General features: G+C 38.6%; 2 protein-coding genes across 7 annotated transcripts in view; one reads left to right on the top strand and one right to left on the bottom strand.

The window, feature by feature from the left end:
- CDV3 (CDV3 homolog) overlaps window positions 1-640 on the top strand; it is a 13,999-nt gene extending 13,359 nt beyond the window's left edge. For all 4 annotated transcript variants that reach the window (XM_043874499.1, XM_043874498.1, XM_043874501.1 and 1 more), the window contains exon 5: window positions 1-640. This exon is cut by the window's left edge. The gene's annotated coding sequence lies outside the window, so the exon portion shown is untranslated.
- A 40,176-nt stretch (window positions 641-40,816) lies between these two features.
- Window positions 40,817-113,593, bottom strand: TOPBP1 (DNA topoisomerase II binding protein 1). Of its 3 annotated transcripts, none has more exons than XM_043874458.1 (28): window positions 113,426-113,593; window positions 112,694-112,779; window positions 110,715-110,849; window positions 108,928-109,071; window positions 105,536-105,717; window positions 104,108-104,304; window positions 102,226-102,405; window positions 101,327-101,493; window positions 94,134-94,297; window positions 93,737-93,987; window positions 83,344-83,684; window positions 82,552-82,724; window positions 77,655-77,866; window positions 75,651-75,937; window positions 73,417-73,590; window positions 73,214-73,323; window positions 70,780-70,903; window positions 70,051-70,197; window positions 69,833-69,935; window positions 67,976-68,171; window positions 66,372-66,592; window positions 65,304-65,470; window positions 64,948-65,059; window positions 62,470-62,633; window positions 61,842-61,979; window positions 59,381-59,470; window positions 59,047-59,208; window positions 40,817-41,655 (listed from the first exon to the last, which is right to left on the bottom strand). In XM_043874458.1, exons 2-28 carry the CDS (start codon window positions 112,775-112,777, stop codon window positions 41,512-41,514), a joined length of 4,569 nt encoding a protein of 1,522 aa, XP_043730393.1. In that variant the 5' UTR covers window positions 112,778-112,779; window positions 113,426-113,593; the 3' UTR covers window positions 40,817-41,511. The 3 variants fall into 3 exon arrangements, with proteins under 3 accessions (XP_043730393.1, XP_043730391.1, XP_043730394.1); XM_043874456.1 differs by having other exon boundaries at window positions 112,694-112,784; XM_043874459.1 differs by lacking the exons at window positions 112,694-112,779; window positions 113,426-113,593 and adding an exon at window positions 109,858-110,021 and having other exon boundaries at window positions 110,715-110,846.
- Between the last annotated feature and the right edge of the window lie 29,233 nt (window positions 113,594-142,826).

Below are 142,826 nucleotides of genomic sequence, written 5' to 3' on the forward strand. Positions count from 1 at the left end.
GTGAGTAAAACTATCCTGTTGTGGGAGCATTTTCCTCTAGGAGTTGAGTCTTGATAAAAGTGTCAATGCAGGAATCCCACTCCTGGGAAGCTAACAGAATCACCTGATGGGACCTGCAAACTGTATCTGGGCAATAATGTTGGAGTTACTTGAGGTGGCAGGCAGGATGCCTATGTTCTGATGTGCTTGGGTGAGTAGCTGAGCCAGCCAAGGAGAGGTTGGATGATTGAGAAACAAAGGATTCTTGGTTAATCTGAAGACTTCATTTGGGAACCAAAAATCTTTTAACAAATAATCTCTTGAACCTTGAGCCACATATTTCCCCTGAAAAGTGCATTTTTTCCAGCAAAATTTTGTTGGGGGTTATGTTATTGAGGAACAGAGATGAATATATGGAAAAGTTATTTAATGGCATAGAAATCTAAAGACCTGCAAGGAGACTTAAAAATCCCAACCCTTGTTACAACTTTTTAAAAGATTGTGGAATTATCAAAGTGCACATGAATCAAGTTTTAATATGCTGTATGATGGGTGGATGAGGCTGTCCATTGTACCATTTCTTTCTTTGAATTCTCAGGCATGGTTTGGCAGTGCAAAAACTATGTGTCATTAACAAATTCAATAAAAGTAAATATATGGATTTTGGAGTCTGGTTTTTGCTCAACTGGTAACTTATCCTCTATCTTTGCAAATGGAGGATTGATGACATTTCTAGTTTGCTCTGGGAGGATGATAATCTCATCCTTAGTGACCTTCCCATTTGAGAAATGTTTGTTTTTAATGTTAAAAAACCAGACCTGGAATGAAATTGTGAAGCTGTGATGAATATTCTTTTCCAAGGTAAAAACTGAGATGCACACTTGTCTTCATTGCTGTATTAAGCTTTGTTGTCTTAGACCGTGGCAGGGGAATCTACACTATCTACTGTGTCTACTATGTAAACTAAAGATTTGAGGCCTTATCCTCAGAAGCTTACAAATTTCTCGAATGAGAAATTTCAGAGTTTAGTCTGGATTATAGTCCCTACTAGGCTTCCTTGGTAGCTCAGATAAAGGATCCACCTGCAATGCAGTAGATCCTGATTCAATTCCTAGGTTGGAAAGTTCCCCTGGAGAAGGGATAGGCTACCCACGCCAGTATTCTTGGGTTTCTTTGATGGCTCAGACAATAAATCTGCCTGCAATGTGGGAGACATGGGTTGGAGACCTGGGTTCAATCCCTGGGATAGGAAGATCCTCTGGAGAAGGCCATTGAAACCCATGTCAGTATTCTTGCCTGGGGAATCCCACATGGACAGAGGAGTGTGGTGAGCTGCAGACCATGGGGTCAGAGTCAGACATGACTGAGCAACTAAGCACAGCATAGCACATGTAGTCCCTAAATTTCTAAACAATAGAGAAAGTATATTTTAAGTAATTTCTGAAACACCAAAAGTCAAATACAAGTATTTGAACTATTCATTTTGAAATGTAAGTATATGTATTTTTTTCAAGCCTACAACTCATTTGTTTAGTAATTGAATTATGTACCTGTTAATGTTCCTCATCCATTTCACCCATCTCCATATGCCCATCTCTCCTCTGGCAAATACAAGCTCGAAATTCTGTTACTTTTTTTTCTTTTTTTAATTCCACCTATAAGTGGAATCATTACTTGTCTGACTTATTTCACTAAGCATAATGCCCTCCAAGTTCATCCACATTGCTGATGGCAAATTTTCTTTCTTTTTTATGGTTGAGTATGCGGGCTTCCCAGGTGGCTCAGTGGTAAAGACTCCACCTGCCGATGCAGGAGACAGGAAACAGAGGTTCAATCCCTGGATCTGGCAGGCAGACTGGGGAAGGAAATGGCAACCCACTCCAGTATTATTGCCTGGGAAGTCCCATGGACAGGAGCATGGCAGGCTGCAGTCCATGGGGTCACAAAGAGTCAGACACAACTTAATGACTAAACAATTATTCTATATATGTAATACATTTTTTCATGTGTATGTTGATGGACACAGGTTGCTTCCTGTTACAGTAGCTTGGCTATTGTAAATAATGCTGCATTGAACATAGAGATGCATGTGTCTTCAATTTAGAGATTTTTCTTGTCTTGGATAAACACCCAGGAGTGGTATTGCTGGGTTGTACAGCAGTTTTTTTTAATTTTTTGAGAAATATCCATACAGTTTTCCATAGTGGTTGCACAGATTTACATTCCCACAATTAGCATGAGGGTTCCCTTTTCTCCACATCCTTGAGAACACTTACTTTTGTCTTTACGATAATGGCCATTTTGGCAAGTGTGAGGTGATATTGTGGCTTTGGTTTACATACGTTTCCCTGATTAATACTGATGTTGAACATCCTTTCATGTGTCTGGCTACCTGTATGACTTCAATGGCAAAATGTCTTCTCAGGTCCTCTGTCCATTTGAAGTTTTTTTTTTTTTTTTTTTTGGTCCTGCCGCACAGCATGTGGGATCTTAGTTACCCAACTGGGAACCAAAACCTTGCTCCCTACAGTGGAAGCATGAAGCCTTAACCACTGGACCACCAGGAACGTCCTTGTGTGAGTTAAATTTGGACATTAACATGACTGATTCATGTCACTGTATGACAAAAACCACTACAATATTTTAATCAGCCTCCAATTAAATTAATTTTTTAGAAATTTGGACATTAAGCACTTACCAGATATATCCTTCGCAAATACCTTCTCCCATTCAGTAGGTGGCCTTTTCATTTTGTTGGTAGTTTCCTTCACTGTGCAAATGACTTAAAGCTTTTTAGGTAGATGTAGTCTCATTTTTTTGTTTCTTTTGCCTGAGGAGACATCAAACAAATGGAGAAAAAGGGGAGGCAACAGCAGATTTTATTTTCTTGGGCTCCAAAATCACAGCAGATGGTGACTGCAGCCCTAAAAAGACACTTGCTCCTTGAAAGAAAAGCTATGACAAACCTAGACAGTGTATTAAAAAGCAGGGACATCACTTTGCCAACAAAGATCCATATAGTCAAAATTATGGTTTCTCTAGTAGTCATGTATATCCATATATACATGAGAGTTGGTCATAAAGAAGGTTGAGTGCTGAAGAAATGACGCTTTTGAATTGTGGTGCAGAAGACTAAGTCCCTTGGACTGCAAGGAGATAAAACCAGTCAATCCTAAAGGAAATCAACCCTGAATATTCATTAGAAGAACTGAAGCTGAGGCTCCCAATACTTCAGCTACCTGATGTGAAGAGATTCTGGAAGAGACTTTTCTATTGGAAAAGACTGATGCTGGGCAAGATTGAGGGCAGGAGAAGAAAGGGGTGACAGAGGATGAGATGGTTGAATGGCATCACCGACTCAGTGGACAAACTCCAGGAGATAGTGGAAGACAGGGAAGCCTGGCATGCTGCAGCCCATGGGGTCACAAAGAGTTGGACACAGCTTTGCAACTGGAACAATAGAGAATAAAGAGTATGGTCCCTATGTTTTTTCTTTTAGAAGTTTTATGGTTTCAGGTCTTACATTTAAATCTTTAATCCATTTTGAGTTTATTTTTATGTATGGTGTGAGTAAGTAGCCCAGTTTCTTTTCCAGGTAGCTGTTCAGTTTCCCAAATCATTTATTAAAGAGGCTGTCTTTTTTCTGTTGTATGTCCCTTATCATAGATTAATTGATGATATAAGTGTGGGTTTGTTTCTGGTTCTTTTCCATTGATCTATGTATGTTTTTATGCCAGTACCATGCTGTTTTGATTACTATAACTTTGTAGTATACTTTGAAATCAGGGATCATGTTACCTCCAGCTTTGTTCTTTCTCAAGATTGTTTTGCCTATTTGGTGTTTATGGAAATTTTAGAATTATTCTAGTCCTATGAAGAATGTTGTTTAGTTGCCAAATCATGCCTCCTTGCAAACCCATGGACTGCAGCATACTAGGCTTCCCTTTCCCTCACCACCTCCCAGAGTTTGCCCAAGTTCATGTCCATTGAATTGGTGATGACATCCAACCATCTCACCCTCTGTCCCCTCTTTTTCTGCCTTCAATCTTTGCCCACGTCAAGGTCTTTTCCAATGAGTCAGCTGTTTGCATCAAGTGGCTAAAGAATTGGAGCTTCAGTATCAGCCCTTCCAATGAGTATTCAGGGTTGATTTCCTTTAAGATTGACTGGTTTTGATCTTGCTGTCCAAAGGACTCTCAAGAGTCTTTTCCAACACCACCGTTCAAAAGCATCAGTTCTTCAACGTTCTGCCTTCTTTATGGTCCAGCTCTCACATCCATACATCACTGCTGGAAAGACCATAGCCTTGACTATATGGCCCTTTGTCAGCAAAGTGATGTCTTTGCTTTTTAACACACTGTCTAGGTTTGTTAGAGCTTTCCTGCCAAGAAGCAATCATCTAATTTCATGACTGCTGCAGCCACCTTTAGCAGTGATTTTAGAGCATAAGAAGAGGAAATTGTCATTACTTCCACCTTTTTTCCTTCTATTTGTCATGAACTGATGGACTGGATGCCATGATCTTAGTTTAATATTGAATTTTTTTTTTTTTGGCTTATATTTTTTTTTAATTTTTTAATTTTTTTTTATGTGAAAAGGAGATCTTTTTTTTTTTTTTAATTTTTTTATTAGTTGGAGGCTAATTACTTCACATAATATTGAATTTTAAGCCAGCTTTTTCACTCTCCTCAACAAAATGCTCTTAAGTTCCTCTTCACTTTGTGCCATTAGAGTGGTATCATCCACATATATGTGAGGTTGTTATTTCTTCTGGCAATCTTGATTTCAGCTGTAACTCATCCAGCCCAGCATTTCATAAGATATACTCTGCATATAAGTTAAATAAACAGGGTAACAATAAACATCATTGTGGAAAATATCATCGGGATTGCATGAATCGGGATTGCATTGAATCTGTAGAGTATGGTCATTTTAACAAAATTCTTCAGTCCATGAGCACCATACATCTTTCCATTTGTTAGTGTCGTCAATTTCACTCATCATTGAGTACAGGTCTTTCACCTTAGTTAGATTTATTCTTTGTATTACTTTTGAGGAGACTGTAAACAGAATTTTTCTTTCTGATAGTATATAGAAATGTAATAGATTTCTATATATTAATTTTGTATCCTGCAACTTTACTGAATTCATTGGTAAGTTCTAGTAGTTTTTTTGGTGGCATCTTTAGGATTTTATTGGGCTTCCCTGTTAGCTCAGTTGGTAGAGAATCTGCCTCCAGTACAGGAGACTGGGGTTCAATTCCTGGGTCAGGAAGATCCCCTGGAGAAGGAAATGTCAAACCACTCCCATCTTCTTGGCTGGAAAATCCCATGAAAGAGAAACCTGGTGAGCTGCAGTCCATGGGGTCGCAAAGAGTTGGGCACAACTGAGCCACTAACATTTTCACTTAGGATCTTGTATATATTAGGATCATGTCATCTGCAAACAGTGACAGCATTACTTCATCCTTTGAATTTCTTTTATTTTTCTCATCTGATTGTTGTTACTAGGACTCACAATACTATATTGAATAGAAGCGGTGAGAGTGGCACTACTATTCAACATAGTTTTGGAAGTCCTGGCTACCACAGTCAGGGAAGAAAAAGAAATAAAAGGAATCCAGATTGGAAGAGAAGTAACTCTCACTGTTTGAAGATGACATGATCCTCTACATAGAAAACCCTAAATATGCCACCAGAAAATTACTAGAGCTAATCAATAAATAATCATGATGGTGTGATCACTCCCCTAGAGCCAGACATCCTGGAATATGTAGTCAAGTGGGCCTTAGAAAGCATCACTATGAACAAAGCTAGTGGAGGTGATGGAATTCCAGTTGAGCTATTTCAAATCCTGAAAGATGATGCTGTGCAAGTGCTGCATTCAACATGCCAGCAAATTTGGAAAACTCAGCAATGGCCACAGGACTGGAAAAGGTCAGTTTTCATTCCAATCCCAAAGAAAAGCAATCCCAAAGAATGCTCAAACTACCGCACAATTGCACTCATCTCACGTGCTAGCAAAGTAATGCTCAAAATTCTCCAAGCCAGATTTCAGCAACACATGAACCATAAACTTCCAGATGTTCAAGCTGGTTTTAGAAAAGGCAGAGGAACCAGAGATTAAATTGCCAACATCTGCTGGATCATCAAAAAAGCAAGAGAGTTCCAGAAAAACATCTATTTCTGCTTTATTGACTATGCCAAAGCCTTTGACTGTGTGAATCACAATAAACTGTGGAAAATTCTGAAAGAGATGGGAATACCAGACAATCTGACCTGGCTCTGGAGAAACCTGTATGCAGGTCAAGAAGCAACAGTTAGAACTGGACATGGAACAACAGACTGGTTCCAAATAGGAAAAGGAGTACGTCAAGGCTGTATATTGTCACCCTGCTTATTTAACTTATATGCAGAGTACATCATGAGAAACACTGTGCTGGATGAAGCACTAGCAGTAATCAAGATTGCCAGGAAGAATATCAATAACCTCAGATATGCAGATGACACCACCCTTATGGCAGAAAGTGAAGAGGAGCTAAAAAACCTCTTGACGAAAGTGAAGGAGGAGAGTGAAAAAGTTAGCTTAAGCTCAACATTTGAAAACTAAGATCATGGCATCTGGTCCCATCACTTCATGGGAAATAGATGGGGAAACAGTGGAAACAGTGTCAGACTTTATTTTGGGGGGCTCCAAAATCACTGTGGATGCTGATTGCAGCCATGAAATTAAAAGACGCCTACTCCTTGGAAGGAAAGTTTTGACCAACCTGGATAGCATATTTAAAGGCAGAGACATCACTTTGCCAACAAAGGTCCGTCTAGTCAAGGCTGTGGTTTTTCCAGTAGTCATGCATGGATGTGAGAGTTGGATGGTGAAGAAAGCTGAGCGCTGAAGAATTGATGCTTTTGAACTGTGGAGAAGATTCTTGAGAGTCCTTTGGACTGCAAGAAGATCCAAACAGTCCATCCTAAAGGAGATCAGTCCTAGGTGTTCATTGGAAGAACTGATGTTGAAGCTGAAACTCCAATACTTTGGCTACTTCATTTGAGGAGTTGACTCATTGGAAAAGACCCTAATGCTGGGAAGGATTGGGTGCAGGAGAAGAAGGGGGCGACAGAGGATGAGATGGCTGGATGGCATCACTGACTCAATGGACATGGGTTTGGGTAGACTCCGGGAGTTGGTGATGAACAGGGAGGCCTGGCTTGCTGTGATTCATGGAATCACAAAGAGTCAGACACAACTGAATGACTGAACTGAACTGAATCAATAAATATGGTAAAGTTGCAGGATACAAAATTAATACACAGAAATCCCTTGCATTCCTATACACCAATAATGAAAAATCTGAAAGAGAAATTAAGGAAGCAATCCCTTTCATCACTGCAATGAAAAGAATAAAATACTTAGGAATGAATTTACCTAAAGAAACAAAAGACTTGTATAGAGAAAAGTATAAACACTGATGAAAGAAATCAAAGATGATGCAAATAGATGGAGAAACATACCATGTTCTTGGATTGGAAGAATCAATATAGTGAAAATGAGTATACTTCCCAAAGCAATCTATAGATTCAACACAATCCCTATCAAACTACCATGTTATTTTTCATAGAAGTAGAATAAATAATTTCAAAATTTGTATGGAAACACAAAAGACCCTGAATAGCCAAAGCAATCTTGAAAAAGAAGAATGGAACTGGAAGAATCAACCTGTCTGACTTCAGACTATACTGCAAAGCTATAGTCATCAAGACAGTATGGTACTGGCACAAAGACAGAAATATAGATCAATGGAACAAAATAGAAAGTCCAGAGATAAATCCACTCACCTATGGACACCTTATCTTTGACAAAGGAGGCAAAAATATACAATGGAGAAAAGATAGTCTCCATTGTATATGTATGGGAAAACTGGTCAATTACATGTAAAGGAATGAAACTAAAACACTTTCTAACACCCTACACAAAAATAAACTCAAAATGGATTAAAGATCTAAATGTAAGACCAGAAACTATAAAATTCTTAGAGGAAAACATAAGCAGAACACTCTTCGAAATAAATCACAGCAAGATCCTGTATGACTAACCTCACTGAGTATTGGAAATAAAACTAAACAAATGGGACCTAATTAAGTTTAAAAGCTTTTGCACAACAAAGGAAACTATAAGCAAGGCAAAATGATAGCTCTCAGAATGGGAGAAATAATAGCAAAGGAAACAGTTGACAATTAATCTCCAAAATATACAAGCAGCTTATGCAGCTCAATACCAGAATAACGAACAACCCAATCAAAAAGTGGGCCAAGGACCTAAACAGACATTTCTCCAAAGAAGACATACAGATGGCTAACAAATGAAAATATGCTCAACATCACTCATTAGAGAAATGCAAATCAAAACCACAATAAGGTATCATCTCACACCAGTCAGAATGACCATCATCAAAAAGTCTACAAACAATGCTGGAGAGGGTGTGGAGGAAAGGGAACCCTCTTACACTGTTGGTGGGAGTGCAAACCACAACAGCCACTATGAGAACAGTGTGGAGATTCCCTAAAAAACTGGGAGTAGAATTGCCATATGACCCAGCAATCTCACTGCTGGGCATACACCCCTAGGAAACCAGAATTGAAAGAGACACATGTACCCCAATGTTCACTGCAGCACTATTTACAATAGCTAGGACATGGAAGCAACCTAGATGTCCATCGGCAGATTAAGAAAGTTATGGTACGTATACACAATGAAATATCATTCAGCTATAAAAAGGAACACATTTAAGTCAGTTCTAATGAGGTGGATGAACCTGGAGCCTATTATACAGAGGGAAGTAAGTCAGAAAGAGAAAGATATTAACACATGTATATGGAATTTAGAAAGATGGTACCAACGATCCTACATGCAGGGCAGCAAAGGAGGCAGATGTAAAGAATAGACTTTTGGACTCAGTGGGAGAAGGTGAGGGTGGGATGATTTGAGAGAATAACATTGAAATTATACATTATCATATGTGAAATAGTTAACCAGTGCAAGTTTGATGCATGAAGCAGGGCACCCAAAACCAGTGCTCTGGGACAACCCAAAGGGATAGGTTGGGGAGGGAGGTGGGAAGGGGTTTCGGGATGGGGGAGGGGCAGACACAGGTATACCTGTGGCCAATTCATCTTGTACGGCAAAAACCATCACAATATTGTAAAATAATTATCCTCCAATTAAAATAAATTTTAAGAAAAGTGAGAGTGAGCATCCTTGTTTTGTTCCTGATCTTAGAGGAAACGCTTTTAGCTTTTTACAGTATGTCAGCTGTGGACTTGTCATATATGACTTATTATATTGAGGTGTGTCCCTCTATACCAACTTTGTTGAGAATTTTTAAATTATAAATGGATTTTGAATCTTGTCAAAAGCTTTTCTGAATCTATTAAGATGATCATGATTTTTCTTTCTGATTTTTTTTTTTAAGTATTTTATTTGGCTGTGGCAGGTCTCAGTTGCAGCATGCAGGATCTTCAATCTTTTTTGCAGCATGCAGGATGTTTTAGTTGTGGCATGTGAGATCTAGTTCCCTGACCAAGGATTGAACCCAATCCCCATGCATTGGGAGCATGGAGTCTTAGCCACTGGACCACCAAGGATGTTCCCTCTTCAGTTTGTTAATATGGTGTGTCACACTGATTTGGGAATATTGAACCATCCTTGCATCTCTGGGACAAATCTCACTTAATCATGGTGTATGATCCTTTTAATGTATTGTTGGATTTAGTTTGCTAATATTTTGTTGGGTATTTTTACATCTGTATATATCAATGATATTGGCCTGTAATTTTCTTGTTTTCGTGATATCTTTGGTTTTGGTATCAGGGTTTTGTTGGCTTTGTAGAATGAGTTTGGAAGTGTTCCTTCCTCTGTACCTTCTGGAGTTTGAGAAGTGTGGGTGTTAACTCCTTAACTGTTTGGTAGAATTCAGCTGTAAGTTTGTGGACTTTTGTTGGAAGTTTTTTTTAAAATACTCAATTTCCATTCCTGTTAATTAGTCCGTTCATGTTTTCTATTCCTTTCTGATTCAGTTTTGGGAGACTGTACATTTCTAGGAATTTCTTCTAAGTTTTCCAGTTTATTGACATAAATGTTCACAGTATTCTCATGATCTTGTGTTTCTGTGGCATTGGTTGTAACTTCTCCATTTTCATTTTTGATTTTTACTCATTGGGGCCCTCTCTCTTCCTTGATTAATCTGGATAAAAATTTATGAATTTTATTTATCTTTTCAAAGAACCAACCCTTGGTTTTAGTGATTTTTTTTCAATTGTATTTTCAGTCTCTCTTTCATTTATTTCTGCTCTGATCTTTATTTCTTCCCTTCTACTTTGGGTTTTGTTTTTCTAGTTACTGTAGGTGTAAGGTTGTTTATTGGAGATTTTTCTTGTTTTCTGAGGCTTCTGTTACTATCAACTTTCCTCTTAGAACAGCTTTTGCTGTGTCCCATACATTTTTGTTTCATTATGTTTTCATTTGTCTCCATGTATTTATTTCCTCTTTGAGTTTTTTCAGTGATCTATTGGTTGTTTAGTAGCTTATTGTTTAGCCTCCATGTGTTTATTTTTTTGGCAGTTTTTTCTTGTAATTTCCAGCCTCATGACATTATGGTTGAAAAATATGTGTCTGTTAAGTCCATCTGACCTAATGTATCATTTAAGGCCAGGGTTTATTGATTTTCTACCTGGATGACCTGTCCATTTATGTGAGGAGAGGAAGGAGTTTAAGTTCCTTACTATGTGTTACCGTCAATTTCTCCCTTTATATCTATTAATATTTGTTTTATTTATTGTGGTACTCCTATGTTGGGTTTATATATATTTACAATTATTATATCTTCTTGGATTTGCAATTGTTATATCTTCTTGGATTGATCTCTTGATCCTTATGTAATGTCCTTCTTTTTGTCTCTTGTTTCAGTCTTTGTTTTAAAGTCTATTTTGTCTGATATAAGTATTTCTGCCCTGACTTTCTATTCATTTCCATTTATATGGAATACCTTTCCCCATCCCCTCACTTTCAATCTGTGTGTGTCTTTAGACCTAAAGTGAGTCTCTTATAGGCTGCACATAAATGGGTCTGGTCTTTGTATCCATTCAGCCACTGTCTTTCAGTCCATTTACATTTAAAGTAATTATTGATAAGTATGTACTTATTGCCATTTTGTTAATTATTTTTTGGTTGTTTTTATAGTTCTTTTTGGTTCCTTTTTTTGTTCTCTTCCCTTGTGATTTGATAACTCTCTTTAGTGTTATATTTGGTTTCCTCTCTTGTATGTGCATCTATTGTAGATTTTGGTTTGTGGTTAATATGAGGTTTATATTAATACATATATATATATATGCTGTGTATTAATATAAATATGTATATGTATTAATATATATGTATGTAATATGTATATATGATTATTATAAGTTGATAACTTAAGTTTGAACACATTTTGACAGCCCTGCATTTTTACTCTCCCATATTTAATGCTTTTGATAACATATTTGCATCTTTTTGTTTTATGTATCCCTTATCTATACTTATGGGCATAGGTGATTTTACTACTTTTGTCATAGAACCCTCCTAGTAGCTTCATAAGTGATTATTAAGTTATTTCTAGTTCCTTGACTGTATAATTACCTTCACCGATGAGATTTTTCTTTAGTAATTTTCACATTTCTAGTTGTGGTCTTTTCTTTTTCACTTAGAGAAGTCCCTTAATATTTCTTGTAGAACCAGTTTAGTGGTGCTAAACCCTTATCTTCAAATATGTTCTTTGCCTCTTTATTCTCCTGGTACACCTCTATCATGCAAATGTTAATATACTTGATGCTGTCCTGAAGATCTCTTAAAAGTCTGTCTTCACTTTTTTTTCTTTTTTCTGTTCAACTTGGGTGATTTGCATTACTCTGCCTTCCAATTTGCAGATCCATTCCTCTGTATCATCTAATCTGTTGATTCCAATCTAGTGTATTATTTTTTTCAGTTGTATTCTTCAACTCTGAGTCTTCTTTATGTATTTTCTAACACTTTGTTAAACTCACTGTGTTCATCCATTCTTCTGAGTTCATTGAGTGTCTTTATGATATTTACCTTGAACTCTTTACTGGGTAGGTTATTTATCTCCACTTCATTTAGCTCTTCCTCTTGGATTTTATCTTTTTCCTTGTTTGGAACATATTCCTCTGTTTCCTCTTTTTTGCCTAATTTGCTGTTTTAATTTCTATGTATTAGGCAGGTCAGCTATTCCCTGATTTTGGAGAAGTGGCCTTCTGTAGAATGTCCTATGTCACAGCACTGCTTTCTCCTCTGGTCACCAGATCTATATGCTCCTGGGGGTGCTCTTCACTATACGCTCTTCACTCTTTGTAAAGTTCTAGGCCCTTCTGTTGTGGGTGGGCATGCTGGTAGTCATGACTAGCCCCTGGTCCGATTGGTTACCAGGCCCTATCTAGTGCAGAGGCCACCAGCCACTGGGCTAATTCGTGGGTACCTGGCTTCAGGGGAGCTTCCAGGGCTAGTGCCAGCCTGTTGGTGAGAAATCTGGGTTCTGGGATGGTTGCTTGCAGGTACTGGTGTCCTAGAGCCGGTGTTAGACTCGAGTGTATGGGGCCAGGTTCCAGGGCTATGCTGGCCCACCATAGGCAGGGCCAGACTCCAGGCTGCTAGCTGAGGGACCCCAGGTGTTTCAGAACTGATATCCACCCTCTGGTGAGTGAGACAAGTCTGAGGCTAGTGCTGACCCACTAAAGGGCAGAGCTGGGTCCTGGGTCTCTAGCTATAAGGGCCTGAGGTTCTGAAGCTGGTATCAGCCTGCTAGTGGTTGAGGCCATGGTCTTGACATGGTGGGCTTAGGGACTTTGGGGGTCCTGAAGCTAGTGCTAGCCCACTAGTGTGTGGCCAATTCCTCAATTACCTGTTATGACGGGCCAGGTCCCAGGACCCTGGGGCCCTCATGGGATCCCACAGCTGCTATTGGCTTCCTGGTGGGTAAAGCTATGTCCCCATGCAGATAGCTACTCAGCTTAGGCGGAGGGCCAGGACTGGAACCAACAGGCTGGTGAGTGAGGTGAGGTCCCAGTTCTAATAAGCCAGAGGGAGGATTTCAAAATAGCACTTGCCATTACCAGTGTCCTCGTGATAGAAGGAGCTCTCCAGAATGGCTGCCACCCACCATTACTGTTAATGATTTATTATTTGGTCATTCTTTGTACTAGATTAAGATGATTCTCAATAGTCTGATTCAAAAATAGAGCACACACAAAACCATACTTCCTATCACTCTTCCCTCCTCTAAGTTTGTCTAAATAGTAAATTTTTAACATTAAAGTGGGTGGCAGCCATTCTGGAGAGCTCATTATATCATGAGGACACTGGCTTATTAGCACCAGGAGGGCAACTATCACTACTTCTTATTCTGGAATGTTTTCATCATCTCCAGAAGAAATCCCATGCCCACGAGCAGCCCTTTCCCACTTCCCTTCAAATCCCCAACCTTAGGTAGTGACTATTATTTTTCCTCTATAGATTTCTCCATTCTGGTCATTTCATATAAGCAGAGATATACAATATATGGTCTTTTTTTGACTGTCTTCTTTCATTTGGCATGTTCTTGAGATTCATCCATGTTGTAGCATGTATCAGTACTTCATTACTTTTGATTGCTAGACAGTATTCAACTATGTGGATATGCCATATTTCATTTACCCATTCATTATTTGATAAGCATTTGGTCATGTCCACTTTATCCTTGTTATGAATAATGCTTCTATGAACTCTCAAGTACAAGTTTTTGTATCAACATGTTTTTCAATTCTCTTGGTTTAGGGTTAGGATCTAGGAGTGAAATTGAGGGGTCATATGTTAACTTTCTGAGTAACTACCAAACTCTTTTCCAAAATAGCTGTGCAGTGTCTGAGGATTTTGATTTCTCTTTATAATTACTCATTACCTGACTTTTAGTTCTAGTCATCCTAGTTGGAATGAAGTGGTATCCCTTGGTATTGATTCACATTTCTATAATGATTAATGGTGTTGAACATCTGTTCATGTGCTTATTGGCCATTTTTTATGTCTCTGGAAAAATTCATCTATTCAAATCCTTCACTAATTTTTAAATTGAGCTTTTTCTCTTTTTATTGTTGAGTCATAAGTGTTCTCTCTATATTCTGGATACTAGTCCCTCATCAGATACATGATTTGCAAACATTTTTTTTTTCCCATTTTCACTTTCTTAATACCACCCTCTACTAGGATGTGAAACTGGAATAAAAACACATGGGAAAGGATGTCAGGAGTTTGGGAGTGTGGGACAGGAATTGGGGAGAGGTTAGGTGGAGGGTGGTAGACAGGAAAAGATTGAGGTCATAATCTGTATTACACAGTGGAGACAGAATTTAATAGGACAATCAGAGCTAGGAAGGAGAATCCAGGACATAGAGAATCATCTACACAGATACTTCAATAACTAGAGTCCTGAAACTGTATAATAGTTTTTATCACCCCAGCTACTATGACAAGTCATAAAATGCAGGCAAGTTTTGAATCTTTTTTTTTTTTTTTTTTTTTTTTTGAGCTAGATCTTCATTGCTTTGCACAGGCTTCCTCTAGTCATGGCGAGTGGGGGCTTCTGTTGTGGTGAATGGACTTCTCATTGTGGTGGCTTCTCCTATTACAGAGCACAGGCTCTAGGCTCGCGGGCTCGGAAGTTTCAGTTCATGGGCTCAGTAGTTGTGGTGCACAGGCTTGCCTGTCCTGCAGCATGAGAAATCTTCCCTGACCAGAGATTGAGCCCGTGTCCCCTGCACTGGCAGGCGGATTCTTATCCACTGCGCCACTAGGGAAGTCCTGAATTGCTTCTATCATTTGTTTGTTTTTTGGCTGTGCCGTGCAACTTGTGGCAGTGGAAGCACCAAATCATAACCACTGGACAACAAGGGAATTCCCATGAATTGCTTCTCAATCTTAATATAAAGGTAATGAATATTATGATTATATTAATCAAAGAACATAAATAATCACTCTAAACAGCATTTTTATTATCTAAAAATAAATGAGAAGGGATTATGTCCACATCAAGGAAATCATTAAGGTATTTTAAACCTTTTAAAAAATTATAGCCCAAGTGAGAACTAGCATGTTAGACGATCGCTGAGTATAGTAATAGAAGGTGGATAGAACTCAAGTTATCAATTCTTATTTCACCCGTGAGTATCCTCTCCACTGAACACCATCCCCCAACCGCACTCTGCAGGGATCCAGTCAGAGCAGACAGCAAGAAACAACTTAAATGTCCATTAACAGGAGCAATGGATAAAGAAGATGGGAATATTACTTAGCCATAAAAAGAAACAAAATTGGGTCATTTGCAAAGATGTGGATAGACCTAGAGACTGTCACACAGAATGAAGTAAGTCAGAAAAAGAAAAACAAATATCATATATTAGGTAGAATTTGAAAAAATTGGTATAGACCATCTTGACATCTTAGAAATCAGTGAACTAAAATGGATGGCAATAGGTGAATTTAATTCAGATGACTATTACTACTGGGGGCAAGAATACCTTAGAAGAAATGGAATAGAACTCATGGTCGACAAAATAGTCTGAAATGCTTGGGTACAGTCTCAAAAACAACAGAATAGTCTTGGTTCGTTTCTGAGACAAACCATTCAACATCACAGTAATCCAAGTCTATGCCCTAACCACTAAAGCTGAAGAAGCTGAAGTTGACTGGTTCTATGAAGACCTACAAGATCTTCCAGAACTAATACCAAAAAAGAAGTCCTTTTCATCATAGAGGATTGGAATGCAAAAATAGGAAATTAAAAGATACATGGTGTAACAAGCAAGTTTGGCCTTGGAGTACAAAATAAAGTAGGACAAAAGTTAACGGGGTTTTGTCAAGAGAACACACTGGTCACTGACCGTAGCAAACACCCTCATCCAGCAACAGCGCAGGAGACGACTTTACACGTGGATATCACTACATGGTCAGTACAAAAATGAGACTGATTATTGTCTATGCAGCTGAAGATGGAGAAACTCTATACAGTCAGCAAAAACAAGACTTGGAGCTCAGATCAGGAGCTCCTTATTGCAAAATTCAGGCTTAAATTGGAAAAAGTAGGGAAAACCTCTAGGCCATTCAGGTTTCACCCAAATCAAATCCCTATGATTATACTGTGAAGGTGATAGATAGTCAAGGAATTAGATCTGGTTGCAGAGTGCCTAAAGAATTATGAACAGAGGTTTGTAACAGTGTACAAGAGGTGGTGAACAAAACCATCCCAAAGAAAAAGAAATGCAAGAAGGCAAAGTGGTTGTCTGAGGAGGCTTTACAAATATCTGAGAAAAGAAGAGAGGCAAAGCCAAGGGAAAAAGGGAAAGATATACCTGACTGAATGCAGAGTTCCAGAGAATAGCAAGAAAAGATAAGAAAGCCTTCTTAACTGAACGATGCAAAGAAAGAGGAAAACAATAGAATGGGAAAGACTAGAGATCTCTTCAAGAAAATCTGAGGTATCAAGAGAATATTTTATGCAAAGATGGACACAGTAAAAAACAGAAAAGGTAAGGACCTAACAGAAGCAGAAGAGATTAAGAAGAGGTGGCAAGAATACACAGAACTACACAAAAAAGGCCTTAATGACCTGGAGAACCATGATGGTTTGATCACTCACCCAGTCGATCCCTGGGTTGGGAAGATCCCCAGGAGGAGGGAATGGCAACCTACTCCAGTATTCTTGCCTGGAGAATCCCCATGGTCAGAGAAGACTGGCAGGCTACAATCCATGGAGTCAAAAAGAGTTGGACATGATTGAGTGACTAAGCACAGCACAGCACAGAGCCAGACATCCTGGAGTGTGAAGTCAAGTGGGCTTTAGGGAGCATTACTACAAACAAAGCTAGTGGAGGTGATGGAATTCCAGCTGAGCTATTTAAAATCCTAAAAGATGATGCTGTGAAAGTGCTGCACTCAGAATGCAAGCAAATTTGGAAAACTTGGCAGTGACCACAGGACTGGAAAAGGTCAGTTTTCACCCCAATCCCAAAGAAGAGCAATGCCAAAGAATGCTCAAACTATCATACAATTGTGCTCATTTCACATGCTAGCAAGGTAATGCTCAAAATCCTTCAAGCTAGGTTCAGCAGTAAGTGAACCAAGAATTTTCAAATGTACAAGCTGGGTTTAGAAAAGGTAGAGGAACCAGAAATCAAATTGCCAACATCTGTTGGATCATAGAGAAAGCAAGGCAATTCCGGAAAAACATCTACTTTTTCTTCATTGACTACACTAAAGCCTTTGACTATGTAGATCACAACAAACTGGAAAATTCTTAAAGACATGGGAATACCAGGCCATCTTACTTGTCTCCTGAGAAACCCGTATATAGGTCAAGAAGCAACAGTCAGAACCTTGCATGGAACAACAGACTGGTTCGAAATTGGGAAAGGAGTACATCAAGACTCTGCTTATTCAACTTATATGCAGAGTACATTATATGAAATGCCAGGCTGGATGAATCACAATCTGGAATCCAGATTACCAGGAGAAATATCAACAACCTCAGATATGCAGATGATACCATTCTAATGGCAGAAAGCAAAGAGGAACTAAAAGCCTCTTTGATGAGAGTGAAAGAGGAGAGTGAAAAAACTGGCTTAAAACAACATTCAAAACACTAAGATCATGGCATCTGGTCCCATCATTTCATGGCAAATAGAAGGGGGAAAAGTGAAAACAGTGACAGATTTTACTTTCTTGGGGTCCAAATCACTGAGAATGTTGACTGTAGCCAGGAAAATGAAAGATGCTCTTTCCTTGGAAGGAAAGCTATGACAAATCTAAACAGCATATTTAAAAGCTGAGACTTTGCTGACATAGGTCCATATACTCAAAGCTATGGTTTTTCCAGTAGTCCTGTATGGATGTGAGAGTTGGATCATAAAGAAGGCTGAGCACCAAAGAAGTGATGCCTTCAAGTTGTGGGGGCTGGAGAAGACTCTTGAGAGTCCCTTGGACAGCATGGCGATCAAACCAGTCCATCCTAAAGGAAATCAACCCTGAATATTCATTGGAAGGACTGATGCTGAAGCTGAAGCTCCAATACTTTGACCACCTGATGCAAAGAGCTGACTCACTGAAAAGACCCTGATGCTGGGAAAGATCAAGGGCAGGAGGAAAAGGTGGTGATGGAGGGTGAGAAGGTTGGATGGCATCACCGACCTAATGGACATGAGACTGAGAAAATTCCAGGAGATAAGGAAGGACAGGGAAGCCTGGAATACTGCAGTCCATGGGATCACCAAGAGTCAGACACAACTTAGCAACTGAATGAAACAACAAATTTACAAAGCAGAAATAGAGACACAGACATAGAGAACAAATTGATGGATACCAAGGGGGAAAGCGGGGGGTGGCATGAATTGGAAGATTGGGACTGACGTATACACACTAGTGATAGTATGTATAAACTAGATAACGAATGAGAACCTACTGTATAGCCCAGGGAACTCTACTCAGTGCTCTGCGGTAACCTGAAAGGGAAGGAAATCCAAAAGAAGAGGGAATATATGTATACGTATTACTGATTCATTTTGCTATACAGTAGAAACTAACACAACATTGTAAAGCAACATATATTCTAGTAAAATTTTTTTAAAGTGTAAGGATAAGATCCTTTGTCTCCAAATATGGTGAAAGACAGTGTGTTAAGTATGAATGAAGCAGCATCCATAGTCTTTCTTAATTGGTAACAGGCTGACCGCTTTAGTATCAGGTGAGCACCACTAAGGAGGCAGCCACTTGCTCCCTGAAACAGGTAGCAGATTCAACTAAGGGAGTGATTTTTAAAATTTATTGCAAATATTTAATGTGATGTTCTACATTTTTGCAGTGCCATTTTAGGAAACATGGTCTTTTGTTTTTCTTTAAACCTGAGTAGCTTTTGACCCTGTCTACTGATCCTGCTGACTACACTGTCTCACTGTATCTCACTGTGCACACTGTTTGCTGAACCCATGGTAGGCAAGGTATGAGCAGGGAAGCTGGAAGAAGACTCAAGGAGACATAGGAACTGCAGACACATTTATTCTCTCCTGGCTGATGCAGCAGCCATCACATAACATAACCCTCAAGGGCTTTCCAGGAGGAGCTTATATATGCTTGCAGAACAAAAGTAGCTCATGGCCAAGCAAGTACCTCGTGACACACATACGCAGTGCTATAAGTGATCTCAGCTGTTGCATAATCATTATTTACAATTTACAAATCATGGGGCAAGAGTGAGAGGCCATGGGGTGAGAGAGCCTGACCATGCCATCTTGGCTTATTTGCTCTTTCCCTTCAGACCCCAAACTCTCAAGTTTCAAATCCTAAACCAGGATATTTTACCTTTTCTTACTTTGTTACAACAAACAATTTGACAATAATTTTCTATACCATCTCTTAACTTCTGTTGTATAACTTTACCTTTTTTTCCCCAGAAAACTCAAACTTTTTTTTTAATCTTTTTCTATGTAGGGAGACAAATATATGAAATAAACTATCAATTATTTTGAATGTGATTGTATGGAAACTCAAAACATTACCTCAGGACAGAGATTTTGTGTACTTGATTTTCAACTCCAAAGTTTAGACAGTATATCATCCCTAAAAAGACTGTAGCTGATTTTCTTCCTAAGAAGTGAGGCAACTCTATGGGTTACATCCACAGTTCTGAAACTGCTTCATTTTGGAAGAACCTGGAGGTCTTTTTAAAAATACTGATGCCCGACTCCCACCCCTACCCCAGGTATTCTGATTTAATTGGTATGGGGTATGAATGGCACATAGGGATTTTTTCTTTTCTCCAGTTAATTCTAATATGTGGCAAAATATGGGGACCACAAGTATGTCAAAGAGAGAATTGATCTCTCTGTGATGGAGTGGGAAAACACACAGCCAGTTATGTAGGAAATCCTTTCGATTGTAATTTTAGTCCAAAAAAGGATTATCGTATTTCTAAATGTGTTATTGTTTTTGCTCAGCCGCTAAGTTGTGTCTAACTCTTTGCAACCCCATGGACTGCAGCACCAGGCTTCCCTGTCCTTCACTATCTCCCAGTTTGCTCAGATTCATGTCCATTGAGTCGGTGATGCCAACCAACCATCTCATCCTCTACCAACCTCTTTCTCCTTTTGCCTTCAACCTTTTCTAGCATTAGGGTCTTTTCCGATGAGCCAGCTCTTTGCGTCAGGTGGCCAAAGTATTGGAGCGTCAGCATCAGTCCTTCTAATGAATATTCAGGGTTGATTTTCTTTAGGATTGACTTGCTTGATCTTCTTGCTGCCCAAGGGACTCTAAGGTTCACCACAATTCGAAAGCATCAATTCTTTGGCACTCAGCCTTCTTTATGGTCCAACTCTCACATCCATACATGACTACTGGAAAAACCGTAGCTTTGACTAGATGGACCTTTGTTGGGAAAGTGATGTCTCTACTTTTTAATATGCTATGTAGGTTCATGATAGCTATCCTTTCAAGGAGCAAGCATCTTTGCATTATCAGAGACTGTGAAATGAGGGGTGGGAGTGGGGAATGAATACTAAAACAGTGTGGGAAGCTGAAATACAATTTTTTTAAAAAAATTTTACATACACATTTTATCATTCAGTAATTATCAATATAAAAACTGTTAAATATATCCTCTCATTTCCAAGAAAACTACCTCAGCATCAATATAATTACTATAGTTCCTTTGTTTTCCTTCGTTTTCCTTCTCATACACTAACTTTGTCTCTCTTGTGTCTTGACAATAAATCTGACCATTCCAGAAGTTACTCACTGTAAATCTTAACTTGCCTTACATCACTCCTGGCTACTTTAAATTTGCCCTTCCATTATGTTGCTAGTAACAACACCTCTGGGTTTTAAGGGTTTCTTTGCAATTCTGTAGTTCTCCCAAGTGACTATGAAATGAACATGATTAACTTCACCAGAGACAGGCTTCAGCAACTGCACTATTGTGCAATTTGCCTACTCAGCACTGGAAATTCAGGCTCTTTACTGACCACACTCCAGGCTGATGGTTGACTTCAGTCACCTTCTAGGGGTCGTGAATAGCATGTGGGCACAGAGAGGAAGCCTCTTAGGCTTGTCTTTGGCTTTAAATTGATGGAACTATTGCAGGTGTCTTCCTGGGTTCCTCTGATTTTACAGTTCAAATGTACGCCTTTAATTAGAGCCTGAATTAAACTTGGATGTCAGGGACTCCCCACCTCAGTAGCACCATGTTAGTGTAATGGGGTTAAAGGCAGGTTGCAGCTTCTGCTTTGTTCCTATGTCCTTCTCTGATCCTCCCATCGTCCTTTCATATATTTTTCTAACCTTAGCGAGAGTATCAAAGAGCAAATCATTTTTTAGAATTTTAAAAACTTACTCATAAAGTGTTTAACCTTGGGCCAGGCACTGTCCAAAACATGTAACAAATGTTACTCATTTAATTCCTGGCAATCCCTTAAAGATGGGAAAATAGCTTCTGAAAGCTTAGATAAGCTTGCTTGAATCACAGAGCAGGTGATGAAGGAGCCAGGATTCCACCCCAGCTGTTTTGACTCTGGCGTGTTCTTAACCATGAGGCTTTGCTTCCACTCCTCTTGTTAGATTTAAAGCTAAAGAAATAAAGCAGAAAACTAATGTTTCTTCAGACTGGGTTTGGAAATGCCTTTTGCTGTATTCCCATCCCAAAGCCAGCATGGATGTCCTTGAGGCTGGCTTCCTTATTGTCTCCCTCTCAAAACAGCAGAATATAGAGTTCCTGACACTGAGGTGAGTTGTATTATCTTTAAATCTGAGTGTGGGGTTTTATTTTTTAGGATGTTTTATGATGAAAAATTTCAAATACATTAGTAAAGAGAATAGTATAAAAATGTCCTTGAGGTTATGACCTAGCTTCAACAATGATCAGTCTGTGGGCAACTCTTATTTCACCTGGGAACACATTCCCCATTTCCTGGATTAATTTAAAGCTAATCCCAGATCTATTTCATCTGTAAATATTTCACCTAGGGATAAAGATTCCTAACCATAACACCATTATCACACCTAAACAACTAACATTTTCTTAATATCAAGTATCCCGCTGGTGTTAAAATTACTCTGATTTCTCCTGATGCTTTTCAGTTGGTTTGTGTGAAACCAGACAAGAATGACCATTGCATTTAGTCTAAGTTCCTATGATTTTCCCATTGTATTCTTACAACAATTCTGGTTATTGGCTTGTAGAATTGTCCACATTCTGAATTTAGCAAATTACTTTCCTACAACTCCTATAAATAAGTGGTGTGCCCGTTATTAATTTATAGACTTTAGTTTCCAAAGCTGCCCTTCTTCGCCTTGCATTGTGATTCAAGGAACTCTGGACCCTGTACACAGCTCTGCTTCGCCAACAGAGGGAGCTGGAGGAAAATGGTAGAGTTAGCAATAGGACTACGCCTTTCTTCCAGTCCTCTGGGCAGACTGTCAGGTTCACCTTGGATGTTCACCTCGGTAGCCCTCAGGGTTCAGCCATGGCTAACACCCTCCAGGCGTAACTTCAGCCCATATCCACCAGCAGGTTTTTCTGCCACCAGCAGGCTGGCTGTTGCAGTGCAGCCATACTCTCCCCTCCCAGGGCTGAACCTGAGCCTTGAGAGGGACCCTGCCTTTAAGTTTTCTAAGTTCCTTTCTTTTTAGTTTATTTATTTTTAGATGAAGGATAATTGCTTTACAATATCGTGTTTCTGTCAAGCATCCACATGAATCAGCCACAGGTATACGTATGTCCCCTCCGTCTCAAACCTCCCTCCCACCTCCCTCCCCATCCCACCCCTCTAGGTCGTCACAGAGCCCCAGTTTGAGTTCCCTGAGGCATACAGCAAATTCTCTTTGGCTATCTGTTTTACATATGATGGTGTACATGTTTCCATGTTACTCTCTCAACTCATCCCGCCCTCCCCTTCTTGCCCCCTCGCCATGTCCACAAGTCTGTTCTCTATGGCTGCGTCTCCACTGCTGCTGTGCAACTACATTCATCAGTACTATTTTTCTAGATTTCATATATATGCATTAATATATGATATTTTTTTTTCTCGGCTTACTTCACTCTGTATAATAGGCTCTAGGTTCATCCACTTCATTAGCACTGACTCAAATGTGTTCCTTTCTATGGCTGAGTAATATTCCATTGTATATATGCACCACAACTTTTTTATGCATTCGTCTGTCAGTGGACATCTAAGTTACTTTCATATCCTATTGTAACTAGTGCTGCACTGAACATTGGGGTACATGTGTCTTTTTCAATTATGGTTTTCTCAGGGTATATACCCAGCAGTGGGAATGTTGGGTTACATGGTAGTTTTGGGCTTCCCTGGTGGCTCAGTGGTAAGGAATCCGCCTGCAATGAAAGAGACACAGGAGACACTGGTTCAATCCCTGGGTCAAGAAGATCCCCTGGAGGACGGCATGGAAACCCACTCCAGTATTCATGCCTGGAGAATCCCATGGACAGAGGACCCTGGCTAGCTACAGTTCACGGGGTCACAGAGTCAGACAAGACTGAAACGACTGAGCATACACACATATATGGTAGCTTTATTCCTAGTTTTTTAAGGAATCTCCATACTGTGTTCCATAGTGGCTGTATTAATTTACATTCCCACCAACAGTATAAGAAGATTCCCTTTTCTCCACACCCTCTTCAGCTTTTACTGTTTGTAGATTTTTTGATGATAGTCATTCTGACCAGGGCGAGGTGACATCTCATTATAGTTTTGGTTTGCATTTCTCTAATTATGGGAGATGTTGAGCATCTTTTCATGTGTTTATTAGCCATCTGTATGTCTTCTTTAGAGAAATGTCTGTTTAGGTCTTTTGCCCACTTTTTAATTGGATTGTTTTTCTGGTATTGAGCTGCATGAGCTGCTTGTACATTTTGGAAATTAATCCTTTGTCAGTTGTTTCATTTGCTGTTATTTTTTTCCTATTGTGAAGGTGTTCTTTTCACCTTGTTTATAGTTTCCTTTTCTATGCAAAAGCTTTTATGTTTAATTAGGTCCCCCTTGTTTGTTTTTATTTCCATTACTCCATGAGGTGGGTCATAGGGGATCTTGCAGTGATTTATGTCATAGACGCCCTGCCTCTGTTGTCCTCTAAGAGTTTTATAGTTTCTGGTCTTACATTTAGGTCTTTAATCCATTTTGAGTTTATCTTTGTGTATGGTGTTAGGAAGCGTTCTAATTTAATCTTTTACGTGTAGCTGTACAGTTTTCCCAGCACCACTTATTGGAGACTATTATCTCCCCATTGTATATTCTTGCCTCCTTTGTCAAAGATAAAGTTCCCACAGGTGCATGGGTTTATCTCTGGACTTTGTCTTGTACCATTGCTCTATAAGTTCCTTTCTTGTTCACTCTTCCTCAACTCTAGGGCTGGTGGCTGCTTTCTATAGTTGATACTGATGTATGCCTTAGCATAGTCTTTTATCCTTCTTAAATGTTAACCACTTTTACTAGGTAATAATTCTTTATATTTTTCCTGTCTAAATTACTGGTTTAATTTGTTTCCTGACTGAATGGTTGCAGATGAAATGGTACCAGGAATGGTCTCAGGAGAAAAACCTTCAAAGATTTGATTTGGGGATTGGTTTGGTGGTACCTTTGAACTCAAGCAAAATTATGAGCTCCTTGCCACTGGGAAGTGGGATTTTCATAATCCATGACATGCATAGCAGTTCAGCTACTACCTCTGCTTGGGATGAAATGTCTGCTGAAGTAAGTGTTTTGTGAGCCCATGGGACTTGGGCTGCACTTGACTTATGGCAGTAATGATGTCTGCAAGGGCTAGTGTGGGGTTGGTTCTCCATGCACTGGAGTGCTTACAAGAAGAAATGACAAGCTCAAGCCCTTAAACTCTCAGCCCACGTCACAGTCCAAGGACCAGAGAGCATCCATGGCAATCCTAAGAGAAGTATTTCATGGAGCCAGGGGGCTTGATGTTGCTGAAAATCAAACAAAACTTAATTGTGCAGGTTGCAGAATTATAACATCAGTTGACTTCACAAAATCATTAAATTGCTTATGTGATTAAGACATTGACTGGGAGAGATGGGGAAACTTGGAATGGCAACTTCTGGCCAGACTCAGACTAAACTGAACCTTCCTTGTCAGTGGACATAGTTTATCATCCTGTGTTAACCAAGGTAGCTAATGTTTTTTTGCAAATCTTGAGATCCTTAATTTGAGTCAAATTCCCATGCAAAGACATGCCCATTCTCAAGAACTTGTTTTGACACCACTACCCACACAGTAAAAGAATCTGCCTGCAATGCAGAAGACTCAGGTTTGATTCCTGGGTCGGGAAGATCCTCTGAAGAAGGAAACGGCAACCCACTCCAGTTTTCTTGCCTGGAGAATCCCATGGACAGAGGAACCTGACAGGCTACAGTCCGTGGGCTCAGAAGACTTGGACACGACTTAGCGACTAAACCACCACCACCACCCACATAGTAAGTGACCCAAAAAGGGAAAAAATATTAAGATTTTCCTAACATATATTAGCAGAATTCTGAAATAAACATGTGAGAATGTATTTGAAGAGCATTAGGCTTCCTTGATAGCTCAGTTGGTAGAGAATCTGCCTGCAATGTGGGAGACCTGGGTTTGATCCCTGGGTTGGGAAGATCCTGTGGAGAATGGAAAGGCTACCCACTCCAGTATTCTGGCCTGGAGAATTACTTGGACTGTATAGTCCATGGAGTTGCAAAGAGTCAGACACAACAGGGCAACTTTCACTTTCCGAGTAAGGAGAAGAGGATATACTACTAGATTGAGCTGAATCCATTGATATGGGTTCACTAACCAGAGATTCTAGACCCAAAGTGTTAGCACTGAGGGCTCTAACATATTACTGGGTTGGTTGACTGAAACTTGGACTCAGTGGTAGCCTATGTTTTTTGGTTTTTTGAGGTAAAATTGATATGTAACACATTAGTTTCAGGTATACAACATAATGATTTGATATTTGTATATATCACAGAATGGTCCCCACAATAAGTCTAGTTAACATCCATCACCATCAGTCAGTTCAGTTCAGTCACTCAGTTGTGTCCAACTCTTTGCAACCCCATGAATCTCAGCACACCAGTCCTCCCTGTCCATCACCAACTCCCGGAGTTTACTCAAACTAACGTCCATGGAGTCAGTGATGCCATCCAGCCATCTCATCCTCTGTCGTTCCCTTCTCCTCCTGCCCCCAATCCCTCCCAGCATCACGGTCTTTTCCAATGAGTCAACTCTTTGCATGAGGCGGCCAAAGTATTGGAGTTTCAGCTTCAGCATCAGTCCTTCCAATGAACACCCAGGACTGATCTCCTTTAGGATGGACTAGTTGCCTCTCTTTGCAGTCCAAGGGACTCTGAAGAGTCTTCTCCAACACCACAGTTCAAAAGCATCAATTCTTTAGCACTCAGACTTCACAGCCCAACTCTCACATCCATACACGACTACTGGAAAAACCATAGCCTTGACTAGACAGACCTTTGTTGGCAATGCAATGTCTCTGCTTTTTAATATGCTGTCTAGGTTGGTCATAACTTTTCTTCCAAGGAGCAAACTTCTTTTAATTTCGTGGCTGCAACCACCATCTGCAATGATTTTGGAGCCCAGAAAAATAAAGTCTGACACTGTTTCCACTGTTTCCCCAGCTATTTCCCATGAAGTGATGGGACCAGATGCCATGATCTTAGTTTTCTGAATGTTGAGCTTTAAGCCAACTTTTTCACTCTCCTCTTTCACTTTCATCAAGAGGCTCTTTAGTTCCTCTTCACTTTTTGCCATAAGGGTGGTGTCATCTGCATATCTGAGGTTATTGATATTTCTTCCGGACATCTTGATTCCAGCTTGTGCTTCATCCAGCCCAGTGTTTCTCATGATGTACTCCGCATATAAGTTAAATAAGCAGGGTGACAATATACAGCCTTGACGTACTCCTTTTCCTATTTGGAACCAGTCTGTTGTTCCATGTCCAGTTCTAACTTGCTTCCTGACCTGCATACAGGTTTCTCAAGAGGCAGGTCAGATTGTCTGGTATTCCCATCTCTTTCAGAATTTTCCAATTTGTTGTGATCCACACAGTCAAAGGCTTTGGCATAGTCAATAAAACAGAAATAGATGTTTTTCTGGAACTCTCTTGCTTTTTCTATGATCCAGCAGATGTTGGCAATTTGATGTCTGGTTCCTCTGCCTTTTCTAAAACCAGCTTGAACATCTGGATGCTCATAGTTCACATACTGCTGAAGCCTGGCTTGGAGAATTTTGAGCATTACTTTGCTAGGGTGTGAGATGAGTGCAATTGTGCGGTAGTTTGAGCATTCTTTAGGATTGCCTTTCTTTGGGATTGGAATGAAAACTGACCTTTTCCAGTCCTGTGGCCATTGCTGAGTTTTCCAAATTTGCTGGCATATTGAGTGCAGCACTTTCACAGCATCATCTTTCAGGATTTGAAATAGCTCAACTGGAATTCCATCACCTCCACTAGCTTTGTTCGTAGTGATGCTTCCTAAGGCCCACTTGACTTCATATTCCAGGATGTCTGGCTCTAGGTGAGTGATCACACCATTGTGATTATCTAGGTTGTAAAGATCATACATAGTTACAAAATTTTTTCTTGTGATGAGAAATTTTAAGATCTACCCTCAGCAATTTTCAATCATTCAGTACAGTGTTATTAACAATACTCACCGTGCTATACATTACATTCCCCGGGAGTTACTTATTTATACCTCTGAACACCTTCACTCACCCATTTCACACCCTTGACCCCAGCTTCTGGCAACCATCAATCTGTTCTCTTTATGAGTTTTGTTTTGTTTTAGAGCCCATGTATAAGTGAAATCATATGGCATTTGTCTTTATCCATCTGACTTATTTTACTTAGCAGTATACCCCTAAGGTCACAAATGACAAGATTTCCTTCTTTTTATGGCTGAATAGTATTCCACTGTATGTATTTACCAATTTTTTTATTCATTCATCCATCAAAGGACACCTAAGGTTGCTTCCATATCTTGGTTATTGTAAATAATGCTTCAATGAACATGGGGGTCAGTTTTTTTGGGTTAGTGTTTTCATTTTCTTTAGATAATACCCAGAATTAGAATTGTTGGATTACACAGTAGTTTTATTTTTAATTTTTTAAGGAAGCTACATACTGTTTTCTGTGGTCACTACACCAATTTATATTACCCTCAGTGGGACAAGTGTCCCCTTTTCTCCATATCTTCACGAATTCTTATTATTTCTGTCTTTTTGATGATAGCCATTCTAACAGGTGTGAGTGATAGCATATAGTTTTGATTTGCATTTCCCTGATAAGTGATATCAAGTACCTTTTCATGTACCTGTTGGCCATCTGTATGTCTTCTTTGGACAAATATCTATTCAGACCCTCTACCCATGTTTTTAATCAGTTTGGATGTTTGCTATTGAGTTGTATCAATTCTTCTATAATTTGGATATTAGCCTTTTATCAGTTACATAGTTTGCAAATATTTTCTCCTATTTGATAGGTTACCTTCTCATTTTGTTGATGGTTTTCTTTTCTGTAAAGAAGCATTTAGTCCCACTTACTTATTTTGGTTTTGGTGTCAAATCTTAAAAAGTCATCACAAATACCTGTGTCAAGGAGATCACTGCTGTGTTTTCTTCCAGGAGTTTTATGGTTTCGGGTTTTACGTTCAAGTCTTTAATCCATTTGAGTTTTATTTTCATGTATGGAATAAGATAGTGGTCCAGTTTCATTGTTTTGCATGTGGTTGCTCAGTTTTCCCATCACCATTTACTAAAGAGATTATCTTTACCCCATTGTATATCTTTAACACCTGTGTTGCAAGTTAACTGAGCATGCATGTGTAGGCTTACTCTGTTCCATTGATATATGTGCCTGGTTTTATGTCCATACCATACTATATTGATTATTATATCTTTGTAATATAGTTTGAAATTAAGAAAAACGATGCTTCCAACTGTTATTCTTTCTCAAGTTGCTTTGGCTATTCAGATTTTTTGTAATTCTGTGAACATTTTAGGACTGTTTTATATATATTCATTTGTATATATTTTTGAGATTCCACATATAAGCAATATCATGATATTTTGTCTTTGTCTGGCTTACTTCACTTAATATGACCATCTCTAGGTCCATCCAAATTGGTTGGTTGCTGCAAATGACATTACTTCATTCTTCTTTTATGACTGAGTAATATTTCAATATATATATGTATATGTATATCTTCTTTATCCATTCATCTGTTCATGGATATTTCTGTTGCTTCCATATCTTGGCTAATGTAAATAGTGCTGCTATGATAATTGGGACGTATGTTTGTTTTTTTTTTTTTGACTGCCCTGTGTGGCATGTAGGATCTTAGTTTCCCGTCCAGTGGTTGAACCCATGCCCCCTGCATTGGAAGCACAGAATCTTAACTCCCGGACCACCAGGGAAGTCCCACATGTATTTTTCAATTAGAGCTTTTATCTCTTCTAGAGTGAGACTGCTTGATCATACATTAACTTTGTTTTTTAGCTATTTAAGGAACCACCATACTGTTTCTCATGTGGTTGCACCAATTTACATTCCACCAACAGTGTAGAAGAGTTCCTATTTCTCCACACAGTCTCCAGCATTTATTATTTATAAACTTTTTTTAATGGTAGGCATTCTGACCAATGCAAGGTGATATCTCACTGTGGTTTTGATTTGCATTTCTCCAATAATTTGTGATGTTGAGTATCTTTTCATGTGCCTGTTGGCTATCTGTATGCCTTCTCTGGAGAAAAATCTAGGCCTCCTGCCCTTCTTTTGATTGAGTTATTTGGTTTTCTTTTTTATATTGAGTTATATGAGTTGTTTATATATTTTGGAAATTGATCTATTGTCTGTTACATGATTTGCAAATATTTTCTCCCACTCTATAGGTTGTCTTTTCATTTTGTTTCTGGTTTCCTTTGCCATGTAAAAGCAAATAAGTTTGATTATGTCCCATTTGTTTATTTCATCTTGGGAGACTAACCTAGGAACATATTTTATGATTTATGCCAGAAGATGTTTTGTCTATGTTCTCTTCTAGGAGTTTTATTGTGTCATGTCTTATATTTAGGTCTTTAAACCTTCTTGAATTTTTTTTTTTTTTGGTATGTGGTATGAGGGAGTGTTATAATTTCATAGATTTGCCATAAGGCAGTCTAAAAGCTTTCCTAGCACAACTTGCTGGAGAGATTTTCTCCATCATATATTCTTGTCTCCATTTTCATAGATTAATTGACCATAGGTGTGTGGGTTTATTTCTGGGCTCTCTATTCTCTCCCATTGATTTATAAGTCTGCTTTGTGCCAGTGCCATGCTATTTTAATTACTGTAGCTTTGTAATATTGTCCAAAGTCTGGAAGAGCTATACTTTGAGAATTGCCAAAGCAATGGTGAGGAACAAGAACAATCTTTTGTGGTTTCATATAAATTTTAGGATTACTTGTTCTAGTTCTCTGAAAAGTGTCATGGATAACTTCATAGGGATTTTATTAAATCTGTAGATTACTTTTGGGTAGTCATTTTAACAATATTAATTTCTCCAATCCAAAAGCATGGGACATCTTCCTATTTCTTTGGATCACATCATCTTCAGTTTCCTTTAGCAACCCTTTATAGTTCTCAGCATATAGGTCTTGGGTCGTTTTCTTAACTTCGCTTTCTGATAGTTCATTTTTAGCATATGGAAACACAACTTATTTTTGCATGTTGATTTTGTGTCCTGCATCTTTACTGAATTCATTATTTAGTGCTAATAGTCTTTCGGTGGAGTCCTTAGGATTTTCTTATTCTAATACCATGTCATCTGCAAACAGTTACAGTTTCACTACTTCCTTTTCAATTTTGATGCCTTTTATTTCTTTCTTTTGCTTAATTGTTCTGGTTAAGGCTTCCAATATCACAATAATATGATGAATAAAAGTGACATGAGTATCTTTGTCTTATTCCTAATCTTAGAGAAAAAACTTTCAGCTATTGACTGCTGAGTATGATGTTGACTGTTGGCTTCTCATGAATAGCTTTTATTATGTTGGAGCACATTCTCTCTCTACTTACTTTTCTGAGAATTTTTAAAATGCATGTTAAATTTAAGTCCACTGGATGCTAAATTTAAACTTTAATATTTAAATTTTGTGAAAAGCCTTTTCTGCATCTATTGAGGTGATCATGATTTTTATTCCTCATTTTGTTAATGTGGTATATCACATTGATTGATTTGTGGATATTGAACCACCCCATCCCTTGCATCTCTGGAATAAATCCTACTTAATCATGATTTCTGATCCTTTTAATGTATTGCTGAATTCAGTTTGCTAATATTCTGTTGAGGATTTTTGCATTTATGTTCATTGTTGTCTTTTCTGCTATCTTTGGTTTTCATATCAGGGTAAATGCTGGCTTTATAAAATTGGTTTGGACGTGTTCTTTCCTCTCCTATTTTTTTGAAAGAGTTTGAGAAGGGTTGCTATTCTTTAAATGTTCTCTAGAAGTTACCAGAATTTACCAGTACAACCATCTGATCCTGGAGTTTTGTTTGTTGAGAAGTTTTGGATTACTGATTCAATCTCCTACTGTAATCAAATTTTTTTCATGACTTATTCTTTATAGTCTGTATATTTCTATACTTTCAGTCATTTTTTTCTAGATTGTCCAACTTGTTGATATGTAAGTATTCATAGTAGAATCTTATGATTCTTTATCTCTGTGGTATCATTGTAATGTCTCTGCTTTCATTTCTAACTTTATTTGAGTCCTCTTATGGGCTTCCCTGGTGGCTCAGAGGTTAAAGTGTCTGCCCACAATGCAGGAGACCTGGGTTCGATCCCTGGGTTGGGGAGATCCCCTGGAGAAGGAAATGGCAACCCATTCCAGTATTCTTGCCTGGAGAATCCCATGGACAGAGGAGCCTGGTGGGCTACAGTACACGGGGTTGCAAAGAGTCAGACACGACTGAATGACTTCACTTCACTTCTTCACTTTATTTTCTTGGTGAGTCTAGCTAAGATTTGTTTCTTTAGTTTATAGTTGATAATTAATTTTTCAAAAATCAACTCTTAGTAGGTCAATCAATCAAAATCAACCAATAAATCTTTGGGCTTCCCTGGTGGTCCAGTGGTTAAGAGTCTGCCTGCCAATGCAGGGGATATGGGTTCTGTCCCTGGTCTGGGAAGATTCCACATGCTGCAGAGGAACTAACCCTGTGTGTCACAACTACTGAGCCAGTGCTCTTACTTTTGGATGCTCTTACTTGTCAAGTAGAGCCCATACTTGACAATAAGAAAAGCCACCACAATGAGAAACCTATGAACTGCAATGAAGAGTATCTCCCATGTATCACAACTAGGGAAAGCCTGCATGAAGATCGAGAGCAGCCAAAAATAAGTAAACTAATTAAAAAAAAAACAACAGCTCTTAGGGACTTCCCTGGTGGTCCAGTGGTTAAGAATCCACCTGCCAATGCAGGGGCACGGGTTCGATCCCTGCTCTGGGAAGATCCCACGGGGCAACTAAGCCTGTGTACCACATCTGCTGAGGCTATACTCCCGTGAGCCACAACTACTGAGGCTTGTGTGCCCTAGATCCCCTGCCCCACAACAAGAGAAGCTACTGCAATGAGAAGCCTGCACATCACATCTAGGGAGTAGCTCTGACTCACTGCCATGAAGACACAGAGCATCCACAAATAAATAAAGATTAATTAGACCATACAAAAATAAAAATATTTAAAAAAAACTCAGCTGTTAGTTTCATTGATCTTTTCTATTGTCTTTTAGTCTCTCCTTCATTTCTACTTTGATCTTTGTTATTTTCTTCTTTCTATAAATTTAGACTTAGTTTATTCTTTTGTAGTTCCTTGAGGTCTGAGGTTAGGTTGCTTGAGACCTTATTTCTTAATAAGGCATCACTATTGAGGAGTTCCTTTTTTATTTTAATATTTATTTGTTTTGGTTGCACTAAATCTTAGTTGTGGCATTCTGTTGGAATCTACATGATCCCATGTTGATCACATGTTGCTACACGAGTGCTCTTTTAGTTGAGGCACACAGGATCTTTAGTTGCAGCATGCGGGATCTGGTTCCCCAACCAGGGATCAAAAGTGGGCCCCCTACATTGGAAATATGGAATGTAAGCCACTGGGCCACCAGGGAAGCCCCAGGCATTTATCACTATAAATTTCCCTCTTAGAACTGCTTTTGCTGCATCACATAAGGGTTGATATGTTGCATTTCTATTTTCATTTGTCTCAAAGTATTTTTTTTTTAACTTTTGATGTCTTCTTTGACCCATTTGTTGTTCAGTAGCATGTAGTTTAATATCCATATATCTGTTGATTTTCTAGTTTTCTTCTTGTAATTGATTTCTGGTTTCATATCATAGTGGTCAGAAAAGATACTTGGTATGATTTCAGTCTTCAATTTATTGATTTTTTTGTGTGGGCTTAACTTATAATCCATACTGGAGAATGTTTTATGAGCACTTAAGAAGAATGTATATTCTGTTACTTTTGAGTAGAATGTTTTATATATGCCTTTTAACTTCATTTGATCCAATGTGTCATTTAAGGTTCATGTTTCTGTATTGATTTTCTGTCTGGGGGATCTATTCATGGATTAAAGAGGAATATTAAAATCACTTACTGTTATACTGCTGTCTATTTCTTTACGTGTGTTGTTTGCTTTATACACTTAGGTGTTTCTATGTTGGGTGCATTAATGCTTAAAAATATCATATTCTCTTTTTGGGTTGACACTTTCATCATTGTATATTGAGTTTCCTTGTCTCTGACTTAAAGTCTATTTTGTCTACTATAAGTATAGCTACTCCAGCTTTAATTTGGTTCCATTTCAGCTTTGTTCCTCTTGTGCTCTCTTAATTTTGATTTGATGGTTTTCCAGAGTGGTAGGCTTTGATTCTCTTGGTCTTTTGTGTATCTATGGTGGTTACCATGAGCTTACATAAAACAACTTTCATTCTAAGACTACATTTTTACTTCCCTCACCATGTTTTGTATTTTTGATGTCACAATTTACATCTTTTAATCTTATGTAACTATTAACAAATTATTGTAATTATAATTACTTTTACTACTTTTGTTTTAACTTTCATAGTACCTTTATAAAGTGGTTAACTCACCAACTTTACTTATTCTGCATTTTACTATGTATTTATCTCTATATATTTATCTGTAACACTGAGATTTATACTTCCATGTTTCTTATTACTAATTAGTGTCCCCTTCACCCAGCTTAAAGAAGTTCCTTTAGCATTTCTTGTAAGTCTGGTTTAATGTTGATGAACTTCTTTATCTTTTCCTTGTCTGGAAAGCTCTCTATCTCTCCTTCAATTCTGAAGGACAACTTTGCCAGTATAGTATTTTTTTCTTTCAGCACTTTAAATATATCATGCCAGTCTCTCTTCTGGCCTGGTAAGTTTCCACTGAAAAATCGGCTAATGATCTTTGTGGGGGTTCCTTTGTACATAGCAAGTTGTTTTATCTCTTGCTGTTTTTAAGATTCTTTTGTTGTCTTTAACTTTTGACACTCTAAATATAATGTCTCTTTGAGTTCATCTTATGGAATATCTTTTTCCTTCTCCAGGTTAGGAAAATTTTCAGTATCTCTCTCTCATCATTCTGGGAACCATATAAAGTGAGTGTTGGTCTACTTGATATTGTTCCATAAGTCCTTTGAACTATCTTTACTCTTTTTCACCTTTTTTTTTTCTTTTTGCTGCTCTAATTCAATGGATTCCACTGAACTGTCTTCAAGTTCATTGATCTTTTTTTGTTTCATCTAGTCTGATGTTGAAACCCTCTACTGTTATTTTTCAAAAGTTTAGTTATTGCATTCTTCAGCTCTGTGACTTCAGTTTGATATTTACATTTTTTGTTTCTGCTGCAATTCTTTGCTCCTTCACTGTTCTCATGAGCTTGGGGGAACATCTTTATGACTGTTATTTTGAACTCTTTATCAGCTAAATCACTCATCTGTTTCATTATGGTCTTTTTCTGAAATTTTATTCTTTTGTTTGGAACATATTCCCTTGTTTCTTTTTTTCTTGCCTCTCTTTATTGGTTTCTGTACATTAGATAAAGCAACCACCTCTTCTAGTGCTGAAGAAGTGGGCTTGTGTTGGAGACGAAACTTATTCAACCCTGCTCTAGTTCTTGGTTGTCCTTCAAACTTCTGCAACTGTTCAAGTAGACTAATTTGTTCTTAGTGGCTCCCAGTACTTGAGGGTATGCCAAGACCTCTCAGTGTTCCAAAGGGGAGGATCTCAGTCAGCACCCAAGATTCAGGCTGACTGGAAGTCAGACTCTTGGGAAGCAGCTTTTAAAGTATGCAAATATACCTTCTCCAGGGGAATACTGGAAAAAGAGCATTTTTGTCTGCTACTCTGCATTGAGCCCTGGGGTGATAGCCTGTTCAAAACTGTTTGCTACCATCCCACTGAACCTGTGAACACAAGTCCTGCTGACGCCCAGATCTAGGCTATCAAGGTATGTGTCCTCTAGGTGGTAGCCACAAAAGTTAGGGCATCAGACATGTATGTACACAGCTCCTTTTTCATAGGTACCAGTAACCTGGGTAGGGCAGAAGGGAGAGTGAGAAGATGGTGTTCACCCTCTGAGGTCTCTGGAGAAGAATGTAGTCAAACTTTCGGTGTGTGTTTAATTAGACGCCTGCCCCTCAGGCCAAAGCTATGAAGACATGCTAATGGACTTCTTTCACACAAAGACTGGGTGTGTTTCAGTCCGATGTCCTTGTTATGTGCCCTGGGGATGATAGCTGGTTAAAAAAAACTTCTCCATTTGTTACAGTGTTACAGCGACCTGTGAGTGTTAGCCCTGTTGACCACCAGAGCCAGGTGATTGAGGGGTGTCCCCTGGGGAGCAGCCACAAAAACTTGGGTGCCAGGCATGAGCACAAACTCCTTCCTAGGAGATACTAGGAGAGAGGCAGAGGGAGAGGTTGAAGGTGGCTCCAACCAGCCTCTGTAGACTTTAGAAAAGTATTTCAGGAGGCCTCTCAATGTGTGTTTAATTGGAAGCCTGCCCCCAAGCTGTACCAATGAAAATAAGTACCAATCCTCTTTTACAGAAAGAATGGGTATTTCAGTCTGTTGCCTCCCTGCTCTGCCCTGGGAGTGGTAGCTGTTTAAGAACTCTTCTCCATTTGTCCTATGGGACCTGCAGGCCTAGGCCCCACTGGCTACTAGAACCAGGTGATGAAGGGGTGTTCTGTGTGAGGGTGGCTCCTCCCCAAATCAGGGCACCAGGCAAATGTACAGGCTCCTTTCTGGGAGGTACCAGAGATCTGGAGCAAGGCAGAGAGTGTACGAAAGGCAGGTGTGGTGGCCTCTGTCTTTTGCAGAGTGTTTCAGTGGTCACCTCTTTGTGTTAGGGGAAACACAATGTTTGAAACTGCCCACCCTGGCCAGGCACCATAGTAAGCATTTGCATGCGTTGTTTTACGACAGGAGGTCCTGGTAAGGAATACAGAAGTAATAAGCCACCTCCAACTGGAAGAACTTGGGAAAGGTCAAAGGAGACGCCACGTGCTCTACCACTTCCCAGACTCCTTCTCAATGCCCTCCATTTTGACTGAGCAATGCGTGTGCCACCAGGAATACCCTGGGTCAGAATGACTGGCCAGAAAGAACCCAGAAACTAATCTCATCACTATGAAACCCAAGAGTGCAAGCCACGGGGTAGGGCAGTTCTCCCAGGTTCCCTTACCCCACTGCTCTCCACTCAGGAGGCCCTTCAGTAAAGTCCCTTGTTTTCTCAGCATGTGTGTCTCCTCTGACAGTTCATTTATGAATGTGACACAAGAGCCCCCTTTCGGGCTGCCCCTTCCTGCAACATCTGGGTTAAATGCCTGCCCCTCAGGCCAAAGCTTTTGCTTGTTTTATTGAGGTACAGTTGATATACAAGTGTACAACAGTGGTTCACAATTTTTAAGTTATAGTCCATTTATAATACAAATGTCAAAGCTTTACAATAAGCAGTTGGGCCTCTTTTACAGAAAGACCGGCCCTTTTCAGTCTGCCTCTGCACTGCGTTCCCAGATAACTGTAGCCTTGTGGGTCTTGACAAAACAAGCTTCACTGACTGTCAAAGCTAGATACTTTGGAAGCTTGCCTCTCAGGTATAAGTCTTACAATGTGGGATGTCAGATGTGGAGTTCAAAGCCTTTGTTCCACGGGAGAAGCTAAGGTGTGCCAGTCCGCTTCTGATTGTGGGTGATGTGCTGGGGATGGGGTTTATGGTGAGACTGTCTCAGCTTCCCCCTACCTGCTTTGATGTGGTTTTCTCATTTGCCTGATATGTAGCAGCCACTTTTTGTGGCTCTTTCAGAGGAAATTGTTCTGTATATAAGCTGTGGATGCAGTGTGTCCATGGGACACAGGATTCACTAACATCATCATTTTGAACTGGGTCTCTCCTTGAAAGTCGCTCAGTTGTGTCTGACTCTTTGTGACCCCATGGACTGTAGTCCATGGAATTCTCCACGTCATAATACTGGAGTGGGTAGCCTTTCCCTTCTCCAGGGAATCTCCCCAACCCAGGGATTGAACCCAGGTCCCCCACATTACAGGCAGATTCTTTACCAGCTGAGCCATACAGGAAGCCCAGATCTCTCCTTACTCAATGTTGATTGATTTTATTAAGATCTGGAACTTGATCAAATCCAAGTCATGGGGCTGGGGGCAAGATTACAGATGTTCTCCATTTCCTGCTACATAACATCAGGAGGCATGTCTGGCTCTTTCTGTGACCAGTGAGTTCAGGTATTATCAGCTTGACCCATCATTATAAAAGTCCCTCTTTGCTTAGATCTATGATTTCATTAGAAGTTATAAAATGGCTTGACTTCTATCATTTCTTCTGCACTTCCTGCCTGGAATTATTCTATAGGGCCTTTTCTCAGCTGTCAGGCTACCCTGAAATGCAGTCATAATGGTAGGATAACTGCCTGATTATCTTTCCTTTATCAGTTTCTCTTGCTTTAAAAATATTGCTATTACATTAAAAGCAAAACATTCTATTGCTTCTCTTTATGCCTTGAAAAACATAAATATCTGTATCCTGGCTTTTCTTCCTATAAACACCTCACGAATTTAAAACACTCAATACTTTCAATTACAAAATCCCAAATGCTAAAGAAGCATGAAATGCCAAAAGGATACTACTCCTTATAAATGGGAGAAAAACAAAGAGCTGTGTGCCTTGCTGGTTGACCACAGATTTTTTTCCCCAAGAAACATGAATTGATTTAAAAATATTTATTTTGTATCTGCTTATTCCATCCACTGTTTGAGGTGCTGGGTACATGCCAATAAAACAGGTCAATAAATACAGATTAAAAAGTATTTTTTAGGCTAGAGTGGGGGTCACACTATGGCCAACTGCCTATTTCCATATTGCCTTGAACTCAGGATAGTTTTTATATTTTAGAGGGTTGGAGGAAAAATGCCACAAGACCAGCCCACATTACTTAAAAGTTCATTTTCCACCTTCTACAGACAAAGCTTGCCAACCCCTGCTATAAAGCAACATGTATGAACGCATCTCCAAGTTAAAGGTTTATCTGTTAAGTTGCTGCAGGAGAGGGAAACATCAGGTCCTGGGATGGAGCGCTAAGAAGGGATCTTTTGCTTCATGCAGCAAAGACTTCACAAATGAGCCACGCCCAGACCCTCCCCAAAAAAGTGAGAGTTTGAGGGATGCACACTCCATTGGCAGAACCTCTTCAGAAAGTGAGACTGGACTCATGCCATGGGGTTGTTGGTTTTTATGGGCTGAGTAATTTCATAAGCTAATGGCTGGGAGGAATATTCTTGCTATTTCAGGGAAGGATGGGATTTTTCCAGAAACTGGGCCACTGCCCACTTTTCCCATCTGAGTGATTTTATTACAATGAAAGTATAAGCTAAATGTCAATGACCAGATTATTCTTGAAGTCATCTTGGTTTCAGCCAGTTCCAGCCTGTTCAGCATGCTAATAAATAGCTGTGCCCTCCTTCACTGTCCAGAGGTTCTGTCCTGTCCCTTCCCCTCCTGTCTCAAACAGGTATGGACTAGAGCTTAAACAACAAACCTCTCACAATTCTGGAGGCTAGAAGTTTGAGGTCCAGGTGCTGCCAGGGGAGGCTTCTAGTAAGGCATCTTCTCCTGACTTGCAGACAGCTGCCTGTGTCCCCACATGGCATTTCCTCTGTGCCCATGAACTCCTGGTCTCTCCTTTAAAACCCACTCTTATGACGTCATTTAACCTTAATTATTTCCTTAAAGGCCAATCTCCAAGTATAGTCACATATAGGGTTAAGTGTCAATCTGTGAAATTTTCCTTAGTGGGCTGAGGAAGATAAAATTCAGCCTGAAATGTCTGCACTGAGGGCCCTACCTCTATAACTCTGAGGGAGCATGTGTGCTAAGTGGTTTGCTCCTGAAGTCCACAAACTACCTTACATGCTGAGGAGTCATATTTGTTGAATCAATGAATCGTGATAAGGCCAGAGTAATGCACACGAAAAGTCAAGGGGGAATATAAGAAATGCTAATTTAAATGTCATAGATTAAAATACTACAGTAGTTCTAAGGAGAAAGTAAGAATAATTAAGGAAAGTTTTTTTTCTTCCCTTTTAAATGAGATATCTACCTATGCTTAGAATTATCTGCGTGTAAAAAGACTTTGCAGGCATAAGGACATTTACAGTGTAAGAGTCAAAACCTGAGTGAAAATGTGCTTTGCAGTGTTAGACAGATTCTGGAGAGTCAAGAGAAGCTGAGATCTGGAGGCTTAAAATTGTATGTTAAGGCCTGAACAGAGAAAATATAGTTCATAATCATGGCAGAGAAGACAATGCTACATTAGTTCATTTTTTCTAAGATAGAGAAATAGGAAAATAATATTTGTTCTGGTAAGTGTGCTCATCAAGAAAAGAGTAACTATTTCAAAGAATTTTTAAGTAGTGAAATTCAGAGAGAAACATACCTCAAACTGCCGATGAATGGACCAGCTAATACAAAATGGTTCTAATAAAACCAGGTCTATGGGTTTTTGTTTGGAGGAGGGCAGGAGTACAGTTTATATGACAATGCTACCTGTTTGCTGGTGTAAGAATTTGTGTTGTCCTAAGGTGTGAATTAGCTTCGAAGCTAAAAAGACTGAAGGACAGTGATAACCCCTACTTCATTTAGATAAAAATCTGATGAAAACTTCAGGGGTTTGGTGTTCAGGTTAAGGATTTTAATTCATCACCATTTGAGTTTGCCTTTCAAAGATTATTACTAGGAATTGAACAATTTACATCAAAATTACAGTCCCTTAAACAAAGTGAGGTAGCCTTATATTTAGAGAACTGTGGCCATGCATGTAGTATCTAGTGTTTAGATTAACAGAGGCTAATGCAGTTCTGTAGTTCTTCCTTTTTTAAACCCACCAGAGCAATATTCTACATGTGTATATGAAAGTTGCTCAGTTATGTCCGACTCTTTTGTGACCCCATTGACTATACAGTCCATGGAATTCTCCAGGCCAGAATACTGGAGTGGGTAGCTGTTTCCTTTTCCATGGGATCTTCCCAATCCGGGGATCTAACCCAGGTCTCCTGCACTGCAGGCAGATTCTTTACCAACTGAGCCACCAGGGAAGCCCCAATATTCTACATAAACAACATCAGAAACATAACTAGATTCATTTTAAAGCTGTTTTACAAATCTTTTATTTGCTTCAACAAGAGAATGGTTACCAGAATGTTTGTTTTTTTCTTTAAATTATCTATTTGAACAACTACTTTGAGTCACTACTTTTATTCTTTATTGTCTTTATTGTCCAAGTTTTGGCCCCCAAACTTGGCAAACATTATGGAGATTTGTAAAAACATGCATATACATATATACACACGCACTTAAGTTTAAAGCCTCAGTTCCTCATTAAACCTTGTGCTCAGGCTCCTATTAAGAAGAGGTAAAATGGTTTGAGAAGCTAAAAATCAGGGAAAATATGAATGAATCCCAATTGACAACTTTCTTGTCGTTATGAAATAAAGCAGACATTTTAAGGCAAAATCTAACACCTTGCTAAAACTTCCACTAAACTACAGACTTGGATACTTACAAGCAAATAAATAAAAACCCACCTTACACACATCAGTATGGTTTAACGACAAGCTAGCTGAAGAGCTGCATTTTGTTATTTCAGGCAACTATTAGGATCAGTTAATATTTCAGTGATTAAAATTTCAGGTGTTGAAAACTAACTTCAAGCTTCACCATTACACTGAAGCTGAATTCTCCAGGTTCTTGTCTTTAAATTACAAATCCATAACAGTCATACTCAAGTTATTAATTTAAAAAACATTTAATGTTTGGTAACTGAGTAAATATAATTACTGTACTCTGGGTCGTTTGATTTTATTTTTTTCTGTAGGGGCTTTCCTCTTTTGTGAGAATCCAGGCCCAGGTTCTTTTTTATTCTGAAGAAATGATGCAGCTTCTGGTAGACAGTAATTTTCTACTTGAGGAGGGGATTCCTATAAAAGAGGGTAAAAACCCAACATTGTTAATTTTTTTTTTTCCAGATTTCAAACGGTTGTTAATAAGGTAAAAGATTCCTTTACTCTGCTTTATAATCAAAAAACTTAAACATCAGTCTTCCAAGATAGCTACTTAGCACTTGTCACCCTTAATGAACAGATCCCACGTAACAAAATTTCACCTTTCATCAGAAAAATGAGTTTACAGCTCAGGCAGAGCAGGGCTAGCTCAGATCTTAATGGATTAAATATAGATTAAAAACAGAATAGAGAAAACATAAAATACAGTTAACAGCTATCATTTAAGTGAGATGTTGTATTTATTGCAAGTTTCTGAAAACCTTTAAAAATTTTTTCAGTAAGTATGTAAGATACGTTTTTTATTCTCCATTTTACAGATAAAAAAGGTTAAATGACACAGTGTTATATAACTAGCGGGTGGCAAAGCCAAAATTCATGTACCTCTCCACTTGACTCCAAAATCCTTTGCATTTTTCTTCCTTACAACCATATTGCAACATAAAAGAAAACAGCTATTAAAAGTGCAATTTATTCCTGGCAACATGGTAGACTGGAGAATGCAAGGAATCACCACCACACTGGGTAAGTGCCTTTCAATCCAACTCTTCCAAAGTTTAACAAGTATAACTTCTGACCAGAATACTGTAGAAGAAACAATCAGGCAAATACCAAAGGGGGGTCGACCTTTGGAAAGAAGGAAATGAATGGGGTGAATCCTCTTTTTCACTTTTTACAGCTTTTAGTCAGGGGAGATGCCCCTGTCTGTGTCGTGTTGACTGGTTAAAACAGAAAGCTTGGAAGAGGCACAGGACAGAATGGCACCATAGCACTAGAAAATGAGGTGGGAAGTTCCAGAAAATTTGAGGGGAGCTCCAACTCTGTATTATAAACATTGACCAAATTCTTACTTGTATCTCTAAATCATGTATGTCAGAGACTCAAGGTAAGGCCCCAAGAACCCAACTGAGACTTGAGCTGCAACTTACTGTGTAAGGTCAGCCAAGCAAACTGCCTACTGTCTTCAAGGACGTAAAGACTTAATATACTAGAGACGTCAAACACTTAAACTGACCTGCAGGTTTAATGTAATTCCTATTAAAATCATAGCAAGGTGTTTTTATAGACAAACAAGCTTATTTAAAAATTTACATATAAAGATACAAGCCAAAAAAAAAAAAAAAGTACAAGCGCTAGAATAGCAACAACATTTTGAAAAAGAGGAATAAAGAGAAAGGAATCATTACCTAGGATTAGGACTAATTGAGTCTTGCAAAAAGAAAAAAAAAAAGTCTTGCAGAGGGAAAGACACACAGATTGATGGAACAGAACAAAGAATCCAGAAACAGACTGACACAAAACCCACGACTGAATTTTGACAAAGGTGCAAATGCAACTAAACGGAGTGATTAACCGTCTGCTCTTTAACAAATGGTTCTAGAGCAACTGGATATTCCAAGGCAGAAAACCCCCCAGCCAATCCTCTGACAGTTTTGTCCTAAACCTCACAATGAGGTTTCCCTGGTGGCTCAAATGGTGAAGAATCTGCCTACAATGCAGGAGAACTGGGTTCAATCCTGGGTCAGGAAGATCCTCTGGAGAAGGGAATGGCTAGCCACTGCAGTATTCTTACCTGGAGAATCCCATGGACAGAGGAGCCTGGTGGGCTATAGTCCACGGGGTCACAAAGAGTCGGACAGAATTTAGAGACTGTCATATGTTTTATGGAAAATGGGTCAAAGAAAGTATAAAAACTAGAAACTTTTAAACCTCTGTTTTGCAAAAAATCCTGTTAAGAGATAAAAGTAGGGAATCCCTGTTGGTTCAGGGGTTAGGACTCAGTGCTTCCACTGCTGGGGGCCTGGGGATTCAGCCCCTGGTGGGGGAACTAAGATCCTGCAAGCTGTGTGGCACAAAAAAAAAAAAAAAAAGAGAGAGGATAGTAAATAGATAAACCGAGACAGGGAGAAAATATGTGCAAATACATATCCAACAAAAGACGAGTATCTGCTACAAACAACTCTCAAGGGTAAAACCAATTCAATTACAAAATGGGCCAAAGACATGAGGAGACATTTCAATAAAGAGGATTATAAACATGGTAAAAAAGCACACAAAGAGATGTTCACTTTGATTAGCCATTAAGGAAATGCAACAAGCTAAAACCAGGAGAGATTATATGCCAAGTGAAATGATAATTAAATGTAGATAAGGATACAAAGAAACTGGATCACTCAGACATTGATGGTGGGAATGTAAAATATGCCCACTCTGGAAACATACACTTGGGCACTTATCCTAGTGCAATGTAATCTTATATTCACATACAAACTATACAAACATTCCTAGCCGCTCCAATCCAGAAATAACCCAGATGTCCTTCAACAGGTTAAAGATTAACTGTAGTATATCTGTATTACTCAGTAATGAAATGGAATAAAAGTGTATACTAACACAACAATTTGGATGAATCTCAAAAGAATTTTACTGGGTGAAAAAAGCCAACTGTCAAAGTTCACACACTATTAGTAATTTCATTTATTGAAGATTTTAAAAATCACTAAATTATAGAAATGGACAAAAGATTACTAACTGGGACCTGCTGGTGGTCCAGTAGTTAAGAATCTACCTTGCAAAGCAGGGGACACAGGTCTGACCCCTGCTTGGGGAACTAAATTCCACAAGCTGCAGAGCAACTGAGCCCACGGACTGCAACGACTGAGCCCATACACGGGAGACCATGCGCCACAGTCAGGATGTCCATGGGCTGCGACAAAAGACCTTCGTGGTGTGATCAAGATCCCATGTGCCGCAACCGAGACCTCACACAGCGAAATAGTGACTTTTGTTTGTTAGTGTCCTCTTAAGATTGGTGGTTGCCAGGCATTAGAGACAGCTTGGAAGGGGGGAAAAATGACACATTGCATAAAGAACAATTCAAATTACCATTAACTTCTCATCAGAAATAAAAGAGGCCAGGAGAGAATGAAGTCTTTAAAGTACTAGAAGAAGAAAAAAACTCTACCCCCAATTCTATATCCTATCAAAAATCTTCAAGAATAAAAGTAAAACAGACATTTTCAAAAAAGAAAACTAGAATTGGTCCCCATCATATCTGTACTACAAACTAAAGAAAGTTCTTCAGGCTGAAGGAAAATGATACCACACGAAAACTTAGCTCTTTAGAAAGAAATAACACTTAAGATGATATATATTAGGGTAAATATAAAAGGCTTCCCTTTTGATTTCCTTAATATAAATAAGACTGTCTAAGGCATAACTTACAAAGTATAACACAAAATTGTGGAGTTGTAGCAGATAGATGGGTCAGACATTAAACATTTTAGTAGTTGCAAATCTTTGTTGCAACTACTCAACTATGCAGTTGGAGTGCAAAAGCAGCCAAACAGAATATGCCAATGAATGAACATAGCTGGGTTTCAACCTTCTAAGTTTTATTTATAAAATAGGCAACAGACTGGACTGTGGGCTATAGTTTACTGACTCCTGGTTTGAAGAACAGGGGAAGCAACTGAATCTATATGGTTCCAAGATTTCTAAATTTTATGCAAAATGGTACAATAGTAGCTCTAGAAAGATTATGAAATATTAAGTATATTGTAATCAGCAGAGCAAAACACTTCCACCTATCAAAAAAAAGCAGAGAAGCTGTTGCTTTAAAAAGAACGGACGCTGGACTTGCCTGGCAGTCAGTGGTTGAGAGTCCACCTGCCAATGCAGGGGACACAGGTTTAATCCCTGGTCCAGAAGATCCCACACGCCATGGAGCAACTAAGCCCACGTGCTGCAACTATGGAGTCCATGTGCCGAGAGCCCATGCTGCTCAGCAAGAGAAGCCACAGCAATGGAAACCCATACATCACAGCTAGAGAGTGGACCCCACTCGCTTCAACTAGAGAAAGCTCACACAGCAACAGAGAGCCAGTGCAGACAAAATAAGGACAATGAACAAAATGGAGTTCTACAAGATATTTAATACCAAAAAAGACAAGAAAAGAACTGAGGAACAAAGAACTGAGAGACAAACCAAAAGACAAATGGCAAAAAACAAAATCCAGTACTGGTAATTACATTGTGGACTAAACATTTTAGAGAATAAAAACCAAATCCCAACTATATCCTGTTTATAAGAAAGCTATGTTTCCCACTCAATTTTTAAAAATATTTAACTGGGGGATAATTGCTCTACAATATTGTACTGGTTTCTGCCATACATCAACATGTACCAGCCACAGGTACACATATGTCCCCTGCCTCTAAACCTGCCTCCCACCCCATCCCACCCCTCCAGGTCGTCACACACAGAGCCAGAGTTTGAGCTCCCTGAGGCATACAGCAAATTCCCACTGGCTATCTGGGTTTTACTCGTGGTTGTGTATGTTTCCATGCTACACTCTCCATTCGTCCCACCTTCTCCTCCCACCCCTTCTCTGTGTTCACAAGTCTGTTCTCTGTGTCCGCATCTCCATTGCTGCCCTGCAAATAGGTTCATCAGTACCATCTTTCTAGGTTCCATATATATGTGTTAATATATAATATTTTTCTCTGACTTATTCACTCTAATAGGCTCTAGGTTCATCCACCTCATTAGCACTGAATCAAATGCACTCCTTTTCATGGCTAAGTAATATTCCATTACACACACATATGTATATACATATATACATGTACCTATGCATATACATACATATATATATGTAAATAGTGCTGCAATGAACATTGGGGGTACATGTCTTTTTCAATTATGGTTTCATCTAGGTATATACCCAGTAGTGGGATTGTTGGGTCATATGGTAGTTTTATTCCTAGTTTTTAAAGGAATTTCCACACTGTCCTCCATAGTGGCTCTATCAATTTACATTCCCACCAACAGTTCCAAGAGGATTCCCTTTCAAGAAATTCATTTAAAGACAAAGATAATTTAAAATTTTTAAAAAAGAGAAATTAAGAAGAAATAATCCCATTTATAGCTGCACCAAAAAGAATAAAATACTGGGCAATAAATTCAACTAACATTTATAAACAGTAAGACTGATGAAATGAAGACTTATAAATTAGTAAACTGTAAGCTGTAAGACTGATGAAAAAGATACAAATATACATAAAGATAATCTGTGCTCATAGATTAGAAGAATTAATGTTGTTAAAATGTCCTTGCTACCCAAAGCAATCTACAGATTCAATGCAATCCCTATCAAAATTCCATGGCATTTTCCAGAGAAACAGAACAAACAATCCTAAAATTTGTATGGAAACAAAAAAGACCTCAAACAAAGCTATCTAGAGAAAGAATCCACTCCAGTATTCTTGCCTGGAAAACCCCATGGATGGAGAAGCCTGGTGGGCTACAGTCCATGGAATCACAAAGAGTCGGACACGACTGAGTGACTTCACTTAGAGAAAGAACAACAAAGTTGGAGCATCATGTGCCCTGATTTCAGACTATATTACGAAGCTACAGTTATCAAAATAGTACATCATGTGAAATGCAGGGCTGGATGAAGCATAAGCTGGAATCAAGACTGCCGGGAGAACCATCAATAACCTCAAATATGCAGATGACACTACCCTTATGGCAGAAAGCAAAGAGGAACTTAAGAGCTTTTTGATAAAGTGAAAGAGGAGAATGAAAAAGCTGGCATAAAACTCAAAATTCAGAAAACTAAGATCATGATATCTGGTCCCATCACTTCATGGCAAATAGATGGGGAATGGAAACAGTGACAGACTTTATTTTGGGGGGCTCCAAAATCACTGCAGATGGTGACTGAAGCCATGAAATTAAGACACTTGCTCCTTGGAAGAAAAGCTATGACAAACCTACACAGCAGAGACATTACTTTGCCAACAAAGGTCTGTCTAGTCAAAGCTACGGTTTTTCTAGTAGTCATGCATGGATGTGAGAGCTGGACCATAAAGAAAGCTGAGCACTAAAGAATTGATGCTTTTGAACTATGGCATTGGAGAAGACTCTTGAGAGTCCCTTGGACTGCAAAGAGATCCAATCAGTCAATCCTACAGGAAATCAATCCTGAATATTCATTGGAAGGACCAAAGTATTGGTAGCTCCAATACTTTGGCCACCTGATGTGAAGAGCTGACTCACTGAAAAAGACACTGATGCTGGGAAAGACTGAAGGCAGGAGGAGAAGGGGATGACAGAGGACAAGATGGTTGGATGGCATCACTGACTCGATGGACATAAGTTTGAGCAAGCTCTGGGAGATGGTGAAGGACAGGGAAGCCTGGTGTGCTGCAATACATGGGGCCGCAAAGGCTTGGGACACAGCCGAGCAACTGAACAACACTGGCCAAAAAACAGATCAAGGGAATAGACTAGAGGCCCAGAAATAATCATATGCATACATGGTCAAGTAATTTACAACAAAGATGCCAAGAATATACAACAGGGAAAAGACAGTCTTTTCAATAAACAGTGTTGGGGGAAAACTAAATTACCACATGCAAAAGAATGAAACTCAATTAATATCTTACATCACACACAAAAATAAACTCAAAATGGATTAAAGACTTGAACATAAGACCTGAAACCATAAAACTCCTAGAAAAAAACAGGTGGCAAACTTCTTGACAGTAGTTTTTGTTTTTTTGACTTGACACAAAAAGCAAAGGCAACAAAAGCAAAAATAAACAAGTGAGATTATCAAATGAAAAGCTTCTGCACAATGAAGGAAACCATCAACAAAATGAAAGGGCAACTTGTCAAATGGGAGAAAATATTTGCAAATTATGTATCTGATAAGGAGTTAATATCCAAAGTATACAAAACACTCATAAAACTCAATAGCCAAAAAAAAAAAAAAAAATTCCATTAAAAAATAGGCAGAGGATTTGAACAGACATTTTCCCAAAGAAGACATACAGATGGATAACAGGTACATGAAAAAGTGCTCAACATGACTAATCAACAAAGAAATGCAAATCAAAACTACAATGAGATATCATCTCACACTTGTTAGAATAACTTTTATACAGAAAAGACAAGAAACAACACACGTTAGCAAGAATGCAGAGAAAAGGGAACCTCTGTGCACCACTGGTGGGAATGTAAATGCTACAGCCACTATGGAAAACAGTATGAAGGTTACACAAAAAATTAAAGACAGAACTACTATATGGTCCAAAAATTCCACTGCTGGGTATTTACCCAACAGAAACAAAAACACTAACTTGAAAAGATGTCTACATTCCCATGTTCACTGAAGCATTATTTACAATAGCCAAGATATGAGTATCCAGTAATGAATGAATGGATAAAGAAAACTGGTATATACACATACACACACTCACACAGACTAAATGGAATACTGGCAGCCATTGAAGAGGAAACCCTGCCAATTGTGGCAACATGGATGGACCTTGAGGGCACTATGCTAAGCAAAAAGAGTCAAACAGAGAAATACAAATACTAAATGATTTTTTTATAAATGGAATATCTAAAAAACAAAACCCTCAGAACTCAACAGATGGAGAGAACAGATTGATGGTTGCTTGAAAGAGGCAGGGGGTTGAGGAGCGGGTGGGCAGAAAGGATGAGGGTGGTCAGGAGATAACCCTGTCTTAATCATGTATAGAAAACCAAGAATTATTAGATATCTGATAAATCCCTCTAACATGGAAGATGAAAACCCAGCTGTGAAAACACAGCTTAGTGGAAACAGAACTATTCAGACATAAGAAAACGTAAAAAAAAAAGAACCTCCTACCAGATTATAGTTACATATAAAGGATTATGAATCAGATGGCTTTAAACTACTCAACAGCAATACTAGAAGCAAGGAGACAAAAGTTACCAGAAGAGACAAAGGGCAGTGAATGGAGCTCCTGGGATGACGGCAGTGTACAGAAGTAGATACAGGGTGACCATCCAAACCGAAGCAATGCAACTGAAGACACGCTGACGTCTGTTACCACGAGCATCCCTGCAGCCACAGCACCTAGTTTCTAACCTGAAGTCAGAACACTGGGGTAAGTCTATCTCAGGGTCCTACCTCTGCTTGGTTTCTCTTGGCCATGAACTTGACGTGAAGCTGCTGCTCTCCCATCCTTAGCCTGCTGCCTCACTCTACAAAGGACTTCTGTTTTGACCTACTCCTGAGACCTGGAGATAGGCAATGATGAGCTCAGATGCAGAAATACAGTGCAGTTTACTCCCCCAATGCACTTCTCCAGATATCCAGAACTTGACACACATATCAACCCTGACAAAGGCAAGGATATGAACAACCAGAGAGGAGCAGCTGGCGGTCGTATGAGACTAGCATCTACAGTTTATCCTGGGTGCCTGGATGACATTCTGCAATCCTTTACCAGGAAATACTTTCTATACACTCTTTCATATGTAAGAAAAAATACCAACAAATTATAGTACACTTACAAACACTTGACACAGTACAAATTAAGCAATTCATCTATGTTGGGTCCTATCTTAGATGGCAGCCATATCCCTGAAACAATCAGTAACTTCTGGAGGGATAAAGTACAGGAGCCTCTCCACATTCCTCTCATCTCCGCCCCTTATTCAATTAGTAGAATTTTAAAACCTCGTATCTTAACAAACAGATTTCTAAAAAATATATTTAGGGGGAGGCGGTTCCAAGATGGTGGAGGAATAGGACAGGGAGACCTCTTTCTCTCTCACAAATTCATCAAAAGATCATCTGAATGTTGAGCAACTTCCACAAAACAACTTCTGAACACTGGCAGAGTACACCAGGCACCCAGAAAAGCAGCCCATTCTCTTTGAAAGGAGGTAGGACAAAATATAAACGACAGAAACAGGGACAAAAGATTTAGGGATGGAGACCTGTCCTGGGGAGAGAGTGTGAAGAAGTTTCCACACAGTAGGAAGCTCTCTCACAGGTGGGTCTGTGGGGAGTTTTGTAATCTCAGAGGCAACTTAACTGGGAGAAAAAAAAAAAGACCTCACAGAATACACACCTAACCACAACTGCCAGCATCACAGTAGCCCAGATGCTTGTGTCTACCACCAGAGAGTGGGGGCTGGGCAGGGAGGTGTGGGCAGCATCATCGGTCCTTAGGGTAAGGACTGGGCCTGAATGCCCTGATGACAATCTGAGTGAGCTAACATGATACCACAACATGGGATCGCCAGAGACCAAAAAAAAAAAACCTTTCCTGAGAAAGGCTCTAACACAGCACGGTCACCCCTGGTGTGCTCACAGAACAAAGATGAGTGAATGCCAAAGGAGTGTGAGCCAGCTGCAATATAGGGCCCTCCCTCCCCAGAGGCAGAGAGGCAGGCGTCTGACAGAGCCAGAGCCGGAAGGCAAGGGGCTGCGGCAATCTCAGCCCCGGAGACTGCACCTTCCACCAAACTGTGAGCATACTCCCAGTTGCTAGCTACGTCTTCCTGGGATCCTGGATGGTTGACGTCTGCCAGGAGTGTCACAGCCTGAGATCAGCTCCCCAGAGACACACGGCATACCTGTGATGGTGCTCTCGCAGCACACCGGGGGAACCAACAGGCCAGGACCAGGGAGGTGATTAAGATGCGTGGTGCATCTGGGACAGTGTGCTCATCAAGCACTGGGTTGCCTGAGCTGCTTGGACCTGGGAGGTACAAAACGCACAGCCCATCTGGACCTCTGCCCTGCAAAGCTCTCGAGAACCTGAGCAGCTCAGACCTGGGGATCGCATGGAATGTAGGACCCACTTGGGACAGTGCCCTTGCAGAGCACCCTGGAGTCTAAGCAGGGTAGACCTGGGAAACATACGCTGCCTTCGGCTATGGCAAACCCAGGGTGGTCCATACACTGCGAGCACTCCCCACACACGCCAGTGGTATTTGTTTGCAGTGTCCCTCCCTCCCCAAAACACACTGAAAAAGTGAGCCTAAATAAGTAGCCACCTTCACCCCCCTGTGTCAGGGCGGAAAGTAGACACTGAAGAGACTTGCAAACAGAGGAAGTCAAAATAAACAGAAGAAGGAACCGCTGTGGAAGAGACAGGTGCAACGCATTAAAACCCTGCAGTTAATATTGACTGTGCATTGGAGGGGGACCTATAGACCTTGAAAACAAGTACAAGCTGGAAAAAGGGATTATCTGACACTGAACTAACATCACACTGCCCACAACAGCGCCAGAGAAATTCCTAGATATATTTTTACTATTATGACTTTTTCACTTGTTAAAGAAACTTTTTTATTATTCCTTTAATTTTTATAACCTCATATTACCTAGCATAAAAAGGACCCTATTTTTTAAAGTAAATTTCACATATATATATATATATAAATATTGTGATTGATTTTGTTTTTGTATTTTATATTGTATTTTTGAGAGTCTATTCTAGATTTTTAATCTTGCTTTTTGGTATTATCAATTTTGTACCTTTAAGAATCTAATCTTCCGTATCCATTTTCACTTAGGGATTTGATTACTGGCTTGATTGCTCTCTCCCGTTTTGACTCTCCCTTTTCTTCTCCAGATCACCTCTATGTCCTTCCTTCCTCTTCTCTTCTCTACTTAACTCTGTGAATCTCTCTGGGTGTTCTGGGATGTGGAGAGCACTTAGGGAATTGATTACTGGCTAGACGGCTCTCTCCTCTTTGACTCCACCTCTTCTCTTGGTCACCTCTATCTTCCTCCTCCCTCTTCTCTTCTCTATGTAATTCTATGAATCCCCCTGTGTGTTCTTTGCTGTGGAGAATTGTTTCACAATTAACCTAGATGTTTTACCATCTGTGCTGTATGGATGGAGAAGTCTTGAGGCTACTGTAAGAGAAGGACTGAAAGCCAGAGGCAGGAGGCTTAACTCCAACACTTGACAACATCAGAGAACTCCCGACTCTGGGAACATTAATAAACAAGAGCTCACCCAAAAGTCTCAATACCTACACTGAAACCAAGCTCCACCCAAGAGCCAACAAGTTCCAGTGCAAGACATCCCATGCTAATTCTCCAGCAAAACAGGAACAAAACCCTGAGCATTAAAACACAGGCTGCCCAAAGCCATGCCAAACCCACAGACACCCCAAAACTCACTACTGGACACTTCACTGCACTACAGAGAGAAGATATCCAGCTCCACCCACCAGAACACAGACACAAGCTCCCCCAATCAAGAAACCATGACAAGCCACTAGTCCAACTCCACCCACAGGGAATAGACTCCACAATAAAGAGAAACCATGAACTTACAGCCTACAGACATGGCACCCCAAACACAGCAATCTAAACAAAATGAAAAGGCAGAGAAACATTCAGCAGGTGAAGGAATATGATAAATACCCACCAAACCAAAAAAAAACCAGAGGAGATAGGGAGTCTATCTGAAAAAGAATTCAGAATGATGATAGTAAATATGATCCAAAATCTTGAAGACAAAATGGAGTTACAGATAAATAGACTAGAGACAAGGATTGAGAAGATGCAAGAAATGTTTAACAAGGACCTAGAAAAAATAAAGAAGAGTCAATCAATAATGAATAATGCAATAACTGAGGATCAAAAGCACTCTGGAGGGAACCAACAGTAGAATAACTGAGGCAGAAGAAAAAAGAATTAAAAGAAATGAGGACAACTTCAGAGACTACTGGGACAATGTTACATGCCCCAGCATTCGAATCATAGGAGTCACAGAAGACAAAAAGAAAGGGCATGAGAAAATACTTGAGGAGATAATAGTCCAAAACTTCCCTAAAATGGGGAAGGAAATAGCCACCCAAGTTCAAGAAACCCAAAGTCCCAAAAAGGATAAACTCAAGGGGAAACACCCCAAGATACATATTAATCAAACTAACAAAGATTAAACACAAAGAGTAAATATGAAAAGCACCAAGGGAAAAGCAACATACAACACACAAGGGGATCCCTATAAAGATAACAGCTGATATTTCAACAGAAACTCTTCAGGCCAGAAGGGAATGGCAGGACATACTTAAAGTGATTAAAGAGAAAAGCCTACAATCAAGATTACTCTACCCAGCAAGGATCTCATTCAGATATGAAGGAGAAATCAAAAGCTTTAGAGACAAGCAAAAGCTGAGAGAATTCAGCAACACCAAACCAGCTCTTCAACAAATGCTAAAGGATCTTCTCTAGACAGGAAACACAGAAAAGGTTTATAAAATCTAATGTAAAACAAAGTAAATGGTAATGGGATCATAGTTATCAATAATTACCTTAAACGCAAATAGACTAAATGCCCCAACCAAAAGACAAAGACTGGCCAAATGGATACAAAAACAAGACCCCTATATATGCTGTCTACAAGAGACCCACCTCAAACCAAGGGACACATACAGACTGAAAGTGAAGGGCTGGAAAAAGATATTTCATGCAAATGGAGACCAAAAGAAAGCAGAAGCAGTAATACTCATATCAGATAAAATAGACTTTGAAATAAAGACTGTGATGAGACAAAGCAGGACACTACATAATGACCAAAGGATCAATCCAAGAAGAAGATATAACAATTATATATGCACCCAACACAGGAGAACCTCAATACATAAGGCAAATGCTAACAAGTATGAAAGGGGAACTTAAACAGTAACACAGTAATAGTGGGGGACTTTAATACCCCAATCACACCTATGGATAGATCAACCAAACAGAAAATTAGCAAGGAAACACAAGCTTTAAATAACACAGTGGACCAGTTAGACCTAATTGATATCTACAGGGTGTTTCACCCCAAAACAATGAATTTCACTTTTTTCTCAAGTGCACACAGAACATTCTCCAAGACAGATCACATCCTGGGCCATAAATCTAGCCTTAGTAAACTAAAAAAAAATTGAAATCATTTCAAGCATCTTTTTTGATCATAATGTGGTAAGATTAGATGTCAACTACAGGAAAAAATGATTAAAAATACAAACACATGGAGGCTAAGGGCTTCCCTTGTGGCTCAGCTGGTAAAGAATCCGCCTGCAATGTGGGAGACCTGGGTTCGATCCCTGGGTGGAGAAGATCCTCTGGAGAAGGGAAAGGCTGGCTACCCACTCCAATATTCTGGCCTGGAGAATTCCATGAACTGTATAGTCCATGGGGTCACAAAGAGCCAGACACTACTGAGCAACTTTCACTTTGGACTTCCCTGGTGGCTCAGACAGTGAAGTGTCTGCTTACAATGCGGGAGACCCGGGGTTCGATCCCTGGGTTGGGAAGATCCTTTGGAGAAGGAAATGGCAACCCACTCTAGTACTCTTGCCTGGAAAATCCCATGGACAGAGTGTGGTAGGCTACAGCCCATGGGGTCGCAAAGAGTCAGACACAACCAAGCAACTTTGCTTCACTTTATGGAGGCTAAACAACACACTTATAAATAACCAACAGATCACAGAAGAAATAAAAAAGCAAATAAAAATATACATAGAAACAAATGAAAATGAAAACACAACAACCCAAAGCCTATGGGATTCAATAAAAGCAGTGCTAAGAGGAAGGTTCATAGCAATACAAGCCTACCTCAAGAAACAAGAGATGCATCAATAAATAACCTAACTTTACACCTAAAGCAACTAGAAAAAGAAGAGACCCAAAGTTAGCAGACGGATAGAAATCACAAAAATCAGAGCAAAAATAAATGAAAAAGAAACGAAGGAGAATATAGCAAAAATCAACAGAACTAAATGTGGTTCTCTGAGAAGATAAATCAAATAGACAAACCATTAGCCAGACTCATCAAGAAAAAAAGGAAGAATCAAATCAATAAAATTAGAAATGAAAATGGAGAAATCAGCAACTATATGCGAACAAAATGGACAAAAATTTAGAAAAGAGCTAACACCTATCCTACTCAAAATCTTCCAGAAAACTGCAGAGGGAGGTAAACTCCCAAACTCATTCTATGAGGCCACCATCACCCTAATACCAAAAACAGACAAAGATGCCACCCAAAAAGAAAACTACAGGCCAATATCACTGATGAAATTAGGTGCAAAAGTCCTCAACAAAATTCTAGCAAACAGAATCCAACAACATATTAAAAAGATTATACATCATGGGCTTTATCCCAGGGATGCAAGGATTCTTAAATATATTCACAAATCAATCAAAGTGATACATCATATTAACAAACAAAGATGAAAACCATATGATTATCTCAATAGATGCAGAGAAAGCCTTTGAAAAAATTCAACACCCATTTATGATAAAAACTCTCCAGAAAGCAGTCATAGAAGGAACATACCTCAACATAATAAAAGCCATATACAACAAAACCACAGCAAACATTATCCTCAAGGCGAAAAGTTGAAAGCACTTCCTCTAAAATCAGTAACAAGGGTGCCCACTCTCACCACTACTATTCACCATAGTTTTGGAAGTCCTAGCCACAGCAATCAGAGAAGAAAGAGAAATTACAGAAACAATTCATCACTGCAACAAAAGAATAAAATACTTAGGAATAAATTTACCTAAAGAAACAAAAGACCTATATATAGAAAACTATAAAACACTGATGAAAGAAATCACAAACAGATGGATGGATCAGAAGAATCAATATAATGAAAATGAGTATACTACCCAAAACAATGCAAGCTACCAATGGTATTTTTCATAGAACTAGAAAAAATAATTTCACAGTTTGTATGGAAACACAAAAAACCTCAAATAGCCAAAGCAATCCTGATAAAGAAGACTGGAACTGGACACACAGATGCAAAGAATAGACTTTTGGATCCTATGAGGAAGGCAAGGGTAGGATGATTTGAGAGAATAGCATTGAAACATGTATACTACCATATGTGAAACAGATGACCAGTGCAAGTTCAATGCATGAAGCAGGGCACTCAAAGCTGGTGCTCTGGCACAACCTAGAGGGATAGAATGGGGAGGGAGGTGGGTGGGGGGGTTCAGGATGGGGGACACATGTATACCCATGGCTGATTCATGTCAATGTAAGGCAAAAGCCATCACAATATTGTAAAGTAATTAGCCTCCAATTAAAATAAATTAACTGATTAAAAAACCCCCACAAATTACAGTATAGTAACAGTCCACAAAATAAAAGAAGAAATCAAGTAATAAAGGGAAAGGAGAAAATTAATATTAAAAAAAATTCCCCTGAGTTTCTAGCAACTAAAAGGGAAATTAAATGGATCATAAAGCTCTCATTCTGTAATGAAAGAAATGCTACTACTGAAAAAAGATTCCAAGTTGAGCAAGGATAACAAAAACATGGCTATGTTGGCATTGCTAATGATATAACTTCAGAATCCCTTACACAGCATTCTAATGAACCATGAATTCATCAGAGATGGCTCTTAAGAATAAATCTTCACGATCTCTTGTATAAATGGTATTCTTTTACCTCAAGAAATCTGTCATTTAAAATTAATAAAGCATGCATACCTGTTTAAAATATATATATATATTTAGATGTTCAAGGAGAACAAGCACTGATTTACTAATTCGTACTCAGTACACTTCACTGCTTTACAACAGGTTTTATGTCGTTTCAGGCATTCCTTCTATTAAACCCTGACCAACTTCCAAATGCAAGCAGCAACAATTACAAAGCAGGTTGAGTTTTGACTTCCTTCTATTTGAAATCCTTTGTGGTAAGACATTTATGATGTGTCATATCTCACTGATTCCTAATGGCATTTTAGGCACTCTGGTGTCAAGATTTTTCTTTGCTCATTCAAATCAACCAACATAGGCCAATTCTGAGCAGGAATATAGTGAACCTTCCATGTAGCAAGTGCATGATTTCCCTCACTGTCTAACACAGGTATTCACAATGTACCAAAGCATAAGAGATTAAGAGGTAGCAAGAATACACAGAAGAACTATACAAAAAAAGATGACTGGGATAACCATGATGATGGGGTCCTTTACCTAGAGCCAGACATCCTAGAGTGCAAATTCAAGTGGGCCTTAGGAAAGCATCACTATGAACAAAGCTAGTGGAGGTGATGGAATTCCAGCTGGGCTACTACAAATCCTAAAAGATGATGCTGTGAAAGTGCTGGACTCAATATGCCAGCAAATTTGGAAAACTCAGCAGTGGCCACAGGACTGGAAAAGATCAGTTTTCACTCCAATCCCAAAGAAGGGCAAAGTCAAAGAATGTTCAAACTACCACACAATTGCACTCATTTCACATGTTAGCAAAGTGATGGTCAAAAATCGTTCAAGCTAGGCTTCAACAGTATGTGAACCAAGATTTTCCAGATGTACAAGCTGGATTTAGAAAAGGCAGAGGGACCAGAGATCAAACTGCCAACATCCATCAGATCATAGAAAAAGCTTGAGAATCCCAGAAAAGTATCTCCTTCATTGACTATGCTAAATCATTTGACTGTGTAGATCATAACAAACTGTGGAAAATTCTGAAAGAGATGGGAATATCAGACTACCATACCTGCCTCCTGAGAAACCTGTATGCAGGTAAAGAAGCAACAATTAGAACTGGACATGGAACAACAGATTATTTCAAAATTGGGAAAGGAGTACATCAAGGCTGTATACTGTCACCTTGCTTATTTAACTTTTATGCAGAGTGCATCATGTGAAATGGCCCAGCTGGATGAATCACAAGCTGCAATCAAGATTGCCAGGAGAAATATCAATAACCTCAGATATGCAAAAGATAGCACTCTAATAGGAGAAGAGGAACTAAAGAACCTCTTGATGAGGGTAAAAGAGGAGAGTGGTGCTGGAGAAAACTCCTGCAAGTCCCATGGACAGCAAGGAGATCACACCAGTCAATCCTAAAGGAAATCAACCCTGAATATTCACTGGAAGGACTAATGCTGAAGCTGAAGCTCCAAATACTTTGGCCACCTGACAGGAAGAGGTGACTCACTGGAAAAAGACCCTGATGCTGGGAAAGACTGATAGAAGAAAAAGGGGGTGACAGAGGGTGAGATGATTGGATGTCATCACTCACTCAATGGACATGAGTCTGAGCAAACTCCAGGAGATGGTGAAGGACAGGGAAGCCTGGTGTGCTGCAGTTCACGGGGTCACAAAGAGTCGGACATGACTTAGCGACTAAACAACAATAAAGCAAAAAGGTCAAGAAAATTTAGAAAGGACCCCTGGGTAAATATCTCTCCTTGGATTCGCAGAATCAATTTCTGCTTTCTTTATATTCCAACATTTTAGAGGGCACTTTTAAGGCTTTTAGAGGCCCCCGGATTTTCATACCCATTTCATATGTACCTTCCATGCTAAATGTTTACATGTGTTCATTATTTTAAAAAATAGATGGAAACTGAAAGGGTTGAATCAAGGAGACTAATGGGAGATTAACATTCTAGGAATAACAACCAAGGGTTTTGCTGTATCTGTATGCATATAAGCATGTTTCTGGTAGCGAGGTTGTCAAGGTCAGGATTTTACAAACCTGCATAAGAAAATCAGCAATGTATTCTGTTTTCAAGCAGTATACATTCTGGGCAGCAGCTTCTGCTATATTAACTCCTGAGTCATCTGGTTTCTGTTTATTAAAGTCAGAAAAGAGATGTGTAGCTTCTTTAAATAAAGATACAGAATAACCAGGCAGCACCTAAGGAAAAAACAAAAAGCACCACAATTTATCAGTGTTCCCAGGTAGTTCAACTGTATCATCTACACCTAAGGATTACCATATCATAAAGTACAGAAAATCAAGAACTGATCACAGCAACCTTGGTTAGAAGTAATTGTAAAAAATCCAGTTAAGTTTACTCAATACAAACCTTTGCTCCTCCTGACTGAAGTAGGCGTTTGAATCCTGATTCTCGGGACTGATCAACATGTAAAATAACTTTCCACCCGCTAAATGCCCCCTACAAATAAAAAATAATCAGTGTAGAAATTATTTGGAAAATAAATGACAATATAAAAACATTAGTTTCTCTGCAGTCTTAGTTTTATGTAAGTGAATAATCTTATAAGTTTTGCTTCTGATGAACTGAACACTTGGTCAGAACACTCTGATATACACAGTCATGGTGTCTGGCATACAGTAGGCCATCAATAAATAATTAAAGAATAAAACAATGATTTAATAATTAGGTAACAATAAAACAAAGCAACTTGAAATTTGTTTAGTTTTTTCCCTAGTATTTTTTTCCCTCACAACTAATCTAACTGTAGAATCTAAAACACAGCTTCTTAGATTAGATGAAGACTCCCTACTATTTACCTTGAAAATGACTACAAATTGGAAATTTAAGTACAGAATTAACAGTTAACAGAAGCTAGTGGAATTACTCTAAAATAAAGGGAATCAAGGCTAATAGGGACTTGGAGATTAGCACAGAACTCAGAATATAACATAAAAGATGATATAATTTGCATTTTTAACCTTTTTGTGAGGCATGGACCCATCTGCAGTCTAGTAAAACCTATGATCTGTTTTCCAAATAATTAAAAAAAAAAATAGCTTTATTGAAATGTAATTTCCATACCATATGAATGTTTTATAAACATTCAAAATAAAACAAAGTATTACAAAAGAAACCATTTTATTGAAAATTATAAAAATATTTAAAAAACTGTGACATAGTAATAGATGTGCTTCTACCTGAAACCCATCAGAGGGTTGAAGACACCATTTAGTAAAAAATGTATTTAAATACATCTAATGTACTAAACATCGATTACTACTGTTTTTTTAAAACTTTATTTATTTGGCTGCACCAGGTCTGAGTTGCAGCACGCGGGACTTTTAGTTGCATCATGTGGGATCCAGTTCTCTGATCATGGATTGAGCCTAGGTTGCACGCATTGGGAGCACAAAGCCTTAGCCACTAAGCCACAGGACTTCCAGGGAAGTCTTACTGCTGTTATTGTTCAGTTGCTGAGTTGTGTCTCTGACTCTGCAACCACATGGACTGCAACATGCCAGGCTCATCTGTTCTCCACTAAGTCCACTAACTAATTTGAGAGTTTGCTCAAATTCATGTCCTTTGAGTCAGTAATACTATCTCACCATAGCTTACTAGCCTACATTAAACATGCTCATAATACTTACAGAAGTCTTTAGTTGGGCAAAATCAGCTAACACAAAGTCAATTTTATAATAAAGTAGTTGAATATCTCATGTAATCACTGAATACTATACTGAAAGCGAAAAACAGAATGGTTGTACCAGTTGTTTACTGCCCCCATGATCACGTGGCTCACTGGGTGCAGTGGTTGCTGCTATAGCCCAGCATCACCAGAGAATACTGCATTGCATAATGCTAGCCTAGAAAAAGACCAACATGCAAAATTTGAAATATGCTTTTTACTGAATGTGTATCCCTTTTGCAGCATCATAAAGTCCAACCACTGCAAGTCAAGGAGGTCTATATGTACTATAATTTTAAAGTTGTGATGAACATAAACAATATTTCAAGTTGCAAACATAATGCAAGCAAAAACTGATTTCTGGGACTTCCCTGGTGGTCCAGTGGTTAAGAATCTGCCTTATAATGTAGGGGATGCAAGTCTGATCCCTGTTGGAGATCCTACATGCTGCAAAACAACTAAACCCACGTTGCAACTACTGAGTCTGAAAGCCACTATTAGAGATTTCGTGCACCACAAGGAAAGACCCCACATGATGCAGTGAAGATCCTGCACACCGGAGGTAAGACTCAACGAAGCCAAATAAATAAATAAATTTTAAAAAATATCTGATTTCTGTGGGGAACGTCACAGCACTGTTAACAGTGTTGTGATTTGTTGCCTAGACTTATATAATGAAGGAAATGCAAACTTTCAATTAGAGGTTTGTAAAAATAAGGATGTATTTTTGCCCCCATCGAAAGTGTATAGCCTTTCCGAATTTGATCTTTCTGAATTTGATCTATAAAGTCCTTTGATATTTGATTTGATAATCTGTGGACCCCCAGTTGAGAACTCCCGAAGCTAGAGGCTGAAAAGATTCTTTGGAAGAAATATAGTATGGGTCACATTTTACACATATAAATGATTTTTAAGAGAGCCATCAACACTAAATATATATTACTGTTGATCACAATTAGAAGAATTAGGAATCACCCTAAGCTCAATTTAGAATGCCCAAATTAAGTATATCAATCAAAGAATAAAAGACAAATAGAATTATTCTTACTTTGTAATACAGGTTCTCTCTAAAAAATTAAAATCTGGACTAGTCATGACATCAAATGCCATTTATACTACCTACATAATTATACATATTAATACCTCCATAATGCCTGATTCTTGTCTTTGCTGGATTTTTTTCCTCCATCTCATTGCTGCAAGGGCTAGTTTTCGTTGCTGTACATTGATTCCAGTCAAAACATCGAGTATGGAACTACTTCCCCACTCATAGTCTTCTTCCTAGAGAATCAGTTCAACAAACTTTTGAATTCCTACAATATGTCCTCAAAGAGTCCACAATCTAATAAGAGCTACAAGCTACACATTTTGTTCCTTTCAATACAGAGAGTACTAAGCAAGCATCAATTTATGAGCAGGAGGAAATGTAGATTAATTTGCCTTCATATGAAAGTCACATACATCTAGCTTCATCTTAGCAACTGGTAATATTTAGATTACTGGGCTTTACCTACTATAAGATGAACTTCACAGAAGGACATGGTCTCAGAGGAGGTATATATTAACAGTTTGATTACTAGTCTATACAAGAGAGATCCCTGAGGTATCTTGATTGAAAACTTCAAAAACTACATGATAGATATTATTGTCATGGTCAGTTACAAACCAAAATATTTCAAATAACTACTTTAATATTTTATGTGCTGGAATCAATTATTAAGACATTTAATTTTGAAGAAAAATGACCCTTCACATTAATTTGCATACATACCGACATGAAGCGCCCAGCAGTCCTGCAAGCTTCAAGGTAGGAGCGATGGAGTACCCACTTTCCCGCTGCCACTGAGGCTAAATACTTCTCGTTGCGAAGTGGATGCCCCACAACAATGTGGGTACAGCTGGGATCAAAGCACTGCTTCTCAATCACTGATCCACCTTAATTAGAGAAAAATTGATACTTTATTGATTCTTAACCTTTTCTGAGGGAAAATGTACCTCAACTATGCAGTGGTGGTGGTTTAGTCGTTAAGTCATGTCTGACTCTTGCGACCTCATGGACTGTAGCCCGCCAGGCTCCTCTGTCCATGGGTTTTTCCAGGCAAGAATACTGGAGTGGATTGCCATTTCCTTCTCCAGGGGATCTTCCTGACCCAGCAACTGAACCCAGGAATGCAGAGAAGTTATTTATAAATGAAGTGCATTAAATAAACAAAACCCTTGACAATTACTTTACATGCTGTATTTTTATAAAATGTTTACACAAAATTTCCTGCTTTTCTGAAATTGGTTTGTTACAATTAAGATGAAAAAAAGAAACTGAATACAAATGAGAGCAACAAACTGCAGTTGGTTGTTCTCTTAAGTCTCTCTTAGGGTCACAACTCTTAAGTCTCTCTCAACTACCTTAGCAATATTCAAGCACTGAGTATGTGTCACCAGGGAGACGGAGGTCAAAAATGGGCATCTACAGACTAACAACAGAAGAAAAAATTTTTGTCCTGCTTTTAGTGGAAATAAGGTCAGTAGACCAACACAGAAGCTCAGGAGGAAAACACACACTAGGTAAATAGAGATGAAGGAGATGGTGAGAGCTGACCCCTCTTCTCAGACATGTAACTAAGAAGTCTGACAGGACAGAAGAAGGCCTAAGTAAATAAAAGCACATGTAAAGCATGCTTTTATTTATACTTTAGAGGTTAGGCATGTGGTACCAAGGACTTTCTGAGATTTTTAACAAAACAATGGAACTCTACTCACACTTTACAGATGACTTTAGTAATTAAGAGCAGCAATACTTTTGAGCACTTACTAAACAAGTCAGGGAGTTTAAAGTTTAATTATCACTATTCAATGAATATTCTATTATGTACAATTTACATATGAGGACACAGGTGCAGAGTAACTAACCCAGAATCACAGTGACTAAGGAACAATAAGGTAAAAAATTCCATTATTAATATCGATATCTAATTCTACGTAATGAATTTATTATAACTCAAACAGGCAAACTTATTTATGTACATCAGCTGGCCACAGCTGCTTCATATATACAATGAAGGGACTCTGCAGTCTATATCAAAAGCCCTCTAGTCACAGACACAGTTCAGCAGTCTGCACACATCGGCCTCTGCTCTCTGTTCTCTTCTAGACAAGTCTCTGCTAGCTGCTACTACTCTTGTCCATCATTTACAGAGATGGAACACTCGACAGAAGACGGACACTCAACAGTGCTTCATCTGGTGAGCTCTAGGCAATGCTTAGCCATTCTGACTTATCTCTATCTAATTTATTATATGACTGAGAAACACATGTTCCACAGGCGTAAAGTTTCCAAAACACACAGCTTCTTAAGTGTACAACTATGTCTGAAAGAAATATAAAAAAAAAAAAAAGTGTCATAGTTCTCCACAAACTTAAAAGGAGAGCACTAAAGAACCTTTAATCTTTTCTTGATGATTCAGGGCCACTATTAAAAACAATCATTATTTCTTAATGTTTCTCTGGGTCAAGCTGTCATATTAAGTTCTGTAAGGCTGCTTTGTCCAATACAGTAGCCACTAGCCACATGTGGCTACTGAGCACCTGAAGCACAGCTAGACTCAGCTATTGGGATGCTGAGATGTGCTGTACATGTAAACTATATCCCAGATTTCAAACTTAGTAAGAAAAACAGGTAAACTGTCTCACTGATATTTTATACTAATTACATGTTGAATATAATATTTTGAATATGACATTTTGCATTTATTAATAAAGCACATATTAAATAAAGTACAAATATAAATAAAGTACATATCTAAAATTAATTTCACCTGTTTCTTTTTACTTTTTAAAATGTAGTTGCTAGGAGGTTTACTTTTCTAGTATGCTGCTTCCAGAATGGTGTCAGATGGAGAGCCTGACAACCAGTGGAATAAGAACCTCACAGCAGAAGGAGCTCCTGTCTGGATATCACTGTACTTTCAACTTCATGAAAACGTAGTTTTAACTATATAATTCCTTTGATTTTGACAAGAGTTTCAACAATGAACACTCAAAGTAGGACAAGATTCTTACACCTTAATGATGGGATTCACTTTAAATCTTTAAATCCTATGACTTAAGTTCTACTGCTGATAGGCTATATGGCCTGAGACAAGTTATCCATCTTTTTAATCTCAATTTCTACAGCTTAAAAATAGTATCAATAATTAGCTACATTTGACTTCTAAATAAGGTTACATTTTCAACATAAGTAAAATACTTGTACCTAGTTTTTCAATCAGATGACAATAATCAATACGTTCTTGAGGATTCAGAGATGACAACTGAAATATGTACTGTTTTTTTAAGTCTTCATGAGTCTCCTCTATTGTTATAATCTGGAATGGAAGAGTTGACTTTAGGAAAAAATTAACATCAAAACAGCTATCAAGTCTATTGTTCTTTTACAGTAACATTTTACTTAGTTTTCTTAGTTATCAAATTCAGAAATGATTATAATAGAGTACAAAGAAATACAGTTTTCAACATACAACAAACCCTTGATATTGATGTCAAAAAATTCGGAATGTAGCATAACAGCAATATCCAAAAGTCTTATCACCATACTAAGGATAAACAAACCTTTTCTCTAGGGTGTGGAGCCACCGGTGGGTTGGCTAGGGGGAAGGCAATACTGGGGGCTTGAGGCGTAGGGATCAGGTGGCTGTCTTTCATTGGAGTTTCCAGTTCTTCAGAGATACGGTGTTTGGGGGCTCCAGTCACACATACGTTCCCAGGATCACAAACAGCTGAGGGCAATAAAATGCTACAGTGTGATGTTATCCAAATACAACTAAGAACAAAGTCTGGGGAATATTCTCATCTGTCTTAGCCAAGATGAAATTAAACAGAAATTCTAAAATGTAAAATGTACATGCAAAAGAAGTAGCCTATTTCTAGAGCTTATAAATGAATGCAATTAAAATGGCAAATGGTGTTATCTGTGTGCTTCTCTTTCTTTAAATACCACACCTTCATCAGTAAAATGTAAATCAGATTTTAAAAATGAGAGCAATTTCTCGTAAGAGAAAATCAGAAGCAGAGATAAATCTATACATCTAGTATAGAGAAAAACTCATGTGATGTGAAAGAGAAAGATGACCAATGATGAGAAACAGGAAGCATTTTGTTTTCAAGGTAAAGTCCAAGGAAGAAAAATACAGGGAATTCAGAAAGAAACTCATACAGCTCTAGAGAAATGTAGGTATGTGCTAATGTGGAGTTAAGACTTAAATTAAATGAACAAGATGATTGAGAGAAAAATCAAGCATTAACTACACAAATGCAAAAAGAATTGGAAAAATGTCCGGGGGAAAAATTGCCTAATCCTTAACTTCCAAATTTAATCAAAATACATATTTCAATTTATGACGCCTATGTGGCTAAGTTGCTTCAGTGGTGTCTGACTCTCTGCGACCCTATGGACTGTAGCCTGCAGGCTCCTCTGTCCATGGAGTTCTCCCAGCCAGAATATAAATTATCTCAATTTATAATTATTTTTCTGACTTTTTCAAGTTTAAGCCCAAATATATCTTATTAAGTTTTTGTTGGCATGTACAATTCAGAGAACCACAAGGTGCTTATCTATTTATTTTCAAGAAGTCAGCATGTACTTAAAACAAGCAATTAAATAGATTTCTTTCTCATTACCCTGTTCAGCAATTTCTGAATCATGTAAAGGCTCCTGGAAAGGAGAATCCTCCAATTTTTTAACATCAATCTGAAGCTCAGAGTATTGTGTGGGACAACTAGGCCACTGCAAATTGCTGGCAAGTCTTGCTCTCTCCTCCCTGGCTGTAGGGTCATCCCAAATGATCTGTTCATTTTGGGAGGGCTCTGTGTTGATATCAGGTACTGTTTGACGAGACTGCCTAAGGAACAGAAGTCACAATTTTAATATTAGATAGCCATAACAAAATCCATCCTCATAACTTCCTTTAAGTTAGACTGCAAATTGGTAGTTCACCTTTAAATGTCCACCATCTAGCACCCAATAAGCACTTGAAAATACTTATTCAATATTTGAACTTTGGGAAATTTTTATTTAAAAAAATTTTTTTCCCAGAAACTTATCTATTTTACCTAGAAAATAAAGCACATTGAATCTCTTTATATTTAAAACTTCAGAGGGTAAGTTTACTGTAGGAAATTTTAAAAAATTCTAAAATGATTATAGCATTTAGAAAAGGGACTTCTCTCAATTATATAGGCTTAGGGAAACAATGTTTAGAAACCTGTTTACTTTGCTGACCATTCACAGGATGTATTTTTAATCACTGGAAACAATAACTATAATTAAACAATAGCTATAATTACATAGGAAGTGTACCTAGTATCTATAGGTTGCTTTTAAAGAAGGTTCTTTTGGTTACTGACAACCAAACCTCTCAGAGTAAGCCAGCTCTATAGTGAAGCATGTTTCATGGTGTATCAATTTCACTGAAAAGTAAAAAGAATTCCAATACCTGCCTTCAATGTGTATACTGAATATTTCAATGTATATTCATAAAGAATTACTAATAAAAATAATTTGCCAAAGCTGATGGCATTCCCAAAGTGTTCATTTGCCTCAAATACAAGGATGATGGCCTTTTACTCTCAGAATGTATTTACTTACTGACTTTGGCACAAGATTTAGGCACTCTGAAATGTAAAATATGACCTGAGGTGTATTAAATAGAAAATCATTTTTGCTCAGTACTCAGCTAAAGAAACAGTCTCATGAAACATACAGTTAATACAGATAAATGCAGAGTTCAATTAATCAATTCAAGATATAAGTCCATTAACATTCATCAGATTTTTCTGTTAAGGAAAAGATGAAGTTATTTCTACTGAACTTAAATCACATCACACTAAGATCTGTAATCACCTTCCCTAGAAGATAAGAGTTATAAAGAGAATACAAAATACATGTAATCCAATAAGAAAACTGCCTAAATTTATGTATGTATATACACACACACACACACACACACTTACTTACTGTCTAATACCAATATTAGTTAAGTCTAATACACAGAACAGAGAGGACTACCATTCAATCCATTTCAAACAAGGCAAACTGGATCTTAAATCATGTCTTTCTCATGGGAGGTAATAAAATGTATTAGTCATGCCTCACTGGAAGCAGTTCCTTGGTATGGAACACACCTCTGCTTCCTATTACCAAATAAGAATTCTGGAGTTACATGAAATGAAAGAAGGATAAGCGAGCAAGGAAGGGAGGAAGGAAAAGCTATTCTGCCACAGACCTCAGTGCCTCTAGGACTCTACTTCGTCCACTGCGGGCAGAGCGGGTGCTGTCAGGAGTTGAAGAGGTACTACTGTTACAACCACTTCTTGAGAGGGAAGTCCTCTGCCCTTGGGGTTTCACTATTGAAGTTGCAGACATTATCTCCTGAAGCTGCTTTTGAAAGTTCTCTCTCATCTCCAAAGTCTGTGTCAGAGCTTGAAACAAACACAAATATATCAGTCAAGGTAAGTTTCTCTTTACCATACCCTATTCATATTAACTATTTTGTCTAGATTTGGTTGAACACAAATTTATTGACTTGACATCTACTGAATATTTACTACAGGCTACAGTACTGTACTAAGACTATGAATACTGCAGAACCAGGACATAAAGGAAGCCCTTACTATGGGGATGAAGTAGGAAATAATCAGGAAGCCCTCTGCAGACACTGTGCTGAGACTCGTGGTCATCATCTTTCTGCAGATACCCTGCCAGTTTCTGATCCTCTCCTGCTCTGTACCACACACCCTGACGTATATTACAGTCATTTATGATTTTCCCCCATGGTCCTCGGAAACACAGACCACAACATGTTTATCTTTGGTTTCTTTGCAGACTATTGAAGTAGGTACTAAATAAATATTTTTGGAATGAACAGAGTGGGACTAACTAAACTAACTAAACAGTGCATTCACAGGGAATGCACTGGTAGGGTAAGGAAAATAGAAAATACTGACCCAATAAATCCATTAAAGAGAGGACACCTAGACCTATAACATTACTCATTGCTGCACTCTTTATAATAGCAAGAAATTAGAAATAACCAACATGCCCATCAACAAGGAACTGGCTAAACAAAGTGGGCCATTCATACTATGAATACTATACAGTTGCCAAAAAAGGGAAAAAGACTGAAGAAGCTCCTTATGTACTAATATGACACTTTACAAGTTGAACTGCTAAATAAAAATATCAATATCAAAGTATAAAACAATATATATAGTAGTTTTTTATATATATATATATATATATTTTAAATGGGGGAAGGAGAAAACATATGTTTATGATTGTGTACTCATAAAACAGCTCTGAAAGAAATCATAAGAAAATAACATCAGAGGACTTCCCTGGTGGTACAGTGGATAGGAGTTCCCCTGCCAATGCAGGGAACATGGGTGCAATGCCCGGTCTGGGAAGATCCCACATGCTGCAGAGCAACTAAGCCCATGTGCTGTAACTACTGAGCCCGCACTCTAGAGCCTCACGTGCCTGCCTCAACTACTAGAGCCCGAGCACTCTAGGGCCTGCGAGCTACTAAGTAGCTACTCCACAGCTATTGAGCCCATGTGCCTAGAATCTGTGCTCCACAACAAGATAAACCACCACAATAAAGCCCATGCACCGTAACTAGAGAAAGCCTGCCCACAGCAAGGAAGACTCAGCACAACCAAAAATAAATAAACAAAATAACATCAGAAAGATAAGAGAAACTATACCTCCTTCTATACCTTTAAAACCATGTGAATTTATGTTAAAATATATTGTGCATATAATGAAATTTTTTGAATCAAAGGACCAATTTTTGAAAAATTACCATCTCTACCTATGTTTAAGAGAATAGGGTTGTATCACACCAACTCTGTAGAATACCTAGTTTCACACACTTTACAGGTTTCACACTTAAATCACTCAAAGCTTTGCTAACTATTAATGATTGGCATGGAACCTCAATTCAATCCTCAAATATTAATATATGCTTTACTTGTATTTAGTAACATAGAAGATAACTTTATTTGTTAATCTGATGCAAAGGAAGCATTCAGTATGAAAGATACATATTTATAAATTTTGTTTGTAATTTAAAATATTTTACCTCCTTTAGAGTCATTCCTTCCATTTCCATTTGATGTTGCTAGTTCTTTATTACTGGTGGTCATATTGTCTATATCATTTTCTTCTACAGGCATATGATCTGGCTATTGAAGAAGAAAAATTGGTTTCTCAAACCAAGCCCTGTATAAGGCTTCACAGCAATATATGACTGTACATTCAGCTTAAAGAGGGGGTAAATGTATCATCCATATGGTTTACCTCATCATCCTTCATTGCAGAACCAGCTGAGAGTAGTCGGTTATTACCAAGTCGGCCATCTTGCACTGCACTGATGTCCAAGCTCATTTTGGGATTATAAGTATGTGGATAAAGAGATTCAGGAAGATGTCTGTACTCCTGGGCACACTGTAATACAATGGTGTGCTTTAAAACAGGACTAAAAAAAATTTTAGTGACTAAGAGATGTTAAGTAGGAAAAAGACAGCCAAAACATTATGTTCTAAGATGGAGAAAGTTCACAAAATTAAAGTTTTGAAACGTAGTTGACTTTAAAATTCCATCATACAAGTAACAATTTGTCCTCACTTTTAAATGTCCTGTCCACTAAAGTATAAAATCTAATTCTATTTCTATGCTTTTGCCAAAGTATCAATCACGTTTCAGGGAATACCCAGAAGGAAAATGGAAGAAGAAAGAAAAGAAACTGTACTGGCATGCTAAATTAATTCTCCTCAAAGCATTACCAAGTTTTCTTTCATATCATTTTTAACTAGCAGAAAGAATCAGACAATCTGAAAGAATACCCATTAAAGATTTACTAAGCATTTAAAGATTAAAGACCTTAAGTTTCTGATGCTAAAGAAAGGAACTGTGCAATTAAATAAGGTCATCAAACTTGTTTATGTACAGAGAAATGGATTTGTGCCTTGAAATACTGTTTATATGTTTTCATTTAACAGAAAGGGGAGGGGGAAAAAGTATGCTTACTTCTAAAAGCCAGTGCTCTGAAACAATGTGCACTCCTCTTTCTTTTACAGATTTATACTCCCGATTAGTGTCATTTGGTCGTCCTTGATAGATGAAATGAGTCACTGTCTCATCAAAACTCCACCTAAAACAATCAAACACACAAAAGCCTGAATACCTGAGAGAGATAACTATGTTAGTTTATCATTACTCTCTATAAACAGAATATGCAAAACCTTTCAAAAAAAAAAAAAGAATATGCAAAACCTTTCAAGAACCAGAGTAAGCAAAAACACTAAATGACAGACTCCACTTTCACTGTTAAATTTTATACGCATATCTCTCAATATATAAATGCAGAGAGAGATGCTGCTGGCAGCCACTAGTCACCATACATTTGCTCTGTGCTCCATAATATTGCGTACTCTACATAGTATTATTCATCCATTCCTCACAACAATTCTAAAACACTGTATTATTTTATCCATTTAACAAATAAGAAAACTGAAGGACATGATTAAAGTAACATACTCAGTGAATAAGAGGTAGAGCCAGCTTTGACTTCAAAATGCACACTCTTAGCTATTACACTGTTTTCCCGATTTCCTCCCATTTAATATTTCCTTAACCTAGTTTGCTAAATGTGAACAACTTGTGGCAGTCATATTACCAACAGAAATGCTGTTTATGGTATCTGAGTCTCCATATCTATTTCAGTCTTCCAGCTATCACATTTGAAGTGCTCTTACTATGTATGCAAAAATATAAATACTCCACTCCCCTCTGTGTTATCAGACAAAGGCATTTACTATTCTATATAGAATAGTATATTCTATTACTATGTACCTTCTGACTTTAAATTATAAAAGTCAGATTTATGAAATCCATTTTAGTAGAAGGAATGTTGTATAAATATCTGTAATAATAAAGGAAGGCTACATCTGATGTGTCAGGAAGATCTGGTCTAGATTTTAACTGTCGGCAGGTGGGAGACAGTATCACTGATCTCGTCGTTGAGTATGGAAGGGAACATCTGGAACATCAGCACTTGAGAGCCAATTACCCTGTGCACACATACATACTGTAACCTCTGCATAATAAGAGTTCTTTCCTCTCATTGATTATCAAGTCTCAGAAATTCACTTCAGGAATACACCTAATGCATATTCCAAATTAATGCCCTTGACTATTAAATTCTATTTAGGGATTTCAGCAATGTATTTTTTTTTTTAATATTGAGAAGACTGGGGCATTTTATTTATTTATTTTGGCTGTCTGGTGTGGCTTGTGGGATCTTAATTCCCTGACCAGGGATAGAATCTGGGCCCCCAGCAGTGGAAGTGCAGAATCCTAACCTCTGGACCCAGGAATTCCCAGGACTGGCATTTTAAATCTTATAAAAACACAAGTCCTATATGTGTCTTTTAAATCTTACATAAGTCCACATCTAAACAGAATACCCAAGGACACATTCAATTTTGACAAATATGTATACTCTCTTAGGGCTACTGTGAGAATGGTATGAGATAATACTTGCCTCATACTGAGCACTCACTCAGCAACCAGGTAAGAACAATATATAGACAATACAAATAATAGCTGTAAGTAAGAAAGCTTTACTCTTCTACAATAGATGAACGAAACACTAAGGTGCCTATAATTACACAAATATTTTTTATTTTTCCATTCTCCTGATTTAATTTCTCCATCAAAAAGAAAGATAACTGAAATGACTTACCAAAAGGGAAAGATAAAGCTAATCTTATTCCTCAAACTGTTTGTTAACTGTAAACCAATCATTATGCCAACTATGAACTGCTGAAAACCAGTGATCAAGAAAGCTTGAGTACCACAGACAATGAAGAAATACGATCAACTCAGCACTGGCTGGAATAGGGCCTCTCAATCCCCGATACTGATGCCATTTGTTTGAGGGACCTGTCTCTGGCTGGGCTGTCAGGTTGAGAGTGGTAATCTATGCCTCCAAAGTAAAAACGATAGGCATTCAACATCCTCAAAAAGACCATTTTTTAATTCAGGAGTGCTGCAGCACTTAGTAGTACTCACAGAAGGGCTCTGATTTGAAAATCACTAAGAAACATGCTTAAAATCTCCGACCTAAATGTATTAATAAACTCCTTGAAGATAAGGATTTTTTTTCTAGACTGTACTCATTCATGGATCCCAAATTTTTAGAACAGTGTCACAAAGTATGTTCTCATATATTTGTTAAATATGCCCTAAAAACACACATGTAAGAGTGAATTGATATGGGAGAGGGTATTTTAAAAGGATGAGGTAAATTAAATAAAAATTGGATTTTGTAGATACTATGATAAACTATTAATAAAAGGCAAAATAATGCTTTTTTTTTTAAATAGGTGCTCACAACAGCTTTAGGTTTCCCTATAAATTGAGTTCGTATCACCACCAAAAAAAAAGATGTGCCAGCTACCTGTAGTCTGCGCCTAGAGAGGCTGCAATTCCATTTAGCTCACTCTGCTTCTTACTGAGTTTCTTACTAACACACACTACTACCTTCTGAAGCGGCTTCGGAGCGACTTCCTGCCCATAGAAAACAAAAGAAACAGGTCAATCATTATTATTTTAATTTTTTTTTAATCTAAAACTTCCTTTTAATAAGAGATATAATTCCACCTTTTCTGACTGGGCATCCTTCAGTTGAGGGCTGGCAGAAAGAGTAACAGCATTTCGAGAGCTATTTGCCAAAGCAAGTTTCAGGTTTTTGACAATGACTTCTGAGAGTGGTGTACTCAGTTTCCTTTTCTGCTGGCTGGGACCTCCTGGAGTTTCCAAGGCTGCAAGTGCATCCTGTGTATATGAAGGAGGAGAGGGAGAAAAGTGAGGAAAAGGAGGAGAAAAGGAAGGAGAAAGAAGAGGGGAGAGAGGGAAGAGAGAGAGGTAAACAGAAAAAGGAAAGGGGGAAAAAACAGGTAAAGAAAGAAGGGGAATAAGCCTCAGTATTAATTGGATTATAGCTTTAACCCCCTCCAGCTTTCCTCCAAACAACGAGAAAAAGAACGAAGTATTATCTGTATCTATATAGACAATGAAAAAAATAATTCCATATTGTCCAACAAATTGGTTGAAAAAGACTAAGAAGCTTAATACATTTTCAGCAGTATTTTACCACATTTGTCTGATCTTACAGTTGAAATTGGTTAAAATGATACCAAAAAAACAAACAAAACAAACAAGTAAACAAGCAAAAAACACAGAAGGAAACAAGTAAGCAAGGATGGATATAAACTAGACATGAACAACAAGGAGGATTAAAAAGTCATACTGAGCTGAGGATTATGAAAAATCTTCAAAGGTACAAAACATATGCCTATTCCCAAGCCACCCCAATTCCCATGTGAGGACTAGTCACTGCTATTCAGGACTTGTGCTCATTCCCTTTCCCATCTGAATAGTCTTCCATGTACACAGCAGAAAGTGTTTAGCTAGTGCTCAACTGATGAATATTAACCTAGAATACACACAATTTGCACAGGTAAAGGAAACCATGTAAGCAAAATGCATGCACCAACACTGATATATTGTCATGGGCAAAGCATCAGTGTTTCAGCACGTACTAGAGAGCACAGTAGATAATCAGATTTTTCTTTTTTGCCAATCTGTTACATCAATTTAAAGACCACTGATTACAAGGTGAAGTACTATTTTATATATCACAAAAGAGACAGACACTGCTAAACATGTATCACTAAACAATAAAACCTTTAAATGTGTTTTGTACCTTCACTGAGACTATTTCAGAACCATCAGTTTTTCACTGTAAGGTAGAAGAATGGTTGCCATGAACAGAAATATTTCTACTATCTTGCCTATTATTATTCCACTTACTATTCAAAGAATATTACTAGCTTTGAGACCTTAGAAATCATCTAGATATGCTCCATAATTTTACAGATGGGGATAATGAAACACAAAGAAGCTGACTTGGCAGTAAGAGGCAAAGCAGAGGCCTGATTCTAGATCTCACAGTTCCCAAACCAGTGCTTCCCCTCTAGTTTTTACAGCGTAAGTAGTGTTACAGAACAAAATGTTACTTCAGAAGAAATCTGATCAAAGATTTAGCTTGGAGAAAACTGTCCCAGGTCAATTTATATGTATTTTCTGAAGCTGAACAACTTGCAAACTTTAAGTCTGCTCCAAAACATACTGTGAGTAAAACCACACAATAATTTTGCAAAGGTTCATGGATTTAAAAAAATCATGATTCGAATAGCTATTTGAAAGGCCAAAAACTACAAAAGGAACAGTGAAGAAAATTATCTTTGGGGAATGAAAGAAAACCATCTGAAAAGTCTGAATTAAACCTTCATTTGTTAATGCATTTTTTAGACAAGGAGCCATATTCCAATGCTCAGAAGATCAAAGAAAGATGTACACTTAACTCATCTTTTTAGGGCAAATGATTGAAAGGTAAAGAGATAACATTTTCAGAAAGAGCACTGGGTGTACTCCTATAATCAAAACCTAAGTCCAATATGTCTATGTAATTTTACAGTTTATGAAACTATTCCTCACACAATTTCACTTGATCCTTACAGTAAATCTGTAAGTTTTCAGTGATATTATCCTCTTTGTACAAAAGATGGAACTGATGCTCAAATATGTTAAATGATCTGTGAATCATACCATTCATGACAGATACAGGACTTGAAACCAGATGTCCTGATTTCACACCATATATATCTCTAGCGGTTACCTCAATGCTGGGTATACATAGGGACTCATTACCATGAATCTATTTGCCAACATTTCTGAAGTTACTACTACAAACTAAGTGATGGAGAACCTGGTGCTTTAACTTTATAAACTATAAAACTGTTATCTCCAGAACCATTTTCTACAAGCCTCACCTTCACATCAAAGGAAGGCTTGAAGAGTTTGTCCTTGGACAGAAACTTTGATGGCGTATCCAGGTGTAATGAGGGCTCCTTCTGAAGTGACTGTCCTGGGGTAGGGGAGACTGAAGCCTGTCCGGAGTGCTGTGACATCACCGTGCGGAAAGCTTTACTCTGAAAGCGGTTCATATCTAAAGGTGTAACGGCTGTTTTCCTGTGAGTTTCCAGATGTGTTACAGGATGCTCTGGAGTATCTGGATTTAGATTCACCTCATTTGTTGTTTCAGTTTCCAAACTTCGTTCTAGAGATTTAAAATGAAAAGAAACAAATGTGAGCCACTGATGTCGTTTTCTTGTCTCTGAAGAGGCATACAAGAAGTGATGTTTTTTATCTTACTATTAGTTTTCCTGTGAATTCTTAAGTATACTTCATACCACAAAGCTATATACTTATTTTCAAAGAAACAAACCAGACAATATATTAAAATATATGTTGAGTTAGACAAACAAATTGACTGAAATAATGAATGAAATTAGTTTCCTGTTTCATCCTGTTATAACTTGAAATATTCTCAATAAACCTCATAATTTGCCCAAAATTATGTAAGAAAATGCTGAGTGCCGAAGAACTGATGCTTTCAAATTGTGATGCTGGAGAAGACACTTGAGAGTCCCCTGGATTTCAAGGAGATCAAACCAATCAATCCTAAAGGAAATCAACCCTAAATATTCATTGGAAGGACTGATGCTGAAGCTGAAGCTCCAATACTCTGGCCACCTGATATGAAGAGCTGACTCACTGGAAAAACAGAAGGCAAAAGGAGAAGAGGGTGGCAGAGGATGAGATGGTTAGACAGCATCACTGACTCAATGGATATAAGCATAAGCAAACTCTGGGAGACAGTGAAGGTCAGGGAGGCCTGGTGTGCTAAGTCCATGGGGTCACAAAGAGTCAGACATGACTTAGTGATTGAACAAGAAGTTAATATCATTTTGGCCAATGGTAGAGTAAAAAGAAAATCCCAATTACATGTACTCAGAGTTAACAACTACAGTCAAGTTTTTGAAAAGTTCTTAATGAGATTTTAGTATGACCTAAACATTACTTTACCTCAGTTGTAAAATTCCCAGGTTGTCTAGAGAAAAGTAATACGTAATAGCTTTGAGAGCTGTTCCCAAGGTTCCCTAAAGTGTGACCCGGGATGTCATCATGTTATATAAGAGAGGCTACTGTGTCCTCCCATTCTGCCTCCTACCATCTTTCAACATTTATCAAAAACACTTACTAGATGACTGCTCCATGCCAGGTCCAATCCGGACAATGAAAATATATAATTTATAAGATGCATGTACTCCTTGCCTTTTCAGAGCTTATGGCTGAGCAGGGAAACAGGAAAGTAAACTAGAATGGTAACACTGGGATCAGAGCTACAAAAGAGACATGATGTTATGGCAAGACAAGGCCATGCTTATGAGTCAAGGAAGGTTTTTCCAGGGAAAGTGATATCCAAGCTGGGAGCTGAAAGATAAGGAGGAACAAGCAAGCACAAGGTGGGCAAGAGATAACATGCAGAAGTTCAGGAACAGACTGGAATAGAATAAAATACATAGATGGGAAAAAAAAAACAGAAATAGACAGCACTTTACTCACAGAAGGAACAGTAAGTGGGATCCAAGATCGTATCTTCAGACTTCAAACACTGAGACCCTAGAACACTCCCACACTGTTCTGTACCTTCTAGCTTTCAGACAGTGCCTACACTCGATAGTACAATTATAAATTAAACATTCTGCTATAAACGTACTTATATTGCCCACCCCCTCCCCAATAATGGGTGCCCAACAGTGGCTCATGTTAAAGGGCAAAATCTTAATGACCTGTCTTAAAAACAAGCTTTAGTACATTCATATACCAGAAACCATGGGGTCACAAAGAGTCAGACACGACTTAGCAACTGAACACAATCCCAGAAACCAAACTATAAAAATATAAATAAAATGATAAACAAAAATATTAACCTTCTTTAGGTGAATTTTCAATCAGGAAATGGCTTTCATTTGCTCTCTTTCCCAATCTAGCAGACTCCAATAGCCAAGCTATAGTGACCGCTGGTATATTCCACTTCTTGGCAGCTTCATATTTAGAACCACCTGGCTCTTTCAATACAAGATGTGTACTGGCAAACATGCCTTTCTTTGCATTGGACTTGCGAACGAAGTATTCTTGAACACTGAAAGTTACGTTTAAAAAAAAGCAAATGGTCATATGCATAATTAGTTGGCAAAGAATGACATTTCTAATACAATGGTGTTGTCAGAGTTCTAAGTATAAGAAAATACATTAAAAGTTGGTTCTATTTCTTAAATTAAGTTAATCCTCTTACAAATACTTTAGGATAAAAATGTATTGTTAAAATTAAACTTTTCAAAATTAATAATTTAAAAATAAGCAAATTAAACCAGACTTACAAGAATTAACCAGAAAGATCATCTATTTAATTGGTCATCACCCACCCACCCACCCACCTTGTCTTTCCTCCCACTAAAAGACACAGAACAACTAGGGGAGCAAAGGATGAGTATGAATAACACAACTTCTAGCCCTACACCACAACTTCTCTAAGCATTCTCACATATATCATTGGATCCTCTCAATATCTGTGAAATACCAATATTTTACAAGTTATCATAAAGATATAACTTGGGAAAAGATGCAGAGAAATTATGTGTCTTCCTCAAGATCACAGAATATTAAAGAGAACAACACCATTTGAGAAGAAGTCCACCATTTGAGATACAAACAGAAATGTCTTTTAGGACTTTTGGGTTTCAGGTCTAGTTCCTCACTTTTAAGATTTTTTTAAGTATACCACATTTTCCCTAGTACTTTCAAGGGTTCATTTTTCATATTTAACCCACTGATCAATTAATTTGGTACTTATTTTGGTATGAGATGTTGCTCCAATTTTATTGAATTATCTCTTCCTCAATAAGCCAAAACATCACTTTTATCATATATTAAATTCCTGTTTGTATTTAGGTCTATTTCTATGCTTTCTATCTGTTCACTGAACTTTCTGCTACTTACAGACATACTATTATCTAGTGAGGTTAACCAAATATATTTAAATAACAATTCTATTTCAGAATTTTTATGACTTTCCTGCTTGCTAATATTTTCTTATGAATTTTAAGAATTAGTTTGCTTATTGCCCTCTCTAAAAAATTCCTTTACAATGTTTAGTCTTCCTGTCCAAGAACAGGTACATCTTTCATACTCTTCAAGTCCTGTTTCCCTCAATAGCATTTTACAAGTTTCCGTAGCTCTTCCAAGTTTCACTTTCAACTTTTTTCTTAAATCAAAGTATAGTTGACAGACAATATTAGTTTAAGGTGTATGATATAGTGATTCAACATTTAAATACATTACAAAAGATCAATACCAAGTCTAATTACATCCCCGTGACTTTTAAATTTGATAACTGGAATTTTGTACCTCTTAATCCCCTTCACTAATTTTGCCCAGCTTCCTATTCCCTTCCCTTCTGGTGTCCGCTAATTTGTTCTCTGGATCTATGAGGCTATTTTGGTTTTATTTTCTTCATTCCTTTTCTTTCTTTTTAAGATTACATATCATTACTATTTTATCTCTTACTACAGATTAAGTAAGAGAGCTCTGTTTTCATTAGCTCTTCTAACTAGCTGCACATATGAAGGTCAGTGACTTCTGCATATTAGTATTTTACGTAATCAGTTTGCTGAATTTTTCTATGAGCACTGCTTTAGTCTATTGCCATATTTTCTTACTGTTCTTTTCTACAATTTGTTTTTTCCAAAAACTTATTGTTTAGTATAATCAAAGTACAGAACACAGCAAAAAAGGAAATATAAGATTTAGTGAATTATCATAAGATGAAAACTCTTATTTTCCTCACCCACGTCGGAAGACAGACTCTTACCAGTCACTCCAGAACCTCTCCAATATGCTTCTTCTCAGTTACTACCGCCCCTCCCCTCCCGTGCTAACAGCAGCCACTGTTTGGATATTTATAGTTATCACTTCCTTACTTTACAATGTCACGAACCTCCGTGCATAGTTCATCAGGCACTCTGTCTATCAGATATAGTCCCTTAAATCTATTTCTCACTTCCACTGTATAGTCACAAGGGATTTGATTTAGGTCATACCTGAACGGTCTAGTAGTTTTCTCCACTTTCTTCAATTTCAGTCTCAATTTGGCAATAAGGAGTTCATGATCTGAGCCACAGTCAGCTCCTGGTCTTGTTTTGCTGACTATATAGAGCTTCTCCATCTTTGGCTGCAAAGAATATAATCAATCTGATTTCAATGTCGACCATCTGGTGATGTCCATGTGTAGAGTCTTCTCTTGTGTTGTTGGAAGAGGGTGTTTGCTATGACCAGTGCGTTCTCTTGGCAGAAATCTAATAGCCTTTGCCCTGCTTCATTCTGTACTCCAAGGCCAAATTTGCCTGTTATTCCAGGTATTTCTTGACTTCTTACTTTTGCATTCCAGTCCCCTATAATGAAAAGGACATCTTTTTTTGGGTATTAGTACTAGAAGGTCTTGTAGGTCTTCACAGAACTGTTCAACTTCAACTTCTTCAGTGTTACTGGTGAGGGCACAGACTTGGATTACCGTGATGTTGAATGGTTTGCCCTGGAAACAAACAGAGATCATTCTGTCGTTTTGAGACTGCATCCAAGTACTGTATTTTGGACTCTTTTGTTGACTATGATGTCTAAGCCATTTCTTCTAAGGGATTCCTGCCCACAGTAGTAGACATAAAGGTCCATCTAGTCAAGGCTATGGTTTTCCCAGTGGTCATGTATGGATGTGAGAGTTGGACTATAAAGGAAGCTGAGCGCCGAAGAATTGATGCTTTTGAACTGTGGTGTTGGAGAAGACTCTTGAGAGTCCCTTGGACTGCAAGGAGATCCAACCAGTCCATCTTAAAGGAGATCAGTTCTGGGTGTTCATTGGAAGGACTGATGTTGAAGCTAAAACTCCAGTACTTTGGCCATCTGATGCGAAGAGCTGACTCATCTGAAAAGACCCTGATGCTGGGAAAGATTGAGGGTAGGAGGAGAAGGGGATGACAGAGGATGAGATGGTTGGATGGCATCACTGACTCAATGGACATGGGTTTGGGCGGACTCCGGGAGTTGGTGATGGACAGGGAGGCCTGGCATGCTGCAGTTCATGGGGTTGCAAAGAGTCAGACACGACTGAGCTGAACTGAACTTCCTTACTTTGCTTTATTTTTATCACATCCCACCCTTAAACACTGCATTTAATCTTTTATGTCTTTTGGCTTCCAGGTTCCCTCTTCTTTCCATGGCCCCTTTATATTTGCTGAAGACACTGGATCATGAGGTTTCATTATTTTGATAAGATTGTTTCAAGATGATTGTATATTCTTGATAAGTAGGCATATGTCTAGTTTTCTCTTTATTATGTGAATGTTGGTTTTCAATGTCTAGATTCTTCCATTAATATTAGGAGTCAAAATTTTACCATTTCTTCTTCACTTACTTGTTGGAATACCTCTATAAAGGGAAACTTTGTCTTATCTACTCTTATGGATACAGTCTGATGCAGACTGTACAGGAAGGCAGGATAAACACCAGATCCTTTCTCCTCACTTACCAGCTTTCAAAAATGATGAGTTGGTTTCCTAGCATCCTTTAAACATGGCCAATCAGCTTAGTTTTTGGTGCCATTATGAAGCCATGATTGAAATACTATTTGATGATGTCTGGAGCCACAGCTGCTATTGACACTTTTCCTGTCTTTGGCCAGTGGCGATCCTTTTGACACAACCCTTTGAAGTAGTCTTCAGTAATACACTTGCTCTCCATTCTGACAAAAGGTTCCAGACTCACTGGTATCTTTTCTGCCCCAGATCTGGAACTGATCATTTCTTTAAACTTTAGTTTCTTTTAGTGCGAAATGGTATTTTAAGGTCACAATGTGGGTACTGGTGTTGCTTGTTACTATTGGGTTGACAATGATATCTAGGCTTATAAATGGTTTTGAATTCCTCTTTAAACCAAGAGTTATTAAAAAGTTCTAAAATGTCCAGTTGATACAGTCTTCATTTTCCATTTCTACTATTCATTTCTAATTTTTTTAGAAATTAGAAACCTTCCATGTAAATAGCATTCTTTATTTACAACACGCTTTTTTCCCCCTGTTTAATGCCTTTTGATTTGAATTCAAACTTGTCTGATAATAAAATTGTACCCCTCTCCTTTCTTTTCACATATCTTTGCCCATCTTTACTTTTTTCCCCAAATGTTCTGAATCACTTTGGTTTAGGTATGGCTCTTGTTTAAAAGTATTTTAAGTGCTATTTCATAATATAATCTAACAGAACTTTTCCTTTAATGTGAAAGTTAGTTCATTTATAATTATTTATGTAACAGTTTTCTACTTTCTTTTTAAACAGCCACCATTAAAGTTCACTTAGGGGTTGGGCTAATTTGGATTCTAGAACTTTTAAATTCATTTTCTTTCTCCCAAAGTATTCATTATTTCTGCTTAATGATGCACTGCAGAGAAACAATTAATATATACTGAAAAAGAATAAATCATCCATACGGCACACAGAAGGAAATAACACCAAGAAAAGCAATATTCAGTAACAGCCTATGTATCGGCTTTAAATATTTTCCTTTTCCTGGTAGGTAAGCATTAATGCCTATAGTCTTAATACTTGCTAAGTGCCTGTCTAACATCATTCTCTCCCTTCCACTTTGAGCCACCACATCAGATACACAGCACACTCCTCATAAATATAAGACATCCAGCAAAATGCTAATTTGTATGTTTTTCAGTAAGTAAAAACAAATAATACGTACACCAAGATGGCAGGTACTAAAAATACTACATACCTGGCTCCAAGGTGATTTGCTAAGAATGTCAATGAATCTTTTTCAGCTCCTACACATTGGCTGAACGAAAGAACACAATCCTCTAAAGGAGTCATTCCTGCCATAACTGGAACTGGTGTGAAGAGAGGATTTGAGTTTGGATCAATTAAAGTCTGGTAGTCTATACAAGTTACCTTTTAAAAACAAGAAAAACATCATCATCAACCTGAAATAAGCGATTAGTGGTTAACACTGGTTCAGTTACAGTAAAAAGCAATTTTACTTTAAATGTGTATATGCTCATTCACAATACATTTAAAATTATAATGTTAAAATGTATCAGTCATTATACAAGATATTAAAATCAGTCAGATTTATCACTGGACTTCCTAAACATTTCTTTAAATTTAATTTCTTCCAAAATGTAGTTATCATTTTTTTCTCTTAAGTCTTGGTAAGTTGAAAAAGCCAATGGTTGAAATGATCAGTGATAAGCCAACAAGATGCAATAATACAGAAGTTCATGTCATGCTTTGGTAGTAAGAAAACAGGGAAAACCAAAGTATGAGAAGACCTGGAGTCACTTTCCTAGGAAGGAATGCTGCTGATGTAGCCCCTCTATTCTACCAGGATTAGGACCAAGAAGCTTGCATATTTAATTATTTATAATTTCCTTTGCTAAAAGCAAAATCCAGACAGTGCCCAAACCCAAATACCAGTCTACCGAAACTAGAGTGCCAAAGATACAAACATGCGCTCTTGGCTTCGGACACCCTTCAATACCACACTTGAACTGATGCGGCGTTTTCTTACCAGCCACGTGTTTGTTACAACTTCTCCCACAGTCGCCTGTACTTCACACCCCAGCAGAGGAACCACAGCATAATCAGCAACAACTCTGCTCTGAAGGGACACAATTTTCCCAGCATTTTCTCTTATGATGGTTGCAATATTAGACTCATTTTCATTACTAAAACCCAAAACTAGGAATCTCTTTTGGCTAAATAAACCTTCTTCGGTAACTGTAGAAACATCAGGAAGGCAATGACTGATGGAAGACTGGTGTTCTTGCAGAGAAATACGAGTAGAATCATTAAGGGGCTCCACACGGGTAGAGTCACTACAGAGCCCAACTTCGGACTTGGCAACTTCAACTGGAAAAGAAAGAGAAATGTTTTCTAACAGGTAATTTACTTTATAAAGTTTATCTCCTAGTAAGGATACAAAGGTTAACAGGGAACCTGAGAACTGTGACCACACTTACAAAACTAAGGCTTTATTAAGGATACAATGAAGAAAGAATATGACCTACCCCATCCTCTGGGTTCCCAAGAGAGCAATGAGTATCACCATCCTGGGATAAGAGCAGTCATTATTCTTAGTGTACCAGAAAATTATGAGGCTCCAGGAACTCGAAAATTATGAAGCTTCAATAACTCCACAAGGGGCTTCCCTTGTGGCTCCACTGGTAAAGACTCTGCCTGCGATGCAGGATACCTGGGTTCAATCCCTGCATGGGAAGATCTGGAGGAGGGAAAGGCCACCCATTCCAGTATTCTGGCCTGGAAAATTCCATGGACAGTCCATGGGGTTGCAAAGAGTCAAATACAACTGAGCAACTTTCAGAATTTTACAAGCCCTGCTTCCTGGGATTCCAACAAGCCTGAAAGCTATTCAAAGATTCTTTTCTATTTACATAAGAGTTAGTTGCTCAGCTGTGTCTGACTCTTTGTGACCCCGTGGACTACAGCCTGCCAGGCTTCTCTGTCCATGGGATTTTCCAGACAAGAACACTGGAGTGAGTTGCCATTTCCTTCTGGGGATCTTCCCAACCCAGGAATCGAACCTGGGCCTCTCACATTCCAGGCAGATACTTTACCATCAGAGCCACCAGGGCCATAGGTACTGTACTTAAGTGCTTTTCGTGCGTGTAATTAATGCTTATGATAATGTAAGGCTAGCTCTATTGCTGTATCTACACCCATCCTCCAAGAAGAATGTCAGGTCTAAAGAGGTTATGTAACTTCTCTAAGGTGACACAGTTATTAGCTGGCAGAAATGAGATATAAACCAAAGTATGTCTGACTCCAGGGTCCATAACATTATGTTATAGTTGTTCTAGTTGCTAAGTCGTGTCCCACTCTTTTCCGAATCCATGGACTGGAGCCAGCCAGGATTCTCTGTCCATGGGATGTCCCAGGCAAACACTGAAGTGGGTTGCCATTTCCTTCACCAGAGGATCTTCCTGACCTAGGGACTGAACCCACATCTCTTGCACAGCAGGCGGATTCTTTACTGCTGAGCCACCAGGGAAGCTATCTTCTTATTTCTATCCTCATCTCTAATAGGCAGGACTCTCTTTACTTTAATTACTGTATATGGGTGGGTGTGTGTGTATGTGTATACATGTGACCCTTTACAATTTTAAACTAATTACTCTATATACACATGCATACAGTCATTAGTTGAAAAGTGAAAAGTCATGCTTATTGGAGAAAAGTATGTATAAAGTGTGTGTGTATATATATATATAAAATAAAGTGTGTATATACACACTTTAATTTCTACTTAATACAAGTATTTAAATTGCTCTGAGACTCTGAAGAAGCCGTTGTGTCTAGAGCATTTACTGATCAGTACGTCAGGAGACTCTCTGACCCTCAGTTTCATACTGTAAAGAATGAAGGATAATAGTGTATCTATAATTTAAAGAGATGTATCCCCAATGGCTCAGCAGGTAAAGAATCTGCCTGCAATGCAGGAGATGCAGGAGACTACAGTTTAATCCTGGGTCAGGACATTCCCCTGGAGGAAGAAATGGCTACTCACTCCAATACTCTTGCCTGAAAAATGCCAGGAAAGAGGAGCATGGCAGGCTACAGTCTAAAGGGTCACAAAGACTCAGACATGACTGAGCACACATGAGGATGAATAAGCCTGGATGAAAATAAAGGTGACATGATACTATAAAACATTTAGAAAGTAGTTTTAAAATATGTAATATAAAATGTAAAAACAAATTTTTTTGCATTAAAATTGTTCACAATCGCATCTAGGAGGAAAAAAATGACTCTGTTTGATGTTTTTGTGTAACTGGTGAGGTGGGAAGAAAAAAGAAACCTGGGGGAATGTTAGACTACTACAATAAAAACTGAAGAAAATGGCAACCCACTTCAGTATTCTTGCCTGGAAAATTCCACAGACAGAGGAGCCTGGTGGGCTACAGTCTGTGGGGTTGCAGAGTTGGCCATGACTGAACACATCAGTACATACTATAAAAACAAACTAGAAATACTATGTGCTTATAAATTATAAGTAAAACCCTGAAGTTATTAAAGGTTCAGAATAAAATAACACATTTCATAGCAGTTCTTTTAGCAATAGAACCCTCTTTTCAAACAGATGCCATTTGGAAGCCCAACAGACACCTTTTGATAGCTTTTTCAATATGAAGTAAACAATTATATTCTTTCAAAGGTACTTGGGGATTCACTGAGATTTACTATTACTAAGTCCTTTCAAAGTCAGTACCCTACCAGCTGCTTCAGAAAAGAAAATTTGAGAAACTAATTGCCTGCCTCCAGCAAGGACCCTTGTTGAAGGATAGCACATAAAACTGCTTCCAGTCAACAGGTGGTCTTTTTGTACTAAAACATCCTTAAAAAATTAGGATCATCTGATATGATACACTACTAAAGCATAAGCAAATTTCTGACAAAAATCATCTTGCAGAACAACATGAATAGAGTGTGGATTAAATTTTAAAAAAAGGAAAATTAAAATTCTCTAAAAATATGTCAAAAATAAATAAATAAAAATATGGCCAGCTAGACATGCAGAACCTTCTCACCATAAAACACCTAAAAATAGAGGATGAAATATTAAAGATATCATTATAAATGCAAAGCTGAGTTGGCTAAAAATGAAGTAGTAGCATGAATCCAGAGCATTAAATGATCACTAAAGGTAACAATTACTATCTATTTTGGCAGTGACCAAAACCCTTAGGATTTAAGGATGTCACATGGAGGGACAGAAGTCAAGCCTTTTATCCCATACTATTTAGAGGTGGGGTGGAGTATACCCTTCCACTCAGAAACCCTAAAGGAAGATGCCTTCAGTAAAAATGTCCATCAAAAACCAATCAACCACCACCACCACGTTCACCCTGCAAAGAGATGAGAAGTACACTATTTTGGCTTTTGGGGGGTGGGGGTGTCAACATATCTCTCTTGGGAATCTGTCATCATAGGCTGGTCATCAGAGTAGGTTAGGGCCTGATGGTCCAAGAACATCCAGCTAAAAATTAACTTAGGGGTGTCCTAAGTTGGGAAATTCCTAGGCTCTTGGCAGATTTAAACATAAACTTTATCCGAAGGACCTAATTCTCTTCCCAGGCTTCTTAGAACCTCAAGTCCTAACAAGAAAGAGTTTATAATAAATGTCACAAAACAGATGAGGAAACCAGGCATCATGGACAACAATCAAGAGAACTACCCCTGTCCATCCAGATGTTGCAACAGGTTTAAAATGTCTCAAGAAATAAAGCAAAAAACCCCAATAAATACAGAATAACTCACTACTGAAAGAACTAGGACTCCTACAAACTGAAAAAATACTGGAAGTTTTTTTTCAAAATATTGAAAGTTTAATGGATGGGTTAAACACATTAGGCAATAGCTAAGCAGAAAAATAGTGTTTTGACAGGAAAATCTCAAGAAATTACATATAATAAATAATAAACAAAAAGATGAAATTAGCAGGACAGATTAAGGACACAGAGCTAAAGGGGAGTTACAGAACACAGACAATGAAGGAAAGCAATATTCAAAGACATAATAGACGAAAACTTTAAAAAAACTAACAAAGGGAAAAAAAAACTCACTAATTCTCTGATTCAAAAAGCACAATGACTTGCAAATAAGATAAATAAATGGTAAAACTCAGGACACAAAAAATAAAAGGTATTAAAAATAAAGAAAAAAGATGCTGCTGCTGCTTAGCCACTAAGCTGTGTCTGACTCTTTTGCGACTCCATGGACTGTAGCCTGCCAAGTTCCTCTGCCCATGGAATTTTCCAGGCTTAAACACTGGAGAAGGTTGCCATTTTCTACTTCAGGGGATCTTCCCAACTCAGGGATCAAACCCACATCTCTTGTGTCTCCTGCATTGGCAGGTGGATTCTTAACCATTAGCATCAACAAACAGAGAAAAAAAGATTTCCTACAAAAGAATGACAAGTAAGCTGATATCTGACTTCTTAATCAGCAGTCACGGAAACACATGACAAAGAAAAAATATCTCCCAAGAGCTTTGACAAATTAACTGTCTAAAACTGTCTTTTAAGGACAAGGGCAAAATAAAGACATTAACAGAAACTGAAGAAATTTCCAAAGGATATATCTTAAGAAAAAAGAAAATTATTCCGAAGGAGAGAGATCAGATGCAATAAGGAGTCAGGAGCAAAGAAATAGCAAATATGCTGGTAAATCAAAACAATAACTGAATATAGAAAACAACAAAAATGCCTAATTGTGAGATTAAAGGATAATGAAAATACAAGACAAAAATCACATAAGTTGAATATATTAATGAGTGTATGTGTAGAGGGTATGGTTGGTAGTGATGCTAAAGATAAATGTTATAAGGTTCTTATATTATTCACAAGACAAAAATTCTGATTAATTTTAAATTTTAAGCTATAATGTACATTAGATTTTCAAGGGTAAACACTGAAAACATAAAATAGTATATATAAGCTTCCAAATCAGTAGAGGGAAAGATGCAGGATTGGGAGTGTCATCAGGGGAAGGAAAAGGCAAGCTCAACCCATCCAAAAGATAAAAATGTTAAAAAATATTTAGAATTACTTTGGTGACTGATGCAAAGAATAGACTCATTAGAAAAGACCCTGAAGCTGGGAAAAATTGAAGGCAAAAAGAGAAAGGCGCAGCAGAGGATGAGATGGTTAGATAGCATCACTGACTTAATGGATACGAGTGTGAGCAGGAGACAGTGAATGACAAGAAAGCCTGGAGTGCTACAGTCCATGGGGTGGCAAAGAGTCAGACACCACTTTGCAAGTGAGTAACAATAACAAATTACAAAAATGCTACATAAAAGATCTTTTGGGACTTCCTTGGTGGTAAAGTAGAGAAGAATCCGCCTCCCAAAGCAGGGGACATGGATCTGACTCCCAGTCTGGGAAGATTACACATGCTGCGGGCAACTAAAGTCCATGTGCCACAACTACTGAGCCCATGCCACAACTACGAGAACCCAAGTGCTCTAGAGCCTGTGCTCCACAGAAGAAGTCACTGTAAGGAGAAGCCCATGCACTGCAACGAGAAGCCTGTGCACTGCAAAGAGAGTAGCCCTTGCCCTCCAACGAGAGCAATCCTGTGTGTAGCAACGAAGACCCAGTGCGATCAAAATATAAAATAAAATATCTTTTGAAATACAACTACTTGAGTGAGTACTTTCAGAGAAATCTATTGACATACTTAGATAAAAAGACTACCAAAAAAAAAAAGAGAAAGCAAATCATGCAACTCAAGAAATCAGAAGGAAAAAAAGAATTTATGAATCAAAAGTTAGTTCGCTAAAAAGACTAATAAAATTAGCCATTAAGCTTCCTAGAAAACCCAGCTTACAAAAATTGATTCAGAAAAAAACAGAACTGAACAGTTTTATATCCATTAAGTGAATTAGTACTATAAAATTTTCCTACAAAGAAACACTAGGCCCAAATAGACAGATGAGTTTTATCACACATTCAAGGATAGGGAACCCCAATGTTACACAAACACTGAGATTTTTAAAAAAAGGAAAAAATAACCCCCCAATCTACCACAAACTCTGAGATTTTTTAAAAAATGAAGAATAATCCCCCAATCCATTTTATCAATTAGTTAACAAAATCCAAAAAAGATAACAGAAAAAGGAAAAGTATAGGCCAGTATCACACTGAATAGATAAAAGCCTAAATCAAATATTAGCAAACTAAATATAGTAATGTGTAAAAAAGATGAATATATCACATCTAGAATTTAAACTTGATTTAACAATATAAAATTTACTAATACAATTTATCACACCAAAAAGGAAAAACCATATGATAATTCCAATGAGCAGAGGAAAAGTATGTAATACCCAAATTAAAGCCCTAAAGAAGAATAAAAACAAAACTTTTATAAGGAAACGTATGAGAAAGTTTCATGACTAGCTTTGGTAGTGATTTCTTAATTATGAGACCAAAAACACAGGGAATGAGGAAAAAACAGATAAATTGGACTTCATCACAATTAAAACTATCGTCTACCAAAGAACACAATGTGAAAAGGCTACCCAAAGGGGGAAAATATATACAAATAAAATAACTGATAAGAGATCAATATTCAGAATATATAAAGAACTCCTACCACTCAGGAACAAAAAAAAAGTCAGCCCAATTGAAAAAAACATTTCTCCAAAGAAAATATATAGATGGCCAATAAAAGCAGGAAATGATGCACAACATCACTAATCAGGGAAATGAAAATCAAAACCACCAGTGAGATATCACTTCAAGTCCGTTAGGATGACTTGTATTATGAAAAAAAAAAAAGGAAATACAGTATGTTCTAAGGATGTAGAAAAACGAATCTTTGTGCACAGCTGGTGAGGATGCAAAGTAGTTCAGCATTTGGAAAACAGCAAGGTGGTTTCCCAAAAAGTTAAACATAGAATTCCCATATGACATCAATTCCACTTCTGAGACTATGTCTAAAAGAACTGAAAGCAGGGACTTGAACAGATATCTGTACACCAATGTTCACAGCACCATAATTTACAACAGCCAAAGGTAGAGATAACTCAAATGTCCATCAACAGAAAATGGAACAATTTCAACATACAATGGAGTACTATTCAACTTTAATAAGGAATCATATTCTGACACATGCTAAAACATGACTTTGAGGACATAATGCTAAGTGAAATAAGCCAGACACAAAAGGTACTGTCTTGAGTCCATGTATTTGAGCTACCTAGAATAGTCAAATTCATAGAGACAGAAATATAATGGTGGTTGCCAGGAAATGGGTTGAAGGAGGACTACAGAGTTACTGCTTAAGGCCTATAAAGTTTTAGTTTGGGAAGATAAAGTTCTGGCATGGATGGTAATGATAGTGGCAAAACTATGTGAATATAATTAATACCACTAAACTGTATATCTAAGGATGGTTAGAATGGTAAATTTCATGTCAGGCATATTTTACCACAATTTTTAAAAAACTCAATACCCAAAATGTTCTTATTCAAAATGTTTTATTCTTATATACCAGTAAAATATAATTTTAAGAACTAAAATATCAAATGAACAGACACAAAACACAAAAAATTAGGGATAGTTGTAACACAGCATGTCTAGTATCTTATGACTCCAGTTATACTTTACTGAAAAACATAAACTGTATGCTGATATTCTATGTTCATGGATAGGAAGATCTTTTCATTGTAAAGATGTCAATCCTGCTCCAAATAATAAATTAATTCAATACAATCCCAACCAAATTCCCATACAGATTTATTCAAACTGACAAACTAATTTTAAAAATTTATATAGAAGCAAAAGTCCAAGAATAGGTAAGAAACATTTGTAAAGAAAACTGGAGAGCCTTGACATTTCAGATACCAAAACATATTACAAAGGCTATTAAAATAAGATGGTTTATCAGTGAAGTATCTCAATGGAACAAAATAAAAAGCCTAAACCTAGATCCCCATTTAACAGACCCTTAATAAATGACAGGGGCAACAGGGCAAATTAGTAGAGAAAGGATGGCCTATTCAAAAAAGTTTGAGAATAAGTGATTATTTACACTGATAATTTGAATGCTTCTTAACAAATGCAAAAATCAATCCCATGTGGGCTGAAGATGAAATATGAAAAAGCAAAACCTTAAGACTTTTAAAATACAACTTTATGGCTTTCAGATAGGAAAACTTACATAAAACAGAAAAGCACAAACCACAAAATAATGGTTTAAAAAACCTACTTTACAGGAAACTCAAACAGGGGCTCTGTATCAACCTAGAGGGGTGGGATTGGGAGGGAGATGGGAGGGGATATATGTACACCTATGGCTGAATCATGTCGAGGTTTGACAGAAAACAGCAAAACTCTGTAAAGCAATTATCCTTCAATAAAAAATAAATTAATTTAAAAAAATTATAACCAAATAATACTCAAAAAGATGCTCTACCTTATTAGCAATGTTATAAAATTAAAACTACAATGAGATCCCACTCTACACCCATCAAATAAATAAGAATTTCAAGTCTTATGAGAAATACTAAATGTTGAAAGGATGTGCAACAACAGGAACCCTTACTACTGTTCTAGTATAAAGTGGTAAACTAAAACACTCCAGAAAGCAATACACTTTATGTAAGTAAGTGGAAGACATACTTATCCCAGGAATCAGCCATCCCACCCTAGAGAAATTCTTGCTCACGTGCACAGAGATACACATAAGAACAATTTCACCAGTACTGTTATTAGACAACAAAACAAAAAAAACACAATAAAAATCTCCTCAGGAAGGGCAATAGATAAACTATGGAATGTTCATATACCAGTGTGATATATTCATAACCAGTTACTAGGATGAGATGAGTATCTTGCATGTTTAGGGTAGGGTAGCAAAAGAGTACATATCATATATGATTTATGTAAGTTAAAATACACACAAAACAAAACAGTGTGTATATTACTTACAGATATATATATGTTATAAACTACTAAGAAAATGAGGAGGGAGTCACAGGAGAATTTTGACCAAGCAGAATATCCTATAGTTTTTAAACAGTTAGATTAGTAGTATATGGTTATTTGTTAAATTGTTCTTTATATCTTTTTGGATGTATTAAATACTTTATAATAAAAGTTTTTAAAAAGTAGAAATGCTGTTCACAACTTTTCACTGGCAATTATGTTTAGCACACTGAGAAGACTACATCCTGAGACAGTAGTCTACAGTGCATTATACTCATTAAAGCCACAATTACAAACTAAGAGGCATTTGTTATAAGCTTAAAATACCTTGTGAAAAATACCTTGCTGGACTGGATGAAGCACAAGCTAGAATCAAGATTTCCAGGAGAAATACCAATAACCTCAGATATGCAGATGATACTACCCTTATGGCAGAAAGCAAAGAGGAACTAAAGAGACTCTTGATGAAAGTGGAACAGGAGAGTGAAAAGGCTGGCTTAAAACTCAACATTCAAAAAACTAAGATCATGGCAGCTGGTCCCATCACTTCACGGCCAGTAGGTGGGGAAACAATAGAAACAGTGAGAGACTTTATTTTCTTGGCTCCAAAATCTCTGCAGATGGTGACTGCAGCCATGAAATTAAAAGATACTTGCTCTTTGGAAGAAAAGCTATGACCAACCTAGACAGCATATAAAAAAGCAGAGACATTACCAAAGGTCCGTGTAGTCAAAGCTATGGTTTTTCCAGTAGTCATGTATGGATGTTGAGAGTTGGACCATAAAAAGAGTGCCATAGAATTGATGCTTTTGAACTGTGCGGTTAGAGAAGACTCTTGAGAGTCCCTTGGACTGAAAGGAGAACAAACCAGTCAATTCTAAAGGAAATCAGTCCTGAATATTCATTGGAAAGACTGATGGTGAAATTCCAACCCTTTGGCCACCTGATGAGAAGAACTGACTCATTGGAAAAGACCCTGATGCTGAGAAAGATTGAAGGTGGGAGGAAAAGGGGATGACAGACAATGAGATGGCTGGATGGCATCACCAACTCGATGAACATGAGTTTGAGCAAGCTCCACGAGTTGGTGATTGAGAAGGAAGCCTGGCATACTGCAGTCCATGAAGTTGCAGAGTCGAACACAACTGAGCATCTGAACTGAACTGACCCTGTAACAAACTCAGGATGTTACAAACACACAAACCAAGTGACTGTATTTAAAAACCGAACCCAAGAGGTACAGATGAATTGAAGAGAAAAGAGGGACTCAGAAAGTCTAGAATCTCTTAGCCTTGCCAGGTTAAAAAAAAAAGGTAACACAAATAAAACTTCAAGGGAAGAAAGAGGCTAGTATGACCTAAATTCTATAGGAACTGGCAGAAATCACATAAGTATGTATTCTGCTACCAAAATATTTAATGAATGTTAACACTGGTCACTCTTTCTTACCTACTGTTGAGTTATTAGTCTGATATTGAGAGAGTAGATCTTCATCAGCTTGCTCATGCTTTTCCTCAGGAGCAAAGTCATTCTTAGAGAAGCTGCTGTTCTTCCTTTTTAAAAGGGCTGTTTTACTTTCAGGTTGATCTGAAACTGGAATTTCCACTGGCTGGTAGTTAACATGGATATATGGCTCTTCAGGAAGCATATAACCTTTACTAAAACACTCTAGCAACCATTTTGCTCCCACTACATGAGGCCTAAAAAACAGTACAGTTATATATTAGATTAAACTATAAATATCATTATCCCACGTGCCATGCAGTTTCCATAACTGCCAGGATATGCAATTTTAAGAAAAATCATTACAGAGTAGAAATTGCTTTGAATTAAAAACCAACAAAACCTGTGGGCTGATTTATCCCAAAACTGCTTCAATTCATCATCATCATCTCCCACAATAACATGAGTTACATCTTCATTGAGCTGATTAAAACGAACTCCACCTCCACTGTTAATAAGTCTTCTCAGTTTATCTAGCTTTCTGCCATTAAAACCACAAAGATAGATCTGCAATGAAAAAAAAACTTGGCTTTAGATTAACACATTTAAAATGGCCTATTTCTCTCAATAGCAATCTATTTATTTAAAGTGTGTAGTATCTAAACCCATTGTGTGTAAATAAGGCAACCTTTATATTTACATTTTAAGTACATTAAGAAGTATATTCTGAAACTTTGATTTCTAAAGAATCTAAAATTTTATCACTTCTTCACAATCCCATAACATTATTACCCATTACTGATAAGTACTGTGGCTTTAAATAAAATAGAAACAAGAATAATTCAAATATCTTTTGAATATTAGTGCACAACAATTTCTAAAATGTAGGTAGCTTCTTAAACTGGTCTTACTGCTTATAAATTTCAAAGTAATTACAGAAATAAACTGGAGTTAAATATGTGAATTCAGAAAATCTAGGTTTAAATTTTGGGTCAGCTGCCAATGATTGACCACACAACCACTTCAGCATACTAGGCTTTTTTTTGGTGGTGTGGGTCTTCGTTGCTGCGCGAGGGCTTTCTTTAGTTGGGACAGGTGGATGCTACTCTCTAGAGAGCATGTGCAGGTTTCTCAATGCAGTGGCGTCTCTTTTTGCAGGGAATGGGCTCAGAGGGCATGTGGGCTCAGCAGCTGTGACACACATGCTTAGTTGCCTGACGGCGTGGGAATCCTCAGGGTGAGAGCGTGCTCAGTTTGTGTCCGAATCTTTTCGACTCTATGGACTCTACGTAGCCTGCCAGGCTCGCTCCTCTGTCTATGGGATTTTACTGGCAACAATACTGGAGTCGGTTGCCATTTCCTACTTCAGGCGATCTTCCCAACGAGGGATCAAACCCTCGTCTCCTGCGCTGCAGGTGAATTTTTTACTGCTGAGTCACTGAAGAATCTTCCCAGACCAGGGATCAAACCTGTGTACTCTGCATTGGGAGGCGGATTAATGATTGGACTACCAAGCAAGTCCAACTTACACTATTTAAACCAATTTTCTTCCTTTTATGCTGAAATACAGTTTTCATAGTTGATTAAACAAAAAAAAATTAGGTCAAAGAGCTAAGCACAATGCTTTGAGGATGAAACATATTCAGTAACTTATTTTTAACTATCAATAATGTACACATGTAAGATTCGAGAGTTGGACTATAAGAAAGCTGAGCACCGAAGAACTGATGCTTTTGAACTGTGGTGTTGGAGAAGACTCTTGAGAGTTCCTTGGACTGCAAGGAGATCCAATCAGTCAATCCTAAAGGAAATTAGTCCTGAATATTCACTGGAAGGACTGATGGTGAAGCTGAAACTCCAATACTTTGGCCACTTGATGCAAAAAGCTGACATTTGAAAAGACCCTGATGCTGGAAAAGATTGAGGGTAGGAGGAGAAGGGGACGACAGAGGATGAGATGGTTGGATGGCATCACCAACTTGATGGAATGAGCTTGAGCAAGCTCCAGGAGTTGGTGATGGACAGGGAAGCCTGGAGTGCTGCAGTCCATGGGGTTGCAAAGAGTCAGACACGACTGAGTGACTGAACTGAACTGATGTACACATATATATATGCAGAGTGAATAAATGAATTTGTTAGCTGCTCAGTCCTGTCTGACCCTCTGTGACCCTATGGACTGTAGCCCATCAGGCTCCTCTGTCCATGGGATCTTCCAGGCAAGAATACTATAGTGGGCTGCCATTTCCTTCTCCAGGGGATCTTTCTGACCCAGGGATCGAACCTGGGTCTCCCACATTGCAAGCAGATTTTTTCACCTTTTGAGTCACCAGGAAAGCATGCCAGATTGGATGAATCAGAAACTGGAATCAAGACTGCCGGGAGAAATATCAACCTCAGATATGCAGATGACACCACTCTAATGGCAAAAAATGAAGAGAAACTAAAAAGCCTCTTAATGAAAGTAAAACAGGAGAGTGAAAAAGTCGACATGAAACTCAATGTTCAAAAAATTATGATAATTGCACCTGGTCCCAGCACTTCATAATAAACAGATGGGGAAACAATGGAAACAGTGAAAATTTTATTTTCTTGGGCTCCAAAATCACTGTTGAGAGTGATTGAAGCCATGAAATTAAAAGACACTTGCTCCTTGGAAGGAAAGCTATGACAAACCTAGACAGTGTATTAAAAAGCAGAAATATCACTTTACCCACAATGGTGCGCATAGTCAAAGCTATGGTTTTTCCAGCAGTCATGTATGGATATGAGAGTTGGACCATAAAGAAACTTTAGCACCAAAGAACTGATGATTTCAAATTGTGGTGCTGGAGAAGACTCTTGAGAGCCCCATGGACTGCAAGGAGATCAAATCAGTCAATCCTAAGGGAAATCAACTCTGAATATTCATCGGAAGGACTGTTGCTGAAGCTCCAATACTTTGGCCACCTGATGTGAAGAACTGAATCACTGGAAAAGACCCTGATTCTGGGAAAGACTGAAGAGAAGGAAAAGGGGCAGCAGAGGACGAGCTGGTTGGATAGCATCACTGACTTAATGGACACGGATCTGAACAAACTCCAGGAGATAGTGAAGAATAAGGGAACCTGGTGTGCTGCAGTCCATGAGGTCACAGAGTCAGACAACTTAGTGACTGAACAACCACCACCACCTATGTTTTTTGTGGCAAAGACAGGGTTTCATATATATATATATATATGTATGTATGTATGTAAACCAATTTCTGACAAAATGTGGTCCACTGGAGAAGGGAATGGCAAACCACTTCAGTATTCTTGCCTTGAGAACCCCATGAACAGTATGAAAAGGCAAAAAGGACACTGAAAGATGAACTCCCCAAGTCAGTAGGCATCCAAAATGCTACTGGAGATCAGTGGAGAAATAGCTCCAGAAAGAATGAAGAGAGGGAGCCAAAGCAAAAACAACACCCAGTTGTGGATGTGACTGGTGACAAAAGCAAGGTCTGATGCTGTAAACAACAATATTGCATAGGAACCTGGAATGTCAGGTCAGTGAATCAAGGCAAACTGGAAGTGGTCAAACAGGAGACGGCAAGAGTGAATGTCGATATTTTAGGAATCAGCGAACTAAAATGGGCTGGAATGGGTGAATTTAACTCAGATGACCATTATATCTACTACTGTGGGCAAGAATCCCTTAGAAGAAATGGCATAGCCATTATATTCAACAAAAGTGTCTGAAGTGCAGTACTTGGATGCAATCTCAAAAATGACAGAAAGATCTCTGTTTATTTCCAACGTAAACCATTCAATGTCATAGTAATCCAAGTCTATGCCCCAACCAGTAATGCTGAAGAACCTGAAGCTGAACAGTTCTATGAAGACCTACAAGACCTTCTAGAACTAACACCCCAAAACAATGTCCTTTTCATTATAGGGGACTGGAATGCAAAAGTAGGAAGTCAAGAAATACCTGGAATAATGGGCAAATTTGGCCTTGGAGTACAGAATGAAGCAGGGCAAAGGCTATTAGAGTTTTGCCAAGTTAACGCACTGGTCATAGTAAAAACCCTCTTCCAACAACACAAGAGAAGACTCTACACATGGACATCACCAGACGGTCAACACCGAAATTCAGATTGATTATATTCTTTGCAGCCAAAGATGGAGAAGCTCTATACAGTCAGCAAAACAAGACCAGGAGCTGACTGTGGCTCAGATCATAAACTCCTTATTGCCAAATTCAGAATAAAATTGAAGAAAGTAGGGAAAACCAGTAGACCATTCAGGTATGACCTAAATCAAATCCCTTCTGATTATACAGTGGAAGTGAGAAATAGATTTAAGGGACTAGATCTGATAGACAGAGTGCCTGATGAACTATGGATGGAGGTTCCTGAAACTGTACAGGAGACAGGGATTAAGACCATCCCCAAGAAAAAGAAATGCAAAACAGCAAAATGAATGAGGAGGCCTTACAAATAGCTGAGAAAAGAAAACAAGTGAAAAGCAAAGGAGAAAAGGAAAGATATACCCATTTGAATGCAGAGTTCCAAAGGAGAGTAAGGAGAGAGAAGAAAGTCTTCCTCAGTGATCAGTGCAAAGAAATAGAGGAAAACAATAGAATGGGAAATACTAGAGATCTCTTCAAGAAAATTAGAGATACCAAGGGAACATTTCATGCAAAGATGGGCACAATAAAGGACAGAAATGGTATGGACCTAACAGAAGCAGAAGATATTAAGAAGAGGTAGCAAGAATACACAGAACAGTACAAAAAAGATCTTCACAACCCAGATAATCATGATGGTGTGACCACCCACCTAGAGCCAAACATCCTGGAATGTGAAGTCAAATGGGCCTTAGAAAGCATCACTACGATCAAAGCAAGCGGAGGTGATGGAATTCCAGTTGAGCTATTTCAAATCCTGAAAGACGATGCTGTGAAAGTGCTGCAGTCGATATGCCAGCAAATTTGGAAAACTCAGCAGTGGCCACAGGACTGGAAAAGGTCAGTTTTCATTCTAATCCCAAAGAAAGGCAATTCCAAAGAATGCTCAAACTACCACACAATTGCACTCATCTCACACGCTAGCAAAGTAATGCTCAAAATTCTCCAAGCCAGGCTTCAACAATATGTGAACCGTGAACTTCCTGATGTTCAAGCTGGTTTTAGAAAAGGCAGAGGAACCAGAGATCAAATTGCCAACACATGCTCGATCATCGAAAAAGCAAGAGAGTTCCAGAAAAACATCTATTTCTGTTTTATTGACTATGCCAAAGCCTTTGACTGTGTGGATCACAATAAACTGTGGAAAATTCTAAAAGAGATGGGAATACCAGACAATCTGACCTGCCTCTTGAGAAACCTGTATGCAGGTCAGGAAGCAAGTTAGAACTGGACATGGAAAAACAGACTGCTTCCAAACAGGAAAAGGGAGTACATCAAGGCTGCATTTTGCTTATTTAACTTATATGCAGAGTACATCATGACAGAGTACATATCGACTGCAGCACTTTCACACTGGGCTGTATGAAACACAACCTGGAATCAAGATTGCCAGGAGAAATATCAATAACCTCAGATATGCAGATGACACCACCCTCATGGCAGAAAGAGAAGAACTGAAGAGCCTCTTAATGAAAGTGAAAGAGGAGAGTGAAAAAGTTGGCTTAAAGCTCAACATTCAGAAAACTAAGATCATGGCATCCGTTTCCACCCCTTCATGGCAAATAGATGGGGAAACAGTGTCAGACTTTATTTTTGGGGGCTCCAAAATCACTGCAGATGGTGACTGCAGCCATGAAATTAAAAGACGCTTACTCCTTGGAAGTAAAGTTATGACCAACCTAGACAGCATATTAAAAAGTAGAGACATCACTTTGTCAACAAAGGTCTGTCTAGTCAAGGCTATGGTTTTTCCAGTAGTCATGTATGGATGTGAGAGTTGGAGTATAAAGAAAGCTGAGCGCCAAAGAATTGATGCTTTTGAAATGTGGTGTTGGAGAAGACTTTTGAGAGTCCTTTGGACTTCAAGGAGATCCAACCAGTCCATCCTAAAGAGATCAGTCCTGAGTGTTCACTGGAAGAACTGATGTTGAAGCTGAAACTCCAAAACTTTGGCCACCTGATGTGAAGAGCTGACACAGTGGAAAAGACCCTGATGCTGGGAAAGATTGAAGGCAGGAGGAGAAGGGGATGACAGACGATGAGATGACTGGATGGCATCACTGACTCAATGGACATGAGTTTGGGTAAACTCCAGGAGTTGGTGATGGACAGGGAGGCCTGGCATTTTGCGGTCCATGGGGACACAGAGAGTCGAACATGACTGAGCAACTGAACTGAACTGAAACCAATTCAATCAATATTACTATATTTTATCTTCTTCATCTCTATTTTATGAAATGGATCTTTAAAAAATGTCTTAATCTATTCCAAACTGCATTTATATTCCAAACTAAATAACCTCCATCACTAGATTACATTTTAACAAAAATGAGTAATCATACATTTCCTATAAGAATAATTAAGTCACATCCACAATTAGTAGAGTGTAGATAAAAGACTGCATGACACCTCCTATTCCATTAATAAACTGTTAAGTTTTAAAAGTATAGAAAGGAAAGTAATTTGCCCAATATTCTGAAGAATAAAAAAAGAAAGTTAAGTCTTTGCTACTCTGCACATCAGTGCATAACCTATTCATTCTACAAGCAAGAAATATACTAAGTATTTAGTTCTAAAAGATATATATGATGTTCCCATCAAGGCATTTATTAGTCAGTTACTCAAGACACTAAAAAATTAAATAGCCCAAGAGATATTAAATAAAGTGGTATACCTAATCTTTAGAAATACAGGCTTGAAATAGATGGCTAGTTACTTACTGTCTGTGAGATTCTGGACAAGAACTTTAATCCTCTGAGTTTCAGCCTCAATAATATCCATTTTAGAGTTATTTGTGGGAATTATATGGGATTATATACGACATACTAACATGTATATGAAATAATTAGCACAGTGTCTCACTTATTATAAACAATACATGACAGTTATAAATAAAAATCCATTAAGTGGTTCAGAAACTAAATGATCTCAAAATACAGTAGATGGGACTTCCCTGGGGGTCCAGTGGTTAAGAATCCATACTGCTAATGCAGGGGACAGGGATTCGATCCCTGGTCTAGAAAGATCCACATGCCACAGAGTGAGCAACTCTATTCACCCCAAACACTGAACCCCTGTGCCACAGGGGCTGTGCTACAATGAAGCACAGCCCGTGCTCAAAGCAATCAGAGAACGCCTGAGCACAGCAATGAAGACCCAATGCAGTCAAAAAAACCCCACAGTACATGGGAAGATTAAGGCAGTTAGGAGGGTTCAAAGAAGATTTGAAAAATGATATGAACTTTAATGGATGACAAATGAAGGTACATCCCACGCAAAGAGACCCTAATAGCTAAAAGACAAACATGGCCTAATGAGTGCATCTGCTTAGCTTGAGTGGTGGGCTTCTGTAGGTAAGGAGCAAGCCCAACTCTGAAGGGTCTTCAGAGTGAAGCTACAAGTACCAACATGTATTATCACTTAGTGCTTTGCATAATAAAGACATACCCGACAACCATCTAATAAATCTTCAGGTGCCTGAAATGCACTGATATCCAAATTTTCCAGATTTTCAATTGTAGGTTCCAGTTTGCTACTAACTGAATTACATATTGATTCATTTACGCAGCTTGCATTGATGTTGGAAATATGGCTGACATCTGAAAGAGTACGACCTACATATTAAAAACAAAGATGCATAAATTTATGGAAATAAAATAACTGATTACATATTTTCCTATAGATAAACTTTTCTTATACCACAAGAGCCATGAACAATTTCTAAAGTAAAATTCATATGGTTTTAATGAAATCTTGGGGGTCAAGTATGAAAATGGAAAATGAATCTAATTAAGGTTCATTTTAATGAAAATATACTTAATATATTCTCTTAATAGTGACTGGCTTCCAATAAAAATCTGAAGTTGCTGACTTCAAGGTCCAGGAAGGTTATATTTGAAAAAAAATTGGTAACATTTGTTATACTGCCAACAACAAGTATATATGGTACTTCCAAAACAGAAATGGTTTTTAAATTTTATATGAATATAGATGATCTATAACAACTGTGGCAAACTAATAAAGAAATGCGACTAATATCCACATGCCAGTCAAGTTTTATAAACTTAATTCTCTAATTTTAAGTCTTTATTAATATTCTTAATTTCTTTAACCATCTTGTGCATTATATAAGGATATGATAGAAAGTAGGTATTCATTAGAAAATGAAATAGCAGAAGTTCTGGACTTTTTAAATATAATTTGGTTGTTTTATTATACAATTATACCTGGAAACAAAGCAGGAAAAGATAACAATTCCCTACTGTATCTCATCGATCCTATTAACAAATCAATTCTTACACAGAAAAATGTCTTAAAAATGACTGTTTAATCCCAAAGAGACTTACTGTCAATTGTGTTGATCTGGCCAGTAGGAGTTGAAGTATCAGGCATACTCTTTGTTTCTGATCTAGGCTCTGTCTTGTACACGGATTCATCCTGACAAAAACCTTTCTCAACACTGTCAAAAAACCATTGTGTGGTCACACAGTGTACATTCCATCTTTTGGCACATTCATATTTTTGACCTATCATGTCAAATAAAAAAGAGAGAAATGCAAGCCATTAAAATCTATCTTTGCAGAAATATTTATATGAAAGCTTATGAAAAAAATTCACCTGAAACAAAATGAAAATTACCAGCAATTACTCTTAAACAGTATGCTATACAGTGTATTAAAAGGCAATATGTTAGGTTACTATCCAATTATATTTTCTGTGTGTTGTGTAAATACACATGCTATGTGAGGGGGTTTATGTTTTACAAAACTGCAGACAGAAGGCATTAGTGGGGTAACTGAAGTAATATTTCTGAGTATAGCTTCGATCATTTAAATTCTTTAAACCAGCTTCTTAATCTGTAACATGTGGATAACTCACAGAATTAAGTGGTTTTATGCTTTTCATTTTAAACTAATTACTATGTATATATACACAGATATATTTATGTGTATATATACTTTAACTCCTACTTAATACAAGTATTTAAATTGCTCTGACACCCTGAAGAAGCCGTTCTATCTAGAGCATTTACTGCTCAGGAGATTCTGACCCTCAGTTTCATACTATAAGGAATATGGGTTAAGGGATAACTATATTTATAATTTATAGAGATATACGAGGATGAATAAGCTTAGATGGAAACAAAGGTGACATGATACAATAAAACATTTTGGAAAGTAGTTTCAAAATACATATTTCTAATATAAAACATAAAAACAATTTTTTTTCCCATTAAAGTTGTTCACAATCACACCTAGGAAGAAAAAAACAACTCTGATGTCTATGTGTAGGTAAAAAGAGACAGTAAAAATGTTAATAAAATTCTGTTCTCATCAACTTTTATATATTTTAAGACAACTGGTAAAAATATTCTCCAGAATAGTTATGATGGTTATAGAATGCCAAAATTGATTGCATTTTAAGGAACCCCTTTTCCTGGTAATATATTTTTCTTTTAGCAGTTCCATGTTCTTCAAGGTGTATCTTCAAGTTAAAACTTGCAGTTTACTCAGTAAGGTTAACTCATTCAATTAAAAATGAAGCCAAGCCTTTAAAACTCACTATTAGAGGGCTTTCCAGATGGCTCATGGTGAAGAATCTACCTGCCAATGCAGGAGACACAGGTTCAATCCCTAGTCCAGGAAGATCCCACATGCTGTGAAGCAACTAAACCTGTGAACCATAACTATTAAGCCTATGCTCTAGAGCCCGGGAACTGCAACTACTAAAGCCCACATACCCTGGACCCCATGCCAGTTAACTAGAGAAGCCCCTCCAACTAGAAAGCAGCCCTTACTTGCTGCAACTCGAGAAAAGCCTGTGCATCAACAAAGAACCAGTAGAGCCAAAACTAAATAAATAAATAAAATTATTTTATTAAAATTACCATTAGATTAAAAAACATCAGCTTTTGTGTTAAACTCATCTAAATCTTTCATCTTTCGAGTACTGGGTGGCTGTGTGGGGACTTAAAAAAAAAAAGAAAAAAACCCAAAAGACCAGGCAATAAGTTTAGATAAAACACCCCTGGAAATTCTTATTCTTTAATATTTATTCAATGATCTGGACCAGTCTGTAATTTTTCTAGATTATAAACAAAACTATCTTTGCAAGAAAAAAGAAATGTGCATGTTTATGAAATATCAGAAGTAAAAGGTATTCTAGAATGATCTCAAAATGATGAATACTAGAAAATATTGCATTCATCTATTTGTGAAACAGTTTTACCTTTTGGTTCTTGCACAATGAGATGTGTACACTCATTCATTTTCAATTGTCCCATGTACTGTCCTCCATGCTTTACTGTGAGCTGCTGAACTGATTTCCTGTCTAAGGTACACAAGCCAGTCACACAGATTATGCAACCAAGAAAAATAGGACACTTGAAGTCTTCCATGTTTATATCAGTATATCTAGCTATTTTCCTGGGGAAAATGAACCAAAAAAAAAAAAAAACCACAAAAACCCATAAATTAAGATATCAAAACACCAGACAGTTTAAATTTTATCTGAAGAATGACAAACAACAGAAATAACACTAATGCTTTCTTCATTTTTTAGGAATTTAATCAATATTAAGGGAAACTGACAAGCACACTTAAAATTATATTAACTGCTCATCTAGCTCAAACCATGTCTCTAAGAAAATTAATGCTTCAGAGTTTCAAATAAAACTGTTTTAGGGGAAAATATATATATATTTCAGTAACTATAAATCCATGCCAGTCAAAGAAGTGCATTTTCCAAACTTATAAGTCTAAATTTCTAACTAAAAACTCAAAGGGTCTTTGGTTGCCTACTAGAAAAACAGACTTTTAATCCTTTCGCTATACTATACAAATAATAAGCAAAGATTTTCAGCAGAATGCCAACAAAAATACCATCATTCTGCTGCCCTGGTAGGCAGATGTGCTGATCAAACAGGCTAGGAATGGGGATGCCAACATAGAGACATGTTTAAAATATGCTGGATGGTGCTGAAAGGAAGACTGGAAAATGTCTACTTAATTTAAACAGTGGTAACTAAATACTTATTGGTTGTTAATCTAATTCTAAGGGAAACTCAATTCTATCTTTTGAAATAGGCTCTAAGCTCTATGAGGCCAGGGATGCTGTCTTGTTTTGCTCTCCAGTTATATCTAATGCCTAGCTCAGGACAGGTACATAAAATGGGTTAAATTAACATTTACTGAATAATTACATCTCAGTGAATGGCTTATATATGTTTACATTCAACCTTAAATATGTCCCTTTTGGGAGGAAATACAAATACCAAAGTGGCTAAAATTTATTCTCCATCCTAACATGAGGGCATGGTATTGAAGGCTAATGCAACATAAAAGTTACAGTTGCCACACAGATTCTCTCAACTATTCTATCATTCTTCACTGCTGAAAACAATTTTATTATCAAAGAATTTCTTATCTTGTAGCTAATGCTAAGTCCATAGCCCAGTCTACCTAACAACTTATATCTTGATAATAAGAACTTATAGATTATCTTTTGTTTTCATTAGAGAAAAGAGTAATGATCCAATTTTTGTCCCAAAATAACAAATCCATAGGGGATACCATAAAAACTCCCCTATGAAAACCCATAATATGCCAAAATGATAACATTTATTCAAATCTAGAAAATATGTAAAATATCTCTTACTTCTCCTGTGACTTCTCCCAAAGTGTTTTTATCCAAGAAGGAAGCAAAATAGGTTTCTTTAGGTTTGCAGCAACTAAGTATTTTTTACTACCAACTTCTCCGGCAATAAGGTGAGTTACTGATATGTTAAGGTCTCTGTATACGCGTCCACCCATCATTTGTACATATTTATGAACTTCTTCCTGTAGCCCCAAAAGAAAATTATTAATACAGAAACAAACAATATTTCTTCCATTTTTAAATACACTGTCCCATAAACATTGTTTGTTGTTGTTAGCTTGAACACACAAATACTTCTCATCACTACAAGTTAAATATTCATGAAGTTACTCTTTAGAAGATAAAGTATACATTTTAGAATTACCTTTATGCACATTATTTTCCTATGTTTATCTTTTGCAACTCCATGAATTTAATTATCTTGCTTCTACAGTGAACACTATATACTTTAATATACTATGAAGGACTGATGTTGAAGCTGAAACTCCAATACGTTGGCCACCTGATGCGAAGAGCTAACTCATTTGAAAAGACCCTGATGCTGGGAGAGATTGAAGGCAGAAGGAGAAGGGGACAACAGAGGATGAAATGGTTGGATGGCATCACCGATTCAACGGACTTGAGTTTTGGGTAAATACCGGGAGTTGGTGATGGACAGGGAGGCCTGGTGTGCTGCAGTCCATGGGGTCACAAAGAGTTGGACACAACTGAGTGACTGAACTGAACTGATGCACATACTTAAAAATACACAAATTACATATAGAATATATGAAAAATGAATGTAAATCTCAGAATCCTTTTTTAAAAGATTAACTATGGTGGAAAAAAGTGACTCAAAGACAAACTCATTGATTATACAGAGAAAAAAGTGAGTTTCCTTTTTAAATCAAAACAAAAAACTTTAAGTAGTCAGTTTGCAATGAAAGAGTCCACTGCATTCAATTTTGAAGAGAAAGCCTTTGACAAAATTCAATATCCATTTATGCTTGCTTCAGAAAGCAAGCACAGAAGGAACATATCTCAACATAATAAAAGCCATATATGATAAGCCCACAGCAAACATTACCCTCAATGGTGAAAAATTGACAGCATTTCCCTTAAAGTCAGGAACGAGACAAGGGTGTCCACTCTCACCACTACTATTCAACGGTTTTGGAAGTTTTAGCCATAGCAATCGAGAAGAAAAAGGAATAAAAGGAATCCAGATTGGAAAAAGAAGTAAAACTCTCACTGTTTGAAGATGACATGATCCTCTACATAGAAAAGCCCCACCAGAAAATTACTAGAGCTAATCAATGAATACAGTAAAGTTGGAGGATGTAAAATTAACACACTGAAATCCCCTGCATTCCTATATACTAACAATGAGAAAACAGAAAGAGAAATTAAGGAAACAATTCCATTCACCATTGCAACAAAAGAATAAAATACTTAGGAATAAATCTACCTAAAGAAACAAAAGACCTATATATAGAAAACTATAAAACACTGATGAAAGAAATCAAAGATGACACAAATAGATGGAGAAGTATACCATGTTCATGGATTAGAAGAATCAATAATAGTGAAAATGAGTGTATTACCCAAAGCAATCTATAGATTCAATGTAATTGCTATCAAGCTACCAACGGTATTTTTCAGAGAACTAGAACAAATAATTTCAAAATTTGTATGGAAATACAAAAAAACCTCGAATAGCCAAAGCAATCTTGAGAAAGAAGAACAGAACTGGAGGAATTAACTTGCCTGAGTTCAGACTATACTACAAAGCTACCGTCATCAAGACAGTATGGTCCTGACACAAAGACAGAAATATAGATCAATGGAACAAAATAGAAAGTCCAGAGATAAATCACTCACTACAATGGAGAAAAGATAGTCTCCACTGTATACGTATGGGAAAACTGGTCAATTACATGTAAAGGAATGAAACTAGAACACTTTCTAACACCATACACAAAAATAAACTCAAAATGGATTAAAGATCTAAATGTAAGACCAGAAACTATAAAACTCCTAGAGGAAAACATAGGCAAAACACTCTGACATAAATCACAGCAGGATCCTCTATGATCCACCTCCCAGAGTAACGGAAATAAAAGCAAAAATAAACAAATGGGACCTAATTAAACTTAAGCTTTTACACAACAAAGGAAACTACAAGCAAGGTGAAAAAACAGCCTTCAGAATGGGAGAATAGCAAATGAAGCAACTGACAAAGAATTAATCTCAAAAATATACAAGCAGCTCCTGCAGCTCAATTCCAGAAAAATAAACGACCCAATCAAAAAATGGGCCAAAGAACTAAACAGACATTTCTCCAAAGAAGACATACAGATGGCTAACAAACACATGAAAAGATGCTCAACATCACTCATTACCAGAGAAATGCAAATCAAAACCACTATGAGGTACCATCTCAGGAAGGTCAGAATGGCTGCTATCCAAAAGTCTACAAACAATAAATGCTGGAGAGGGTGTGGAGAAAAGGGAACCCTCTTACACTGTTGGTGGGAATGCAAACTAGTACAGCCACTATGGAGAACAGTGTGGAGATTCCTTAAAAAACTGGAAATAGAACTGCCATACAACCCAGCAATCCCACTGTTGAGCATACACACTGAGGTAACAAGAATTGAAAGAGACACGTGTACCCCAATGTTCACTGCAGCACTGTTTACAATAGCCAGGACATGGAAGCAACCTAGATGTCCATCAGCAGATGAATGGATAAGAAAGCTGTGGTACATATACACAATGGAATATTACTCAGATTTTAAAAGAATGCATTTGAATCAGTTCTAATGAGGTGGATGAAACTGGAGCCTATTATACAGAGTGAAGTAAGTCAGAAAGAAAAACACCGATACAGTATATTAATGCATATATACGGAATTTAGAAAGATGGTAATGATGACCCTATATGCAAGACAGCAAAAGAGACACAGATGTAAAGAACAGACTTTTGGACTCTGTGGGAGAAGGCGAAGGTGAGATGATTTGAGAGAATAGCATTGAAACAGTATATTACCATACGTGAAACAGATCGCCAGCCCAGGTTTGAGGCACGAGACAGGGTGCTCAGGGCTGGTGCACTGGGACGACCCTGAGGGATGGGATGGGGAGGGAGGTGGAGGGGGGTTCAGGATGGGAAATGCATGTACACCCATGGCTGACTCAGGTCAATGTATGGCAAATACTACTACAATATTGTAAAGTAATGAGCCTCCAATTAAAAAAAAAAAAAAAAAAGATATACAATGTCATCTAGACTCTGTTACATGTCATAAACACCAAATGCAAGGTCTTTCAAAACATCCCCTACACAGTGACAAATTAAATGTGCAAATATATATTGACCATGATATTTCACTCAATATGGCAATACTTACCCTTTTGTCTTTTTCCAGGCTTGTACAAGACACGATTACATCAGACATAACCATGTTATAAACTGGATGTTCAGCTCTTGGGACACATCGCTGGTGGTGCATACAAAATACGACTACTTGAGGACCAACAATTCTGCAACCAAGCTACAAAATCAAGGAAAGTTTATTAAGTAGGAAAAGACTTCCAGTTTTAGAAAACTATATTTTGTAATACTGTATTTACCAATTCTTTAGAGAAGTTGATCACCGCAGAAAACCCACCAAATTGTTAAAAAAACAAACACACGTTATATAATTTCTCAGACATACCACACATTAACACACAAGCAAATCAAACAGTGCAGGCTATCAAAAGAAATTAGCTCCAAAAGTTATACTCACTCAAAATTGCCATTCAAATTTCAATCTCTGAAACAAACACAATCTTAGCAATAGGGGATACAAGTAACAGCCTTATGCCATAATAAGTAGGAAACATCTACCTTTACTTTTCAAAAGAAGCACCCAGCCAATGAGGCAGTTAAGTGTAAGAACCCAAATAATTCCCCTGTAAAATGCCTATTATGCTACAAAAAAGCATAATCCTAGGTAGTTTCTACATTTGTCTTTTTAAACACTGCTCACAACTCAATGTTTTTCCAAGGAAGGCCCACAGAAACTTCTCCTAAGGTATCACTTTCATTGCTAACTGAGAGAAGTAACAATCTTGCTCAACATCAGCACATCCAGGCCAGACTAAAAAGCCTACAGTTGCCTAAGTTACCAAAGCATAACTGATGCAAATGTCTACAGGGTAAATGTTCATTTCTATCTTTTTGGTCAGTCATAAGAAAACTGAGTATTCAATGCTATTGATTCTATCTCACGAGCGGTGTTATTTCCAAAAGGAGGGTAAGACCAATAATGCTTTTGGCAAACATGGACACAGACCTTTCATATACTGTATAGTACTGCATCTAGCTACTCTTCTATATTTTCTTCTCCTTCAAACAAGAGTCACTTCTTTGTAATTTGGATGGAATTATAGCCAGTTTACTTTTATTTCAATGCTTCTCTCTTGTCCAGACACCAAAAAAGTAATGAGTCAGTAGACTCTAGAATCAACAAAAAGAAATAAGATGGCTCAATGGTATATTAGCAATGGTCATCCCCAAAATGCTTCCTTTTAGCATATAATTTTTCATACCCTATACAAAGCACAGGTACTAAAATTCAAGAGCACACAGTAAAGACAGTAAGTAAACAAGGAAGTCTTTTCTTACTCTACAATCAAACTGAGTTTAAGTACATTAGAACTTCATCAAAAAATACTTCACTACTATAGGGTTAAATTATACTAAGTGAGGTTAAATTCCCTGAAATATAAAAATCACATATTAAGCAAAGTCTGTTCTGTGCTGTGCTTAGTCGTTCAGTCATATCTGACTCTTTGTGACTCCATGGACTGTAGCCCGCCAGGCTCCTCTGTCCATGGGGATTCTCCAGGTAAGAATACTGGAGTGGGTTGCCATGCCCTCCTGCAGGGGATCTTCACAACCTAGGGATCAAACCCAGATCTCCTGCACAGCAGGTGGATTCTTTACTGTCTGAGCCACCAGGGAAGCCCAACCAAAGCCTACTGGAACATAATTACCCTTTAAAAATACTATTCTGGTCTTTCAAAACCAAAAGATTCCTCTCAAGTCATAATTTACAAAACACATCATGACCAGTAAAGAACTTATGTCCATTGCAGCAAAAACAAACCAAAAACACTACCTGAAAGAATACACTAGAAATTAGCAAACCTTTTTGAGATGATCAAAGGCATCACCACTAAAGGGATCACAGATATACAGTGATCTATCATTCTCCTTTATTTTCAATGCCTCTTCTTCTGTAATAATCTGAAGATATTCTTCTGATTGGAACTCTTTTATTGACTGAAAGAAAAAAATAATGCATATGAAATTATTCACCTGTATTTATGTCCTGTGAATTCTATCTTCAAAATCTATCTCAAATCCAGCCTTCTTCCTATCAAAAGGAACCATCATCTCTCACTTGGCCTGTGCAGGAGTCTCCAAAGGGGTTTCTTCTCATCCTTTGCCCTAAATCTATTCTCCACACAGCAGCTACGAATCTTCTCAACAATACAAATCAGGTCATGTCACTCTGCGCAAAACTTCCAGCAGCTTCCCACCACACTCAGAATAAAATCCTCATTTCTTACAATCACCTACAAGACCAGAGTCTGGCCCTTGCCTGTTTCTGTCTCCCCATGCTTACTTCTTTTTTTTTCTTCATTTATTTTTATTAGTTGGAGGCTAATTACTTTACAATATTGTTACTTCTTCCTCTAATCCCTTTGACTCACTCTTCTCTAGCCACTCCTGCTTTCTTTCCAGGCTTAGAACAAGCTAAGCATGACCTCATTTAGAGGTTTTGCTTTTTCCTCCCACTACCTGGAATATTCTTCCCCCAGGACTTCACCTGACTTATCTCACTTCAACCACATCTGCTCACATGTCACTTCCTCAGAGATGCTTTTCCTGGTCACATGTCTCTAAAATATTCTTTCCCCATTTTATGAAGAAAAATAACATAGATGTAGTAATATGTATACTAGCATATATAATATATATAATATATATACATACATACACACTGTTTTTATCTCTCTCCCTTGTAAGAATGAAAGTTTCATGATCTATCTTGTTTGGCAACAGATCCTGGCTCCCAATAAGCACTCAAATATTTCCTTAACAAATTTTGAAGTCCTTTCTTACTCTCTGAAGCAAACTTTAACATTCATCCCACATCTCCTGTTCACACTACACTACAGCCACAATAAAGCAGGATAGACACTGCAAGCACCTTCCCAGGGCCTGTGTATGATTATTTCCTCTGCCTGAAACTGAAACCTTCCCCACATATTCACACGGCTATTTATCTCACCTCCTTCAAGTGTCTGCAAATATCAACTTCTCCACAGAGAATATCACACTATATTTAAAATAAACTGTAAACTTCCCTTCTTCCTTAACATCTTCTGGAATGCTTTAACTTGTTTCACATTTCTCCTCCCATAGCACTTTGCACCTTTAACATACTATATAGTTTACACATTTATATATGACTAGTTTATTTCCTATAGCTAGAATAGAATGTAAACTGAGAAAGTATGGATCTTTGCCTGCTCTCATCATCTCATCACTGTGTATCCCAAGTATTTGAACAGTGCTTATCAGATTTGCTGAATGAATGAACTTTAAAGACAAACCTGCTACAAGTGTTTCTTAAATACATAAGATCTTGTTAAAAAGTAGATTCCAATTGATAAGTCTGAGTTGGGGTCCAATTTCTCAGGCCATGGTGATGCTACTAGGGGAGACACTACCCCTACATCCTCCCACATAAAACTATATAATAAAACATACTTTTAACAATTAACAACAACAAAAACAAAAAATGAAGTGTAACCAATATAGGACTGCCTCAAGTTTTTTCAACACACAAAGGTCTATGGTTAGTAGACAAAAGAAAACTACTTAATTTCTAAGAATAGTATGTCCATCACTTTCAATATAAATGTCATTAAAGATTTCAAGCTCCCCAAAATACATGATATACTAATATCAAAAGTGTGTTAACAATGAGATATCTACAAATGTAGAGTAAAACTTATGAAAATAAAATAACCATGACTAAGACATAAAAGGCCTAAATCAAAAACACTAGAAACAAGAAAATGAATTCACAGCAAGACATTGTCAAGTAGTCTTACCTCAAGAGCTTTAAAAAAACATTCAGAATTGTCTGAAGACTTTAAAAACTTCACAAAAAACGGTTCTTTTTCATTTTTGGACATTTCTGAACTGCCAAAATAAAGGAACCATTAACAAGAGCAAAACACATTACATATAAAGTTAAATGTTTAAAGCACCTACTTTTCTGCGCAGGTAAGAATGCCGAAGTACAAACATTCTGCTCTTGCCCATGAATTCGTACATTATGGTTTGTAAGAAACAGTGGAATGTGAACAAAATCAAGGGAAAAGATGACAACAACCAATCTTCGTAAATCAAAATAAGAAATTAATGTTGCTAAACTGAATTCATCGAGGACCTTTGCTCTGGAGCTCTAAAGTCTCCTAAGCCGATGGTCATTCAATTTCATTTTGCTTGAGAATGCTCAGAACGAATAGGTCCCTGAGGTCATCTGCGGCCCTCGAGATAGGTTAAGCCCTCAGTAAACGAACTTTGAATATAAACATGAAAGCCAGCCATCCAAGTCAGGGCCCTAAAAGGCCAGAAGCTCCCGCTTCCCAGCTGCCAGGGAAAAGTCCGATTATCAGTCCAGCCCCAGTCACTAGCTCTCCGGTGTCCCATCCACCGGTCCGGGGACCGGTTACAAAGTCCGGAATCCAGGGCCCCTAAGGCCAGAGGCGGCGTCGAAGACCCCTCCCACCCCCGCGAGTTGGGGAGGGAGCTGGGTGCTCACTCTGAGCTTTACTCACCTCAGTGGAGCCTGGGGATCTCCGGGCGGCGAGTGGGGGGCCGCGCGGCGCGCGGGACTGCGGCTGGGGTCGGGCGCCAGCCCGGCGCACACCCGCCGCACCCGGCGGGGCCCCCAACCAAAGCAAACGCAGACCCGGAAGTTGCCGAACCGCGAACCGACTTTCGCGCCAACTGCGCGGTCGCGCCCGCCCCTTCCGGCGGAAGTGACGCTACCACAGCTGCAGCGGGGGGGCGGGGAGGGCGGAGACGAAAGAAAGCGGCGGTGGTGGTTGGCTCCGACCCGGAGGCCAAGGTGTTCCAGGAAGGCTGTGGCAGAAGCTTCGGCTCAGGAGCTGGAAGGGCGGGTCTTGCCTTTGCGGGAAACTGGCCAAGCGCCGAGGGCTAGGGCTTTGGGGCGGCGGGTCAGAGGTATCTTAGAGCAGGAGTTCGCAACTCCAGGGCCAGGAGAGGTTAGTGGTGGAAGCGGAGCCGCTTCCCGTTTCTCGCGTTGCCGCCTGAACCGCCGAGCTCCCCCTGTCCTGGGAAAAATTGTCTTCTAGTAAACTGGTCCCTAGTGACAAAAAATGTTGGGGACTGATGCCTCAGAGCAGACCCTAACATCTCAAAAAATAAAGACAGGTAAAAGAGGGTTTCTTTAATAAATACTTTATGCCGAGAAACTATATGTTATCGAAAACAACCCTGGAAGGCAAATACTGATTTGCATTTTACAGATGTAAAAACTGAGGCTTAGGGAAATTAAATGAAGTGTTCAAGGTCACAGTAAGTGGTAGAAGTTTAAGACTGCACCCAAGTCTTTTTGACTCCATGGACTGGTGGACTGGATTATTTTCTTCCAGTATAGCCCAAATGTGTTCACCAGCTACAACAGCCAAGGGTCTAAAGGAAAGAAAGACGTCAGGATGACGTGAATTACACACCTGGTGCGTAGGGGGTCTTTGCCAACTTCAGTAGTGCCCTCTCTGGGACTAACACCCCATTCTCCCACCTTGAGCATCTCATTTTTTTCTCTGTAGCTTCCCAAGTGTTGGGCAGATTGTGGGATGAAACCTAATGTTCAAATGGCAAAGGTAATGGGGAGAGGAGGTGAAATAGGATTAGGATCTCTGGCTTGTTGATGGCCAATGACATTGCTTGGTCAGCGTTTCTTCTCATTCTATTCTTGACTGTTGAGAGTGAGAAAATCATGATTTGAGTAACCTGAGAGTTTAATGAACTGTACCTTGGTTTTTCAAACGTCTAAAGATGGTAGATAGCATCTTGGGTCAAAGTGTGTGAACACTTAGGTGGAAGGTGAATCAGAATCAGTACCTGAAAGACCAACTGAAAGGCCTGTTGTCAGGGAGGAGGTGAGGAAAGCCTTACAGATACACCAAAGTTACTAGACTTGTTTAAAAAAAAAAAAAAAAAATGAGAGACAACCCTGCCACAATTCACTGTGAAGGAGCAAATCTGAGCTGATATAATAATTACTATTTGTGGGGTGAGTGACAGTGGACAGAGGGCTCCTGCTCACTCTGCTGGACAGTCCTCTAGAAAATGGGCATTTTGGGCCACTGTCAACTTTAAAAACCGCACAACCTGAGAGTGGTGAGTTAAGTTTTATTTGGGGCAAAATAAGGACAGAAACAGTATGGATGTAGCAGAAGCAGAGAAGGCAAGAATACACAGAAGAACTATATAAAAGAGGTCTGAAAGACCCAGAAAAGCACTATGGCGTGGTCACTCACTTAGAGGCAGACATCCTGGAGTGGGAAGGCAAGTGGGCCGTAGGAAGCATTACTACAAACAAAGTGGAGGTGATGGGATCCCAGGTAAACTATTTAAAATCTTAAAAGATAATGCTGTGAAAGAGTTGTACTCAGCAAACTTGGAAAACTCAGCAGTGGCCCCAGGAATGGAAAAGGTCAGTTTTCATTCAATTCCCAAAGAAGGGCAATGTCAGAATATTCAAACTACAGCACAGTTGCATTCATTTCACATGCTAACATGATAATGCTCAAAATCCTTCAAGCTAGGCTTCCGCAGTATGTGAACAAAGAACTTCCAGATACTCAAGCTGGATTTAGAAAAGACAGAGGAACCAGAGATCAAATTGTCAACATCTTTTGGGTCATAGAGAAGCAAGAGAATTCCAGAAAAACATCTGCTTCATTGACTATGCTCGAGCCTTTGACTGTTGGATCACAACAAACTGTGGAAAATTCTTAAAGAGATGGGAATATCAGAGCACCTTCAGTTCAGTTCAGTTGCTCAGTTGTGTCTGACTCTTTTCTACCTTATAAACCACAGCACGTCAGGCTTCCGTGTCCATCACCACCTCCTGGCGTTTACCCAAACTCATGTCCATTGAGTCGGTGATGCCATCCAACCATCTCATCCTCTGTCATCCCCTTCTCCTGCCCTCAATCTTTCCCAGCATCAGGGTCTTTTCAAGTGAGTCAGCTCTTCACATCAGGTGGCCAAAGTATTGGAGTTTCAGCTTCAATATCAGTCCTTCCAATGAATACCCAGGACCGATCTCCTTTAAGATGGACTGGTTGGATCTCCTTGCAGTCCAAGGGACTCTCAAGAGTCTTCTCCAACACCACAGTTCAAAAGCAGCAGTTCTTTGGTGCTCAGTTTTCTTTATAGTCCAACTCTCACATCCATACATGACTACTGGAAAAACCATAGCTTTGACTAGACGGACCTTTGTTGACAAAGTAATGTCTCCACTTTTTAATATGCTGTCTAGGTTGGTCATAACTTTACTTCCAAGGAGTAAGCGTCTTTTAATTTCATGGCTGCAGTCACCATCTGCAGTGATTTTGGAGCTGCCGCCCCCCCCCCCCCAAAAATAAAGTCAGCCACTGTTTCCCTGTCTACTTTCCATGAGGTGATGGGACCGGATGCCATGATCTTAGTTTTCTGAATGTTGGGCTTTAAGCCAACTTTTTCACTCTCCTCTTTCACTTTCTTCAAGAGGCTCTTTAGTTCTTCTTCTCTTTCTGCCATGAGGGTGGTGTCATCTGCATATCTGAGGTTATTTGTATTTCTCCCAGCAATCTTGATTCCAGCTTGTGCTTCTTCCAGCCTAGCTTTTCTCATGATGTACTCTGCATATAAGTTAAATAAGCAGGGCGACAATATACAGCCTTGACGTACTCCTTTTCCAATTTGGAACCAGCCTGTTGTTCCATGTCCAGATCTAACTGTTGCTTCCTGAGGCCTGCATACAGGTTTCTCAAGAGGCAGGTCAGGTGGTCTTGTATTCCCATCTCTTGAAGAATTTTCCACAGTTTATTGTGATCCACACAGTCAAAGGCTTTGGCATAGTCAATAAAGCAGAAATAGATGCTTTTCTGAAACTCTCTTGCTTTTTCAATGATCCAGTGGATGTTGGCAGTTTGATCTCTGGTTCCTCTGCCTTTTCAAAAACCAGCTTGAACATCTGGAAGTTCATGGTTCCTGTATTGCTGAAGCCAGGCTTGGAGAATTTTGAGCATTACTTTACTAGCGTGTGAGATGAGTGCAATTGTGTGGTAATTTGAGCAATCTTTGTCATTGCCTTTCTGTGGGATTGGAATGAAAACTGACCTTACCTGCCTCCTAAGTAATGGGTATGCAAGTCAAGAAGCAACAAAACTGGACATGGAACAATGGACTGGTTCCAAATTGGGAAAGGAGTATGTCAAGGCTGTACATTGCCGCCCTGCTTATTTACAGAGTACATAATGTGAAATACCTCGCTGAAGTTCAAGCTGAAATCAAGATTGCCAGAAAAATGTCAATAATCTGAGATATGCAGATGACACCACCCTAATGGCAGAAAGCAAAGAGGAACTAAAGAGTCTCTAGATGAAGGTAAAAAAGAAGTGTGAAAAGCAGGCTTAAAACTCAACAGTCAAAAAACTAAGATCATGGCATCTAGTCCCATCACTTCATGGCCAATAGATGGGGAAAAATTGGAAATAGTGACAGACTTTATTTTCTTGGGCTCCAAAATCACTGGGGCCAGTGATTGCAGCCATGAAATTAAAAGATGCTTAAATAGGCCAGGTTGATGGAAATGAAAGTTTGCTTTATTTCAGATGTTGGCAGCTGGGGTGGGGAGAGGGTGGCAGACATCTTTCCAAAAGCTGACTCTCACCACAAGCAGTGGGGTAAGAACTTTTATAAACAGAGTGGGGGTGGGGTGGAGACTATGTGCAGAAACAATACAGCTCTAACAGTCATCTTCAAATTGGTCATCAGTGATCTGACCAGCATCATCTTGATTGTTTTAAGCACAGTTAATCTTCACTTCCAGGATCCATTTGTTCTCATTTTTTTGTGATCAGTCCTTGGAATTGTGGCAGTTCATGTCCTGGATACAGTCTGGTCATCATGTAGTTATCTTCTCCACCTGGGATTTTAGTATCTATAAAACAGCTCATAGGATATGGCTCAGAATATTATCTACAGCCCTTGATAAAGGTCCTTGATGATGCTTAACAACTACATTATTCTTAAGTCTCTTCTGTTTTCTTTTATTTCCACATTTATCACTTCTCTGATTAAGCTTATTCTTTGACTAAAGTTTTCCACAGACAAAAGGCAGGTAAACATGATGAAGGAGTGGGCAGGGACACAGTGTCCTGCTCTGTTTCACTTGGAAGAAAAGCTATGACAAACCTAAACAGCATATTAAAGAGCATAGACATCACTTTGCCAACAAAGGTCCATATGGTCAAAGCTATGGTTTTTCCAGTAGTCATGTACAGAGATGAGAGTTGGACCATAAAGAAGGTTGAGTGCTGAAGAATTGATGCTTTTAAACTGTGGTTCTGGAGAAGACTCAAGAGTCCCTTGGACAGCAAGAAGTTCAGACCAGTGTGGTTTAGTCCCTAAGTTGTGTCTGACTCTTGTGACCCCATGGACTGTAGCCTGCCAGGTTCCTTTGTCCATGGCATTTTCCAGGCAGGAATACTGGAGTTGGTTGCCATTTCCTTCTGCAGGGGATCTTCTGGACCCAGGAATCGAACCTGGGTCTCTTGTATTGCAGGTGGATTTCCTGCATTGAAGGCAGATTCTTTACCACCTGATCTACGAGGCAAGCCCCTTCAAACCAATCAATTCTAAAGGAAATCAACCCTGAATATTCATTGGAAGGACTGATGCTGAAGCTCCAATACTTTGGACACCGAATGCAAACAGCCAAGTCATTGGAAAAGACCCTGATGCTGGGAAAGATTCAGGGCAGGAGGAGAAGGGGATGACAGAGAATGAGATGGTTGGATGGCATCACCGACTCAATGGACATGAGTTTGAGTAAACTCCAGGAGTTGATGATGGACAGGGAGGCCTGATGTGCTATGGTCCATGGGGTCACAAAGAGTCAGACACAAATGAGAGACTGAACTGAACTGAGAGGTAGATTGCAAGTGCCAATTTGTAATTGATAGGGCCCCCTCTTGGTATTAAATTCGACCATGCTTCAGGAGGCATTTCATGACCATTTTGTCACACAGTGCTAGGAAGGTTCATTTCTAGATCTGTCAAAGATTTTACTGATAGACCACTCAATGTGCAGTTACTGGACTAGGTCTTATCAACAGTAACCAGGACTATTGATCACCCGTCTTATTAACCTCTTATGTCCAGGAAAAATTCCCTCTTGTTGTATCTTACCATATCTAAAGTTACACTATTACAATCATTGCTCTCAAAAATATTTTCATCAGAGGATCAGTCACACATTTGGTAATGCAAGAAACAACAATCTTGTAAAACAGATAAAGTACAAATAACATAGCTAGCAGTATTATTAAAGTCATCAATAAGAAGTCAAGAACTTCCATAAGGTGTAGCCCAGTATATCCTCAGATTGTCTGACTTCATCTGTTCTGTACCAATCTTTATTTTTCAGGGAAATAATAAATTTATCCTTAATATAATTTAATTGTTCCCAAGATAAAGGAATCTGCCTCCAATGCAGGAGATGGGCTTTGATCCTTGTGTCAGGAAGATCACTGGGAAGAGGAAATGGCAACCCACTCCAGTATTCTTGCCTGGGAAATCCCATGTACAAAGGAGTCTGGTGGGTTACAGTCTGTTGTCACAAGAGTCAGACATGACTTAGTGACTAAATAATAAAAGATTGGCGGGGGGGGGGGGGGGAGCTTAAAACTTAAATGACCTCAGCCTGGTGTTAACTACATATTGTTGTTCAGTCACTAAGTCCTGTCTGGCTCTGCCACCCCATGGACTGCAGCACACCAGACTCTGCTCTCCTTCAAGGTATCTTGGAATATGCTAAAATTCATGTCCATTGAGTCCGTGATGTCATCCAACGATCTCATGCTCTGTCACCCCCTATTCCTCCTGCCCTTAATCTTTCCCAGCATCACAGTCTTTGCCATTGAATCCACTCTTCACTTCAAGTGGCGAAAGTATTGGAGCTTCAGCTTTAGCAACAGTCCTTCCAATGAATGTTCAGGGTTGACTTCCTTTAGGATGGACAGGTTTGAACCCCTTGCTGTTTAAGGGACTCTGAAGAGTCTTCTCCAACACCACAATTTGAAAGCATCAATTCTTCAGTGCTCAGCCTTCGTTATGGTCCAACTTTTACATCCATACACGACTACTGGAAAAACCAGAGCTTTGACTATACAGACCCTCGTCAGCAAAGTGAGGTCTCTGCTTTTTAATATGCTGTCCAGATTTGTCACAGATTTTCTTCTGAGGAGTAAGCATCTTTACATTTCAAGGCTACAGTCACTGTCTGCAGTAATTTGGGACCCCAAGAAAATAAATCTGCCAGTACTTTCACTTTTCACCTTCTATTTGCCATGAAGTGATGGGACCAGATGCCATGATCCTAGTTTTTTGAATGTTGTTTCAAGCCTGCTTTTCCACTCTCCTCTTTCACCCTCATCAAGAATCTCTTTACTTCCTCTTCACTTTCTGCCATTAGAGTGATAACATCTGCATATCTGTGGTTGTTGATACTTCTCCTGGCAATCTTGATTCCAGCTTGTGCTTCATCCAGCCCAGCATCTGACAAGATGTATTCTGCATAGAACTTAAATAAGCAGGGTGACAATATACAGTTTGTCATACTCCTTTCCCAATTTGGAACCACTCAGTTGTTCTGTGTCTGGTTCTGACTTTTGCTTCTTGACTGGTATACAGGCTTCTTAGGAGACAGGTAAGGTAGTCTGGTATTCCCATCTCTTTAAGAATTTTTCAGAGTTGGAGATCAAAGGCTTTCACATAGTCAATGTGAAAGTCAAAGGCTTTCACATAGTCAATGATACAGAAGTAAATGCTGTTCTGGAATTCTCTTGCTCTCTCTACGATCCAATGAATGTTGACAATTTGATCTGTGATTCGTCTGCCTTTTCTAAACCAATCTTGTACATCTGGAAGTCCTTGGTTCACATACTGCTGAGGCCTAGCTTGAAGGATTTTGAGCATTACCTTACTAGCATTTGAAAAGAGCACACTTGGTACAGTAATTTGAACATTCTTTGATATTTCCATTCTTTGGGATTGGAATGAAAACTGACCTTTTCTAGTCCTGTGTTTTCCAAATTTGCTGTGTTTTCCAAATTTGCTGACATATTGAGCACAGCACTTTCAACAGCATCATCTTTTAGGATTTGAAATAGCTCAGCTGGGATTCCATCAACTCCACTAGCTTTGTTTGTAGTAATGCTTCCTAAGGCCCACTTGACTTCACACTCCAGGATGTCTGCTCTAGGTAAGTGACCACACCATCGTGATTATCTGTTTCATTCAGTTCTTTTTTTGTATAGTTCTTTTGTGTATTCTTGCCTCGTCTTATTAATCTCTTCTGTTTCTGTCCTTTATCATGCTCATCCTTCCATGAAATAGTCCCTTGACAGCTCCAATTTTCTTGAAGAGATCTCTAGTTGTTCCCATTCTATTGTTTTCCTCTATTTCTTTGCAGTGTTTATTTAAGAAGGCCTTCTTATCTCTCCTTGCTAGTCTCTGGACCTCTGCATTCAGTTGGGTATACCTTTCCCTTTCTGCTTTGCCTTTCACATCTCTTCTTTTCTCAGCTATTTGTAAAGCCTCCTCAGACAACCACTTTGCCTTCTTGCATTTCTTTTTCTTCGGGATCATTTTGGTCATTGCCTCTTGTACAGTGTTATGAACCTCTGTCCATAGTTCTCTAGGTGCTTAGTCTACCAGATCTAATCCCTTGAATCTATTCATCACCTCCGGTGTATAATAATAAAGGATTTGATTTAGGTCATATCTGAATGGACTAGTGGTTTTCCCTACTTTCTTCAATTCAAATCTGAATTTTGCAACAAGGAGTTCATTATCTGAGCCACAGTCAGCTCCAGGTTTTGTTTTTTTTTTTTTTTTTTTGCTGACTGTATAGAGCCTTTCCATCTTTGGCTGCAAAGAATATAAGTCTGATTTCAGTATTGACCATTTGGTGATGTCCATGTGTAGAGATGTCTTTTGTGATGACCAGTTTGCTATGACCAGTGCATTCTCTTGATAAAACTCTGTTAAACTTTGCCCTGCTTCATTTTGTACCCCAAAGCCAAACAAGAGATACTTACCCCAAGTATCTCTTGGCTTCCTACTTTTGCATTAAGTCTTCATAGAAATGGTCAACTTCAGCTTTTCAGAATCAATGGTTGGGACATAGAGTTGGATTATTGTGATGTTGAATGGTTTGCCCTGAAAATGAAGCAAGATCATTCTGTCATTTTTGAGATTGCACCCAAATACTGCATTTCAGACTCTTCTGTTGACTGTGAGGGCTACTCCATGTTTTTCCTAAGGGATTCTCTCCCACAGTAGTAGATGTAATGATCATCTGAATTAAGTTCGCCCTTTCCTGTCCACTTTAGTTCACTGATTCCAAACATGTTGATAGTCACTCTTGCCATCTCCTGCTTGACTACATCCAACTTACCTTGATTCATGGATCTAACATTCTGTGCTCTTATGCAATATTGTTCCTTACACCATCGGACTTTACTTTCACCACCAGACACATCCACAAATGAGCACTGTTTTCACTTTGGTCCAGTTGCTTCATTCTTTCTGGAGCTATTTGTAATTGTCCTCTACTCTTACCCAAGAGCATATTGGACACTTTCTGACCTGAGGGGCTCATCTCCTGGTCTCATATCTTTTTGTCTTTTCATGCTGCTCATGGAACAATGGACCATTCAAAGAGGGAAAGGAGTATTTCAATGCTATATATTGTCATGCTACTTATTTAACTTAAAAGAAAAATACATCATGCAAAATGTCAGACTGAATGAATCACAAGCTGGGATCAAGATTGCCAGGAGAAATATCAGCAACCTCAGATATTCAGATAATACCTCTCTAATGGCTGAAAGGGAAGAGGAACTAAGCCTCTTGATGAGGGTGAAAGAGGAGGGAGAAAAAGCTGGCTTGAAACTCAACATTCAAAAAACCAAGATCATGGCATCTGGTCCCATCACTTCATGGCAAATAGAAGGAGAAAAAGTGGAAACAGTGACAGATTTTATTTTCTTGGACTCCAAAATCACTGCAGATGGTGACTGCAGCCATGAAATTAAAGATACTTACTCTTTGGAAGAAAAGCTGTGACAAATCTGGACAGCATATTAAAAAGCAGAGACATCACTTTGCCTACAAAGGTCCATATAATCAAAGCTATAGCTTTTCCAGTAGTCATGTATGTATGTGAGAGCTGGACCATAAAGAAAGCTTCAGAAACAAACTTGAGTGTTCTTTTAACAATTCAATTAAACTTTACTTTAATATAACAGCAAGGACCTATCCAGGAAGTGAGTCTTAGTAAATATAGACCTCCGTTAACAAAAGTGGGATTTAACATTAATTGAAGCATCTTTTTCTCTCTAGAATTACCCTCATTTCTACCAAATATAACAAAATTGACTAATTTTTTTGCAAAATAAGTCTGATCTCAAAAATTTGGCCTGATAATTTATGTAACTATAAATCTATTTATTTTAATTGGAGGCTAATTACTTTACAATATTGTATTGCTTTTGCCACACATTGACATGAATCTGCCACGGGTGTACATGTGTTCCCCATCCTGAAACCCCCTCCCACCTCCCTCCCCATTCCATCCCTCTGGGTAATCCCAGTGCACCAGCCCTGAGCATCCTGTATCATGCATCGAACCTGGACTGGCGATTCGTTCCACATATGATAATATACATATTTCAATGCCATTCTCCCAAATCATCCCACCCTCGCCCTCTCCCACAGAGTCCAAAAGTCTGTTTTATACATCTGTATCTTTTTTGCTGTCTCGCATACAGTGTTATCGTTACCATCTTTCTAAATTCCATATATTTGCGTAAGTATACTGTATTGGAGTTTTTTTTTCTGGCTTACTTCACTCTGTATAATAGGCTCCAGTTTCATCCACCTCATTAGAACTGATTCAAATGTATTCTTTTTAATGGCTGAGTAATACTCCATTGTGTATATGTACCACAGCTTCGTTACTCATTCGTCTGCTGATGGACATCTAGGTTGCTTCCATGTCCTGGCTATTATAAACAGTGCTGCGAAGAACATTGGGGTACACGTGTCTCTTTCAATTCTGGTTTCCTCGGTGTGTATGCCCAGCAGTAGGATTGCTGGGTCATATGGCAGTTCTATTTCCAGTTTTTTAAGGAATCTCCACACTGTTCTCCATAGTGGCTGTACTAGTTTGCATTCCCACCAACAGTGTAAGAGGGTTCCCTTTTCTCCACACCCTCTCCAGCATTTATTGTTTGTAGACTTTTGGATAGCAGCCATCCTGACTGGTGTGTAATGGTACCTCATTGTGGTTTTGATTTGCATTTCTCTGGTAATGAGTGATGTTGAGCATCTTTTCATGTGTTTGTTAGCCATCTGTATGTCTTCTTTGGAGAAATGTCTGTTTAGTTCTTTGGCTCATTTTTTGATTGGGTCATTTATTTTTCTGGAATTAAGTTGCAGGAGTTGCTTATGTATTTTTGAGATTAATTCTTCGTCAGTTGCTTCATTTGCTATTATCTTCTCGCATTCTGAAGGCTGTCGTTTCACCTTGCTTATAGTTTTCTTTGTTGTGCAGAAGCTTTTAATTTTAATTGGGTCCCATTTCTTTATTTTTGCTTTTATTTCCTATTTACTTCCTATGGGAAGTGGGTCATAGAGGATCCGGCTGTGATTTATGTCAGAGAGTGTTTTTCCTATGTTCTCCTCTAGGAGTTTTATAGTTTCTAGTCTTATGTTTAGATCTTTAATCCATTTTTAGTTTATTTTTGTGTATGGTGTTAGAAAGTGTTCTAGTTTCATTCTTTTACAAGTGGTTGACCAGTTTTCCCAGCACCACTTGTTAAAGAGATTGTCTTTTCTCCATTGTATATTCTTGCCTCCTTTGTCAAAGATAAGGTGTCCATTGGTGCGTGGATTTATCTCTGGGCTTTCTATTCTGTTCCATTGATCTATATTTCTGTCTCCGTGCCAGTACCATACTGTCTTGATGACTGTGGCTTTGTAGTAGAGCCTGGAGTCAGGCAGGTTGATTCCTCCAGTTCCATTCTTCTTTCTCAAGATTGCATTGGCTATTCGAGGTTTTTTTGTATTTCCATACAAATTGTGAAATTATTTGTTCTAGTTCTGTGAAAAATACCGTTTGTAGCTTAATAGGGATTGCATTGAATCTATAGATTGCTTTGGATATTATACTCATCTTCACTATATTGATTGAGAAACCCAAGTAAGAGGGTAGGTGTTGCGAGAGGGCATCAGAGGGCAGACACACTAAAACCATAATCACAGAAATCTAACCAATCTGATCACACGGACCACAGCCTTGTCTAACTCAATAAAACTAAGCCATGCCAAGTGGGGCCACCCAAGACGGATGGGTCATGGTGGAGAGGTTTGACAGAATGTGGTCCACTGGAGAAGGGAATGGCAAACCACTTCAGTATTCTTGCCTTGAGAACTGGATGAACAGTATGAAAAAGCAAAATGATAGGATACTGAAAGATAAACTCCCCAGGTTGGTAGGTGCCCAATATGCTACCGGAGATCAGTGGAGAAATAACTCCAGAAAGAATGAAGGCATGGAGTCAAAGCAAAAACAATACACAGTTGTGGATGTGACTGGTGATAAAAGCAAGGTGCGATGCTGTAAAGCAAATATTGCATAGGAACCTGGAATGCTAGGTCCATGAATCAAGACAAATTGGAAGTGGTCAAACAGGAGATGACAAGAGTGAACATCGACATTCTTGGAATCAGTGAACTAAAATGGACTGGAATGGGTGAATTTAACTCAGATAACTCTACTACAGTGGGCAGGAATCCCTTAGAAGAAATGAAGTAGCCATCATAATCAACAAAAGAGTCCAAAATGCAGTATTTGGATGCAGTCTCAAAAACGACAGAATGATCTCTCTTCGTTTCCAAGGCAAACCACTTAATATCACAGTAATCCAAGCCTACGCCCCAACCAGTAATGCTGAAGAAGCTGAACAGTTCTATGAAGATCTATAAGACCATTTAGAACTAACACCCAAAAAGGATGTCTTTTTCATTATAGGGGACTGGAATGCAAAAGTAGGAAGTCAAGAAACACCTGGAATAACAGGCAAATTTGGCCTTGGAGTACAGAATGAAGCAGGGCAAAGGCTATTAGAGTTTTGCCAAGAGAACGCACTGGTCATAGCAAACACCCTCTTCCAACACCACAAGAGAAGACTCTACACATGGACATCACCAAATGGTCAACACCGAAATCAGATTGATTATATTCCTTGCAGCCAAAGATGGAGAAGCTCTATACAGTCAGCAAAAACAAGACCAGGAGCTGACTGTGGCTCAGATCATGAACTCCTTATTGCCAAATTCAGACTTAAATTGAAAAAAGTAGGGGAAACCACTAGACCATTCAGGTATGACCTAAATCAAATCCCTTATGACTATACAGTGGAAGTGAGAAACAGATTTAAGGGACTAGATCTGATAGAGTGCCTGATGAACTATGGACAGAGGTTCCTGAAACTGTACAAGAGACAGGGATTAAGACCATCCTCATGGAAAAGAAATGCAAACCAGCAAAATGGCTGTCTGAGGAGGCCTTACAAATAGCTGTGAAAAGAAGAGAAGTGAAAAGCAAAGGAGAAAAGGAAAGATATTCCCACTTGAATGCAGAGTTCCAAAGAATAGAAAGGAGAGATAAGATAGCCTTCCTCACTGATCAATGCAAAGAAATAGAGGAAAACAATAGAATGGGAAAGACTAGAGATCTCTTCAAGAAAATTAGAGATACCAAGGGAACATTTCATGCAAAGATGGGCACAATAAAGGACAGAAATGGTATGGACCTAATAGAAGCAGAAGATATTAAGAAGAGGTGGCAAGAATACACAGAAGAACTGTACAAAAAAGATCTTCACGACCCAGATAATCACGATGGTGTGATCACTCACCTAGAGCCAAACATCCCGGAATGTGAAGTCAAGTGAGCCTTAGGAAGCATCACTACGAACAAAGCTAGTGGAGGTGATGGAACTCCACTTGAGCTATTTCAAATCCTGAAAGATGATGCTGTGAAAGTGCTGCACTCAATATGCCAGCAAATTTGGAAAACTCAGCAGTGGCCACAGGACTGGAAAAGGTCAGTTTTCATTCCAATCCCAAAGAAAGGCAATCCCAAAGAATGCTCAAACTACTGCACAATTGCACTCACCTCACATGCTAGTAAAGTAATGCTCAAAATTCTCCAAGCCAGGTTTCATCAATAGGTGAACCATGAATATCCAGATATTCAAGCTGGTTTTAGAAAAGGCAGAGGAACCAGACATCAAATTGCCAACATCTGCTGGATCATTGAAAAAGCAAGAGAGTTCCAGAAAAACATCTATTTCTGCTTATTGACTATGCTAAAGCCTTTGACTGTGTGGATCACAATAAACTGTGGGAAATTCTTAAAGAGATGGGAATACCAGATCATCTGACCTGCCTCTTGAGAAACCTATATGCAGATCAGGAAGCAACAGTTAGATGTGGACATGGAACAACAGACTGGTTCCAAATAGGAAAAGGAGTACGCCAAGGCTGTATATTGTCACCCTGCTTGTTTAACTTATATGCAGAGTACATCATGAGAAACGCTGGGCTGGAAGAAGCACAAGCTGGCATCAAGATTTCTGGGAGAAATATAAATAACCTCAGATATGCAGATGACACCACCTTTATGGCAGACAGTGAAGAGGAACTAAAAAACCTCTTGATGAAAGTGAAAGAGGAGAGTGAAAAAGTTGGCTTAAAGCTCAACATTCAGAAAACTAAGATCATGGCATCTGGTCCCATCACTTCATGGGAAATAAATAGATGGGGAAACCATGGAAACAGTGGCTGACTTTATTTTGGGGGGCTCCAAAATCACTGCAGATGGTGATTGCAGCCATGAAATTATAAGACACTTACTCCTTGGAAGGAAAGTTATGACCAACCTAGATAGCATATTAAAAAGCAGAGACATTACTTTGCCAACAAAAGTCCGTGTAGTCAAAGCTATGGTTTTTCCAGTGGTCATGTATGGATGTGAGAGTTGGACTGTGAAGAAAGCTGAGTGCTGAAGAATTGATGCTTTTGAACTGTGGTGTTGGAGAAGACTCTTGAGAGTCCTTTGGACTGCAAGGAGATCCAACCAGTCCATCTTAAAGGAGATCAGTCTGGGTGTTCATTGGAAGAACTGATCCTGAAGCTGAAACTCCAATACTCTGGCCACCTCATGTGAAGAGTTGACTCATTGGAAAAGTCTGCGATGCTGGGAGGGATTGGGGGCAGGAGGAGAAGGGGATGACAGGGGATGAGATGGCTGGATGGCATCACCGACTCAATGGACATGAGTTTGAGTAAACTCCGGTTGTTGGTGATGGACAGGAAGGCCTGGTGTGCTGCGATTCATGGGATTGCAAGGAGTCGGACACTACTGAGTGGCTGAACTGAACTAATGTTCCTTCTATTCCTGCTTTTTGGAGGGTTTTTCTTTTTATCATAAATGGATGTTGAATTTTGTCAAAAGATTTCTCTGCATCTATTGAGATAATCATATGGTTTTTATTTTTAAATTTGTTAATATGGTGTATTACATTGACTGATTTGTGGATATTGAAGAATCCTGGGATTCTTTGCACCCCTGGGATAAAGCCCACTTGGTCATGATGTATGATCTTTTTAATATGTTGTTGGATTCTGTTTGCTAGAATTTTGTTAAGGATTTTTGCATTTTTGGTAGAATTCAGCTGTGAAGTCATCTGGTCCTGGGCTTTTGTTTGCTGGATGTTTCTGATTATAGTTTCAATTTCCATGCTTGTGATGGGTCTGTTAAGATTTTCTATTTCTTCCTGGTTCAGTTTTGGAAAGTTGTACTTTTCTAAGAATTTGTCCATTTCTTCCAAGTTGTCCATTTTATTGGCATATAGTTGCTGATAGTAGTCTCTTATGATCCTTTGTATTTCTGTGTTGTCTGTTGTGATCTCTCCATTTTCATTTCTAATTTTATTGATTTAATTTTTCTCCCTTTGTTTCTTGATGAGTCTGGCTAATGGTTTGTCAATTTTATTTATCTTCTCAAAGAACCAACTTTTGGTTTTGTTGATTTTTGCTATGGTCTCTTTTGTTTCTTTTGCATTTATTTCTGCCCTAATTTTTAAGATTTCTTTCCTTCTACTAACCCTGGGGTTCTTCATTTCTTCCTTTTCTAGTTGCTTTAGGTTAGAGTTAGGTTATTTATTTGACTTTTTTCTTGTTTCTTGAGGTAAGCCTGTATTGCTATGAACCTTCCCCTTAGCACTGCTTTTACAGTGTCCCACAGGTTTTGGGTTATTGTGTTTTCATTTTCATTCATTTCTATGCATATTTTGATTTCTTCTTTGATTCCTTCTGTGATTTATTGGTTATTCAGCAGCGTGTTGTTCAGCCTCCATGTGTTGGAATTTTTAATAGTTTTTTCCTGTAATTGAAATCTAATCTTACTGCATTGTGGTCAAAATGATTTCATTGATTTCAGAATTCAAAATTGATTTCAATTTTTTTGAATTTATCAAGGCTAGATTTATGGCCCAGGATGTGATCTATCCTGGAGAAGTTTCCATGTGCGCTTGAGAAAAAGGTGACATTCATTGTTTTAGGGTGAAATGTCCTATAGATAGCAATTAGGTCTAACTTGTTTCATTTAAAGTTTGTGTTTGCTTATTAATTTTCTGTTTAGTTGATCTATCCATAGATGTGAGTGAGGTATTAAAGTCTCCCACTATTATTGTGTCATTGTTAATTTCCCCTTTCATACTTGTTAGCATTTGTCTTACATATTGTGGTGCTCCTATGTTGGGTGGGTGCATATATATTTATAATTGTTATATCTTCTTCTTGGATTGATCCTTTGATCATTATGTAGTGTCCTTCTTTGTCTCTTTTCACAGTCTTTGTTTTAAAGTCTATTTTATCTGATATGAGTATTGCTACACCTGCTTTCTTTTGATCTCTATTTGCATGGAATATCTTTTTCCAGCCCTTCACTTTCAGTCTGTCTATGTCCCTTGTTTTGAGGTGGGTCTCTTGTAGACAACATACATAAGGGTCTTGTTTTTGTACCCATTCAGCCAGTCTTTGTCTTTTGGTTGGACATTCAACCCATTTACATTTAAGGTAATTATTGATAAGTATGACCCCATTGCCATTTACTTTATTGTTTTGAGTTCAAGTTTATACACCCTTTCTGTGTTTCCTCTCTAGAGAAGATCCTTTAGCATTTGTTGCAGAGCTGGTTTGGTGGTGCTGAATTCTCTCAGCTTTTCTTGTCTGTAAAACTTTTGATTTCTCCTTCATATTTGAATGAGATCCTTGCTGGGTACAGTAATCTTGGCTGTAGGTTATTTTCTTTCATCATTTTAAGTATGTCTTGCCATTCCCTCCTGACTTGAAGAGTTTCTATTGAAAGATTAGCTGTTATCCTTATGGGAATCCTCTTGTGTGTTATTTGTTGTTTTTCCCTTGCTGCTTTTAATATTCGTTCTTTGTGTTTGATCTTTGTTAATTTGATTAATATGTATCTTGGGGTGTTTCGCCTTGGGTTTATCCTGTTTGGGACTCTCTGGGTTTCTTGGACTTGGGTGATTCTTTCTTTCCCCATTTTAGGGAAGTTTTCAATTATTATCTCCTCAAGTATTTTCTCGTGGTCTTTCTTTTTTTCTTCTTCTTCTGGGACTCCTATGATTCAAATGCTGGGGCGTTTAACATTGTCCCAGTGATCACTGAGATTGTCCTCATTTCTTTTAATTCGTTTTTTTTTCCCCTCTCTGTTTCATTTATTTCTACCATTCTATCTTCTACCTCATTTATCCTATCTTCTGCCTCCGTTATTCTGCTGTTGGTTCCCTCCAGAGTGTTTGTGATATCATTTATTGCATTATTCATTATATATTGACTCTTTTTTATTTCTTCTAGGTCCTTGTTAAACATTTCTTGCATCCTCTCAATCCTTGTCTCCAGGCTATTTATCTGTAACTCCATTTTGTTTTCAAGATTTTGGATCATTTTCGCTATCATTATTAGGAATTCTTTGTCAGGTAGATTCCCTATCTCTTCCTCTCTTGTTTGGTTTGGTGGGCATTTATCCTATTCCTTTACCTGCTGGGTATATCTCTGCCTTTTCATTTTGTTTATGTTGCTGTGTTTGGGGTGGCCTGTCTGTATTCTGGCAGTTTGCGGAGTTCTCTTTATTGTGGAGTTTCCTCACTGTGGGTGGGGTTGGACAGGTGGCTTGTCAAGGTTTCCTGGTTAGGGAAGCATGTGTCAGTGTTCTGATGGGTCGAGCTGGATTTCTTCTCTCTGGAGTGCTATGAAGTGTCCAGTAATGAGTTTTGAGATGTCAGTGGGTTTGGTGTGACTTTGGGCAGCCTGTATATTGAAGCCCAGGGCTATGTTCCTGTGTTGCTGGAGAATTTGTGTGGTATGTCTTGCTCTGGAACTTGTTGGCCCTTGGGTGGTGCTTGGTTTCAGTGTAGGTATGGAGGCGTTTGATGAGCTCCTATCGATTAATGTTCCCTGGAGTCAGGAGTTCTCTGGTGTTCTCAGGATTTGGACTTAAGCTTCCTGCCTCTGATTTTCAGTCTTATTCTTACGGTAGACTCAAGACTTCTCCATCTGTACAGCACTGATAATAAAACATCTAGGTTAAAGGTAAAAAGTTTCTCCACAGTGAGAGACACCCAGAGAGGTTCACAGAGTTACATGGAGAAGAGAAGAGGTATGAGGAAGATAGAGGTGACCGGGAGGAGAAGAGGGAGAATCAAAAGGGGAGAGAGCAATGTAGCCAGTAATCACTTCCTTATGTGCCCTTCACAGTCTGGATCCCTCAGAGATGTTCACAGTGTTACACAGAGAAGAGAAGAGGGAGGAAGGAGACAGAGGTGGCCAGGAGGATAAAAGGGGGAATCAAAAGGAGAGAGACAGATCCAGTCAGTAATCAGTTCCCTAAGTGTTCTCCACTGTCCGGAACACACAAAGAGATTCACAGAGCTGGCTAGAGAAGAGAAGGGGGAGGGAGGAGATAGAGGCGACTCAGTGGAGAAAAAGGAGAGTCCAAAGGGGGAGAGAGCAGTCAAGTCAGTAATCTTGCTCCCAGGTAAAAATGGGTACTGAAGATTGGGTTCTTAAAAGTACAAAATTGATAACAAATACCAAAAAGCAAAGATTAAAAATCTAGAGTAGAGGTTGGATTCTCAAAAATACAATATTAAAGAAAAAAACAAAGTCACAAAAATTATAAAATGTATATATATGAAATTTGCTTTTAAAAATAGGGTCTTGTTTTCGGCAAAGTAATAGTAGGTTATAAAAATGAAAATTAAAGGAGTAAGAGAGGACTTAAAAATAATTTTTTTTTTTTTTTTACAAATTTAAAAATTGATTATAGTAAAAATATATCTAGGACTTTCTCTGGTGTTGTTGTGGGCTGTGTGGGGTCAGTTCATTTTCAGATAGTTCCTTGATCCAGCTTATACTTCTCAAGATCTATAGGCCCCTTCCTATGTAGTCGGTGCCAACTACAGGGCTTTAACCTATTGCACCTGTCACTTCCAAGGCGGTTCCCTCTGTTTGTCTTAGCTTCTTCTGTTTGCTGGTCTCTTCAGTGTCTAATTTCTGCCCTGACACAAGGGGGCAGTGGTGGACACTGTTTTAGGCTCACTTGCTCAGTCGTGCTGTGGGGAGCGGGGAACACTGACAAGAAATATCACTGGCGTGTGTGGGGAGCGCTCGCAGTGTCTCAGCCACGCTGGGTTTGCCCCCGCTCTCGGCGTGTGTGCTTTCCCAGTCTACACTGCTCAGGCTCTAGGTTGCTCTGCTGGGAACTGTCTGAGGCCGGCCCTGGGTTGTACGCACTTCCCAGGTCTAAGCCGCTCAGGTTCAGGTACTCGGGTACTCCACCAAGGCGCAGACTCGGTTGGGCCTGCGTTTTGTGCCCTTCCCAGGTCTGAGCAGTTCAGGGGACCAGGAGCTTGGCGAGCGCGGTCACTGCGACTTATCGCCTCCCCCATTCCTGCCGCTCGGTTTTCTGGGTGTACAACCAGCACACCTTCTCAGGTGTGCCGTGTGTCTGTTCTGGGGAGCTGGTCTCTGGCTGCGACCCTCCCAGCAGATGTCAGCCGTCCAGAATCCCAAGAAGTCTTAGTTAGCAATGAAGCCTGCTTGCAGTTTGGTAGATGATGCCTCTCTAGAGACGCGATTTCCCCCTTCCGGCTCTGGCTGCCCTCGCCTGTCTCCGGCGGGAGATGGGCCGGTCCACAGCCGGCTAGCTCTGCTCAGTCCTTTGTTTTGTGAGTGGGCCTGGCAGTGTCTTAGGTTAGGGCTTTTCGCAGGATAGCTATCCCACAGTCTAGTTTGCCATCTCAAGTTAGTTTCCTCAGATTGCCCTCGGGGCATTCAGGCCCGGGCCTTACTCTAAGCAATGCAGCCCACGCCTCCCTGCCCAGACCCCAATTTCTAGTGGCAGATGCGAGCGTCTGCACTGCTTCTCCGCTGGGAGTTACCGTTGGGCAGGTAATCTGTGGATTTTAATTATTTATTTATTTTTCCTCCCAGTTATGTTGCCCTCTGAGGTTCCAAGGCTCGCCACAGACTCGCCAGTGAGAGTGTTTCCTGGTGTTTGAAAACTTCTTTTTTAAGACTCCCTTCCCCAGATGGATCTCCGTCCCTACCTCTTTTGTCTCTCTTTTTATCTTCTATATTTTTTCCTACCTCCTTTTGAAGACAATGGGCTGCTTTTCTGGGTGCCTGATGTCCTCTGCCAGCATTCAGAAGTTGTTTGGTGGAATTTACTCAGAGTTCAAATGTTCTTTTGATGAATTTGTGGGGGAGAAAGTGGTCTCCCTGTCGTATTCCTCTGCCATCTTACGACTGCCCCCCAAAATATCTTTCGTGTTTCTGAAAAAGGAAGCCAGTATTTAGTAATTAATGTTTCAATATATTATTTTATTTGGGAGTGGCCTAGCTATTCAATAAGCTTCCATCACTTAATTCAGCACAACTCTAGAATTTCAAGCTACCAGAATCTAGAAAGACTATTTTAGATGATCGAACCCAGGTCTCCCACATTGCAGGCAGACACTTTAACCTCTGAGCCACCCTTTAGATAGACAGTTCTAAGCATAATTATTCTTAATAGAGTTTTTCTAAGAGCTCTTGTATTATTTGTATTTTCCTTCCTTTAAAGTTCCTTCACATCAAGTTACCTTCCTTGCTGACAAAGTTGCAATAGCTATAACAAGATTTTATTTAAATCTAGATGCCATAAAAGTATTATACTTAATGTTGATGACTCTAAGACATGTCTATATTAATTAAGTCAAAAAACTTAAACATTAATACCAGGTATTAATGCTGAATATTTCCCAGCTTATGTGAATCTGAAATTAATTCTGGCCAGTTATCTTCTATATCTTTCAGAATTTATATAAACACTTGATTTTCTTTAATTCAATTAAGTAGAGTTCATTGACAAATTAACCTCAGAAATATTATCCAAACACACATATTGAGACATACATATATCCAGACAGATACAAGGGATCTCATAGCTTCATTTTCTAAACTTAGTCATGAAACATATATCACAATATACAGCTCACTACTTGTAAATAATAATTGGAATAAGTTAAATAATTTTTCCTATCCCCTTTCTCCCGTTTCAAGAATTATAGATGGTTGAGATAGAATAAATAATCCTCAGAACTCTGGGCTCAAGGAACAGGAAGAGAAAATCAGGTTTTCCTAGTAGGCCTTATTCTCTCAGGGTCAGAATTCTGAATATATATATATATATATATATATATATATATATATCTTTTTCCTTTCAAGCTAGCTTTCTCTACTAGTTGGTAATTAAACAGGAATCAGTTAAATTTCAACAGGCACTGGCACAATTGAAGGTTGATCATTTTTGTAGATACCCCCTACTTTTTTTTTTTAAATGATTGTGAAATATTGGTCAGCCAATGTAACAAGGGCATTTGTTTGTAACTCTGACCAACCTAGGTTATCCTTTGACTAGAGTAGTCAAGTCCTTCTTTAAGCCTTCTGAAAAAGCAGAGTTAAGCAAGGGGCTGCTTTGGTGTTTAGAATGATTCAGGTGTCAAGCCACAATATTGCTTAAAAGTTTTTTTTCAAACCTTTCATAATAATCTAGAATTTATCCATCTGATCTTTGCTTGCACTGGTGAATCTCTGTCTGGTTTTTCCTTTTCTTTTTGAAAAAACCTGTGGCATAAGTTCAAACAATTTCTGAGTGAATTCCTTGTATTCAGTGTGAGCCTGTGGTTCAAAATCCATTAAGGAATGTTTACATCATGCTTTTTAAAATTCATTCCCTTGCTTTGCTTTCAGAAAATAACAGCTATATTAATTGACATAGATCTGAAAACCCAGACTTATAAGTCCAGATGTGTAACTCAAATTCCTTAGCAAATCCTAATGGATCCTAGCTTGGATTGGGAAATTCCTTAGCTAAGGCTCTAAAGTTCTGCTTAGGTTCTGGGTGTGTTGTAAGCATTAAGGATGATTCATCTCTCCCTGTAATAGCTTCCTCCTTAGAGGGAGTTAATAATCACTTCTGATTTTTTTTTTCTTCCTTTATTGGGGAAGAAAAAACAGCAGGAGACAGATGAGTTGGAAAAGAAAAAGATATAGTGTCTGAACCAGGCAATTCAGATAGAAAAAGATATGCGGGAGGAGAGACAGAGCCACACCTGGGCTTGTTCAGAGGCACCATGACTGGAAGCCCCCTGCTCTTCCTGACTCATCACAGTGCTCCTTGTCACAGGCTGCCACACATCTCTGACATTTCTAGGACCCAGTGAAGGCCTTGGAGGAGGAAGAGGGGAGTCATGTGCTGTGCATAGTCACTCAGTCATGTCTGACTCTTTGCGACTCCATGGACTGTAGCCCACCAGGCTCCTCTGTCTATGGGGATTTTCCAGGAAAGAATACCAGAGTGGGTGGCCTTTCCCTTCTCCAGGGTACCTTCCCAACCCAGGGAGCGAAGCCAGGTCTCCTGCATTGCTGGTGGATTCTTTACCATCAGACTATGTACAAATAAGGGGGTGTATAATTTAAAAATGAGGTTAGTAAATGATCTTTCTTGCTATAGAAATAGTCTCTGTGGTGGCAAAATATTTATTTAAACTGTTGTCTTCATACCTGGAAGGTAGAACATATAGATCAACTGAATCCACTGAAGGAGGAGGTAAAATAGGATGTTACTAGCATGCATTGGTTGCTATTGGCTGCGTTTAATTTGGTATTATAAGAAAGTGCTAAACTCAGGGAAGGATTAGCTTGTTTACATGCAAGAAGTAAAAGGAATTTAAAAATCCAAAACTTGGATTTTGCAAGGTTGGAAAAGCTGATTGCATCTAGGCCCTAAAAATGAAAAGAAACCTGAGAGAAGTTTTCCAGAACAAACGTACATTATAACCCATCCATGTGAAAAAGACCTACATAAGAGTATGGGCCTCCTACTCAATCTGGGTTGTTGTTGTTCAGTCTCTAAGTCATGTCTGACTCTTTGAGACCCCATGTACTGCAGCAGGCCAGGCTTCCCTGTCCTTCACTATCTCCTAGAGTTTTCTCAAACTCATGTCCATTGAGTTGATGATGCCATCCAACCATTTCATTCTCTGTCACCCTCTTCACCTCCTGCCTCAATCTTTCCCAGCAACAGGTTCTTTGCCAATGAATCATCTCTTCGCATTAGGAGGCCAAAGTATTGGAGCTTCAGCATCAGTCCTTCCAATGAACATTCAGGACTGATTTCCTTTAGGATTGACAGGTTTGATCTCCTTGCAGTCCAAGGGACTCTCAAGAGTCTCTTCCAGTGCCACAATTCGAAAGCATCAATTCTTTGGTGCTCAGCTTTCTTTATGGTCCGACTCTCAAATCCATACATGACTACTGGGAAAACCATAGCTTGACTATATGGACCATTGTGGGCAAAATGATGTCTCTGTTTTTTAATAGCTGTCTACGTTTGTCATAACTTTTTTCCAAGGAGCAAGTGTCTTTTAATTTCGTGGCTGCAGTCACCATCTGCAGTGATTTTAGAGCCCATGAAAATAAAATCTGTCACTGTTTCCATCTTCCCCCCATCTATTTACCATGAAGTGATTGTTAGGGACCATTAATTGAGAGAGAAACAGGTATGGGGTTAAGAATAGCAATCAGGCTTGAGAGAACTGTGAGTGTGGCAACTCCTGTAGGGGAACAGCTCTGCCATGGCTTCCTGGCAAACTTGTACGTATCCATACAGGCGAAGGTTGAAACTGCAGCACATCTAAGCCAAACACTCTGTGAGCCTGCTGGAACATCAGAGGATGGAGGCCCCCTTCCACTTGTCTTCCCACCTGCCCTAGAAGAATGTCATCAGATAACTTCTCATCACCTCCCAGATTCTGATGAAGTGTGCTCTCTGCACTGCTCCCCTCAGAACAGAGCTGCAGAATATAAAACCACATAGCTATGATCTAGATGTGGTCCCCCAGTGATGAGATTTCTCAAATCTCAATTGCAGTCACCAGCCCCTTTTCTTCAGTATCATCTTTTTCAGTGTGTGGGTAAGGACCCAGGGAGCTAGCACCTTTGGCTTCTTCTATTTTTGCTATTTATGGAAGCAATAAATATGTCTCATGTATCTTCACCAACTTCATCACTCAGGCCTTGCCCTTGTCTTGTATGTGTGAAACTGACTGGGAGCAAGTAGATCTGAAGGTTACTAAGGTTTTGAGGTCATTGTTGTGTGAAGAAAACCAGAAATTCGGAGTATTCAAACTTTAGTATAATTTTCAAACTTGCATAATAGGAAGTGGGTGAAAAGTCATACAGCCTTCAGGGAGCATTAGTTTCTCAATACCCTATCTAGACCTGGTTAGAGAGGATCATAGAAAAGGAGCACCCTCCAAGATGGTCTTTGGAAAACACTGAGCAAAGGAACTACTTTCAGAGAGCAGAACCTGAGTCAGGAAGAGGCACTATCCAGTGTCTCTCAAGTAGGACTTCAAAGTTGATACTGACCAGCAACAGCTAGGGATCTCCGCTCCTTCCGGAACTTTCTGAAAAGGAATTTTACTGTAGTTGTTTTGTCCCTGCTCCACTATTATATGTCACCATGTGATTGGTAGGGATGAGGGGTGAGCAGCAATCGATCTTTTCAGTCCATATGTCACTGGACCATCCAGTGGATTCTGGCAGAGACTGTGTAGCTGATCCTTAGTATCCCATACATATCCCCTCAGCCTCACCACTCACAGGCATATTGGGAAATTTCCAGCTGCCAGTACCCGTGTTTCTTTGCACGAAGCATTCTGTGACACCAGGAGTCTGCGTTGCCACCTGCACAGTAGTCCAGGAAGCAAGGGGATTTATGACCCATGAGGAAAAAAAAAACCTTCAAACGATTACTGACAGGAGTTGGTGTACAATTCTTGTTTGCAAGCCTCTTAGATGGGTTATTTTACCCTTGCTCCCAGAGTTTCCCCAGTGGAATTAAGCTCCAGTCTCCATGGCGGTAACTGACCTGTCAGTATATCCTTTGGTTGCCTTTTTATGCCTGTCTCTCTTTCTCATTCTCTAATTTTATTTTAGCAAATATTCTTTATTTTACCAAATAAAACATTTGAAAAGTCTTGCCTACAAGTGTGTTTTCTGGGGAAATACAAGCTAAGACAAAAGACCAAAGACATGTGATCTCTTTGATAGTGTATGTTGTTGCTGGGACAAAGTTGCTGAGCCAGGGATTTCAGTTCCCATCCTGTCTGCATCTCGGTGGGGTCATGTGACTGAGTTATAGTCAATAAAATATAAATAGAAGTGATGTATAGCACTTCTAGACCTGGTTCATGGAAACCTCTCGTACCTCCCACACTCTTATTCTAGGTGTCAACACACAAGGCAGTCTTGGAAACCACATGTTGAAACTGGCAGAGCATCTCTTAGCCTGTATCTCTGATTGACTAACCAGAGCTATGAAGGTGGACCCCCCCCCCCCGCCCCGACCCCACCCCTGCCTGTCCAACAAAATAAGACCTCTGATTCCAACTGGGCTTTATATTAGCAGGAAGCCAACTTCCATTATGTTAAACCACTGAGAGTTGGAGTTTCATCTGTTATGTCAACTAGTACCAGCCTAATCAATTCTGAAGTTGCCAGAGTTTAAACAAATATGTTACCATTTCAAAAACTGTTTTTATTATCAGAAAGACCCTTGGAAAGAGGAAAAAGTGAAATAGGTTCAGAGATAAATGCCAGAGGTCACATGGGGAAGAGCATGGACTTGGAAGCATGCTGCCTAGTTTGAATGCTGGTTCTGACACGTACTGACTGTCTGATCTCGGGCAAGCTACTTAACCTCTTGGTGCTTCACTTTCTTCCTATATGAAATGGGGATGACAATAACTTATGTTATTGTGTGTGTATATATATATATATATATACACACACATATACATATATATATATAATATATATATTGTATATATGTATATATATAATGTAACTAACTTATGAGGTTACTATAAATTAATATTTGAAAAACACTTAGCTTAGTGCCTGGCACACAGTTATGATAAATTTACAAATTCCTAATTTTCCAACTTGCCATCATGAAGTCTTTCCATTGTTTCCTACAATACAAGGTAATCTGCTCTGCTGTTATGATCGTGTCAAAGCAACAGAGATGGCTTTAGGACCATGGATGTCCTTCCTTTGCAATATGACTTGGCTACAATAAATAGGAATTTTCCAGAGTTTACTCCACTCAGAGGTCAGTGGGTATCTTGGGCTACTGGTTTTAAGCTGTGTTAGCTTTAGGCAGATCATTAACCTTAAAAGCAACGCTCATCTCTTGACCCTATTTAGTTTTTGCCCACTGACCTACAGAGAAGATTGCTCAACCTACTTTTGAGATAATCCTTTATGTGCATTTATTCACCTATTTGACAATTTTTTGAGCCTTACACCAGACACTATTTTCCAACTTAGGGTTAGCATGTAAAACAAGAAAAACATTAGACCGTATTTCTTTTCAAAGGTATGAATAAACGAGGAGTTGGGACAGTTGTAAATGAGCACAATAACCTGTAAAAATTCATTCATTCAGTTAACAATATGCTAGAATCTTAAAAAAATAAAGATTAAAAATTAGTAGCTAATGTCATCCTCATTTGTGTTTCTGTCATGTTGAAGTAGCCTGTATAAGAATCGGGCTCTTGTTGAGCACATCCAGATGTGGATAAAGCCCCAGAAAACATCTATTTAACAGCATTAGACATTAGAGGTGCCAAGTTTCTGGGAAAGGGAAGGGGTAACCCAGAGATATACCCATTTGAATGCAGAGTTCCAAAGGAGAGCAAGGAGAGATAAGAAAGCCTTCCTCAGTGATCAGTGCAAAGAAACAGAGGAAAACAATAGAATGGGAAAGACTAGAGATCTCTTCAGGAAAATTAGAGATACCAAGGGAACATTTCATGCAAAGATGGGCTCAATAAAGGACAGAAATGGTATGGACCTAACAGAAGCAGAAGATATTAAGAAAAGGTAGCAAGAATACATAGAAGAACTGTACAAAAAAGATCTTCACAATCCAGATAATCACAATGGTGTGATCACTCACACTCACCTAGAGCCAGACATCCTGGAATGTGAAGTCAAGTGGGCCTTAGGAAGCATCACTATGAACAAAGCTAGTGGAGGTGATGGAATTCCAGTTGAGCTATTTCAAATCCTAAAAGATGATGCTGTGAAAATGTTGCACTCAGTATGCCAGCAAATTTGGAAAACTCAGCAGTGGCCATAGGACTGGAAAAGGTCAGTTTTCATTCCAATCCCAAAGAAAGGCAATGCCAAAGAATGCTCAAACGACTGCACAATTGCACTCATCTCACAGGCTAGCAAAGTAATGCTCAAAATTCTCTAAGCAAAGCTTCAACAGTATGTGAACTGAGAAATTCCAGGTGCTCAAGCTGGAATTAGAAAAGGCAGAGGAACCAGAGATCAAATTGTCAACATCCATTGGATAATACAAAAAGCAAGAGAATTCCAGAAAAAACATCTACTTCTGCTTCATTGACTATGCCAAAACCTTTGACTGTGTGGATCACAACAAATTGTGGAAAATTCTTCAAGAGATGGGAATACCAAACTGTCTTATCTGTCTCCTGAGAAATCTGGATGCAAATCAATAAGCAACAGTTAGAACCGGACATGGAACAATGGACTGGTTCCAAATTTCAAAAGGAGTACATCAAGGCTGTATATTGTTACCCTTCTTGTTAGACTTATATGCAGATTACATCATGAGAAATGCCAGGCTGGATGAAGCACAAGCTGGAATCAAGATAGCCAGGAGAACTATCAATAACCTTGGATATGCAGATGACACCACACTTATGGTAGAAAGCAAAGAGGAACTGAAGAGCCTCTTGATGAAAGTGAAAGAGGAGAGTGAAAAAACTGGCTTAACACTCAACATTCAAAAAACTACAATCATAGCATCCAGTTCCACCATTTCATGGCAAATAGATGGGGAAACAATGGAAACAGTGAGAGACTTTATTTCCTTGGGCTCCAAAATCACTGCAGATGGTGAGTGCAGCCGTGAAATTAAAAGACGCTTGCTCCTTGGAAGAAAATCTACGACAAATCCAGACAGCATATTAAAAATAAGAGACATTATTTTGTCAACAAAGATCTGTCTAGTCAAAGCTATGGTTTTTCCAGTAGTCATGTATGGATGTGAGAGCTGGACCATAAAGAAAGCTGAGTGCCAAAGAATTGATGCTTTTGAGCTATGGTGTTGAAGAAGACTCTTGAGAGTCCTTTGGACTGCAAGATGATCAAACCAGTTCATCCTAAAGGAAATCAGTCCTGAATATTCATTGGAAGGACTGATGCTGAAGCTGCAGCTCCAGTACTTTGGTCACCTGATGGGAAGAACTGACTCTTTGGAAAAGACCCTGATGCTGGAAAGATTGAAGGCAAGAGAAAGGAATGACAGAGGATGAGATGGTTGGGTGGCATCACGGACTCAATGGACATGAGTCTGAGCAAGTTCTGGGAGTTGGTGTGCTGCAGTCCATGAGGTTCAAAAGAATCAAACAGGACTGAGCGACTGAACTGAGCTGAACTGAACTGATGCAACACCAAGCCTCGGATTGTGCCTCAACAGCAAGGTAGATGAATCTTACAAATATAACCTTGAATGAAAGAAGCCAGATGCAACATTGTACATTGGTATGATTCTATGTCTGTAAAGTTAAACAATCAGCAGAATTAGTCTGTGTTGCTAAAAGTCAAGATAACGGATACGCTTGTGGGAAGATGGGAAGTAACTGGAGAAGGCCCCCCCTCCCACCTTATTAACGTTCCTTTCCTTGTGTTATATGCTTGTGCTCACTTTGCGATAATTCATCGTTGTATACTTGGGACATGTGACGTTTCATGTATGTTTATTACATTCAAGACAAAGTTTTTAAACTCTCTCTAAATTCGGAAGACTTGCCCCAGGCAGAGCTCATAGACTTCCGGAGGAAGTCTGCCCCAGTCTGAACCTGCGCTTCACCAGATCTCAGCCTTCAGCACAGGGTTGCAGGAGACCATTTTATGGGGGTTGGGGGTTGGAGAACTTCTGGGAGGGACCCGGAGTGGGCATCCGAGACGCTGTGGAGGAAGAGTCTGAGGATCCCTGAAAATTGTGTTCAAAATGTTGTACATACGCGTGCACATGCCTTCCTAGAGGAGGGATCCACAGGTTTCACCTCGTCTACCGCTCCTCAGTCCCGAAAGGGAGGGCCACGCAAGAGGTGATGTCTAGGTCAAGGAACC

This window comes from Cervus elaphus, chromosome 19, assembly GCF_910594005.1.
Source record: "Cervus elaphus chromosome 19, mCerEla1.1, whole genome shotgun sequence".
NCBI lineage: Eukaryota > Metazoa > Chordata > Mammalia > Artiodactyla > Cervidae > Cervus > Cervus elaphus.

Coding starts and splice junctions, on each gene's coding strand:
- TOPBP1 (XM_043874458.1), bottom strand. CDS start 112,777: ATGTCCAAAAATGAAAAAGAACCGTTTTTTGTGAAGTTTTTAAAGTCT. Junction 68,172..69,832: donor AAGGAATGACTCTAAAGGAG/GTAAAATATTTT, acceptor GTTTGTTTCAAG/CTCTGACACAGACTTTGGAG. Junction 59,209..59,380: donor TTCAGTCAGGAGGAGCAAAG/GTTTGTATTGAG, acceptor TTTTTTCCTTAG/GTGCTGCCTGGTTATTCTGT.